Source organism: Oryx dammah, unplaced genomic scaffold (genome assembly GCF_014754425.2).
Source record: "Oryx dammah isolate SB20612 unplaced genomic scaffold, SCBI_Odam_1.1 HiC_scaffold_5, whole genome shotgun sequence".
Lineage (NCBI taxonomy): Eukaryota > Metazoa > Chordata > Mammalia > Artiodactyla > Bovidae > Oryx > Oryx dammah.
Window position 1 is genome coordinate 71,761,001 of NW_024070189.1, and position 124,899 is coordinate 71,885,899.

General features: G+C 44.0%; 3 protein-coding genes across 9 annotated transcripts in view; 1 reads left to right on the forward strand and 2 right to left on the reverse strand.

Moving 5' to 3' along the window:
• Positions 1-6,757, reverse strand: part of CDHR2 (cadherin related family member 2) — a 46,025-nt gene extending 39,268 nt beyond the window's left edge. Inside the window, exon 1 of the mRNA XM_040240498.1 lies at positions 6,693-6,757. The gene's annotated coding sequence lies outside the window, so the exon portion shown is untranslated. The remainder of the gene's footprint in view (positions 1-6,692) is intronic.
• An 11,491-nt stretch (positions 6,758-18,248) lies between these two features.
• On the forward strand, positions 18,249-31,390 carry RNF44 (ring finger protein 44). 7 transcript variants are annotated; one of them, XM_040240499.1, is made up of 11 exons: positions 18,249-21,378; positions 25,856-26,007; positions 26,212-26,401; positions 26,796-26,963; positions 27,369-27,545; positions 27,656-27,817; positions 27,900-28,024; positions 28,317-28,404; positions 28,493-28,614; positions 28,743-28,842; positions 29,036-30,789. In XM_040240499.1, the coding sequence occupies exons 2-11, from the start codon at positions 25,901-25,903 to the stop codon at positions 29,096-29,098; spliced, it is 1,302 nt and encodes a 433-aa protein (XP_040096433.1). In that variant the 5' UTR covers positions 18,249-21,378; positions 25,856-25,900; the 3' UTR covers positions 29,099-30,789. The 7 variants fall into 7 exon arrangements, with proteins under 7 accessions (XP_040096433.1, XP_040096434.1, XP_040096436.1 ...); XM_040240500.1 differs by having other exon boundaries at positions 18,249-20,581; XM_040240502.1 differs by lacking the exon at positions 18,249-21,378 and having other exon boundaries at positions 21,387-26,007; positions 27,372-27,545.
• A 9,081-nt stretch (positions 31,391-40,471) lies between these two features.
• FAF2 (Fas associated factor family member 2) lies at positions 40,472-108,778 on the reverse strand. Its single transcript, XM_040240506.1, has 11 exons — positions 108,664-108,778; positions 73,517-73,585; positions 62,472-62,606; positions 60,848-60,924; positions 58,377-58,515; positions 56,364-56,449; positions 56,174-56,265; positions 54,107-54,284; positions 52,984-53,155; positions 52,248-52,391; positions 40,472-46,595 (listed from the first exon to the last, which is right to left on the reverse strand). The coding sequence occupies exons 1-11, from the start codon at positions 108,724-108,726 to the stop codon at positions 46,413-46,415; spliced, it is 1,338 nt and encodes a 445-aa protein (XP_040096440.1). The 5' UTR covers positions 108,727-108,778; the 3' UTR covers positions 40,472-46,412.
• Positions 108,779-124,899: the final 16,121 nt, after the last annotated feature.

Consider the following 124,899-nt stretch of genomic DNA (forward strand, 5'->3'; position numbering starts at 1 on the left):
GAATCAAGATTGCCAGGAGAAATATCAATGATCTCAGATATGCAGATGACGTCACCCATATGGCAGAAAGTGAAGAAAAACTAAAGAGCCTCTTGATGAAAGTGAAAGAGGAGAGTGAAAAAGTTGGCTTAAAACTCAACATTCAAACAAGATCATGACATCCAGTCCCATCACTTCATGGCAAATAGATGGGGAAACAATGGAAACAGTGACAGACTTTATTTTCTCGGGCTCCTAAATCACTGCAGACGGTGACTGCAGCCATGAAATTAAAAGACACTTGCTCCTTGTATGAAAATCCATGACCAAACTAGACAGCATATCAAAAAGCAGAGACATTATTTTCCCAACAAAAGTCCACCTAGTCAAAGCTATGGGTTTTCCAGTAGTCATGTATGGATGTGAAAGTTGGATTATAAAGAAAACTGAGCACCGAAGAATTGATGCTTTTGAACTGTGGTGTTGGAGAAGACTCTTGAGAATCCCTTGGACTGCAAGGAAATCAAACCAGTCAGTCCTAAAGGACATCAATCCTGAATATTCATTGGCATGAAGGACTGATGCTGAAGTTGAAGCTCTAATAATTTGACCACCTGATGTGAAGAACTGACTCATTAGAAAAGACCCTGATGTTGGGAAAGATTGAAGGCAGGAGGAGAAGGGGACGACAGAGGACGAGATGGTTAGATGGCATCACTGACTCAACAGGCATGAGTTTGAGTAAGCTCTGGCAGTTGGTGATGGACAGGGAAGCCTGGCATGCTGCAGTCCATGGGATGGCAAAGAGTCGGACATGACTGAACGACTGAACTGAAAGCAACTTAGAGGTTGGTTTTTGTTCTAAACCTTGTAGTATTATTTGGAATGTTTACAATAAATATTCATGTTACTTTGATAGGGACATCACTGTTACAGGGTTCTTCCAGGTTGTATGAATAATACAAGAGATGGCCCCGGATCAGGTGAGAATGAGATATGTCCCAGGAATTGAAAGAGGGACTCTGAGGGTGAAGCACAGTGACAGAATGGAGAGGGTGGGAGATGGGGTTGGAGAAGGAGACAGGGGCCAGATCATGCTGGGCCCTATAAGACATGCTTTGTTTTATTCTAAGATAAACAGAAGCTTGTTTCAGGGAAGCAGGAGAGTGACAGGACTCATTTACTTCTCTTAAAGATCTTTCAGCTTCTGTGTGCCAGTGGACTGAAATGTGTCCCAGGGCTGGAGAGGAAAGGTGAGAGTAGAGATATATTTTGGAGACTGGATGTTAGGAAGTCACATAATTTAATCTGCTTTGGCAGACAACTGGGGCTCAGACTGATCCGCTGAGGATCTCACAGCTAAAAGTGAGTGGGATTCAAACAGAGCTCTCCAAGCTCAAGGCCCCCGTCTCTTCTGTGTACAGAGGGAAGGGTGCAGCCCTTCCCTTCCCCCCAGATCCCAGCATGAGAGGAAAACCCCTGTTCAGCTATGGACTCAAAATCTTTAAAACATTTGCCCTCTTACACCCAGTAATCTAACTAACCTAAAATAAAGAAACTTTTTGCAAAAAAGTTGTTCCTCCCAAGCGATGATTTCTAACCTTGGAAAATGGAAGTAACCTAAATATGAAACACAAGCAAATGCTAAGAAAAATGTAGCCAAGCCCTTGGAAGAATGTTTGGCAGCCTTTAGACAGCACGGCGATGAACAGCAAACGTTGCCACCAAAGGAACACCCACGATGTGCCAGACCCTGGGCTGGGTGCTATGTAATTCTCACAAGAACACTTCAGGGTAGAAACCATTATACCCACTTTACAGATGGGGAAAGCAAAGCTCAGATGAGTGAAGAGCCTTGGTTGTGCTTACAGAACTGAAAAGCTACACAGCTGTGCTGAGCAGTTCACTGAGCTTCCCCGAGCTTGCTTCTTCATCTGTAGAATGGGAATGACACCTCCAATAAGTGGTAATTTGGGTGGGGGCAGGTAAATGGTAGTAGAACATGCCCGCTCAGTGCCTGGCATACAGTATGTGTTTGGCAAATGCAAATCCTTTCTTTTGCCTCTTGTGGGGCCATCTTCACCTTCTGACTGCTACTCCCCATGCAGTCACCACAGAAACTGCTCCTGTCTCTCCCTGTCCCCCCGACCATGCCCATGCCCTGAGACTGAGTGTAGACGTCAAGAACAGGGCAGGGCTGTTCTTGCGGATGAGGCCAAGGACTATATTTCTGGGTCATTATCTGCAATGGAACTCTAGCCAGTGCCCCTGGGGAAGAGGCTGTGAAAACTCCTGGCTTGCCAAGGTCCCCAAATATGATAGCGGGGACAACCCACGTGCAGGACAACAGGGTTACACTCAGCCAGGTTGGGAAATGCAGATGGATCTGGTTTCTTGGGAGGAGTTAATAAGCCCTCAGTCCTCAGAATCTTGTGTGCTGAGCCACAGTCATCAGTGAGACAAAGATTATTCCACGTGAGGCGCTGGCATGATGGAGTTGGGACTGAGGTCCAGGTGGTGCTAGTGGTAAAGAAGCTGCCTGCCAGTGAGGGTGGACGTAACAGACGTCCCAACCCTGGGTCTGGAAGACCCCCTGGAGGAGGGCATGGCAACCCACCCCAGTATTCTTGCCTGGAGGATCCCATGGACAGAGGAGCCTCGCGGGGTACACAGGGTCGCACAGATTCGGACACGACTGAAGCAACTTAGCAGCAGCAGCAGCGCATGCAGGCCCATGGTGAGGAACAGGTGGCCTGGGGGCCGGCTGGGGACAGGGCCGGCGGAGGGGACAGTGGTGATGGTGGCAGGGACGAGGTGCGGGTGGATCAACAGTGTCCCTTGTGGTGATGCGGGGGTGGGGGGATGCAGCTGGAGCTGGTGGCGGTGATGGTGGTGGGCTGACAGAGGAGATGAAGACAGGTTAGGGTTCTGGTGATGCTGACAGGTTCCCGGCATCCACTGCGTGAGCAAAATTCAGGGCACTTAACCCTGCCTGGACGAAGCTAGCCCCGGCACCCCCTTGAGGGTATGATCTTGGACTTAACCCCCTCACCTCTTTTTCTCTCTCCATTGCCCTCCTTTAGAGGTGAGCCCAGAGCCACAAGACCATTTGCCAGTAAGTGTGCACCTCACCCAAGTTGAAGTGTAATTAGAAGATAAGAGACTCCTGCCCTGGGCTCCAGTCCCAAGGGGAAGGGAGCTGGCAGGGATGGCCAATGTGGCTAGAACTTTGCACCCATTACCACTGAGTTCTTAGCACACCGCAGCCCTAGACAGGAAGGGGCGTGACTCAGTAACAGGATCAGAACCCAGAGCAGGACCCGCGTGCTGTCCTCTGCTAGGCTTCTGGTTTTCTGTTTCCCTTCAGCCATGCCCTCCCCACAGGCCTGTGCAAAGCCCTGGGGTCCAGGCAGAGGTAGAACAGCCTTAATCAGGGGCTTCATTCTGCAGGGTCCCTGAGGCCTCCACCCCCACATCCCCTTCCCACACCCAGCTCTACTCACCTTTCATCAAAATTTCTTCTGACACCCCCTCCTATTCTCACGGGCCCTCAAGAAGCCTGTGACCCATCCTCAGAGTAATGCTATCTGTTACATTTTGGGTAAGGCACAGTCTTTGCCCTGAGTTGAGCCTGCCTTGTTCCCGGGGAGGGAAGAGAGGGCTGTCAAGCCCTTTAAGCCTGAGTCCCAGGGAGGCTCCAGCTCCTGCTCAACATGCCACTCCAGAGCCCTCTGCCTCCCCGGTCCAGTGCTCCTTCTCCCCGCCTTGCTGGGGCCCTGGGTTTCACGCAGTCTTTTCTCCTCCTCGTCATGGGAGACACACGCTCATTATAGACGCACGCTCATCTGATCATCATGAGGCCAAAGTTCTAACAATCTGGATTTGGTCACCTGAGAAAAATGCACATAGCCCGTGAGAGCTGGGAAGGCACAGGCGGAACCTGCCCCGACAGGGAGCCTTCTCGCGTCACTGGCACGGCCCTTCCCGTGCTCAAGCCTCCACCACGGCTCCCGCTGGCTGCGGAACCCACTTCCTGTCTCTCCCCCAGGCGCCAGGCGAGCAAGCAGGGCCTCACAGCAGCTGGCTCCATTCACGCTTGCTCTCGGGCATCCAATCCTCAGGCCACACCTGTTTTCCTGCCTCCAGATATTTGCATATACCCTTCCCTCCACCCAGAACACCTTCCCCAGTCTTCTGCATATGTGCAAATTCTGTCTATCCTCCAAGGCCAAGTTAGGTGTGGTGCCAAGAACAGGCGTTGGCGGTCCCTGCACTGGCCCCTAAGCTTCTGGTATGTCAGCAGGAGTAAGAGACAGAGCAGGTACAGATAAACAAGAAGTGAGTGGAGCAAAACAGATAACCAACGAGGACCTGCTGTACAGCACAGGGAACTGTACTCGTATATTCTGTAAAAGCTCTAAGGGAAAATAATATGAAAAAGATTATAGATGTGTGTATGCATGTGTGCTCAGTCATGTCTGACTGTGCAACCCTATGGACTATAGCCTGCCAGGCTGCTCTGTCCAGGGGCCTCTTCCGGCAAGAATACTGGAATGGGTGGCCATTTCCTTCTCCAGGGGAGCTTCCCGACCCAGGGATCGAACCCGCGTCCCCTGCAGCTCCCGTATTAGCAGGCGGGCACTTCACCACTCAGCCACCAGGGAAGCCCCGTATAAAGATATATATGTATATATAACTGAGTCACTTTGCTGTATACCTGAAACTAATACAACATTGCAAACACTATACTTCAATTAAAAAAAGAAGAAGAAGTGAATGGAGTCGCCCAAGGGCCTGACTTGGGAGGGGACTCAACAGAATCCAGGCCAGTCCCTTCCCCAGGCCTCAACTGTGCTTGGCAGCCCCAGGCGGAGGCCTGAGAGGGAAGGAAGCTCAGCCTTCTTCAGGGCCCAGTCCCTGTATGGCTGAGCCCAGGGCTCTGCTTCGCTCCTCTCTGCCTCTGTTTGTCTTCTGAAAAATGGGACTAGGTACATTCTAGAAATTACAGCTTCTCTTCCCCCAACCCCTCTCCCCGACATCCCTCTACTCCTCCCCTTTCCCTACCCTCAAAAGGTGCTTGAGATGGGTTCACAGAGGACGCGGAATTAGAGCGACTCTGGCCTCCACCCTCTGAGACCCTTGGGTGTCCTGTCGGGTTGGGAGAGGCATACCCACCGCCCACCCCCCACCCCCGCCCCTGCGGCAAACAGCTCTCAACAGCCCACGGCTCCAAGACATTTTAGAATTTGGAGGCACTGGGAATGGGGCCCCCAGGACTGCCTGGGGCCTCCAGGAGGGCCAGAGAGGGAGGTGGCCCTCCTCGGCCACAGGCCTGTCCCTGTGGGCTGGCTCCACCACCAGCCATACCACTACCTCCAACTGACCGCAGACTCCCACTTTCACTTTCTCGCCTTCTTATTTACTACTCATAGGTATTTCCCATCTGTAAGCAATCAGCATTCCAGGGTCCAGGTGAGGAAACCATGGCCCAGAGAAGCTCAGAGAAGGATGCCCCAGAGGTTAGGCCCAAACTGGTTCCCAAACCAGGATTTCCTGGCAAGCCTTGGTCTGGGGTTCCCTTGATGCCACCAGGGCCCTCCTGCCCCAGCTCCAGGCTGCTTCCCTGGCAAATACACATGGAATCAGATGGCCCTGAGTTTTGATCGCCGCAGTTCATGGTCCCCAGACCTGCCCTCATCCGCCTGCCTCAGTCACCTTCCTGAGAAACAGGGTTTGGACAAGAACCAGAGTCCACACAGGGTCACGGCCTGTCTCTGTCATTTGGATTTCAGTGTTTTCCAGGCCCCTGCTTTGTGTCTGGTGCCCCAGCCCAGCAGTTCCTGAAGAGGCGCAGGCCCAGCCCAGCTCTCAGCTGAGTCTCTACCTGGTTCCCCAGGACAAAGGGATGTGTCAGGGCCTCGGGATGTGCCAGAGCTTGGGAGGAGGGTGCCTGTAGTGAGTAACAGCTGGACATTTCCTAGTCCAGCAGAGGAGGCACCGAGCTCTGTTACTGATCACAGGCCAAACTCCTTGGGGCTCTCCAGGTTCTTTCCTGCACTATAACCATCCCCATTCTACAGATGAGGAAACTGAGGCCCAGAAGAGTCATGGAGCCCACTCAAAGTCAGGAGGGAACTGGAATCTGAACCCAAGCCGTTGGAGTTGGAGCCCAGTCCTTCTTCCTTGAGCACTGGTGCTGCCTGGCTCAGCCACCCTATCTTCAACCCCTCAAGCTTCCCATGAAAGGGGCTGAGGCAGGTGAAATCACTTTTCTAGGGGACCTGCCTCCCTTCTGTCCTGAGAAGAAACCTATTGGATTCAAATCACCTAAGGCCTTGGAAGGAAAGGGGCGTATCAGGGCCTAGGAATAGGTGTTAAATGGCAACCCACTCCAGTGTTCTTGCCTGGAGATGGGGGACGGGGGAGCCTGGTGGGCTTCCGTCTATGGCGTTGCACAGAGTCGGACACAACTGAAGCGACTTAGCAGCAGCAGCTCTACGCTGCAGAAGACACCGAGGCCCTGTGGCCAGGCTGGGACTCACTCCAGGTCCACCCATCTGGGCCCCAGCACTCGCTTCCTCCACCCAGCGCCCCCACGCAGCTGAGGGGGAGACCCCCCCAAAGCTCCCTGCGGCCCCAGCAACCCCACTCGGTCCATACCCCTGGCCAGGAGACCCCACACCCCTGCTGCCGAGAAGCTGTGCCATCCCTACCTGCGCCCCCAGGAGGGGCCCTGGAGGCAGAGGCTGTGCGCTGGGGCCAGGTGGGCACCGTCTGGGGCCTGCAGTGGCACAGTCAGCAGACTTTGGCACCATCTCCGCCTCCCTTGAGAAATCATTAACCCTGAGAGAGACCACACCTCCGGGGATGGGAAGGACTACTCAGGAGGCCCGGACCACAGCTGAAGAGGGGGTACAAGGGCAGGACTGAGGCGAGGACCCCCTGGTCCCAGGCCCAGAGGCCTAAGCCACAGGAGCCAGAGCCCAGCAGAGCCGAGCCCACAGGAGGTAGGAACCTGGCCCCAGCCCTGAGGCATGTGTGTGAGGAGCCAGGTGACATCTGGGCCCTCCATCTCCTCCCTGCCACAAGATCCCTCAGTGGCAGAGGACCTGTGAGGGAGGTGAGAAAGGCAATAGGTTCTGGGAGGGAAGTAGTAAAACAGTGTGATAATCCAACATGAGGTCTTCAGAGAGCAGTGAAGGCAACCATGATGGGTGCCCTCCTTTGAGGCCCCCACCCTCTCCCAGGGTTCATCTATCCCCACCCCCCCCCCACCCACCAGAGCTGATTTTAAATCACTTCCCCTCCCTGAGCCACACAGCCGCGATCCCTGTGTCTGGACCATGGGGTGCTGGGTCCTCCTACCCTAGGGGCAGGTGAGGGCAGCCAGGGAGACACTCAGGCCAGGAGGGGCATTCAGTGAGGCCTGGAACAATCAAAAGAGACCATGAGATGCAAATATGCTCTCAGTTCCAGGAAAGTCCTGGGGGGAGGAGGTCATGCCTCCTGAGAGGAGCTAGAATCAAATTCATTGAGCACCCACAGTATGCTTTATCTTCAACTCAGTGGACATGAATTTGAGCAAACTCTGAGAGATGGGGACAGGGGAGCCTGGCATGCTGCAGAAAAGGATCATGGGGCTCAGAAAGGGGAAGTGACCAGAAGCCAGGAACTGGCTCCGACGACAGCACCAAGGCCTTCGATGAGGGAAGAGTTCTCCCAGCCTGCCTCACCCCTCCCCATGTCTCCTCGCCCAGCAGGGCATCCTCCGCAGTTCCTATCCACCCCCTGTTCTGGCTGCCCAGCAGTTCTCTTGGCTTCCCTGGTGACAAGACCCAGTTTTCTTCTGTGGAACCTCCTCACCTAACCCCTCCTTACCCCGATGGAGGGCGTATGATGAGGCCAGGCACAGCACCACCCTGGCCAGAGCTTCTGGTTTGGGTTTGGGCATGTGACCAAAATTGGGTCAGATAGAACTGATGAGACTCAGATGAAAGACTTTTGTTGGAACTGTTATGAATAAAAACCTCATTTCTCCCCACTGGGATGTCCAAGTCTGAGAAAGTGACTTCCAACAGCTGTCTCTCTTACTACCATGAGGAGAAAGGCTACTGAGAAATAACCCAAGGCTGAGTTAAAGCAGAACTAAAAAATGGAGACACATGAATTCCTCATGACTTATGCGAGCCCCTGGATATAGCCACACCTGAAGCCATCACCGCAAGACTCTTCAGTTACTGAATCAATACACTCATTTTCCTGCTATGTCTGGTTGAATTAATCTGTCCTCATTATAGTGCCCTTGAGGCAGGAAGTTCCTCATCCCTATACCACCCTACCCAGATGCTAAGGAAGGAGCACAGACAGAGTTAAGGTAAGCGAGAGAAGAGTTTGAACTTGGTTTGGCCAACTCCCTGTTAAGCCTCCTGGAGTTCCCACTTCTCCCCATAGCATGATATTGGACATCTGCATTCGTAATTTGGAGAGAATAGTATTACTTCATAGGATTCTTGTGAGGATAAAACCAGATCACTGAAATACTGTGCCTGGCATGGGGCCTGGAACACAGCATGGACCCCGCCCACCAGTCGTCTGAACTCCCAGGGCACTGAATCCATAGTTTGCTCAGCACAGACGCCACTGTCCCGTCATCATCCTGGGTGGCCTTCTCCTCGTGGGCAGGAATCACACTTGACTTAGACTCAGTGGATAGATGTATCAGGCAGTTATGATATGACAGACACTTTAACAGAATGTTTGTTCCCCAAACCCCCAATTTTAAAACAAATTATCAAAATACATATGCTGTGTGCACACCCATGTTCATAGCAGCACTATTCACAATAACTAAAACATGGAAGTAATCCAAGTGTCCATTGACAGACGGGTTTGTTGTTGTTGTTCAATTGCTCAGTCGTGTCCGATTCTTTGTGACTCCATGGACTGCAGCACACCAGGCTTCCTTGTCCTTCACCATCTCCTGGAGCTTGCTCAAACTCATGTCCATTGAGTCGATGATGCCATCCAACCATCTCATCCTCTGTTGTCCCCTTCTCCTCCTGCCTTCAGTCTTTCCCAGCATCAGGGTCTCTTCCAATGAGTCATCTCTTTGCATCAGGTGGCCAAAGGATAGGATGCATAAGCAAAATGTGGTCTGTACATACAATGGACTATTAGCCTTAAAAAGGGAGAGAATTTCAACACATTATGATATAAATGGACCTTGTTATGCTAAGTGAAACGAGCCAGTCACCTAAAGACACAAACTGATTCTACTTATTGGAGCTATTTAGAACAGTCAAAACCACAGACAGAAAGGAGAATGGTACTTACCAGGGGCCAGAGAGGGAGGAATGGGAAGTAATTGTTTAGTGGGTATAGTTTCAGTTTTGTAAGGTGGAATGAGTTCTGGAGATGAATAGGAGTGACACACAACAATATGAGTGTCCTTAATACAACTGTATATTTGAAAATGGTTAAGATAGTAAATTTAATATTATTTATTTTACCATAATTTTTTAAAATTGGGAAAATATGTGCTACAACAAGCTTAAAAAGTGATGAAACCTGGATGAAGGAAAAACTAATGAAAAAAATGAGAAGTTAGCCCCTATGGAGTCCATAAAACATTTAAATACTTGCCTTGACGTTCCAGATAATTGTCAGAGGTGGGCCATGAATTGGGTTCTGAGCCTCCAAGCAGGCAAGGCAAAGAGGGAAACATGATCTGAGATCCATTAAGCCCAACATCCATCCAACGCACATACATACATACAGAGAGAGAGAGAAAGCTCACTAGGATCTGCGAATTGTGGTGTAATTCCTAACCTAATAGGTTTTACCTCTTGTGTGTCTCCAAGAAAAGGATGCTACAGGATGTTGGATGGCACTTGACATGACTATTAAAATGTAGTTGCTAAGAAACCAGGTTCAGGATCAGGGGCCGAGTTCAATTGTAATGAAGCAACTTACAGAAGCTCCTGACTCCTCAGTTTCCTCATCTGTAAATTATGGGTAATACATGAAACCTACCTCAGAAGGTGGTGCTAAGGATGAAAATGAAGTCATGCACTTGAGTCACATTGACCAACACAGAGAGAAGGCTCACAGAATGTTAAGTTTTGTAATGGTGTGGTGAGATCACTAGGGGCCTAGCTGGTAGGAGGAGAGATGGGCACCTCTGCCCAAGGCTCCAGGCCCACCCTAGACCAAGGGAGCTAGCATGGTCTCTCTGCCTAGGACCAGGGAGGACAAACCCCAGCCCCAGCCCCTGCCCTCGCTCCCGCTCTGACCCCTGGGGCCAACAGCTCTGAGTCACTGCTCTGGCCCTTACAGGGTGTGTCCTGGCCTTCCCAGACCTTTGGCCAGTGTGTGGATGAGCCGGGTGTGGCCAGATGGTGCCTTTTCCATCTCAAAGGCACCTGTCTGCCTGCCATCAGGTGATCTGAGCAGCTCACTGGGCTCTGGGCTGTAATTGATCCAGGTCTGTGTCAGTTTCAGGGAGTGGCAAGTGGCCAGCCACAAAATAGGCCTAAGAGGTCAGAATATGAACTCAGATGACTTAGGTCCTAATCATCTCCCCACAGCTTACCAGCTGGGGGCCTTGGGCAAGAGAGTTCATCTCCCAAACTTCAATGTCCTCATCTGTAAAATGGGCACAACTACAGAAGCCAACCCTTAGGTTTGTTATAAAAAGTAAGCAGGAAATGCGCTAAAGCACTGGGGCTTCCGGGGTGGTGCTAGTGGTAAAGAAACTGCCTAAGCTGTGCAGGAGACACAAGAGACATGGGTTTGATCCCTGGGTTGGGAAGATCCCCTGGAGGAGGGCACGGCAACCCACTCCAGTATTCTTGCCTGGAGAATCCCATGGACTGAGGAGCCTGGCAGACTACAGTCCATGGGGTCACAAAGAGTCAGACACGACTGAAGCAACTTAGCACACACACACGTGCACTAAAGCACTAGCACAGGGCAAGCGATAGAGAGGCGGTAGCAGTTTGGACCCACACCAGGGTTTCTTTGCAGCCACTGTCTTAGGTGCGTTTTAAAAGCTGCTTTTTTAAAAAAAATTATTATTTATTTTTGGCTGCCCTGGGTCTTGGCTGTGGCGCACAGGCTTTCTTCTGTTTGGGCCAGCAGAGGCTACTGTTTGTTGTGGTGCACAGGCTCTAGGGCACAGAGGCTCAATAGTTGTGGTGCATGGGCTTAGTTGCTCTACAGCATGCGGAATCTTCCCAGACCAGGGATCAGCCCCGTGTCCCCCGCATTGCCAGATGGATTCTTAACCACAGGACCACCAGGGAAGTCTCTTTAAAAGTTTTGATCAGAAAAAATTTCTCGTTGCTTGTCTTTTCTGGCGATCTACTCTGTGCACTCACTCTGTGCTCAGAAATTAATCAAGTTGAAATCAAGCCCTGACTTGTCCTGTGGTGTCTGGCAAGTCATTCCTCCCTGAGCTACAACTTCATCTGAAACATGGAGTGCCCCCCTCACACCTCAACAGTGTATGGCTTCAGAGGTGACCTGGAGAGCCTGGGCTGAGTGTGTCTCTTTGCTGTGCGTGTGTCCAACCCTTCCTCAACCTTCCAGCTTCACATACTTTTGCAGAATACAAGTTTCCTTCATCACTCTGTCTTACAGCTGAGGAACCAGCCCAAGGTATTAATATATAAACAGCCCCTTGGTGTCAGACTCACAACCTCCCATCCTAGAAAGAACTTGAGGACCCATGAGACCAACTCCTCACCCCCGCACCCCCACCCCAGGCCCTCTGAGCCCCTTCCCAGGGCACACATTCTCTCTAAAGGACCCCTTCCACAGGGCTGCTCTGCCACAGTTTGCACAGCTCCAGTGATGGGGAGCTCACCTCTTCCCCCGACCTTCACTCTGTGGCCCCAACTGTATTCGTTTTTATGGAGTTGAGAGTTGCCTGAACACTTGCACTGGGCTTGACTTCAGGGAGTAACAGGCCCCACTTCCCCTCTCTGCTCTGCAACAACTTCCCTAGAGCCTTTCCTCAGGTTCTTCTCAACACTCCTCACCACCACCATCCCAGGAAGGTGTCACAGCCAGGAAGACCTGTGTTTCCATTCCAGCTCTTCTCAGCCTCAGTTTCCACATCAGGAAAATAGGGGGAAGTAAAATAACACATGCCTGTCTCTGAGATGGAACAGGCCTCTGAGCCCCCCAGGAATGCGACCTGGTATCACATGGCCCTCCTTGGGTCCCCTGCCTCTTCTGTGTCCCTTCAATGGACAGGAACTGATTGCTTACCTTGTCCAGGCACTGTGCTTGGCGGAGGACACTGGCCGGGTGGGGACAAGCATCCCTGCCCCCACAGAGGGAAGCTCTGTGTGACAGCAGAGTAGGTCAGGCCACAAGGAAGGAAAGAGAAGCCCAGGTAGAGGGAATAGTGTGTTCAAAGCCCCACTAAGGAAAGAACCTGGCTCCTGGGAGAACTGAAAGATCAAGGCGGCTGGAACTCGGGGATCATTTCTTCAAAGGATTGGGTGTCAAAAACCATTGCACATTCATTCAATAAGTTGCTAGACATCAAGTTAGAAAAGAAAGTAAAACAAAATAAATGAACAACAACAAAAACCTGCCTGTGTTCATTGCAGTATTATTCACAATAGCCAATACTTGAAAACAACCTAGGCGTCCAGGATAGATGAATGAATAAGCTGTGGTATATACATATATACATAGACACACGATGGAATATTCCTCAGCCATAAAAAATAAAGAAATCTTGCCATCTGCAACTACATGGTGCCTGAGGGGCACCATGCTAAGTGACACATGCTAAACAGGGACACATGCTAAGGGAAATAAGTCAGTTAGAGAAAGGCGAGTACTGCATGATCTCATTGATAGATAGAACTTTTTTTTAAAGTCAAATACATAGAAACAGATTGTAGAATGGTGGTTGCCAGGAGCTGGGGGGTGGGGGAAACCAGGAAGTGTTGGTCAAAAGATACAAATTTTCAGTTACATAAAATGAGTAAATTCTGGGGATCTAATGTATAGCAAGGTGACTATAGTCAATAATACTGTATCTACCTTATACTTGAAAGGTACTATTGAGAGTAGCACAAAACAACCACAAAACATCAAAATGGTAACTATGTAGGTGAAGGATGTGTTAACTAACATTATTTAGGGAAAGGTTCTGCAGTATATACATGTATTGAATAATACTGTACACCTTAAACTTACAAAACGTTATATGTCAACATCAATTAGATCTCAATAAAGCTGGGGGCAAAAAAGAACAGACTACTGACATCTACCACAGGTTGGATCTCAAAAAACATGATGCAGAATGAAAGAAGACAGCATTTACACAGAGAGTTATTCCACTGATATGAAGTTCTAAACACAAAAGCAAATCTATAGTGTCAGGAACCATATCCATAGTTATGATTGCAGGAAACTGACTTGGAGGGGGTAAGGGAACTTTCCAGAGTGATGAAAATGTTCTAGATCTTGATTAGAATTTAGTTATACAGAGGTATACATTTATGAAGAATGTACACATAAGCTTTATTTTACTGTATAGCTACAAAGCATATCCTAAATTAGGCTTTAATGTAGTTCGGATTTTAAAAGAAGAAAACAAAACCTGTGTTTGCTAAAGGATGAACCAGAGTGAGGTAGAAAGCAGGTTCTGGATGCCAGGCCTGGACAGAAATCCTGAGCCCTGTCACTTCCTAGCAAAAATCCCTCAGCTCGCTATACTTCAGATTTCGAATCTATAAAACAGGGACACTAATAATATTCCCACACTGGGTAGAACTCAACAAATGTAAGCTTTAAAAAATAAGGCGGCCTCGAGGCAGCGGGCCCTCCCTTGGCAGAGGGTGCCAAGTCCTGGGCTGAGCAAAGAGTGCAGCCTGTTAAGGTCTGCAGGGACTACAGCTCCCAGCATGACCCTGATGGAGCGGGGCGCGATGGGAGTTGTAGTCCTAGCCGGCTAATTACACCCTAGGATGCCCTCTGCATCCCAGGCCTGAGCAGGTATTCACACTTTGTTCCAGGCTGGCTCTAGCAATGAACAGAAGCATTCTCTTGTCGCTAGTCTCCCTACATCCCGAAGAAGGTTATCATCATTCCCATTTCACAGAACAGGAAACTGAAGCTCAGAGAATGACCCACAGAGAGGAACCAAGATCTGCTGACCTCAGAGTCTTTGCTCTTTGTATGTAGATCCTTGACACCTCTCTCTCTCTCTCTCTCTCTCTCTCGCGCGCGCGCGCGCGCGCGCGCGCGCGCACAGACACACAGACACACAAATTCCAAAGCTGAGGGAGGGGAACAAACTCTCCGCGAAGCAAAGGGTCTTTGAACGGCCACAGGCTCGTATTATCTTTCCTATTTAGTCACTCATCTAAGGTCACACAGGTACCAAAGGGGTCGCCTAAGGTGCCAGACCCTGTAAGCCTCGCCCTTGCGCGCCCTTTGCGGCCGGACACTGAGTGGGCGTGGCCGAGACACGCTCCGCCTCCTCCCACCCTCCGCTCCCGCGCTCTTGGTGCAGTCCAGGTACTTCCATACGTGCGCGGGAGCGAGGGTGAAGCTACGTTGCTGCTGTAGACCCCGCGCGCGCGCGCGCGCGCGCCCGGGTGAAGAGGTCTGTGGACCGTTCCACTGCGTGGGGCCAAAGGGGGGACCGCGGCAGGCGGCGCTCGGGCCGCAGCGGGACCAGGACCCCAGGCTGCAGCGGGAGCAACGCGCCGGCCGCCCGGTGGGGTTAGAGCCCCGCCGCGGCCCCAGGTAACGCACGGCCTGGACCCTGCGCCCTGCGCCCCGCGCCCCAGGCGCAGGGCCAACAAGGATGGAGCGATAGGGGGCGGCAGTGGGCTGGCAGTGTAGCTCAGGGACCTCCAGCGAGGCCAGAGTCCGCCGGGCTGCGTCCGCTGGGCGGGAGCTTGCAGTCTTGGGACTCTGGGCCACAGCCGCTCCGCCCGCTGTCTAGTGTTCCTGTACGGGGAGCCCCTGGGAACTACAACTCCCAGAGTGCCCTGCGCTCCACGCATGCTCCAATCGCAACCCCTAGCGAGTCCCGGCTAGAGCTGGAGCCCAGGAGTCCGGGACAGAGCTGCAGTGCTTTGACCTCCTTAGGGCTGCCCCAAACACTTTACCAGCGCTCCTTGTCCCAGCTGCTGGGGATCCAGCGCGACTCGAACCTTGCCCTGGGGCTGCCTCGGGTCGGAAGAACAGACCACTGCACGCCAGCGGCGTGGGTACTGCTTTGAGGGTAAAGGAAGGCGCGGGGGCTCCAGAGGGTCTGTGTCTTGCCCAAGGTCACACACTCTGTTGCCTGAGAGCTATGAAGCCCGAGTCGAGATGGGGCCGGGGTAAGAAAGACGATGTGGGTGTAGGAAGCTGGCCTTGTTGGAGGGAAAATGGGGAATTCAGCTGGACTCATCTCCCGGGAGCTGCCAGTCTTCCACATTCTTGCAGCCCCCGATTTTCATCTCTGGATGCTGTGGTGACCCATACCCGCTCCTTCCTTTGCAGACCCTATGGGTTCCACGGGTGACAACTATAGCAGGGAGGGAGTCAGAAAGGGGAATTCCCCTCCCATTGCCCTACCCACAAAGCTCACACCTTCAAAACCACGGTGTCTTCCAGTACCGTGGAAGATGAGCACACAGTGGAAGCCACTGTTGACTCACAGTCACCCCTATTTTCACTGGACAAACTGTGAGCCTCATAGAGGTAGCAGCTTTCTCATAGTCTAGGTGGCTGGCTTCTGAGGCACTGCATTTAACCATCAGTGTCTGCTGCCCTCTCAGTAGCCTGTAGGAGATGAACAGCAGTGCTGCGCACACCAAGTGCTCAGGAAATGTCATCTGTCACTACTGTTGTCATCATCCTGGTTTTACAGAAGTGAGAATGAGGAAGAGAGAGGCCACATCACTGACCAAGACTCAGAGCTGGGGCCAGAGTGCTGCAGCCTTGAACCCAGACCTGGGAACACCTTTATAGACAGGCCACCCTCCCCCATATGCATAAACACCCTCTGCTTTTTAGGGCAACCAAAGTTTGGGGCTCAGGTGTGTTCAAGCCTGCCCTAAGCAGCAAGGACTTGGCAGAGTGGGGCCCATCAACCCCTACCGTAGTGTGTGAGGCTCGAGTCTGATGCTCTGGGGTAGCTGGGAGGTCTGTGTCCTGAGCTGGCTTTACCAAGCTGTGCTGGGTGTTCCTGGACCGTCCCTCAATCTCTGTGTTCTGCCAGCTTCACTTGGGAAGGCTGCTGGGCCCTGCATCTGGAGGAGGTCTTGAGGGGTCTTAGAAGAAAGGAGTGGAGTACTTTCTGACACCTGATGGAGGGAAGGAGGCAGCCAGCTATCCAGGCTTTTAGGTAGGCAGGTGGAATAGGGGAGGCCCCAGCAGGATCCATCTCTTGCAGAGTCCCGGGGTGGAAGCTGGAATGTAGGTAGAATCCAGTACTTTGCCTTCAAGGGACCAGGGTTCAAATCCCTCTCTGCCATTCTTCCAGTGTGTAATCTGGAGAGGCTTTTTCCCTAAGGACGTCTGTGCTTTTGACTATTGGACACCTGGAGACCCTGTGTTGGCATTTGCATTGCGTGAACCAAACTTAATGTTAGCTTAAAATGTGACCCCATGTTTGCCCCTTGATGGCTATATAATGGTGGGTAAGTCATGTCCTCTTTTGCCCAAGCTTCCTCATCTGTAAAGTGGAGCACACACTGATACCTAGCTTTAGGTCACTGGGAGGACCAATGAGATGATCAGGGTAGGATTTATTCAGATCATGCAGGAGACTCCAGAACTCCGATTTTTCCACAGAACTTCATGGGAGGTGCTTGGCCAAGAGTGAGCCGCCCCCATTGGTCATTTCTGGAGCTCCTTGGGCCACACTTCTGGGAACTGGGTCAAGGGGAGTCATTTCCTGAGCCATTTTCTTCATCTGTAAGATGAAAGTAACAGAACCTGCCTTCAGAAGGGTAGGGGCAGGGTGGGGTGATGAGGGTGAGGCACACAGTAGGTATATAGGCCACGGGCCCACACTGGGGTTCCAAAGCAGAAGATTCATCAATGAGAGGAAAGTCCAGATTCCTGACTTCCCTGGGAAATTGGGTAAAATTGAGCCTCCTTCCCGCTTGCTCCAGAGTGATTTTGCATGTGCCCAGGAAGGTTTTTCAGTTTAGGGTTAGAGTGGACGTATTATTGGCCAGAACTCCAATTTCTCCACAGAACTTCATGGGAGGTGCTTACCCAAGAGTGAGCCACCCCTATCGGTCATTTCTGGAGCTCCCTGGGCCACACTTCTGGGAACTGGGTCAAGGGGAGTGGGAGATGTGTTATTGGCCTCTGGTCCTGTGGCAGAAAACTTGAGGGCTGCGGGGATTTGCTGAGGGTGTCTCAGGGTGTCTCATAAACCAGAGGGTCCCGTGTGAGATAAGGCAGGACGAAGATTTCCTGGCCCTGAAGCGTTAGGGGCAAGGAAGAGCAGCCCAGAGCTCCTTCCTTGGACATCCACCGTCCAGTGTGAGCCAGGCCCTGCGGGGTAGAAGGAGCAGTCCTAGGAGATGTCTTCTGCTGCCCTGATGCGGTGTGATAACAGGCGTGCTATGTATTGTAGAGACTAGCAGACAGGTCGGGAGAGGCTCCAAGCAGGCAGCCTTTGAGCTGAACCCCTAAGGTTGAGCAGTTTGGCCAGAGGTGAGGAGGGGATGTTGAGGACACTTTAGGCAGAGAGAATGGGACAATCAGAGCGCTCATTTCTTCAGAGGAGTAAGTAGATTATGGAGTAGTAACTGGAGTCACTTCCTGTGTGGTGTGGTGTCCAACTCTTGCGACCCCATGGACAGAGGAGCCTGCCAGGCTCCTCTGTCCATGGGATTCTCCAGGCAAGAATACTGCAGTGGGTTGCCATTTCCTTCTCCAGGGCATCTTCCCGACCCAGGGATCAAACCCAGGTCTCCTGCATTGCAGGCGGATTCTTTACCAACTGAACTATGAGGGAATCCCAGAGTGTTAGTCACTCAGTTGTGTCCAACTCTTTTCGACCCCATGGACTGTAGTCTGCCTCTGTGCATGGAATTCTACAGACAAGAGTAGTGGAGTGGGTACATTTCCCTTCTCCAGGGGATCTTCCTAACCCAGGGATTGAACCTGGTTCTCTCTCCATGGCAACCCACTCCAGTATTCTTGCCTGGAAAATCCCATGGACGGAAGAACCTGGTTAGGCTACAGTCCATGGGGTCGCAAAGAGTAGGACATGACTGAATGACTTCACTCACTCACTCCTGCATTGCAGGCAGATTCTTACCATCTGAGCCTAGTAAGGATTCCCATACTGTGGCCTCAGGCAAGTTGCTTCCCTTCCTTGAGCCTCAGATCCTCACCTGTAAAATGAGATTACCCCTGTGGTGTCTCAGTGAAGGCTGAATGTCAGTGCACTTAAAAATGCTGAATCCTCTCAGGCAAGGAGATTACTGAGTGAGACATGAAGTGATCACGACAGGACTGTGTGCAAATCAAATGGCATGAAGTGAAGGTCAGGGTGCATCTAGGCCTGAATTCAAAGATAGGGAAGTTCAGCACAAGCTAGAGACTTCACAGCTTTCTGTAAGAGGTGAGATGGGAGCCAAGCTTCAAGGGGCAGAGCAGAGGAATAGATTGGTAGAAAGGAAGAGTGAGGCAGGGAAGGCCAGAGGGAGCACAGCCATGTAGCTGTGGGAAAGAGGCTGGGGAGAAGTGAGCCTGAAAAGTTTGGTGGGGGAAGCTTGTCTTGTTAAGCACAGCCCTAAAAGCTGGGCATTAGGGAGCCATTGCAGGTTCTACCCCTATCCAGGCAAGCAGGGGTTGGTCTGTGTAGGCACTTTGAGTGTAGGACAGATTTTCTGATTGCTTTTACGGAGTGAGAAAAATAAAAGGTTGGAAGGGATTTAGGGGGAGGGAGAGTTGCTGTTAAGGGGATGGTTAGAGAAAGGCAGCCCCATTTATTCTCATGCACCCATAGTTTAATTGTGATGGAGAGAGTTTGGCATTCCAGGTAATATCTGTAGCATGCCTCCTGAATTTGATCTCTGGTCCCTACAGGTCTGCATATAGCACCTGGATACCATTTTCAGTTTTTGTGTTATTGGCTGCACATCCACAGCATGGTGTCAGATTGTTGCTGCTCTAAACATTACTTGGATAGGCATGTCTGTTCCCCAGACTTCCTTCCTTCAGGGTTGTTTCTATTGGATGCCTCTAAAGGAACGCAAGTTTTAATGACTGGAAATCCTTAAGACATACTGTCTTGCAGTAATTTTCTCTAGAATTTTCAGTAGGTTATACAGAATAGTTTTTTTTTTTTTTTAACAGCAAATATACAAAAGGATATCGAATTAAAAATTTGTCCTCCTGGCCCAGTGCTCTCTTTCAGTTCTCCATGAGGGCAGTTATTCAGCCTCCTGTATATCCTTCCAAAAATATTCTATTCTGATACCGAATATATCCTATTTTAAAAAACATTGATACTGCTACCCTCAGTTCAGTATCTTTCAGTTTTGAAATCTGGGGTTATGAAATATACCAAAGCAGCAGAGAAAATCACACACAGGCACACGCCCAGCAGCCCCACTACACAGGCTTAGCAGATATTTTAACATTCGTGCTGGTATCTCGTGTAGGGCTGATTCGGAGGTAGCCCTGTGTCAGTGCAGCTCCATCTAGAGGAGTCTAGTTATGGATTATGTGTATAGTTTATTAGGCCTGTTCACAGCTCTTGAATATTTTAAATATTATTGAGTTCTCTTTATTTTTTCCCCATCAATATGGAGGTAATACCTCATTTTGTATAATGTCCCCAGGCAGACATGGAGGCAAAGGGGAACGAAGCTAGGCTTTGTCTTGGATTCAAGCTTCACCTCAGCAGTGTGACCTTGGGTTAATGACGCCCCTCTTGATGTTCTTTACCTTTGTAAAATGGGCAGGTTGTAGTAATCCGTCTCATAGGAATATTGTAGAAAACTAAAGACTTCATTGGGTTTAGTTACACTATCCACCTAGGCAAGGAGCTCTCCTACGCCTCGCCTAGAGCAATTAGAGCGCAGGTGGCCTGGAGAATTCCATGGACCGAGGAGACTAATGAGCTACAGTCTAGCGGCTTGCAAAGAATTGGACAGGACTGATGGATTAACGCTTCCTTTTCACGCCTCCTACTCTAGCTTCAAACTGTTCCCCGCCCCTTTCCCTGGCCACGCTTGGGGCGGGGCGGTTAAATGTGTTTGTGACGTCAGCGCGCGCTGGGCCAATCCCCCTTCCCTGTAAGCGTTATTAGCTTATTTGCATGAATTGCCCTTTATTGGTTCGTTGAGCAAGCCAGGCCCGCCCAACTATTTAAAGTCACCGCGCAGTATAAACAAGAAGATGCGGAGCGGCCAGGCCATGATGTCATCGCGGGGCAGTAGCACTCAGAGCTGACGTCATCTCCGGGGAGGTTGCCGGCCCAGGGCTGTTAGAGCCTTCCTAACCACTCAGGCTGGCTTAAGGGACGCTCTTGCCCCGTCGAAGCTCTGGTTCATTGCACTTCAGTGTCCCAGGCGCCGCCCGCGGCCGAGGAGGGAACCATGACACAGTAAGTCCGGGCTGCGGCTCTCCCGGCGGGACCCGTTTCTCGAGCAGGGAGACAGAACCTCAGAAGCATGAGTGATTCGCGAGTTTGCATAGCAAGTTAGAGTTGCAGCCAATTTGTCTTACCCACGTAGAGGGTCTTCCATCTTTAGGTCAGGCCATGTGGCCCCGCCCCTTGCTTGTGATGGCTGCGGTCACTTTAAGTGAGGAGGTGGGGACGACAAGGAGGTTTTTTAAAAAAAAAATCTGCCCTCAAGATGGCGACCCACTAATCACGTGCCGAGTCCCGGCGGGTGATTGGCTCTTGGCACTCCCCGAGGGGAGGAGCTCTGGGCAAGGGGCGGGGCCCTTGCGGGCAGCTGCCGGCTACTGTTTGCCGGAACCTCCTGGCGCGGCCCCGCGAGTCCCCCTCCCGCCCGGCGCGCGACCCCGCCGCTTCGAATGTTGTGAATCAAATGTGGGGTTTGTTACATTCCGCTGCCGCCGCGGACAGTTCTTAAAGGGCCAGCCGCAGGCAGCTGCGCAAACCCGGCCGCGTCCTGCACTGCCTCCTGCTTCCCAAGGGCCTGAGCTGGCCACGCGTGGGCCTCGCGAGGCAGACGGTCGGCGGACGGACAACAAAGAGAGGGCCCCGGAAGGATCCGGACAGCCCCCGGACTAGGGGGTGGGGAAAGGAGCACATTGTTCCGCAGGGCGGGGGCTCTTAAAGGGTCCAGGCAGCATACTCCCACCCCCACCTCCGCCCCCTGCCCAGCTTGGCCGTTCTAGATCGGGAACAAAGGAGTCACGGTGTGGCCGAAGGTGAGTCGGGGACTGAGCCCCCAACTCCCGATTTCTGTATCCCTAGAACTCCTGCCCTCCTTCCCCTGGGACTGGGTATTGTGATCTAGCTGGCTCTGCAGGAGTTAATCAGGGGCAGTCCGGAGTGGGGACTGCGAGGCCTCTAGAATCCGGGACCCCTCCCCACCCCCAGCGCCCCCCAAGGCCGGGCCGAGTCTCCTTCTCCAGAGGCTGAGCGCTGCGGTTGGAGAGGAAGGAGCCGCCCCCTCCCCCTGCAGCCGCCACTTCCTTTGTTGTTGCTTTTGTCTCACGCCGAGCACATGGTCCGGGATCCTCGGCTCTTAAAGTCACAGCGCTCTGGCCCCGACGCCGCAATCTGGCCTCTCGTCCCAGATGTTCCTCTGAGCACAGCACAAAGGAGTGAGAAGGGGGTGCGGGAGGCCCCCATCTGGGCGAGTATCCGTACCACGGCCCCTCCCCCACGCCTGTCCCCTTTCCTAGGGAGGGTTGGTTGAGGAAGCTCCTCGAATCCCTCTACCTGCGCCTGGCCCACATTGAGGAGGGGCTTGCCCTTTAGGGACACTGGTTTCCTTCCCCTATAATGTGACCACCTGGTTTCTTGCGTCTTGCTTATTGTGGCTTTATTTGGGAGCTCTTGGAAGGAGAGATTTCCACCCCCATTTTACAGTTGTGGCAACTGAGTCTCAGAAGGGAAGATTTCCTTGACCAAGGTCACCTAGGGAGTCTGGGCTGGCGCACGACTCTTACTTAACTCAGAGCCTGGTGGTCCTGCCCTTAGCTGCCACCAGACACCACAGTTGGGTAGCTTTGCTTGTCTTCCAGGCAGTGCTGGGCCCAGCATGCCTCTTTTGGGGGGCTGGTGGGAGGGAGTAGGGAGGGGTGCTTTTCAGCCTACCTCAGTCTGCCCCTGTCCTCAGGGCCTCACTTGGCTTATCATCTGCAAAACAGCCCCTATTCCTGCAAACAGCTGCCAGGCCCAAATTATATGTTAGGGTCTCCCTCGACCAGGATGAGGATAGCTGCTTGGGGCACTGAAAGTGCCTGGGGGAGGAGATGGATGCAAGATGCAGTCCCTGCTTCTGGGCAAGATTGGATTTAGGGATGGGACCTTTAGGGCTCTTTTTCAGAGACCTTATTAAAAGCCCAGCCCAAAGGACAAGTGGTAAAAGGCAGAGCAGTTAGGTGGTAGCTTTGCTGTTTGACCTTGAGCAAGTTGCTGGCTCCAACTTTGGGCCTCACTTACTTCTCTCCACAATAGGGCTCGTCAGGATGCCTGAAAGAGAAAGCTCTCCTGATCTCCTTTAGGGCCCGCAGTAGAGATTTGGCATTAAGTAATTCTTGAGGGTACTGATGGTAATGCAAGCCAGGGTTGAAGAAGCCTGGGTCTAGGTGACCAGCCAGGACTAAATCTGACCCGCTTTGGCTTTATAGTCTGGAGTAAGTTACTTCCTTCCTTTGGGTACCAGTTTGCTCAACTGTAAAGTGGGTAAGTTCCCCCTGGGCCATCTCTGTTCCCAGTCAAGAACCAGGGCCCCCTCCTTGCTAGCTGGGGTATTCCCTGAGGGAGCCTGTCTGACTTTCTGATAGTGTAAAGCTCAATTGATACCTGAGCTTTACAGATCACTGCAGTGGACTTTGGGGAGGCCTTACCAGTCCCCTGGGAGCTGATTATTGGCCTGTTCCCATTTTACAGATGAATAAGCTGTGGCTCAGAGAGAGGAAGCAAAGTGCCCAGTCCTCAACCAATACTGGCCAGAGATCAGGGCATCATGTGTTAATAAAATGCAAGGGTGGACACTGTTACCTTTGGCACCATTGGCCACAGCTAGAGGGCTTCTTTCTGGTGGTTGGATTTCCCAGCTCCTTGCCACTTCCCTTTCCTGCTCTGTGGGCGTTTTTGAAGAGGCTGGCCAGAGCAGAATCCCATGGGCCTGGGCCTCTGTGGTTCTTCACCCCTGAGCCTTGACATTGCCCAGCCTTCAGCAAGACAGCATGGTGTAAGAGGAGCAGTTGAGGCCACTGCTATGTCCCTGGGCACTCACCTCCAGCTGACTGGCCTTGGATCTCACTTCTCTCAGTGAGATCTCATCCTCAGTGTCTCCTTCTGAGGGTTGCTATGAAGACTTAACTGGGATGGCACATGGAAAGTATTGTAGTTCTTGTTAATAACTCCCCGTCAGCAGGACTGAGGTCTCTCAGGATCTCTGAGGTCAGTTAGAACAGAGGTTCTTAAGCACTGCCTGTGCTATAGAAACTCCTGGGGAATTTGGTGGAATTCTAGGCAGTTTTGTTCCCCAACCTTCTTAAGATTCTAACCCAAAATGTCTAGGGTGGGTCAGGAGTTTGTTGTTTCAGTTATTTGGGGGTTTCCTCTGAATCTCTCTTGGGCTATGTTTGCTCGGCTGGATCATCAGCAGGAATCGAGGCTGTGTGCATGTGTGTACACATGGTGTTGGGATGTGCACTTGGAGCACACCGGGGGTCACAACCCCAGTCACCTGTGGTGGGCAGGCGGGGAATGGGTCTGGGGTGGCCTGGAGAGAAAGCTCATGCTCAGAGTGAGGGAGTCAAGCAGGAATGAGGGACCAGATTTTCTGCTTCACCACACACACACACACACACACACACACACACACCACTCGCTCTCTGAAAGGCCAAATTTTTATGTAGTCTCCCAATTTTTACTCATTGGCACTAACTTCACTGCCTCCAGACTGATTACATAGACCTTAGACCTATGTTATCAGCTCTCCTGGGTGCATTTACCACATCAGGCCTGCCCTGTGCTGGGTGCAATCTACTGGGCCTTGTCCACCCCTCTGCCAGGTGCTGGCTGGGAGGAGCGTGAATTCCATCTCTTCCGTGGCCTTGGGCCCTGTGCTGTCTTAGCAGGTAGAGAAGAGTCCCCCCTTTCAGGCTCATTGTGAAAGTTAGGGCCCATGCACATAAAGCCCAGCGCAGAGGAGAGGAACAAGGAGTTGAGGGGACAGTACACACACTCCTAACGGTGTGAACAGAGAGGCAGCACTTGAGGCTGTGTGTGGAGGAAGCATAGGAGTTGCGTTCCATGGAGGCGGGGTCCCTGCGGTAGGAACAGCCAAGGGCTAGTCCTGCTAGATGTGCCCTTTAGCTTTGCAGGGCCTGACAGATTCCAGAACTTTCCCTGCGAGGGCCTCATTCCAACCTCTGGAGTTAATCGCCCCCCCTCCCCCGCAACTTGCCCCACCTGGACCCCAGCTCCTGCCCCGCCTCCTTCCCACTCAGCTTCCTCCCTTAGGTTTAGGTTCTTGCTTCCTCTTTTTTCTCAGCAAGCCCTACCTCCCACTTGTGGGCTGTGTTGGGTCAGGTTTGTACAACCCCCTCCAACCCCTTCCTCCTGCCCCAGAGGGCCTGGCTGCATGCCAGACCCACCAGTCCATCAGAGGTTGACTTCCTTTATCACTTCATTGGGTCTTACCAAAATTCTTGGCCTGGACCCTTTCCTGTTGGCAGCAGGGTACAGCAAGAGGCTGTAGTCAGCCCACCGCCCCACTTTGACACTTCCTCTGGCACCTTGAGCAAGTCCTTTCCTGTCTCTGAGCCTCAGTTTTCTCTTCTGCAAAATGGAGCTGACAGTTCCTTCTTTTAAGAGTAGGTGAAATCTCACTTGGGTGGGCACTGTGGTAACAGATTATGGAAAGAAAGTACACAGTCGACCCTCTTTATCCATGCGTTCACATCCATAGATATAACCAACTGTAGGTTGAAAATATTGGGGGGGATATCCATCAAGTTGCAAAAAGCAAAACTTCAATTTGCCCTTTAGGTAGCATTTACATCATATTTACCTAGCATTTACATTGTATTAGGTATCATAAGTAATCTGGAAATGATAGAAAGTCCAGGGGAGGATGTATATAGGTTATAGCAAATATTACACCATTTCACATAAGGGATTATTTAAGCATTCTCAGATTTTGGTATTGTGGGAGTCCTAGAACCAGTGCCCCATGGATACTGAGGGATGACTCCTGACTTGTCTTGGACTGAGAACCCTCAAGGGCAGGAACCAAGTCAGAACCTCTCACATATTAGTAGTGGAAGGAGTATAGTCCTTCTTGAGCCAAGCAGGTGGAAGGGAGGAAGCTGGAGTCCCCTCAGGAACCCCACTACCTGTAGGTCATATTTATAGACCCTTGCACCATGACAGGGTTCCTTGGAGACCCACCCGGAGGGAGCCTTACACCAGAGCCACCTGGCCTGGAAGCATGTTAGCCAGCCCTCTGGACTCCCTGCAGGCCAAGGCTCTCTCTGGTCTGTCCGTCCTGAACCCCAGTGCCAGAGCACAGTGCTGCCAGGGGAGCGCAGGGGCATGGCGGGCGGCATCAGTGGGCTTCTGGAACCAGGGTGCAGAGGTTTGATGCTCCCTCCCTGACCGCTCATGGAGCAAGGGACTGAACTTTCTGTGCCTTAGTCCCTTTGTCGGTTTGCCTCCTAGGGTCGTGTGCCCTGGCCCAGCCCCTCCAGCCCTCTGCCACCCCTGATGCAACCATGGGCTCTGGCAGTGACTAGGTGGGCACCCTCTGCCCCTGGGGGTCAGCGGCGATTCCCTGCAGGACCCAGCAGCAGCCCGGGCCAGCTCTGGGGAAGGTAGGAGGGAACCTCCCAGTCCTATGGATCCTGGAGCCACTTCCATGGGGGCTGTCAGCCTAGGCTGGCACAGGGGCCGGGGGCGGTGGGCCCAGGGCCCTGAGCTGTCTTCCTTCCCCAGTGGGTAGTGGACCTTTGGCTTCTTCCGTGCTCTGTGAATGAGCAGCCCCCGTCAGTGCTACTGGGGCCTCCTCTCTGGTGCAGCCCCAGCCGCGAGGGCCCCCTGGCCAGCCCGCTTGCCCAGGATGAGCGCTTCCCCTCCCAGCAGCTGCCGCCCCGACCAGCACACCTCCCCGTAGAGGAGCGCCGAGCCTCGGCTCCTGCCGGCGGGAGCCCCCGAATGCTGCACCCAGCCTCCCAGCAGAGCCCGTTCATGGTTGATCTCCACGAGCAGGTAGGCAGAACCCCCCACCCCGCACTCCGCCTTGCCGCCCTGGCCTCTGGCAAGTCGGGCCAAGGAGCAGAGGAGCAATACCCTGACTTCACCTTGCTGAACTCATTGCTCCGTTCGGGGAGGCATCTTTAGCCCTGGTGTACAGGTTGGTACATTGAAATGAAGCCCAGAGAAGGGAAGGACCTTCCCTGGCGCAACGGTGGATGAGTGATGGAGCTAGAAAGCCCCTCCCGGGTTCCCAGAGGACTCTCTGGGTCTTGGGACAGGAGGTGGCAGCCGGGTCTATGGTGGGTAGGCCCCAGCTAGAGAAGGGGAGAGAGCTGGCCCGGAGGGACTGTCTCAGCTCAGGGCCAGCCGAGTGGCCTCCCCACAGTTCTGGCTCTCTCTCCTGCAGGTACACCAGGGACCTGTCCCTCTGTCCTACACAGTCACCACGGTGACCACCCAAGGCTTCCCCTTGCCTACAGGCCAGCACATCCCTGGCTGCAGCGCTCAGCAGCTCCCAGCATGCTCCGTGATGTTCAGTGGGCAGCACTACCCGCTCTGCTGCCTCCCGCCCCCGGTGAGTTGAGCACCCGCCCAGGCCTCCTGGTCTGTCTCTAGCTGAAGGCCTCGGGCTTGGGCCTGTAGCAAAACTGAGCTGCACTTAACGGCCCTTAGCTAGGCTGTCAGAGTCCCCTGGGCTCCAGGCCACAGCCTTGTCCAGAAAAGTGTATGTGTACTCATGTCCAGTGGAAGGGCATTGCAGAGCTCAGGGCTGGCCCTGCATCCCAGGGCCTGCTGTATGGTCTGGAGGAGTCACTGTGGGCCTTCAGAGCAAGATGTCCTGCCTGGGAGGCCTAGGCCAGGGCCAGATGGTCCAGAGGACTTCTCGCTGGGTGGAATTGGCCCTGGCCCTGGTCCCACAAACCTAAGACCCAACCCAGAGCCCGGAAGAATGTTCTCCAGCCTCTGCCCCCTTTCTCAGCAGCTGATCCAGGCGTGTACCATGCAGCAGCTCCCTGTGCCGTATCAGGCCTACCCCCACCTCATCTCCAGTGACCATTACATCCTGCACCCCCCGCCGCCAGCCCCACACCCCCAGCCCGCTCACATGGCGCCTCTTGGGCAGTTTGTGTCCCTGCAGACACAGCACCCACGCATGGTGAGTCCCGGCGACGGGTCTGATGCTCCAGGGGATGGTGGGTGGGGCGGGGCCCGGGGGACTCCCCTCGTCACTGACTCTGCCAAACCCCACCTCTCCCCCGCCCGCAGCCCCTGCAGCGCCTCGACAGTGATGTGGATCTCCGGGGGGATCAGCACCCCTTGGGGAGCTTCACGTACTCCACCTCGGCCCCAGGCCCGACCCTGTCGGCGTCCGTGCCCGTGCACTACCTGCCCCACGACACCCTGCACCAGGAGCTGTCTTTCGGTGTGGTGAGTGGCACCCCTGCTCTGGCTTGAGGGTGACCAGGGAGACAGGCCCGTGGCTGACCTGCCCCTGGCCCCCCTCTCACAGCCATATTCCCACGTGATGCCTCGGAGACTGAGCACCCAGAGATTCCGCCTGCAGCAGCCTCTCCCCCCGCCACCCCCGCCGCCGCCCCCACCACCGTATTACCCCAGCTTCCTGCCCTACTTCCTGTAAGTACCTGCACAGCTGCTCCAGAGCTGGGGGGCCGTGTTCTCCTGGGGCCGTTAGTGGTTAGACCCAAACAGGGTCCCACAGAGGTCCCGGGGCTGCTCGAGCCCCCCACTCCCACCCCCCAGCATCCCCAGTAGACCAGACCTGCACACTCACGCTCCCCAATGGGGTCCTTGGTATGAACAGTTCAGAGTTCTGGGCTTGGTTTCATGGTGGGAATCAGGGGAGCCCCCCAAAGCCCTCTATGCCTACTGCCCTTGACCCTGGGCCCTCATGCTTGTCTCCCGCTAGCTCGATGCTGCCGATGTCACCAACAGCAATGGGGCCCACCATCAGCCTGGATCTTGATGTGGATGATGTGGAGATGGAGAACTATGAGGTCCCGTGGAGCCTGGTCCTGGGAAGTGGGGGCCTGGGGGACCTCCAGCCCTGGCCGCCGCTGACTCTCCCCTCCTGCCCGCGTCCAGGCTCTCCTGAATCTGGCCGAGCGGCTGGGAGACGCCAAACCCCGTGGCCTCACCAAAGCGGACATCGAGCAGCTTCCATCGTACCGCTTTCACCCGGACAGTCACCAGTCAGAGCAGACACTGTGAGTGCCCTGGCCTCCTCTTCCAGCCCCCTCCCCGAGCCTCTCTGAGCACATAGGTTTCTAATCTCCCGGATGGGGCTTCGTGCCCTGCCGTCAGTGTGGGGGTGACGCTCTGTGCCTCCTCCCAGGTGTGTTGTCTGCTTCAGTGATTTTGAGGCGCGGCAGCTGCTCCGGGTCCTCCCCTGCAACCACGAGTTCCACACCAAGTGTGTCGACAAGTGGTTGAAGGTAAGGTTCCCATGCTGCTCCCATGTGTGGGGAGGGAGGAGGGGGACTGGAGGGCTTTTCTCTGTGTTCTCTTCGGCATCCAGGAGTTCTGGCTCCACACAGGGAGCCAGGTCCCTACCAGGGAGCAGAAGAGCCTCCGATGGGATGGGGGTTGGGTGAGAGTGGAGTCTTGACACGCGGCTCCTTCTCCTAGGCCAACCGGACGTGTCCCATTTGCCGGGCCGACGCTTCCGAGGTGCCCAGGGAGGCTGAGTGAGGCCCCACAGCCACCCCGGAGAACCCTGCCCAAAGTTCTGGAAACTCGGGGGACCCAGGGAGGGCGTGGTCCCGGCCTGCCCTGCCATTCCTGCCTGCCTCTCCAGAGCTGGTGTCAGGGTCAGCCCAAGAGAAGCCCCTGCAATAAGCCCCTGCATTTGCCAAGCTCCAAAGACTCCTTCCCTGTCTGCCCACCCGTCTACCCACCAGGGAGCAGCCTGAGCGCCCGTGACTCAGTCTCTCTCCTGTTTGCCCTCGGGTCTGTCTCCTTTTCCTGCCAGCACTGGGAGCCAGGGGCCATTCCCCTAGTGTGGCCGGTGGAGGTCGTTGGCCCCAAGATGGGCAAAGGGGGAGCTGTCCGGGGCCGCCTGGTCTCTTGCACTGAAGTGGCATGCCCTCTGTGCAGGTGGCACTGACAGGCGTGGACAGATGGTGGCAGGAAGCCCAAGTGGGTCCTTCCGCCTTGACCCCAGGCAGACTCAGGCAGCCAGGCCGCTGTGAGGGTGGGGCTGGCTCCCTAGAGGGCCCTCAGCCCAGGCACAACATTCCAGCCCCAAGCCCAGGCTGGGGAGCATCAGAGCCAGCCTCCCAAGCAGGTGGGAGGCAGGCTCTGAGCTGAGGCAGATGGGCCCTCTGAGAGGGGAGAGTGACCTCCTGTGTTGCTGATGGCTGCCCTCCCTGGCAGTGACGGTGCCCAGACCCGTGCCCGATCTCCCCTTTCTGTCGTTTTGCATGAACGTGAGGAGCAGCAGTTTTTGTTGATCATTTGGCCCCAAATTGTGTGTAGGATCTGAGGGTGTGGATTTTTAAACAGTCTCTTTTTTTGGTTTAACGGGGGTATAGGGACCAACCGGGACCAAGTGCCCTGGGGGCAGGGAATGGTCCGTGCTATGCCGCCTGGTCTGCATGCATGTGCACGGCTGGGGCTGGGCCGGGTGGCTGGCGGTTGTGGGTGGGGTTGGGGGGTCTGTGCTCAGCTGATAACTGCCATGCACTGTACTGCACACGTCCCCAGAGCCTCCCGGGACCGGACGCTTTTCAGGGCATTTCTCCCTCTAGCCAGGACCTGTCTCCCACCTGCCTGGGCGTGTCTCTTCCAAGGAAGTCCCAGGAGGACTGGGTCCAGGGAGGGTGTGGACCCACCTCCACGGGCCCCCTCCCAGCTTGAGCCCTGCCCTCCAAGGTCTGGAGGAGCCCCCATAGGGTCTGGCTGAGTTCCCCACCCTTGCCCTCGTGGTCCCATTCCTTCTCTTCCTCACCCCCCAGCTGGGGTTGCTGCCCTGAACGAACCGCGTGTGGGGCCGGCACATCCTAGCAGGCAGCCCCTGGCGCCTGCTGCCTCAGGGATGCTCCAACCACCCTCGTTCTCCAGCAGCGGCCCTGGCTTCCCGCCACCCCCCAGCCTGCCATGGGGCCCCATCAGCCTGGCCCCACCCCGTGGAGAACCCAAAGTCTTACTGTATATAACTCCAGGTGACATTTCTATATTTATAGCAGTGTTGAAAACCCCACGTTTTACACGGAGAACCACCCTCTCCAACCCCCCCTCCCTTCCCCACCCCCAAAAAAGGTTTTCAGAACCCTTTCCAGTTCCTGGGGCAGGCGGAAACAGGCTCACGGATTGTGTGTCGGCTGCAGCAGTGACTCCAGCGAGCAGCTGTTGGGGGGGAAACAACATTAAAAAAAAATCACTTAAAAAAAAAGATTTATAAGACAATTATTTAGGATGTTTGTGATTTGCCGACCTTGCTATAGATGCCATGTTACCAATGATTTCCTGTGGTGGGGGCTTGTCATTGTTTACTGTTTTATTTACCAACTTCTGGCCTAGGCATGACAGTGGGCTCCATCCCCCAGCCCTGGCTGGGTCTAGCACCTGTGTTCTGTGTTAGAAAGGTCTTTTATATATATATATATAGTTACATATATATATATAAACATGTAATTTGGGGGGGCCCTATTCCTTGCACATTTTACAGTTACCTCATTTTTCCCATGTATGTATTTGAGAAAATGCTAATATATAGAGAAAAAAATGGTTCTTAAAGCTTAAATGTGTGGTTTTTTCCATTCCATTGGATTCACATTGGTTTGTAGCATTTAACATAACTAGTATGTTGTATTATATATGTGTATACCGATTGAAATTTTTAACAGATTTGTACTTTTTTTAAAATGAAAGTTGCTAGTTCTGCTTGACCAAGTAGTGCAATCATTATTTTTTTTAATATTGTTGCTGATTTCAGAGGGATATTCACTAATAAATGTATGATGTATATCAAGTATTGCCCAAGCTGCTCTTGGCTGCCTGTGTCCTTACTGTTTTAACGGGAAATAGGGCAGGGGGCATCAGTCTGAGAGTGGGTAGGGGCCTGGGATGAGACGGGCAGAAAAGATTGTTCTTTGCTTTGGAACCTTAGGGAAAATGATCTCTTGATGGAGAGAGGTCTGTGGATCCAGTTCAGTGATAACTTACTCTGAGCCAATCTGCTTCACAGGCAAACTAGATAGGATTCTGTTGGCAACTGACAAGATTCCATCTCACCGGTTTGAGGAAGAGGGCACTTACTAGTCTTGTCATTTACATTCTGGAGGTAGGTTTTGCTTCATCCTGACTAGATCTGACTCGCTCTTGTAAGAAACCAAGGTCTCACTTCATGTTACAACTTTGTTCTGCACGATACTTCCTGGTAGCTCTACCTTAGCTTAGTTCAGTTGCTCAGTCACGTCCAACTCCTTGCTACCCCACGGACTGCAGCATGCTAGACTTCCCTGTCCATCACCAACTCCCGGGGCTTGCTCAAATTCATGTCCACAAGTTGGTGATGCTGTCCAACCATCTCATCCTCTGTCGTCCCCTTCTTCTGCCTTTGATCTTTCCCAGCATCAGTCTTTTCCAAGGAGTCAGTTCTTCACATCAGGTGGCCGAAGTATTGGAGTTTCAGCTTCAGCATCAATCCTTCCAATGAATATTGAGGACTGGTTTGATCTTGCAGTCCAGTTCAATTCAGTTCAGTCACTCAGTCGTGTCCAGCTCTTTGCAACCCCATGAATCGCAGCACGCCAGGCCTCTCTGTCCATCACCAACTCCCAGAGTTCACCCAGACTCAGATCCATCGAGTTGGTGATGCCATCCAGCCATCTCATCCTCTGTCGTCCCCTTCTCCTCCTGCCCCCAATCCCTCCCACCATCAGAGTCTTTTCCAATGAGTCAACTCTTCGCATGAGGTGGCCAAAGTACTGGAGTTTCAGCTTTAGAATCATTCCTTCCAAAGAAATCCCAGGGCTGATCTTCAGAATGGATTGGATCTCCTTGCAGTCCAAGGGACTCTCAAGAGTCTTCTCCAACACCACAGTTCAAAAGCATCAATTCTTCGGTGCTCAGCCTTCTTCACAGTCCAACTCTCACATCCATACATGACCACAGGAAAAGCCATAGCCTTGACTAGATGGACCTTAGTCGGCAAAGTAATATCTCTGCTTTTGAATATGCTATCTAGGTTGGTCATAACTTCTTTCAAGGAGTAAGCGTCTTTTAATTTCATGGCTGCAGTCACGATCTGCAGTGATTTTGGAGCCCAGAAAAATAAAGTCTGACACTGTTGCCACTGTTTCCCCATCTATTTCCCATGAAGCCGTGGGACCGGATGCCATGATCTTTGTTTTCTGAATGTTGAGCTTTAAGCCAACTTTTAGTCCAAGGGACTCTCAAAAGTTTTCTCCAGACTCTCAAGAGTTTGCTCTAATTCAGTGTCTCCTAATTTAGCATCATCTCCATGCAAAAACTTTTTTTTTTCTAATTCTCTCTAATTAGAATTATTAGTAATTCTAATAGTTTCTGATCTGGAGTCTTGTTAAACCAGCACGTTGCACACCCACTCCTGAACCCTGTGCTACCATTAGGGAGTTAGAACAGCATGACTGGCCCAGCTGCATTACATACATCCCCACCCATGGGTCCCACTGAACCTACAAAAATTAAGCTGCTCATCCTCAAGCTCAGTGGGGACAGAGGGCCCTAGAGCCACCATAGGGACCAGACTGGTGAGGTGGAACTTTCCTCTTCTCCATGATGGTGTGTGGTATTGCAGGGCTGCCTACTGACTTGTTAGTATGTCAGAGCAGCATGGTTGGGAGCAGGAGCTGCCAGCTGGGGACAGGAGACCTGCTGTGTCTGTGATGTCACCATCTGTGACCTTGGTCAGGGCACTTGTCTTTCAGCCTTTGAATAGTTTGCAAATTAGGGGACAGACTCAGTTGAGTGGTTCCCTAAGTGTTTCAGAGAAAGTCATATGAAACATAATAGGGTTTGTGTAAAAAACTGCCGTGCGATAAAGTAAGTTTGGGAAACTCCATGTTGAGGATCAGCTTTTATCACAGGGCTTCTCTGAGCCTTGGCTGTGCTGCTGTGAATCTATAGCAGTTCATATACACTCTGGGCAGCATTTCCTGTGTTGGGCTTCTTCAGCCACATGCAGGTCCAGGTTGCATCTGGAGCACACCCCGGGGCATGGTGAACTAGACCAGTGGTAGAAGCTGAGTTCCCAGACTGAGCGAACTGTCAGATGGGGAAATCTCTAAGCTCCTTTTCAGTATTTCAAAAAGCCTGTAGGAAAGAAAAACACACAGATAATAACTGATGCAAAAAAAATTTTTTTTGGACAAAATTCAACATTCATTCTAAATAATAAAACTTTACAAGGTCATCTATACAAAACCTATAGCTAACATCATCCTTTATGATGTGAAAGACTACTTGCTTATCAATCCTGAGATCAGGACAGGCAAGGATATCTGCTTCTATTCAACATACTGGAAGTCTGAGCCAGCACAACAAGGCAAGAAAAAGGAAATGAAATTAGGAATGCAGAAATGGGAGAAATAAAACTAACACTATTTGTAGATGATATGATGAAGATCTACGTAGAAAATTCCAAAGAATCTACAAATACCTAGAACTAAATGAGTTTGTCAGGTTTGTCAGGCTATAACATAAGTAAACAAAAATTAACTGTATTTCCATATACTAGCAGGGAACACGTGGAACTCAAGAATAAAAACCTGATAATATTTAAATCACTTGAGAGAAAATGAAATGTATAAATCCAACAAAACGTAAGACTTCTATGTTGAAAACTACAAAACACTGATGAAACAAGGCAAAGATCTACATAAATAGAGAAATCTGTCGTATTCTTAGATTGGAAGACTCGGCATAGCAAATTGTCACTTCTTCCCAAATTGATTTCTAGGTTTAATGCAATTCCCATTAAAGTCCAGTAAAGCTTTTTTTTTGTTTGTTTTTTTGACATACTGACATGCTTATTTTAAATCTTACATGAAAAAGTCAAGAAACCAGAGTAGCTAAGGCAATTTTTAAAAAGAAGAATAAAATGAGAAGAACCACTCTTCCTGATTGTAAGACTTCCCTGTAGAGACACATTAATCAAGACATTTTATCAGGAGAGGGATAGTAAAAAAGATCCATAGGACAGAAAAAAAGAATTCAGAAATAGACCTGCACGCATACAACCCACTGATTTTTGAACATTCAATGAATAATTTTTTTCAACAAATACTCCTGGAGTAATTTGATATCAGCCAAAATCACTGTAGATGCTACCAACGTCAATTTTCTGGTTTTATACAAGATGTTGAGGGAAAGTAAATGTACTTAAGACCTTTTTGTAATGTTTTTGCAACTTCCTATAAATGTATATTTATTTCAAAGTTTAAAAAAAAGGGAAATTGGATAAAGATTTTGACATTATGAATCAGAGTGAAATTATATTATCCCTGGGCTCCCATTCTGTCACTTGAAGTGGTCATTCTGGTTACCTCCTACTAAAAGCTCTGCCTGCCACCAACTACAACAAAGCCTGGCCCATGGTGGCCATTTTGGGGAATGAATGAATTGGCAGTTATTTTACTAACAGTTGGTATAATTGGCAGCATCTTTTCAAGGGTCACACACTACAAAGTCCTTGGAAGGAGGAGGGTGGATCTCCCCAGGACTGGATGTTTTCTCACCATTTTTGGGCTCAAGTGTCCTTTGAGCTCAGCCTGTATGCTGACATGTAGAACATTCAGGGCTTTTCTCTGGGCACAGAGGGTGTAACAGTCTAGACAGTTCAGTTGCCCCTGAGTCCTTGAGACCCGGTAGGGTTCTTGGGTTGTCATTTCAGCAAAACTGGTTGAGTACCTCTGCCCCAAGCCAAACACTGTTTTAGGCCTTGGGGAGACTCCAGTGAATGAAACCAAGTTCCTGTCACCAGGAAATGGGCATTCCAGGAGAAACAAACAATATTTAAAAACCCCGAAAACCACCGTTTCAAATATAACAAGGGCCATGAAAGAGAATGGGCACCTCTATACAGGGCTTTCAGAAGAGACAACCAATACTGAGATTAATGAGACCTGAGTGTTGAGAAGGAGCTGGTCAGGAGAAGAGCATTCTGGAGGGAAGGAACAGAATGTGCAAAGGCCCAGAGGCAAGAATGAATTTGGGCAGGGTGAAGTTGGAGAGGAGCAGGGGCCAGCTCCCACAGTGTTTCGTTTGTTCTTCTACACCCTGAGTTGAGGTGTTTATTATCTTTGGATTTTATTTGGAGGAACTGAAGCTCAGAGAGGACCAGGGCTAGGCCCAGGGAGAAAATGGGAGAATCAAGATAGCCTTGTAGTCTCCACTTGTAAATTCTCCGAAGTCAGAGAATACACTTCTGAAAAGCCCAAATGGTGGCCTCTTTGGTCTTTTCTTCCCCTTCTTCCAGGCTCCAGGCAAGCCCTCTCCCACTGCCACCAGAAACTTCCTGGATGCACCGGGAGTGGAAGGTTTTTGTCCCTAGGAGGGGTCCTTTGGGGGCTTGCAGCCACAGGAGTTTTTTGTTTACGTTTTTTTCCCAAAGTGCCCTGTTTTCACCCCCTTGCTCTTCTCTCTGCTTGGAAGACCACTCACATTCAATGAGCACCCACCACACTGTCGTATTTCTCTCATGATCCTTCTATGTTCTTGACTGTAAAACTGTTTATACCTTCCTCACTGGGGCAACTGGGGGCTGACTGAGGCTTGGTTAGAGGAGCTGCCATGTGCCCCCTGCCTCCTTGGCCCCTGAATCACACTAAGATGCCTCGGGGGCTTTAAATTCTCTCTTGCTGGTACACATGCTCCCTTCCCAAAGCCCAGCTTGAATGTCCCCTCCTCAGACCCCTCCCTCAAGCCAGAGCAGGCCACACACTACTCTGGTTTCCACTGCACACCATGCGAATGTCTCACCTGTTAGAAGACCTGCTGGTTGCCCATGACTTTGCTTCACCAGACCAAGGACCGTCATATTCACCTCGTTCCCAGACCCTAACGAAAGGGCAAGGACACAGTAGGCATTGGTGAGGGTTTCTGAGTGGATGACTGAATAAGTGAATAAATGAGTGAGCTGCTGTTAAGAAAAAGACATGGGAGGTTAACCCCAGACCCAGGGCCCAGATGATTTTCTACAGGCCCTGCCCTCTCCTTTTGTGGTCCCAGAGACAGTGAAATTAACTGTTTTTTCTCACATTAGTTTTTGTATGATGATGTCCACTCCCTGGCCTCCACTGACTAGCTGGGACACACCATCATCCTCCACTGTTATTCCGAGCACAGATGAAGTTTTGAGAGAAAAGTGCAGGCTGGAAAAGCCATCATTCTCCGCCGGCCAGTCAGACTCAAGGCCGTAGCAAGTCGCCAGAGAGGCTGGTGCCAGGGCCCAGATCAGCCAGAAACTAGCCACATCTGTGGCTAGAGGATAAAAGGATTTCTTTGCAGTAAACATATAAACATTTTAGGTGGTTCTAACCAAAGTATAAAGAGGGAAAAAAAAAAAACCACCTGAAGCAGATATGCCAAAATATCAGTGTTAATTATTTTGAGTGGTAGGAATGTGAACGATGGTTATTTTCTTTACCATTTTAAAAGAAAAGGCTCTGCCTCTGCTGTATGGGGCTCAACTAAAAACAAAAACCCCAATCTGCTTGCTTTATGCTCGAGGCGGGAGGCCTGACATCTGAATGTGCCTTCTACCTGCGACAACCCCCATCCCACAACTGCACTCCACCCTTTCTGAGACCTGGACCCCACCCTTTCTGAGGTCTGGCTTTCCATTCTGGGACCTACCTTGTAGTCTTTCAACACACTAGTTTTTTCCTTAAATTAGCTACAGTGGGTTTGTTGTTGTTTGCTAACTACAGACCTCTTTAAAGGGCTTCCCTGGTGGCTCAGATGGTAAAGAATCTGCCTGCGATGTGCGAGACCCAGGTTTGATCCCTGGGTTGGGAAGACCCTCTGGAGGAGGGCATGGAAACCCACTCCATTATTCTTGCCTGAAGAATCCCATGGACAGAGGAGCCTGGTAGGCTACACAGGTCCATAAGGTCACAAAGAGTCAGACACAACTGAAGTGACTAACTTTACTTTTCAACTACAGATCTCTTTAGATACCAGAAGGTAAGAACTACATGAGCAAACCCAAGTGTGTGCAGTCCTGTGTGTCTAAAATGGCATACTAGGCCAAATACAACTTTCATCTACCCTCCTGCCAGGACCTGGCTGATAATGAAGCCAGAGTTAAACAAGAGTCATATCAGTATGATTCTGGAAGACTAGAATCATGTAGTCTAGGTACTTGCTTTCTTGGCAATCAGAGGAGTTCGAAAAATTGACAGCATGTTGTTGAAAACCTTTCTGTCCAATGTGAGTTGTCTTGGTCTGACTTTAGGCAGGCAAATGCCTGGTGTGAAAGAATCAAGAGATCTGTGTGTGTTACTTAAGTGTGATTGTATGGAGGAACAGAGAAAAATGAAATTACGATGTTCCACCAGGGCCCCAGAGCTGAGGCCCCGACTTCCAGGCTGGGGAGCTGAAAGCCTCTGGATGTTCCCACATGACCTCTCTTTTCAGAAACCAGTTGGCAGCAGTGAGGGAGGCAGACTAGTACTTTTCATGCCTACTCGCACAGTGTATTCTGGGCTTAATCTCGCCTGGGCCCTCAGTTTGCTGAGACAGGCTTCTAAGTTTTCCTACATTCTGTCTTGCTCTCTGAAACAGACATTTCAAATCTCTCAGTCTAATTAGATCTCTGGCCCCATCACTTTCATCACTCCTCCCAACCTGACAGAGTGAACAGACATCATAACATGGGGACACCCGTAACTTGTCTTCAAACCTACATTCTAGAAGTCAGAATGCACTGACTTTTGTTCCCATCCTTCCTCCTAAGGCCAATGCCTCCCACCACTCCGGTGGCATCTTTCTCTATTGTCCCTCCTCTGTGCATTTTCAACCTTTCTCTAAAACCTCCGCTTTTAGCATTTAAACATAACAAAGTCTCTCCTACTTCAAATAACCCTTCCTCAGTCCTGGTTCCTACTTCCTCCCATACTTTATCACTGACAAATTCTGTTAGAGCTGCCTACATTTGATCTTCCCACTTCACCTCTTATGTATTACTTCTGTCTCTGACACTATCTTCCCCCATTGAAATAGCAACTTTGTTCCTAAATTCAGTTTTTGGAAACCAGTAGCTCAGCTGGTAAAGAATCCGCCTGCAATGCAGGAGATCCTGTTTTTGATTCTTGGGTCGGAAAGATCCCCTGGAGAAGGGAAAGGCTACCCACTCCAGTATTCACGGGCTTCCCTGGTGACTCAACTGGTAAAGAATCCGCCTGCAATGTGAGAGACCTGGGTTCAATCCCTGGGTTGGGAAGATCCCCTGGAGGAAGGCATGGCAACCCACTCCAGTATTCTTGCCTGGAGAATCCCCATGGACAGAAGAGCCTGTCAGGCTACAGTCCATGGGGTCGCAAAGAGTCAGACATGGGACTAAGCACACATAAGCACATTCTCAATTTCTCACTCTCCTTGATCCTCCATATTTAATCAACCTCCTAGTCTTGGCCACTATTTCTCCTAAATAGTGCTCATTCCATCATTAGCCTCTCCATCCCTTCAGTTCAGTTCAGTTGCTCAGTCATGTCTGACTCTTTGCAACCCCATGGGTGCAGCACACGAGGCCTCCCTGTCCATCACCAACTCCCAGAGCTTGCTCACTCATGTCCATCGAGTTGGTGATGCCATCCAACCATCTCATCGTCTGTCGTCCCCTTTTCCTCCTGCTTTCAATCTTTCCCAGCATCACGGTCTTTTCCAATGAGTCACTTCTTCGCATGAGGTGGCCAAAGTATTGGAGTTTCAACTTCAGCATCAGTTCTTCCAAAGTTAATCCTTTAGGTTTAACTGGTTTATCTCCTTGCAGTCCAAGGGACTCTCAGGAGTCTTCTCCAACACCACAGTTCAAAAGCATCAATTCTTTGGTTCTCACCATCCCTAGGCTGCTCCTGATACACAACTCCATCGTGTCACTTATCTTGCCATCTCCCATTCAGTCTCCCCAGTGAGAAAATCAACTTTCTAAAACCCTAATCCAACGTGCCTCCCTTGTTTAAAGCTCTCAATGGGTTTCAGGATAAAGTGTGAATTCTTTAACCTCTTCACATATTCTGACACCCAACCTGAGGGAATGGAAACACGACAACAATTATTCTGTGTCAAACATCAACTGGACGATTTCTACATTCCAAAAGGTCTTGTAAGAGGCCAATGAAAGTGGTAATTAAGAGGTCATGGGGGGACTTCCCTGGTGGTCCAGTGGCTAAGACTCCTGGCTCTCAATACAGGGGGCCTACATTTGATTCCTGGTCAGGGACCTAGATCCCACATGCCACAACAAAGACCTGGCACAGCCAAATTAAATAAATTTAAAAAAAGAGGTCATGCGTGACCATAAGAGATGGTAAGTGGAGATGAAAGTATAATTAACAGGAGGTTAAGGAAGAAGCAGGGGCTGGTTCTGCAAAATATCTTGGAAAGGAAGGAGACAGGGAGGTGATTTATGGGTAAAGCAAAGTTAAGATTTTGTAAGGGAGGAGATGCCAAATAGTTTGTGGTAGAAGATAAAGCAATCCTAGCAACTGAAAAGGGAATAGTTTTTGGTAAAGATCTGGTGATCATAACACAGATGGTGTCTGATAAGGGTATAAAATAACTTTTCTGGACTACAACTTAGAGATAACACAAACATTTTAAAAAGTAAAAATTTCCATTCCTTTTTGACTCAGTAATTTCACTACTAGAATTTTTTTTCCTGAGAAAATAAACATGGACATGCATACTTAGCTATAGGGATGTTCATCAATTTATTATCTAGAAAAGCAAACAAAAAGTTTAACAATCTAAATGTCATAAGAGGCTTTTGATCAATATGTGGTACATCTATTTAGGGAAATGCTGCATAGCCATTAAAAAAGATATAGAAGAATGTGTGAAATAAGAGATAACTCAATATTTATAATATTACCCCATTTCTGTATTAAAAATGCTTTTATATGCAAAGTCTAGGAAGATACACATCACAATATTAACAATGGACATCTCTGGACAGTGTGGTAGTTATAATTTTTTTTTTGCTTTGAACTTCCTTAAATTCCCATCATGAAAACAACTTATAAAATTATACAATCATACATGCATGCATGCTCAGTCGAGTCTGACTCTTGTGACTCCAAGGACTATAGCTCGCCAGGCTCCTCTGTCCATGGGGTTTTCCCAGAAGGAACACTGGAGCGGATTGCCATTTCCTCTTCCAGGGGATCTTCCCAACCTGGGGATCAAACCCGTGTCTCCTGCATCTCCTTATTGTCAGGCGGGTTCTTTGCCACTGAACCTCCTGGGAAGCCCATACACACAAACATAAAGTGAATCCATTTATACAGAGTTTAAGAACAGGCAAAACTGTGGTGAAAAAAGTCAGAATAGTTACCTCTGAGAGCCCACTGACTGGGAAGACACACAAGGGAACTTTCTGGGGGCGAGGTATTCTGCACCTTGGTTTTGGTGTACACTTAGGTAAAACTGTATCAAGCTGTGGATTTGTGAGCTGGACATCTTACTGTATTAATTATATCTCTTTTGAGAGAAAGTACACCCACAGGACAGAAGAGAAACAGGAAGCAGGTGACAAAACACAGAACCATTTTGAGGTGAACAACGGAGATGAGGAAGTTCTGGGCAAGACCTCGTTTTCTCAGGAAGTAGGCTGTTGCAGTAGGCGTAAGAGTAAGTAGGATGCACGTGGGCTTGGATCTGAGAAAGGGGACACAGTGATGGAGTGCCAGTGGGGGTACAAATGCGTGAATTTCCCTGACCTGGATCAAAGGAGAGGGCACCAACCCCTAGGGCTCCTCAACTCACTGTGATACATGCTAGGATTCTGCAGCTGAAGGAGCAAGAGCGAAATCAAACCATTGAGTGTCCTTTGGGAATTGTGTCAGTACTGGCTTGTAGTGGAGAGATGTGAAGCCAACATGATTCCAGTAGAGACACTGAAGCGAGAAGGGGACAAAATGCTTTGAGGGCAGAGTAGGGACAGTGGAGTTGGAACAGTAACGGCCATGGTGAGGAGGGTCGGTTCTTAAGTCCTGAGGGTGAGGCAGTTCTGAGTGAAGGCCATACTCAAAGCCTAGGACTGCTGGCATAGAAGGGGGAAAGCGACCACTCAACTTTGTGTCCATGTACCCAAGCATTTCACAGATACCAGTTCCTTTAAATGGCATCTGGAGGGACTGTACTGCCAGTATAGTGGTTAGGACTGGGCGTTTTCATTGCGGCACCTGGACTTTGCAAGGATCCTGCTGTGAGGTTTATGTATGAGGAAACTTGCCAGCAGGAAGCAGTTTCAAATCCAGATTTGACTCCAAAGCTGCTTCCTGCAATACTACATTGCCACAGAAGTTGAGTACTATGCTCCACACAAGTGGAGCTGGAATTTTAGGGAATCCACATATGCAGGTGTTGAGTCACGCACGCTGCTGGTGGAAAAAGTATCAGTTGCCAACATCTGGAGAATGGCCAGTAGCAACCAACAGGATATAGTAGTCCAAGCACATGGCATGTGTTTTGGGAGCTTGCCTTGGAGGACAGCTTGTCAAAGTGGCAGAAGAGGCAAGAGGAAGGAACTCTGGGGGCCCAGGACTTGGTCTTATCAAGCTGAAAGCACACATGGAGTCCCAACAGCAGTGATGGAAGTGCATCAAGAAAATGTGTCAGGCACTATTTGCCCATAAGCAAAATCTCAACCGCTCCCCTATTTCTCTCCTTCCTTGATCTGCATGGGGATGAACTGCTAGCAGTGGGCCAGCTACAAACTGGAAAACAGTAACAGGAGCTTTCACCCAACACTTATTGTGTGCCAGGCACTCTGCAGCAGCAATTTATTGAATCTTCATGGAAATGCTACATCTGGACCTATCTTACAGATGACACTGAAGCCTAGGGAGCTGAGGTTAGTTGGCCAAAATCACAGCCACAGCCAGGATTTGTGACCAGATGTACCTGGCATCAGAGTCTGCATCTTCCTTGACTATTAATAGATGAAACGAATCTTGTATGTCACCAATCAAGCAAATCTTGTGAACAATCAACTGTAAAGTTTTCATTTTTAGGGGATTCTGACCTAAGGTGAATTAACTATTATTGCAGAATTACTAGACTGAGAAGACATTCTAGTTTGCACTTAAGATGTGGGTTAAAAAATACATATATGTATCTTTGGGTAAGCAACAGGGCAGACTCTGCAGGTGACAAAAACTTATAGAAATGAGTTTTTTGCCCACGACAGATAGTAGGAAAGAGGCAAAGAACTGAGGCTTAAATTTCCTCAGAAATAAAAATAAGAGCAAAAATAGACTAGGAGGGTAGTTCTAAAAGTCAAGAATCTGTTAGATCCAAAGTGACTCTTCTCTAGCCACTCATTTGCAAGAACATAGGTCTGTACAGGTGGGAGAAATGACATTCCTTAAGAAACTGATCATTATTAATGCCAGAAAATATACCTTCAAAATACACTTCCTCAGAGAAAGGGGAACAGACGACACCTGCATCAGGTGCTTCATACATAGTTTTTTTCCCTCTCCATTTACTTGATTTCATCTGCAAGCCCATCCTGAGGCAGATGGTATTTTCATTTACATTTGGGTAAAACTAAAGCTCATGGGACCTGAGACAGAGGTTAACAAGACTGACAAATGACAGACCACAATCTGAACACAGACCCGCCAGCTTTCTATTCACTGCCTGAGCTGCCATTTTCACAGGAACACATCATAGGTCTGTTTTAACTCCCTGCTTCTTTTTGACCCTCTCTTACTTCTTGGCAATATTCCCTTCCCTGATGTTTTCCAACCTTGCCTTCAGACAGACCACATCTCCCCCAGACAGAAAGACCCACAACTTGGTATGAAAATTTTGTTATAAAACATTTAATGTTAACCTACAATACAATGTAAACTTTTATGAAAAAAATTTAAAGTACACTAGATTTCCTCAGTAAATTGTCACGTAACTTATTCAGGTGCAGTACAAGTTGGGCACTGCATCCTTGGGGGATGGATTTCTTGTTGCTGCGTCTCTCGCAAGTCCTTAAAAAACAAAACAAAACAAAACCAGTTCTAAAGTGGAGCTCCTTGTTCAAGCACCAGATTAATACTCCCGACTGCGTTCTGGGGTTATCACTCCTTCCCACAGTCATTTTCCGTAACTTTTTCCTTGGCCTTGGCACCATTTGCAATGTTCTTAATGACTGTTCAGTTGAAGATTCTAGGTTCTTTTTAGCTTGTTTATAGTCTGTTTTTCTTTTTTAAAGAAGTATTCTCCATTGGCCATTTTTTATCCAAACATTATAGTGAAAGCAAGGAGAAAGAAGTATTTGCTGCAGGAAATTCTGCAGGTGTTGAAGAAAAAACTAAGGCTGCAGAAATTCAACTGACTCCAATTGGGTATCTTTGCTTGGTCACTTCCTATGGAAATTCAGTTGAATCTACTACTTCAGTCTTGGAAGTGCAGAACAAAACTGGAAACAAGTGTTTTTGTTTAGCTGATGACTTGGCATTTGAAAACAGCTGAAATAATCAGGCGATTTGGAAATAAGAGCAAATGCTTGTGGATCACCAGCTTCTCTGTTTTCTTGCTTGAAGGTCCCATCAAGTTCCCAGAGGTCCTTGGGAATAACATACAGATTGTACCGGCATTGACAAAATGTGCATCTTTCATGGAGTAAAGGAGTGGGATGAGTGGCAGGTCTAGATCAGCAAGAAGACAGGAACTGCTCTGAGTAGAGCAGCGCTAAAAAAAAAAAAAAAAAAAAAAAGGACAAAAACAAAACAAAGCAAATTGACAGGCCATCCTGAGAGTTGTACTGACACAAATAGACTTTAATACTCTGGCATCGGACCTCCTTCACTGGACAGGTTAGCAAAAGGCAAGAGGCATAAAGTGCACATTGTAGAATAAGATGCAAATTGAATTATTAAGCAAACTTGGTACATCCAACCTGGCAAAGGTCCTGCCAGGGAAATGCAAATTCTAGGCAGGCAGGTTGGTTCTGAGTTAACTGAAAAAATTCCTCTTTGCGTGCTTGTCAGCAGGAAGCAAACTTCTCACATAAGGTGGCCTGGAGAACACGGTTTATCCTGGAATTCACTTCAGATAACATTTTATGGCAACAGCCAGCAATCTCCCACTCATCTGGTCATGGGATGGCAGGAAACAAAGTGGAAGGATGACAGAAGCAGGAGCGGGGTTACATTTTCCTGGAGATTGTGCCGTCGACACTTGTGCCAAGGCCACTGCGAAATTCTCAAGGTCCTCAGGTGACACCTACGGGGCTCCCCACTGGCCCTTGGTGTTTACCCCAACCACTGAGGGCAGCAGAAAATAGCAGCCATGTCAGTGCAACCTAAAAGGATGGCCCTCAGGTTTAGCTAAGCAGGAGAAAGCCTCTGGAGACTGCAAATCCAACAACTTGTGCTTGGTATGAGCCCCTGGCCTCACCACATGCTAGGCAACTGTGGTAACTTCAGTAGGTTGCAGTGTTGAGTCTAACACCAGTCTACCACAGAACACCCTGGAATACTTGTCAGCTCATGCTAGTACACGGCCTGACCCATGTACCCACTACCATAAACTCAACCACAGACAAGACATCCAGAGGCTAAAAACCCCTACTACATCAACAGCAATAGAGAGGATAAAAACTTGTCTCCAAAGCAGGCGGCTACATCAAAAACTGAACTGTGCCTTCCAACAATTTATACAGGCTGAGTTCTGTCTTGGCTTCCTTCAGGCCTATGGTTCTTTCAATCCTTACACCACCACTACCGCCAATTCCTAAGGAGACAGACAAGGTCCTCTCACATGGTTCTGTTGGTTGCATCACAGGCCCTGTTAGTCCTTTGGAAAGGCACCAAGCTTGGCAATTTAGGAAGGCTCAGGGCTGGGCAGAAAGAGCATGCACATGTCAGAACAGGAATGAACTGCCATCCTTTGGTTCAGACCCCATAATGACCACTGATCCAGATTCCAAGGAAAAGCTGCAGTTTTATGTATAGGTAAATCTACATGGAGTTCATACCACATATACGGGTCTATTGGTACATACACAACCTTTGCAGGGGTACAAACCCGGACTTCCTCCCATTGCCCCAAGTGGGGTGCACAGATGGCAAGAAAGGACAGCAAGAGTTGGACCAAAAAGAATAACCTCTCTGGGAACGTGAGAGGGACAATGGCAGAAATAAGCATAAACCAGCCCAGGGCACCTTTATTACACTCTTGTGGGCTAAGGAGCCCAGGGCAAGAATTCATGGGTTTAAAAACTGGCTCCTTATCAAATAATGTTAAGAAAAACAAACACATCTATGTCAGCCTCATTCCTTTGGTCATTACAAAGCAACAGAAAAAAAAATTAAAATTATTCATAAATTGTAGGAAGTTGAGGAACATCTCTCCGCTCTGTGCCTTCTCTCCCCTCTCTTCTCTGGAGGTGGGAGAAGCGAGTCCTCAGGAGATGCTGCAGTAGCTGTTTGATGAAGGTTTTCACTTTTATTTTCCATAAAAGCAAGAATGCATGAGACCTAGGGGGAATGTCCCCTTCCCCAGTTGGGACAACAGCTGGGTTGGAGGTGAAGAGTCTCCTTTCATTGGAAGGTGCAGAGGGAGTAGGGAAGGGTGGGCTTGCCAGCGGGAACGTTCATTGCTAACCTCGCGTGCGCACACCGGTGGTGACTCTTGCAGGCAGCATGGTTTCTGATCCTTCCTTAGGATGCAGCAGTCTTTAAAAAAAATATTGTATTATAATAATAATAATATCAATCTCTCTTATTTTTTTGTTTTTGTTTTTTTTTCCATTTCTTTTGGGAATTGGGGTGGGAGAGAAGAGGAAGAAAAAGTGTCATTCGTCTGTTAGGTCCTGAACAAAGAGAACTTCTGTGTGGCTGAGTCCGGCCTCCTGCAGTGTTGGGGGGTTGGGCCACTCCTCTGAAGGGAGGCAGGGCAGCACCCTTCGGGGAAAATTGGCTTCAATCTGAAACTTTTCAGGGCTTTCTTTCAAGGAGAATAAGAAGTCGTGGATTACCTGCAGAGGTCACAGAGAAAAAGGGCAGTGAGAAAACACACACACACACCCCAACTATGAAATCAAGTATACCCCCAGCTCTCTCCAGGATGACTTGGAGATACAAAATTACCACATTACAGTGAAATTTCATTTCAAAATCCATCCATTTCACAGAGCAAACATGCAGGGAAGCTCTTTTAAGAGATTTGTTACCCAGTCCTGCTATGAATTGATACATCTCTTTCTCTGAAAACTAGTCTGATATAAACAACAAACCTTGCTGTTGTTGAGTTGCTTAAGTCCTAGCCGGTGCGACCCCATGGACTGTCACCCACCAGGCTCCTCTGTGCATGGCATTTCCCAGACAAGAATACTGGAGTGGGTTGCCACTTCCTCTCTCCAGGGGTCTTTCTGACCCAGGGACTGAACCCACGTCTCTTCAATTGGCAGGTGGGTTCTTTACCACTGAGCCACCAGGGAAGCCCTGAACATTTTTTACTTAGGAATAGTCAAGAGTTAGAGACAAGTTGAAAGCATAGGTATAGAATTTTTTCTTTGAACCCACTGAAAGTGAGCTACCAACTGAATGTCCCATAATCCCAGAATACCTGTGTATATTTTACAAACAGGGCAATTACCTTCATAATACAAAACCCACAAAATCAGGAAACTTAACTGATGTATTACTGTAAAAATATACATTAAATTTTCATTCAGGAGGCCCCATTCAAGTACTGGCAGTTGCCTTTTAGAGCAAAAGCATCCAGTTTAGAATTGTGTGTTGCATTTAGTAGCTGTCACATCTCCTAACCCTGTTCCTTTAGCCTGGAACAGATTTTCAGGATTTCCTTAACTTTCATAACCCTGACGCTACTAAAGGTTTCCGGTCTGTTATTTGGCCTATTTGTTTATCTGAAGTTTATTCACGGTTAATTCCAGTTATGCACCTTTGGCAGGAGTATTATAGAAATGATGATGTGATCTATTCAATGCATCCTATTTAGGTGGAGTATAATTTCAATTTGCTCTATTACCTATGATGTCCACTATGATCACTTGATTAAGGTGGGACCTGCCAGGCCTCTTCCCTCTTAGTCTTTTCTCCATTGTAACTAAGGAATATTTTGTGGGGAAGTACTTTGAAACTCAAGAAACATTTTGCTCCTCAAACTTTCTTCAACTTATTTACATAGAGCCATGCTTTCCTATTTTATTCAATAGGTTTTAATGTTCAAACTGTTTCTGATGGAGTCTGAGAAGCCCAATGAAGCTGGCTTCTGTGTATTTCTGACATGTCTCCCATGTTCTCTGAATAATTCCTTGCTTTGTGGCACAAGGTATTACAGGCGAATCTTGTATTTTCCATCCCAGCCCTGCAATCGGCCATTTCTCCAAGGAGCCCTGATTATTCTTTTTTAAAAATTTTTTAATTTTTGGTTGCACTGGGTCTTCACTGCTGCATGCAGGCTTCCTCTTGTGGCTAATGGAGGCTGCTCTTCTTGGAGTGCATAGGCGTCTCACTGCAGTGGCTTCTCTTGTTGTGGAGCACAGGCTCTAGGCCCATGGGCTTTGGCAGCTGCAGTACTCAGGCTCAGTAGTTATGGCACAACACACGGGCTTAGTTGCTCTGCAGCATGTGGTATCTTCCTGGACCAGGGATTGAACCCATGTCCCCTGCATTGGCAGGTGGATTCTTTACCTCTAGACCACCAGGGACATTCCCTGGTTCCTCCTAATGGACAATGGTATTTAAAAACCATGATCTAGGGAATTTCTTGGTGGACCAGTGGTTAGGATTCCATGTTTCCATTGCAAGGAGCACAGGTTCAATCCCTGCTCAGGGAACTAAGACCTTACATGCTGCATGATGTAGCCAAACAAAGAAAAAAATCAGAAAATAAATAGAAACCATGATCCAGGTACCAAAAGTATGTTCACTGCTACTGGGATGCTTATGTTCCTAGGCACTCTCTGTGGAGAAAGCTAGGCAATGTGTACATACATATACAAATCTGTATCTTTATCTCCCTCTATATATGCTGAATGCTAAGAGTTGATTCCTCTTTCCAAATGTACACCCTCCTTACCTGGTTCTGGCTTTAATATCTACTCCATTCCCAGGCCACCTGGGCTCTGACTTCTCTTCATTGGTTGTCCCCATAAGTGGATACCTCCTTAGCTTGATCGAGATCGGGACCAGCACCCTCCATGTGGACCTCTCCTCTGAGAAAGCCCTCTTAACTCTAGTTTGGCTCTAACAAGATACAGGTAAATTCTTCTTTTCCCCTCTCTCTGAACTCCACCCATTAGGAATACACACCCTGGCTGATCTATGGTCCTCTTCATTGCATATTCCATTTCTTACATTTATTTGGCTGCGCTGGGTCTTAGCTGTGGCACGTGGAATCCTTAGCTGTGGACGTGAACTCTTAGTTGAGGCATGCAAACTTTCAGTTGCAGCATCTAGTTCCCGGACCAGGGATGGAACCGAGGACTCCTGTGTTGGGAGCATGAAATCTTACCCACTGGACCACCAGGTAAGTCCCTTTTTTTTTGTTTTTTAAACAAGTATTTATTTGGCAGTGTCAAGTCTTAGGGGTGGCACGCAGGATCTTCACTGTAGCACACAGGAACTTTTCATTGCGGTGCGTGTGGGCTCAGCAGTTGCGGTGTGCAGGCTTAGTTGCTCCTTGGTGTGTGGGATCGTCTGAGACCAGGGACTGAACATATGTCCCATGCACTGGAAGACCAGGGAAGTCCCACATATTCCATTTCTAACAAGACTCCAAGGGATGTGCTATGAAGGACACTGTGTTCAGGTCCCTCACAAAGATCAGGAACACACTATTCAAGTTACCCTTACTTTTTTGAGGGAATCTATTTCTATTTCCTTTTTATTCCACCTCTCATAAAAGTGTATTCCCTTTTGGTGAAGCAGTCCTTCCTGTGTTTGTCTTAACTTAAACTTACCTCATTAGAATTTTTAAGGGGCTATAGCTACAAATCCATTTAAAGTTCATTTTCCTCTTACCTAATCCATTCATCATTTTACAAACTTCTCATATTTTGGTCCATCAACCTTAATAATTTTCAGTTCCCTTTTGTCTTTGCCATTTCCATTAACATTCATTCTCCTTTTCTTTTCTTGAGATGCATCAGTTAGACTTGCACCAAATATTCTTGGTATGAACCCAGTAAGGGTTTTACAAAAGGGCAAAATATCTTGCTCCTTTTTCAATCACTGCTTGATAATACTCAACACTAATATAACACTGGCATTCTTTATCACTGGCAATGCCCTAATACCATCAAGAAACACATAAAATCACTCTAGAGGTCCCTTTTGGTTCGTAATGGATAGAAAAATGAGTTCTGGGCTGAGTTTAATTTGGATTCTCTCTTATATGCATTTATTTAGGAGAGAGTCAGGTGCCACTTTTCTGCCCACTCACAGAAGCTGGAGATTTTTGTACATTTTACCCTTTTTTCAATCCTAGCATTTAACCACTGTCAAGAGTTGAGCATCATGTGCAAACAGTGCATTTCATGTAACATTCACTCATCCAGAGTATGTATAAAGGGTAGACCTCACAGGAAGATCACAGTCTGTAAGGGCACTAAAAACTGCAACTCATTCTTCAGCTACTTGCTGTAACACTACGAATGTTAAATGAAAAGCCAACAGTGCCACTATACCTCTCATCATACTTCTTTCCTATCTCTGAGCCCTGTCCTCATTTCTCCATCTTAGTTTTTATTTTTTAAAATAATTTTTAGTGCAAATCTTTTTAAAGGCTTACAAGGATTAAATATTTATTAACAAAACAAATGGGTTGGTTACCCTTTGACTAAAAGTCTATTCTATTCCCCAATTCTAATAGATTTTCCTCTAAAAACTCTGAGGAGAGGAAATTTTGTTTGGGCTTTTCATATATGTAATGAGAGTTTGGGGAGTAAAAGCTCCAGAAGAGCTTGGGCATACTACAGAGAAACGGTTAGTCAAGATGGTTGCAAGCTAAAACCTATACACGAAATAGCAGTTAGGAGACACATCAAGGGAAGGGAACGAACATATAGTAACCATCTACAACAGGGTAGGTCCTGTGTGACGCTCATTCATGTTATTCCCAAATAAAATATCCAAAGTTAGGGATGAAGAGTACTTTCCTCCATATAAATCAGTGTATAAATGAGAGATAAATAAAATGGAGAAGCTATTTATTTCACCAGGATGCCTCACAATGTTTTACTGTGAATTAGCTCTTTGAATAATCTTAACATTCTTAGTCAGTAAGCTCTGTGAATTTCAGAACCACACTTTACTCACCTGCATAACTCACAGGGTACCCAGCACAGGGCCTAAAATACCTTCAGTTTAATGTTATCAGAGGGCAAGTTATATTTCCATTTTGTATTTGTGATATATCTGAGGCCCTCTAAGAGATTCTGTAACTTGCTCAATGTTCTCCAATTAAACAGGAAGTAGTTATCAATATGCCACCCAGCCTCACCTAACCACAGAGCAGCCACATTTCTATTATGCGGTTTGTTGTTGTTTAATCACTAAGTCATGTCTGACTCTTTTTCGACCCCATGGACTGTAGCCCATCAGGTTCCTATGTCCATGGGATTCCCCAAGAAGAATACTGGGGGGTGTTGCCATTTCCTGCTCCAAGGGATCTTTCTGACCTAGAGATTGAATCCAAGTCTCTTAGATTAGCAGGTGGATTCTTTACCACTGAGCCTCCACGGAAGTCCAATTATGCAGTTTTCTCCTGATTATTTCAAGTGATCAGGGAAATGGCAGAATCTAGTATGGTTGTAAATTTGGAAAGGCAACATGCCAACACAATATAAACATAAAGGCAACAAAGCAACACTAAATATAATTCCTTCTGATAACAAATATCAAAAATAGCACTTGAATGTTTACTATGAGCCAGGCACAATGTTGAGTACTTTACATACGAACTTAATCCTAATTATCCTATTACAGAGTGACCATTATACTCATTTTACAGATGAAGAAACTGAGGCGTAGAGATTAAGTAAACTGACCAAGGAGAGACATTTATTAACAAAAGAACAATGAGAATTTGCTCCTCATTCTGTAAGACTCTGTCTGTGCTTTTAACTACATCCCTATGGAATGACAAATACTATTTACCTATGGACACCGGCTATACAATGTAGCCCTACTACATGGGGCTTACAGGGTAACCTGAGAAGAAAGAGTGACAGCTGCATGAAAACTGCACATGCACTTACACCCAGTTGTGTAATTCCAGTCCTTCTAGGGCCATGGGGATAGAGCCTTTTCTACACAGCAAGGGGTGCTGATGGGATTCTGAAGCCAATGAAAGCCAAGCAGCAAAGGAGAGCCTCCCACCTCCAACACCTGAGTCTTCTGTGGAACTTCTTGGTAAGGTATCTTTTCTTCTTGGCAGAGCTCAAACATGACATAATGAAATCTTAGTAACTGCTCTGTGTTGGCAGCTAGACCTGAAGGAACCTACAATAATTCAGTGCCCTCTTCACTCTCTGTTCCACCCCCTTCCTCCTCTATTCATTAGAGCAGCAAATAAACCAAGAACATTTTTCAGAGTCCTTAAAAGCTTTCAGATCTATAGCCCAGACATTAACACTTCACACAACTGAGGCAGTCCTTACTGTTAGAGACTGTGAAAAGTGGAATCGTCTCTCTACTCGAGAATCATTGGGTAATTTGAAAATGATTTTGACACTTTCAGGGTCATCGGGGGAAGGCTCCGGGGGCAGACACTCCAACTTCCTTTCCTTCTCCTCTTGTAAATTCTGTAGAGACACAAAGCAAAGGTGAGACTATGGTTCCAACTAGGGAACAAGGAAACAAGAAATACAATCATATCACAGATTTACTGGAGAGTATCAGGAAAAAAACTTGGCAAGAGTCAGAAACACCTCACTTAAATTCTATGTATTTGATTACACACCACTGCATCACAGGCATTACTGATTGACTGTTAAGGTATGCAACTGTTAGAAAAAAGGGAAGGACTGAAAGACACGGGCTATAATCAAGCAGCAATATGCAATGATGAAACAAGATCATGAATTAAGTGTCAGATGAGCTAACTCTGGAACCTGAATGTTTAAACACTACTGCTGTGAATTAGCATATTGAACTGTTTACTATCTGTTTATGCTTCCTTTTCATGGAACAGAGTTGTTTTACATAAGCTTTATACTTACTCTTATATTTGTTTAAATAAACTTAAAAAAAAAATACTTTTTGTGAAAAATGTAGTAAATATTAAAATGGCATGGAGAATTTAAATCATCCACAACCCTATCATCTAGTTTTTTCCTTTCACACTTAAGAAAAGACCAGTCTGGGAGTCACCAGAAGCAGAGACAGGCTCCTCACCTGCCGCCGCCTCTCTTCTGCCAGCTTCTGCTGTTGCACCTCTTCCTCCTTTCGCCTCTTCCGTTCTCGCTCCTCTCGCTTCTTTCTCTCTTTTTCCTGGTCAGCTCTGAGAGAGGCCAAGTAGGCCTCATCCTGTTGCTGTCTCAGCACCTGGGTCTGGTTTCGTTCTTCCCTGTGGACAGATCAAAAGCACAAAAGGAAAAGATAAATCTCACAAAGCCCCGTGTTTCCTTATACTGAAACTTTTTAGGGGGTTAAAAAGGTTGACAATCTCGGCAAATGACTATTTAACACTATCATGAGAGAGTACAAAGAAAGCATGCAGAATCTAAATGTACTGTCTCTTAATTTAATTTGACAGAAAAAGAAATCGTGAGCTTTTCCATCTCTTTTTAATTTTTCATGTAAAACTATCCTTTCCCCCCAATCCTAACAGAAGTAACTCAGTATTATTGCTATCAAATGATCATCAATATCATATTTTATAGGTAAATACCTTCTCGGGTAACTGCATTTTTGTATATGTTGCTTTTATAAAACCAAAAAACCATACAGATATTTTAGCAGGTTTGAAAAATACAGAAACACCTTATTCAGAATTCTACTAATCAAAAAGGAAACACTAACATTTTGGTATATTTTTCTCTCTGAAAAATTGAGTATGTATGTAGAGTGTTGTGTGTCTGTCTGTAAAATTAAAAGAAAATATCCCAGAATGTTAAAGTGGTGGTAGGGATTATGAATTATTTAAAATTTCTTCTTTGTGCTTTTCTGTGTTTCCTGAATTTTCTATATTAATTCCTGTATATTACTTGTACGATGGAGGGGAGTTATAACCATTCCTCAGTTTTTATATTTAAGTTCTTTATATCATGCTCAGCTATTTTAAATGATATGATTTATAATCCTGAGCACAGAGTCTTTATTTTGAATGACATCTCCAAGGACAAATGATCTGATGGAGTTATTTAGGTCAAAGTATCCATATATGAATATTTTAACATTAAATGGAGAAAGCTTTTGAAGTTGCCTAACAGAGAAGAAGTCAGGATTTGTGAAGCCCCAGGTAAGGCACCCATGTCTGCAGCTGGTCTCTCAGTTCCAGAGAGGAACTCCCCTGTACCTCTCTAGGCGTTCAGACACCAGGTAAGTCTGATTTGCGTCCATGATAAATGTCAGCTGGTTAATGAGGTCATCAGGCTGAATGAGGCCTTCTAGACGTCCTACCACAGTCATCCTCCGATCCTTCAACATAATCATGGCCAGGAATGGATAGGTATTTTCTCTTAAAGCCTGCGAGACTGACAGAAAGAAGATCCAAAAAATCAAGGGCAGGCCTTAGGGATAAAACAGATTAATTATCTTAAGAGTTCACACAACAAGCAAGAGATAACTGCTTTAGTCTCAACTGGGAAACAGTGGAGGTGTCATTTATTCCCCGCCTACCTTTTTTCCTCCCCTACTTTCTCAATCTTTTTGTTGTTGTTGTTGTTATATATTCATGTTCTTATGTCCAACTAGTCTGATTAGAGGAGGACAGGCTTTTCTGGTGGGGTGTGGTTATCATGATGCTAGAGCAGGCTGCAGAGTTCAAGGACAATGTCTATTTGACAGAGCAAAAAGGATATACAAGGATTCTGGCTACTGCTTATTATAATAATCTTCCTTTGTGCTGGTTGGGGTCAAGCCTAAAGAAGCCAAGGCTGCAACTCTCCAGTTTTCTGTTACTGGTGATGATCTCAACCATCATCTTCCCTATCTTTTGTTCCTTTTATCCAATCCCTTCCTTATCCCCTTTTCCTATGTCCTATATATGCTACCCAATAAGACAAAAGGGCTAGCTTTTCTATTCTGAACAAGCTTAGAAAGTTGGTCCTCCAAATAACCAAGATTGTACCGTAACAGTTTTACCTTATGATTTGAAAAGAAGAGATTTTAAGCTTCTATAAAAATATCCTTAGTCTCCTTCTATCACTGCTCATCTCCAAAGCCATATTAGAATGTCAAATATGCAAGGACTTATCAGCTGTTTAAAAACCAATTAGGAACAATTCGGATTCCAGGATGCAAACAAACCATCTACTGCATCTTTGGTTCTCAGGATTTAGCACAGAACCTGTATGCCAATATATACTCAACAGCTGCTGAACAGAAGTAGCTGCAAAGTAAACTGTTTTCCTTCACTAGATGCCTTTATATCTTATGGTGGTTTAGTTGCTAAGTTATGTCCAACTCTTGTGACCTCATGGACTGTAGTCTGCCAAGCTCCTCTGTCCATGGGATTCTCCAGGCAAGAACACTGGAGTGGGTTGCCATTTCCTTATCCAGGGGATCTTCCCGACTCAGGGATCAAACCTGGGTCTCCTGCACTTCAGGCATATTCTTTACCGACTGTGCTACCAGGGAAGCTGGTATATCTTACACTGACTTCTAAATATATTTACCTCTAGTTAAGAGTTAGTTCGGAGAAGGCAATGGCACCCGACTCCAGTACTCTTGCCTGGAAAATCCCATAGATGGAGGAGCCTGGTGGGCTGCAGTCCATGGGGTCACTAACAGTCACACATGACTAGCGACTTCACTTTGACTTTTCTCTTTCATGCATTGGAGAAGGAAATGGCAACCCACTCCAGTGTTCTTGCCTGGAGAATCCCAGGGACGGGGGAGCCTGGTGGGCTGCCATCTATGGGGTCGCACAGAGTCAGACACGACTGAAGTGACTTAGCAGCAGCAGCTAGGGTTAGTTACAGTCAGTAAAGATCTGAGCTTTCTGAATCCCTATGGGCACTCAACATACTCAAACAACTATCTTACTGTGCAAGAAGCTCTGGTAAAATTGCTAATGACAAGAATAAACTCTTTGGTAAAAAGCCCACTAAGATTAAAGGCAAGTTGCTGGCCAGGACTGGGTATTTTAAAAAACAAAACAGGTTCTGGCAATGGTTAACTGTAATAAGTGGGCTAGAGTCTGACAGACCTGAGCGTGCTCCAAAACTTGCTAACTGTTTGATCCTGGGCCAGCAGCTTAAACACCTAAACTATACAGTGGAGGTAATACAACCCCCATCTCTTATGACTGCTGAGAGGTTTGGTTGGCCACAGAATAGTCATGCGATAAATGGCATGTCTGTCCAGATTATTTGAAAGATGTTCTAACAATTTCAATGAGGAAAAAAAAAACACAACTTACCTCTGTATCCCTCAGGTTTGTTTGTGGAGCATGCCCAGAAGAGCATCCTAGTGTTTATTAGTGAAATAACTTCAGGTGCACAGAGTGTGTTGCTGTGGAGAGGGATGAAAATGACATAAGAGGAACTTGCTTTCCACAACTATCAGCAGATAAGATCAGAAAAGAGGGAGAAAAAAACCAATCCACTTACCGACAGAATTCATCAGAGTCCTGGTGATCATCTCCATGAAGATAAACCAAAAGAAAGCGAAGCTCCCGTTTGGCATCATTAAGTGCCTGTGAGAAACAGAAGATCACTGATTATGATGATGACTGTGCCTCAAACTTTTAATTAGGATAAGGATCCTAATGGATACAGCTATGTATTTAGAAACAAAAGAAGAAATAAGGAAAGAAGGTAAGCAAAAAAAGCAGAAAACTCCTGGGCTTCTATCTTCACACCCTTGGCATTCCTTTCCCAATAGAAAGTCCATATGCTAATAAGCTTCAATGAAAAAGTTTTTAGTGTTGTTAGGATTTAAATTGTATTAGGCAAGTGAGAATAAAGAATAAGCAGCCTGACAGAAAAAAGCCCCATGTAATCACAGAAAAGTCAGCTGTTCCCACAGTCTAAAGGAAGATAAAAACAGGAGAATCTGACCTGAAAAAGGAGACAAGAATTTTGCCACTTTATAGCTACAGCCAACGGAGAAGGCAATGGCACCCTACTCCAGTACTCTTGCCTGGAAAATCCCGTGGACGGAGGAGCCTGGTGGGCTGCAGTCCATGGGGTCACTAAGAGTCAGACACGACTGAGCGACTTCACTTTCACTTTTCACTTTCATGCATCGGAGAAGGAAATGGCAACCCACTCCAGTGTTCTTGCCTGGAGAATCCCAGGGATGGGGGAGCCTGGTGGGCTGTCGTCTATGGGGTCGCACAGAGTCGGACACGACTGAAGTGACTTAGCAGCAGTAGCAGCAGCTACAGCATAATAAATACTGTGAAGATAAGCTGGATCCCTGGCCACATGCCAAACAGGGATGAGAAAATGAGGGACCCAAGGGCATTTTAAAGAGCATGAGTTTTAAAAGATCTTCAAAAACAAGGCAAGTGTCCCAGATTCCTGTGTGTGCTTTTTCATTTGTAGACTCCTGGACACATTACAATTCAATTAAGATTTTCTGAACGACCAATAGTGGTCTACCCTCAGGATCACAGCAAAGAGGGTGTATAAGAGGACTCATCTCATTCACAAATGTATCTCTAGCATTGAGCACAACGTGTGGTATATAGTAGGTGCTTAAGGCTTACTGAGTGGGATGGGAGCAGCCAGTGAGAAAAAACAGATGTGGGAGAATCACACAGGAAGCAAGAGTCAGCATTTTTCTCCTTTTCCAGATAGATTCAGGAATCCTGGAGGCTGCAGAACAGAACCACTCTTAGGCACATGCCCACCACGCTACTTCTACATTTGTTTCTGGTGAAGCAGGGGTATGCCCAATACCCACAGAACTCCTACTAATCTTCGCCCCCTGAGAGATAACAACAGTCAAAGGTGTGTGTTGCTTGGGTTAAATGAGATGTGCTGCCTTGAGTCTATGGTCTATGCCTTTATTCAGTTCTGTGAGGGATCCAAGAAGACTTAGGCTTTGCCTACAAGGAGCTTATAGTCTGTATAGGAGATAAGACATGAACACAAACAACTATAAAATACGGAAGACTGTGAAATTGCTATAAGATTTAAAAAAAAAACACTATGAAAATACAAGACTATTTTAGTCTATAAGTAGGCAGGGTAGAGTGCAGCAATCAGGAAAGGTACAAGAGGGGAGAGACAAGAGCTGGTGAAGGATGGGCAAGATTCCAGTTAACAAAAATGTGAGGAAGGCATTCCAGACAGAGGAAACAGTAAAGTAAAAGCAAAGGCACAGAGGTGGGATGTTACAGAGTGTGTTAAAGGGATTGTTTAGCTAGAACCTATGGTACAGGGAAACAAGTTATGCAGGAAAGACCTCAAAAGAGGTTGGGATTAGATCAAAGAGGGCCCAGCTAAAGGGCTTGTTTTTGTGTGTGTGTGGGTGTGTGTGTGTGTGTGTGTAAGCTATAAAAAGTCATTTAAAGGTTTTGAATAAAAGAATGACATGATCAGTGCTGGCCTATGCTTTCCTTTGAGGATAGAACCATATCAATAAATTGGCATCTATATGGTTGTGGCACTGACCTGGCTGTAGGTTCCCAGGTAGAAGACAGGGTGTGCCCTCCCATATTTCTCTTCAAAAGAGTGCATAAATGAAACAATGTCCCCAACGGGATCAGTGACCCGGCTGCGAGGGTCAGGCCGTATAAAACGAAGAGCAAACCTGGGGAGGAAGGAATACATATCACATGAATCGGCTTACTGTAGTGCATACGGAGTGGGCCAGTTTGTAAGGATTCCTACACAGAGCCACAGGTGTGGCAGCAAGGGGAGGTGAAACACCTGTGAGTGGACCATCAAACCTGAGAATACAGTCTGGCTCCAAAGCCACAAAGCAGCAAGCTGTGCCACTGCCTGTTTAAGAAGAATGCAAACTACTAGGATTATACATTTCAACACTGGCGTAAACAAATATTAAGTGCTTTTTGCAGAAAAATTTAGGACTGAAAGAACTGGGAAAGGAAGACACAATATCCACAAAGGTCATGAGTCAGGCTGTACCCTCAGACTCTTGTAATGGCACTGTCTAAAACAGCAGCCAAGAGCCACATATGGCTATCTAAATTACCAAGAAAATTAATTCAATACAATCAAAAAATATAGTTCATTACTCAAAACAGCCATATTTCAAGTGCTCAATAGCCATGTGTGGCTAATGGGTTCCATAACAGACAGTGAAGATACACAACATTTCCATCATCACAGAAAGTTCTGTTAGACAGTGCTGTTCTAGAACAGAGCTGTCTCTTTCTGGTTGTTCTACTTGCGTCTCCCTTTCCTTTCTGTTCTGGAATTTTGAATTATGAATCCACATTCCCAAACTATTCAGATTATGGACAAGAACTTCAAATCCAAACTTGCAGTCATGATTTACTTGCTCATCAATGGGGCAAGTAAATTCTGCTCAGTGATTTACAGTTGACAGCATCCACAGAGGAAGTTATAAAATGGATCTAGACAACACTTGGCAGAGTTGAAGACTTGGCAGTTACTTAAGTTTAAAGATGGTAGATCTGTTTCTGAAGAGGTCATCTTATCACATTTGTACAGTACCATTTATTTATCCTTTGGGTTTCCATAAAAGGCAAAGGAGCAGGGGCTTGATAAGTCAAGGTGCTACATAACATTAAACAAGTTGCTTGGATGATACAGTTGCATTAAAATTAGTAACACATGCCATGCATATTTTTCCCCAAGGAAGTGAACAATATTCATATACTTGATTCAGCATAGAAAAGCTAACTACACTATGATATTCTCCTTAGCAAATACTAAGCCAGTTCTTTATCCCCTTAACAAATTCCCCATATACACACAATGTCACTTGGAATTTCTCCTGAATAATCAAATCTAACTCACTGACACAAACATTCCAGAGCAAATTAAAAACAAAAAAAAAGGAAGCTGTGTACGTGGAGGAGTGATTAGAAATCCTTAAGATTAATGTTTTGATAACTTTATCTGAAATCAAGTATTTTAGGATTATCTTATTACTCCAAGTTTTCAAATTTTATGAATGAATGGATAAAGGTTTTAATTATCTTTTGTTGTTGTTCTTTCTCATCACAAAATAGTCCAATGGCCAACACAATTTAGGACAAATAGCTTAAAGAAAACAAAACAACAGAGATAGCAAATGATTTTAAAGATTTTTACATGCACCTCTGAAGCTGGTCGGTCCATACCTTCAGGCTCTGTTCCCTAGAGTAAGGCAAAGATTAGCCTGTATTCAGAGGCAGGTACAGGTTGCGCTGTATGCATACAAGGCTACATTTATTGGCCTGGATGCCCATAAACATTCTAGTTCTCCATAAAGATTAGGTGTGGATTCATCTATTACTGAGTTCTAGATCAGACACTCAAGTCTGATGTGCACCTTGGGTCCCCTGACGTTTTGCAGTCTTTCTGTAGCTTCTTGTGCTGAGCTCTCCAAACGGTAAAAGAAGGAGGTGAGAAGAAAAGTGAAGGTGTGAAGCAAGGGTGTACACACACGTGGAAGGGTTATAGTGCCAGCAACCTATGGGTTGCCAAGACAAAGGGAAATGTACAGAAGGGGTGTCTAGAACAGTGAAACTGTTATAGGAGGAATCTGGGGAAAAATGGGTCATTTCAGAGCAAGTCAATCTGTTGGAATTATGAGTTGTAGTAAGATGCATTCGGGTGAAAGTTAACAAGGAGTGTGAAGCTAGTAAAGGTAACAAAGGTTGGAACAGAAAGGGTGTGAAGACTAACTGGGGAATTTAGGGAGAAAACATGGTGGGATAGGGAGGATACAATAAATATAGGCAGACTCATTTGTGAAAATGGTAACATCTGTTGTTATGTTCGAAAAACTGAAAATATTTTCATGCTATATGAAATACTTTAGGAAAGGTATTCAATATGCTGATAAACTGGCAAGTCAAAATTTATAAGAGCATAAACCTTATTCTGATCTGTTTCTGCTCCAAAGTCTACCCTGTTGCTACTAAACACATGGATACAAAGGTACGTACCTAAATATATCAAGTATTGTATAATAGGTAAACCGGAACGGAAGCATTATCAAGTAATAACCCCATCCAAGCAGCCCCTGAAATTCCAAAAACAAAGTTAGATATCATTCTCCCAACCTGTAATACCTTAATTGCTAGATAAGATTTTCATTCTTTTTTATCCTTTATATGATTTCTCCTTCTGTCACATATGGTTCTCTTTTCCTGGACCACTTCATCTTTCTTAAAAAAACAACTACTTAGGACCTCATTTCATCTAATACTAACATAATTTTTATATTAAATCTGCTTGAACACTTTTTGTGCAGCTACTTATATTAGTTGTCAAATTCAATTCCAAGTTTTCCTCCCCAAATCATAAATATTCATTCTTTCATTTTTAGAGTTAACACATTAAAATGTAGTATATAGAAATAACAAGAAAGATAACCAATATTACTACCTTGGACCTCTGTATATAAGTGACGAATAATTGTATTAATAACAATTACAAATCTCCAAATAGCTGCTAATCTCAATAGTAGTGTTAATTATTTTAACAATATTGATTATTGCTGCTCTTATTATTAACTAATAAATACATAGGGCTCTATAGCTTACAAAGCATTTATTATATATTATATTATGTTAATCTGATATCCTCTTTGTGTCCATGGCCAGGGAACTCTAGAGCTCTGGAACTCTATTAGTCGACATTAGGGTCTCAAACAAAGTCAAGCCCAAAACAAACTGGAGTAACACTGGGCACATATGCAGTCAAGTGCAGAATCCTAAGCACTGGACCGCCAGAAATTCTTTTGGACTACTCCTTGAATCAAATAATCCTCTAAGAGTCTGTGCTCTTCTACTGTTAAATACCCTAAAACAGCTACTTAGAAACTCTGTTTTTTAAATTTTACCAAGTACTCCAAGTACAAAAGGAATGATGGAATACATTTTAAATTCAAGTGTAAGAAGTGAGTGTTAACTCTTAAGAATAAGAAAGAGAAACTCTAAAAGTTCTCCAGAGTTCACTGTCAGTATACACACCTGACTTCCCTAATCTGACTGTGAATAATCTGAAGAGGGAAGAATGCCTCTTTATTCATCTCTAGATTCCCAACAGCAAAATATCAAGTACCCTGAAACACTCTTAAATGCCAACTGAATATAACTGAATCACCTCCTTGCTACTACTAGCCCTGAGATTAATTTCAAAGATATAGCCAAGGCTCTCACAGAACTTCCAAGTATTTCCCTAGAAGTAGCTTAAAATAAGCAAAATGAAACAGCAAAGAATTCAGTAAACATTTTAATTTAAAAGTGCAGGATCTACTAAACACACAGCAAACATTTTTAGACACATAAATACATGTAGATAAAGTGTCATAAACACAAAACAAGGCACAGAAAACTCTTCAAGTAACTGGCATAGAAACAGGGAAAAAAATAGTTACTTTCATTGGTTCACTAAGGAATCAAGAAAAAAATGATAAACCCAATAAATCTACCAAGGAGCTAGGTCAAGCTAACAGGTTTATATTCTCAATATTCCTTTTGCTGCTATCATACAGAGATCAACATAACCAAGTAAGAGAATGTTTACAATAAAAAAGGGAGAGGTTCCAGCTATGAAATAACTTGCCCTTGGTTGTGGTCTTGAGACAACATAGCTGTAGATCCTGTGGTCAGCTGTATTAACTTGCAAGGGTCGCGATGGTGGTGGGTTGAAAACACTCGGTACACCCTCTTGCTCGTTCAATCTGTCCTGTACAGCAGCCTGAGAAGAAAAAAACAGTAGCACTTCAGTGATGATCATATCAATCTAGAAGAGACAACTATTGCTGGTGTGTCACAATAGGTCACCAGGGGGTATACACTCATGAACCTTTTTTAACTTGCTAAGCTGGGAGGCAATGTGTGGTGATGGCTCCATAATTCATATACAAAGGAGTCCCAAGGAACTTGTCTGGAAGCTCACTGCTTTTATTCAGATGGTATATGCTATTTAGGGTGGCCGGGTTACAAGGTGTTTCACTGTACAAGCATAAGAAAAACCACCCACAGAGAACACAAACCATAGACACAGTTTGTGTCTGGTGCCCCCAGAACTGTGCAATGGAGCCATCTTGATCGGTTGGTATTGAGGGAAAGCTTGGCTTTGGAGCAGAGAAAGTTAGGTCTGAATCCTAGCTCCAGCACTGAGAAAAGCTGCTTGGCTTATGTGCCTCAGTTTTCTCACATGCAAAATAAATGAACAATACTTTTCAGGGTTAATCTGAAAATTTAATGAGATGACCGTACAAAATTCTAATATAATTCCTGGCACAAAGATGATATTCAGTTAAAAAAAAAAAAAGTTTCATTCCTTTCCTAACTCTGCCCCTGAAACTGGATATTTGTCCCAGTATAGTTAGAAAATTTGGCTTTACCCAAAGGGAAATCTGATCTCTACCTTCAGCTTCTGGAGGTAAAACAATGTCACACCTGGTAAGAGTATCTTTGCTATGGGATTTTATGGTAGAGCTAAGCACCCTAGAAAGACCAACCATGTAATTTAGGCTGGAGACTTTGAGTAATGCAGTATCAGTCAACCTAGAGACTGAGTTCAATTACACAGGCAACTAGTCAAATCAATCATGCCTATGTAATAAAGCCTCAGTGAGAAGCTCTGGACACTGCAGCTGTGGTGAGCCTCCCTCGTGGGTAACACTTGGTGCCTATTATTAAACACCTAGGCCAGGAGGGTAACACGTATTTGGAACTCAAGACTTTGCCCAAAGAGCTTCTTTCTTTAGCTGATTTTAATCTGTATCCTTTCCCTATAATAAACTGCAACCATGAGTTGTATTAGTTTTCAGTAAGCTCTTTTAGTGAATTATCAAACCTGCATGTGGTTTTACAACACCTCGAACTTGCAGTTGCTAACAGAAGTAAGGAAGGTCTTTCAGAAGACTGCATGCTCTCTAACCTTCATAGCTGGCTTTAAACTTTGCCTCTAGGTTTTACATTTTAAAGTGTTGAGACACAGTTCAATGGGAAAGAACAGTCTTTCAACAAATAAGGCTGAGACAACTGGATACCATACACAAAATAATGAAGCTGACCTACTAAAATCACCCTGTATACAAAAACTAACTCAAAATACACCAAAGACCTAAATGTAAGAGCTGAAATGATTAAACCCTTAAAAGAAAACATAGCTGGAAAAAAAAATCTTTGTGATTTTGGATTAGGCAATGGTTTCTTAGATAAGATATTAAAAGGACAGGCAACAAAAGAAAAAAACAGATAAAATGGACTTCATCACAACTTAAAAACTTTCATGTACCAAAGGACACTATCACAGAGAAAAAAGATAACCCCACAAAATGGGAGAAAATATTTACAAATCATGGATCTGTTAAGGGTCTAGTATCTACAGTATATAAAGAACTCTTACAACTTATCTTAAAAGACAAACAACTCAATTTAAAAATGGGCAAAGGACTTGACTAGATATTTTCCCAAAGGAGATAAACAAATGACCAAAATGCATGTAAAAAATATACTACATCATTAATCATCAGAAATATGCACACGAAAATCACGAGATACTACTTATCCATTAGAATGATTATAATATAATAAGAGACAGATTTTTACAAATTGTAGGTGAGGGTGTGGACTTCCTAGGTGACTCAGTGGTAAAGACTCTGCCTGCCAATACAGGAGACATAGCTTGGATCCTTGGGTTTGACAGATCCCCTGGAGGAGGAAACAGCACCCCACTGCAGTATTCTTGCCAAGAAAATCCCATGGACAGAGGAGCCTAGCGGGCTACAGTCCACGGGGTCACAGAAGAGGACACAACTAAGTGACTGAGCACCTGTGCACGTGAGGATGTAGAAAAACTGGAGCCATCATGCACTATTCTGGGGGGTATAAAATACTGTAACCTCTGGAAGCAGCCTGGCAGTTCTTTAAAAGGTATTCTTTGAGACCCCATGGACTGTAGCCCACCAGGCTCCTCTGTTCATGGGATTTTCCAGGCAAGAATACTGGAGTTGGGTGGCCATTTCCTCCTCTAGGGGATCGTCCTGACCCAGGGATTGAACCTGAGTCTGCTTTGTCTCCTGCATTGGAAGGCAGATTCTTTTTTTTTTTTAAATCACTAAGCTACCTGGAAAGTCCTAGAGTTATCACATGATTCAGCAATTCTACTCCTAGATACATACCCCCGAGAAATGAAAACATATGTCCCACACAAAAACTTAGACACCAATATGCACTGCAACATTAGTAATAAAACTCAAAGTGCAAACAATCCAAGTATCTATGAACTGATGAATGGATAAAGATACCGTGGTATATTCATACAAAGAATATTATTTGACAGTAAAAAAACTGATACATATTGTGACATGGATAACCAAGTGAAATAAGTCAGATACCAAAGGACAAACATTGATTCCACTTATATGATGTACCTAGAATAGTCTAATTTTATAGTGGCAGAAAGTAGAGTTGTGGTTACCAGAGGCGGGTGGAGACAGTAATGGGAAATAACTGATTTAGTGTGTAGAGAGTTTGTTTGGGAAGATGAAAAAGTTTTAAAGATGGATAGTGGTAATTGTTGTACAACAATGTAAATGTACTGAAATTAATGTCACTAAATTATACTGCCCCTTAAAAATTACATACCTGGGTGAAGCCAGATGTTCTTCACATACTTCAATTAAAACTATATATCACAAAAGATTAAAAGCAGAAGTGAATATGAAGATCCAGCTGTTTTTTACTAAGCCAGACAAAAATATCTGCAAACATTTATGTTAACATACAATGAGTTTATTATTTTAAAAATGAATACTAAACTAAGAAAAAAGATATGAAACTGAAAGATGAACTCCAGAGGTCGGTAGGCGCTCAATATGCTACTGGAGAAGAGCAGAGAAATAGCTCCAGAAGGAATGAAAAGGCTGAGCCAAAGTGGAAACAATGTCCAGTTGTGGATATGTCTGGTGATGAAAGTAAAGTCCGATGCTATAAAGAACAATACTGTATATGAACCTGGAATGTTAGGTCCACGAATCAAGGTAAATTTGAGGTGGCCAAACAGGAGATGGCAAGAGTGAACATCGTTATTTTAGGAATCAGTGAACTAAAATGGAGTGGAATGGGCAATTCAGATGACCATTATATTTACAACTGTGGACAAAAATCGCTTAGAAGAAATGGAGTAGCCCTCATAGTCAACAAAAGAGTCCGAAATGCAGTATTTGGGTGCAGTCTCAAAAACGACAGAATGATCTGTTTCCAAGGCAAACCATTCAATATCACAGTAATCCAAGACTATGCCACAACCACTAATGCAGAAGAAGCTGAACAGTTCTATGGAGACCTACAAGACCTTCTAGAACTAACACCAAAAAAGAATGTTCTTTTTATCATAGGGGACTGGAATGCAAAAGTAGGAAGTCAAGAGATACCTGGAGTAACAGGCAAATTTGGCCTTGGAGTACAAAATGAAGCAGGGAAAAGGCTAACAGAGTTGTGCCAAAACTTTCTGGTCACAGCAAACAGCCTCTTTCAACAACACAAGAGATGACTCTACACATGGACATCACCAGATGGTCATCACCAGGCTGATTATATTCTTTGAAGACCAAGATGGTGAAGCTCTATCCAGTCAGGAAAAAACAAAAAAAACAAGGAGCTGACTGTGGCTTAGATTGTAAACTCTTTATTGCCAATTCAGACTTAAATTGTAGAAAGCAGGGAAAACCAGCAGGCCATTCCGATATGACCTTATGATTATATGGTGGAAGTGACAGATGGATTCAAGGTATTAGACCTGATAGAGTGCCTGAAGAATTATGGATAGTGGTTTGTAACAGTGTACAGGAGGCAGTGATCAAAACCATCCCCAAGAAAAAGAAATGCAAAAAAGGCAAACTGATTATCTGAGGAGGCCTTACAAACATGCGGGAAAGAAGAGAAGTGAAAGGCAAAGGAGGAAATCTGAATGCAGAGTTCCAAAGAATAGCAAGGAGAAATAAGAAAGCCTTCCTAAGTGATCAATACAAAGACATAGACGAAAACATAGAATGGGAAAGACTAGAGAAGTCTTCAAGAAAACTAGAGATACCAAGGCAACATTTCATGTAAACATGGGCACAATAAAGGACAGAAATGGCAAGGACCTAACAGAAGCAGAAGATATTAAGAAGAGCTGGCAAGAATACACGGAAGAACTATACAAAAAAGATCTTCATGACCCAGATAACCATGGTGGTGTGATCACTCACCTAGAGCCAGACATCCTGAAGTGTGAAGTCAAGTGGGCCTTATGAAGCATCACTAAGCAAAAAACTAATGGAGGTGATGGAATTCCAGCTGAGCTATTTCAAATTCTAAAAGATGATGCCGTTAAGGTGCTGCACTTAGTATGCCGGCAAATTTGGAAAACTCAGCAGTGGCCACAGGACTGGAAAAGGTCAGTTTTCATTTCAATCCCAAAGAAAGGCAATGCCAAAGAATGCTCAAACTACCACACAACTGCACTCATCTTACACTAGCAAAAGTAATGCTCAAAATTTTCCAAGCCAGGCTTCAACAGTATGTGAACCAAGAATTCCCAGATGCTCAAGCTGGAGTTAGAAAAGGCAGAGGAACCAGAGATCAAATTGCCAACATCCTCTGGATCACAGACAAAGCAATAGTTTCAGAAAAACATCTACTTCTGCTTCACTGACTACACTAAAGCCTTGGACTGTGAATCACAACAAACTGTGGAAAATTTTTCAAGAGATGGGAATACCAGACCAGCTTATCTGCCTCCTGAAAAATCTGTATGCAGGTCAAGAAACAACACTTAGAACCAGACGTGGAACAACGGACTGGTTGAAAATTGGGAAAGGGGTACGTCAAGGTTGTATATTGTCATCCTGCTTATTTAACTTATATGCAGAATACACCAAGCGAAATGCTGGGCTGGATGAAGCACAAGCTGAAATTAAGATTGCCAGGAGAAATATCAATAACCTCAGATATGCAGAAGACACCACCCTTATGGCAGAAAGCAGAGGACCAAAGAGCCTCTTGATGAAGGTGAAAGAGGAGAGGGAAAAAGTTGGCTTAAAACTCAACATTCAAAAAATGAGGATCATGGCCTCCGTTCCCATCACTTCATGGCAAATAGATGGGGAAACAGTGGAAACAGTGAGAGACTTTATTTTGGGGGCCTCCAGAATCACTGTAGATGGTGATTGCAGCCATGAAATTAAAAGACGGTTGCTCCTTGGAAGAAAAACTATGACCAACCTAGATAACATATTAAAAAGCAGAGAGATTACTTTCCCCGCAAAGGTCCATCCAGTTAAAGTTATGGTTTTTCCAGTAGTCATGTGTGAATGTAAGAGTTGGACTATAAAGAAAGCTGAGCGCCAAAGAATTGATGCTTTTGAACTGTGGTGTTGGAGAAGACTCTTGTCCCTGGGACTACAAGGAGATCAAACCAGTCAACCAAGGCTCTGATGCTGGGAAAGACTGAGGGCCGGAGGAGACGGGGATGACAGAGGATGAGATGGCTGGATGGCATGATCGACTCCATGGACATGAGTCTGAGCAAACTCCAGGAGATTGTGAAGGACAGGGAAGCTGGTGTGCTGCAGTCCTTGGGGTTGCAAAGAGTCGGTCATGACTGAGCGACTGAAGAACAATAATATAGATGTGTATAACTGAATCACTTTGTTGTGCAGCAGAAATTGATCAATTATACTTCAATTTTTAAAGATTAATAAAAAAAAATTTAGCTGAAAAAGTTCAAACAAAGCCTAAGATTAAATATGAAAAAATCTGGCTCTGATCACTTCCCTACCACTGTCTCGCAGTCCTACGTTCCCAACATAGTAGTATTAACTATTTCTTTTGCTTTTTTCCCAGATATTTTTGTGCCTCTCTAGAAATATTTGTGTGTCAAAAGTGAAAAGTGAGTGTTCGTTGCTCAGTTGTGTCTCTTTGTGACCCCATAGATGAGCCTGCCTGGCTCCTCTGTCTGTGGAATTCTCCAGGCAAGAATACTGGAGTGGGTAGCCATTCCATTCTCCGAGGGATCTTCCTGACCTGGGTCAGGGATCAAACCTGGGTCTTCTGTATTGCAGGCAGATGCTTTATGTTTGAGCCATCAGGGAAGCCCCAAAATATATATGTTGTTCTCCAAAGAGCTTTTATTTATATAGGCTGTATCTGTTTATTACCATGTTGTTGCTCTGTTCAGTCACTCAGTTTTCTTTGCCGACAACTATACGTATAGTCAAAGCTATGGTTTTTTCAGTAGTCATGCATGGATGTGACAGTTTGACAATAAAGAAGGCTGAGTGCCAAAGAATTGATGATTTTGAACTGTGGTGTTGGAGAAGACTCTTGAGAGTCCCTTGGACTGCAAGGAGATTAAACTAGTCAATCCTAAAGAAAGTCAACCCTGAATATTCATTGGAAGGACTAATGCTGAAGTTCCAACGTTTCTCATGATGTACTCTGCATGTAAGTTAAATAAGCAGCGTGATAATATACAGTCTTGATGTACTTCTTTTCCTATTTAGAATCAGTTCGTTGTTCCATGTCCAGTTCTAACTGTTGCTTCCTGACCTGCATACAGGTTTTTCAAGAGGCAGGTCAGGTGGTCTGGTATTCCCATCTCTTCAAGAATTTTCCACTGTTTGTTGTGATCCACACAGTGAAACGCTTTGATGTAGTCAATAAAGCAGAAGTAGATGTTTTTCTGGAATTCTCTTGCTTTTTCCATGATCCAACGGAGGTTGGCAATTTGATCTCTGGTTCCTCTGCCTTCTCTAAATCTGGCTTTAACATCTGGAAGTTCACGGTTCACATACTATTGAAGCCTGGCTTGGAGAATTTTGAACATTACTTTGCTAACGTGTGAGATGAGTGCAACTGTGTGGTAGTTTGAACACTCTTTGGCTCTGGAATGAAACTAACCTTTTCCAGTCCTGTGGCCACTGCTGAGTTTTCCAAATTTGCTGGCATATTAACTGTAGCACCTTAACAGCAGCATCTTTTAGGATTTGAAACAGCTTAGTTGGAATTCCATCACCTCCAGTAGCTTTGTTCATAGTGATGCTTCCTAAGGCCCACTGACTTTGAATTCCAGGATGTCTGGCTCTAGGTGAGTGATCACACCATTGTGGTTATCTGTGTCATATTTATCTGGATCTTTTTTGTATAGTTCTATGTATTCTTGCCAGCTCTTAATATCTTCTGCTTCTGTTAGGTCCATACCATTTCTGTTCTTTACTGTGCCCATCTTTGCATGAAATGTTCCCATGGTAGCTCTAATTTTCTTAAAGCGATCTCTAGTCTTTTCTCATTCTGTTGTTTTCCTCTATTTCTTTGCACTGATCACTGAGAAGGCTTTCTTATCTTTCCTTGCTATTCTTTGGAACCCTGCATTCAAATGAGTGTATCTTTCCTTTTCTCTTTTGCCTTTAGCTTCTCTTCTTTTCTCAGCTATTTTTAAGACCTTGTCAGACAACCATTTTACCTTTCTTTTTCTTTGTGATGGTATTGATCACTGCCTCCTGTACAATGTCACGAACGTCTGTCCATAGTTCTTTAGGCACTCTATCAGATCTAATTCCTTGAATCTATTTGTAACTTCCACTGTGTAATCATAAGGGATTTGATTTAGGTCATACCTGAATGGTCTAGTGGTTTTTCTTACTTTCTTCAATTTAAGTCTGAATTTGGCAATAAAGAGTTCATGATCTGAGCCAGAGTCAGCTCCCATCTTGTTTTTGCTGACTATATAGAGCTTCTCCATTTTGACTGCAAAGAATATAATGAATCTGATTTTGGTGTTGACCATCTGGTGATGTCCATGTGTAGAGTCTTCTCTTGTGTTGTAAGAGGGTGTTTGCTATGACCAGCATTCTCTTGGCAAAACTCTGATAGCCTTTGATGTTTCATTTTTTCATTTTCTACTCCAAGGCCAAATTTGCCTGTCATTCCAGGTATCTCTTGACTTCCTACTTTTGCATTCCAGTCCCCTATAATGAAAAGGACATCTTTTTTGGGTATTAGTTCTAGAAGGTCTTGTAGGTCTTCACAGAATCGTTCAATTTCAGCTCCTTCAGCATTAGTGATTGGGGCACAGACTTGGATTACTGTGGTATTGACTGGTTTGCCTTGGAAACGAACAGGGACCATTCTGTTTTTTTATTTCACTTAGTATGATATAATCCCCGGCTCTATCCATGTTGCTGCAAATGACATTACTTCTTTTTTTCTTTTTTGGTGGCTGGGCGGTATCCCACTGTACACACACACACGGCATGCTCTTCCTCCATCCCTCCAGGCTGTCCCCGTGCCTCCTGGGGCAAATCGCGCTGAGCCTGGAGGGCGTGCGTCTCCACGCCAGTCTCCGTGGGCACCCAGGCAGGGGCTGCGCAATGCATGGCGGTTCCGCTTGTGGCTTCCTGAGGAGCCATCACACTGATTTCTGCAGTGACTGCACCAACGTGCCTCCCGCCAGCAAGGCAGGAGGATTTGTTTTCCCCACACCCTCTCCAGTATCTGTTATTTGTAGTATTTTTAATGATGGCCATTCTGACTTGTATGTGATGGCACCTTATTTTAGTCCTGATTTGCATTTCTGTAATAGTTTTAAGTGATATTGAGCATCTTTTTGTGTAACTTCAAATGAAAGTTACTTTTATGTATTATTTTTAGGAGTTACTGAAAGTGAAAAAATGTAAATATGGCATAATCCCATTTACGTAAAAAGAAAATTATACACAAATCTATACAGCTATATAAACAAACAAAAAATGTTTCTAAATAACTCCTGGACCAAAGAAGAAAATAAAACATTTAAAATAATAGTTTCAGAAGAAAATTCACAGGCTTAAATGTAAGAGTACAAATAAATGAACAAAGCTGCAAAAAGCATAATGGTAAAAAAAAAAAAAAAGAACACAAACCACGAAAGTATGGTAAAATACATTAATGTTAGATTTTGTTTTATAAACAGTAAAAAGAACTGATAAATACAAGTTTTTTATAAACAAAACAAGTAAAATAAGTCGCCAGCAAATCTCATTTTAAAAAAAGGAAAGTAAGCATAATAAAAACCATGAGAAGAGGGAATAATAGAACAAACACAGAAGAGAGAAAATGACATAGTGCTTGGGATAGCCTATGCTCATCTCTAAACCTACCCTGAGAATCTCGAAGAAAAAAGGATCCTCAAGAAAGCTTATCAAGAAAAAAGCACGCAACAAACAGATTATGAATAATGGGAGGAAAATGAAGAAGTTAATACAGAAAAGGCAGAAGCAAGTTTTAAATTGCTTTCTTTTGAATCTATGCTAACTAGGCTTCTCAACCCATTTTATCAAGGCAGTCATTTTTAAAAGCCAGCGTATGCTTGAAATAAAAGTCCAAGGAGACAATACCAAAGTATTATACAGAGCAACATCATGCCTTCTGCCTAAAATGCATTCCCTTTAAAATTTTACATTCATCATTCCTTTTCATCATTCAGGTGTTAGCTCAAATATAACCTCCCTAGAAAGGCCTTACTTGACCACCCTATTAAAATGACTTTCCTTATCCTCTTTATTCTATTTTCTGTACTCATCTCATTCACAGCATTTATTACAAACTGAAGCTCCATGAGAATAGGGACTTAAGTCTTGTTTGCTGGCATAGTGCCAGAGCCTAAAATTGCTCAAAAATAGCACTGAATAACTAAATACCACTTGTAATCCAGTACTCTATTCAAATAATATACCATAATTAAACAGTTATGTTCAACAGATATCAAAAGCGTGCTTGATTAAACTCAACATCCACTAATAAAGCAAGAAAAGAAGAACAGTCAACAGATATTTGAGAGCCTATGATATACTAGGATTGATTTTAGATGCTGGAATACAGCAGTCAAAAAACCCGAAAACACTCCGCTCTCATGGAGCTTATTACATTCTAGTAGCTCTATCTCAAAACAATAACTAGCATTACACTTGATAATAAAACATTGGAGGCATTATAGTGAGGACAAGGTGTTTGCCATTACCATTATTAATTGAGATTATTCTGAAGTACTAGCCAGTTCATCATTAAATAAAACAAAAGATCCATATACTGGGAAAAAAAAAAAAATCAAGCTGCAGGTAACATAACCAGATAGAAAATTCAGAAAAATAAAATTTAAAATATTTAATAAAAAGGTTCACATTATGGTATCTGGCTGTAAATCAAATATATAAAAACCAGTATTTTCCCCAAAGAGTCATTAAGAAAAAATAAAGAGGGAGGGACACTATACTGAGGGATTTGGTCACAATCTTTTCTGTGATTTTATAAACTCTGATCATAATCTTCACCTTTCACACAAATTTAAAGACGACTGCTGCTGCTGCTGCTGCTGCTAAGTGACTTCAGTCGTGTCCGACTCTGTACAACCCCACAGACGGCAGCCTACCAGGCTCCTCCGGACCTGGGATTCTCCAGGCAAGAACACTGGAGTGGGTAATTTAAAGACTAAAGAGCTGTAAATTAAAAAAAAAAACTACTGAGAGAAGATTTTTGCTGTGAAAAGGAAAAAAAGAAATGTACATGTCTTTGAGATCTATTTTCAGAGCAGGGAATAAGAAATAAGTACACTCATAATGAATCCTATAATACCTCTATGTTCCAGTTATGCTGTTCCAAGGTATGGCGACACTGATCCATAGATTCTATGCCAGTCAGATCCTGAAAGATAAAAACAAAAAATTACTTAGGGAAAACCAACAGTACATGGTGGATATTTTTACCCCTATAAGAATACTTATAAATACTGCAGGGGAAATACTCTATCAAGTGCTGAAGGCAAACAGATATTCAAGTATGGTAAAACATCACTATTCAGAATTCATTCAAATGGTTATCATATACGTTAAAACAAACAAACAAAAAATTTCTTGTCTTAACTTCAAGGCTTTTAATTAAAAAGCCTACTTGACTATATTCTCTCAAATTCAAGTTTAAAAAATGAAAGATTTCTTCAACTTCTACATTCAGCACAACAGTCTTATTTAATGTTAAACATCTATTCTATTTATAATACATACTCATATAATGCAGGTTTTCTGCAAAACATGCTTTTTACTAATTTACATATTTTACCTATTAGCATAAGACTTAGCTTATAATACAAACTGTATAAAACTTTTTATTAAAAAGAATCTGTAATTCATATGTTTCCCTCCTGTAAGTACTCTCCCTACTCCTTTCTCCTCACACGATTTTTAGGTTTCATTTTGTCTATGATCAAATAAATCTGCTCTGACTCTTCTCTCAGTTCAGTTCAGTCGCTCATTCGTGTCCGACTCTGTGACCCCATGAATTGCAGCACGCCAGGCCTCCCTGTCCATCACCAACTCCTGGAGTTCACTCAGACTCATGTCCTTCGAGTCAGTGATGCCATCCAGCCATCTCATCCTCTGTCGTCCCCTTCTCCTCCTGCCCCCAGTCCCTCCCAGGATCAGAGTCTTTTCCAATGAGTCAACTCTTCTCATGAGGTGGCCAAAGTACTGGAGCTTCAGCTTTAGCATCATTCCTTCCAAAGAAATCCCAGGGCTGATCTCCTTCAGAATGGACTGGTTGGATCTCTTTGCAGTCCAAGGGACTCTCAAGAGTCTTCTCCAACACCACAGTTCAAAAGCATCAATTCTTCGGCGCTCAGCCTTCTTTACAGGCCAACACTCACATCCATACATGACGAATGGAAAAACCATAGCCTTGACTAGACGACTCTTCTCTCATCCCCCTCTAAATGTAGAACATTTCCTGAAGATGTGTCTTTGGCTTTTACCTCTTCCTGGCAATCTCATTCAATTCTCAGCCTTCAATGATCCTTTCTACTCAAATGACTCCTAACTGTACTTCTTCTCTTCTGAAGTTTGGCAGCACATTTCCAATAAGCCTAGTCAACATTTCCATCTAGATGTGGCACAAGTACCTCAAATATATCATTTAAAACTACTGTATGTGTTAATGACACCACCACCTTCCAAACTATACAGGCAAAGATGACATCTGGATCCTCAGTCGCATCTCTGAGTACTCTATACCTTGAACTACACACTTCATTGGTAACCAAGTTCTGACGGTTTTCTCTATCTATAACCATATTTCCACAAAGCTAAATCCTAGCTTTCCTTCAAGGTCTAAGAGAGAAGCCAGACCTACCCATCTATCCTTTTCATGCAGCCTATGTCTACTGTTATTGTCTATTCTGTGTTATTACTATATCCATGGATACAGGGATAAATATGCAGTCTCTATCCTCAACAAATCCCTCTTAATAACCAGCAAGCAACTGGAAAAAAAGAGATTGATCTCAACCTGACAAGAATGTGGTAACATGCACTGGTGAGTCAAGAGGCTGAGATTCTTGTTTTGGTTCTGTAACCTATGATTCAAAGATCAGACATAACTGAATTCCAGCTTCTTTTATGTACAACATGAGGGATGTAATTTGGACTGAATATCCTTTCCAAAGCTTAAAATAACAAAACAAAAATTAAAGTTTGCATTCTTTAGGTATGCAATTATTTTTTAAAATTATACAGAAATTAAAAAAATTTAAATTACACAGTATAGAAACTTTGTTAATATATTTTTATGTTTAAAATACTGGAAAATTAGAAAGCTCTGTTAAGAAATCTAGAGATCTATTAAGAACCGGTGGCTATGACATCTCTGATCATCTTAATTTTGGTTCCTGACCATTCTGGGCCTCTTACTAGTTTGGCTATTCCCTTCTGGCTTGTACTATGTTGGTGCAAAAGTAACTGCACTTTTTCATTATTGAACTTTGCTGTTTGATATCAGAATACATTCTTAAATAAATGTGGTGATGTTATATACATCATTTTAATGTGCATTTCACTTTTCTTTTTTTTTGCTAATGACTTATTACTTGCTGTTTATTTTATATTTATTTTAAACTAGGGAAATGATGTTAAACAGAAAGCAAATTCGAGTGATTTTTAAATTTGAGCTCACTGGGTCATAAAGCAGGGAGACAACTTGCAACATTCACAACGCATTTGGCCCAGGAACTGCTAATGAACATACAATGCAGTGGTGGTTCAAGAAATTTTGCAAAGGCGACAAGCGCCTTGAAGACGAGCATAGTGGCCAGCCATCCTACGTTGACAATGACCAACTGAAAGCAATCATAGAAGCTGATCCTCTTACAACTACACAAAAAGCTGCCAAAGAACTCAAAGTCAACCATGCTATGATCACTTGGCATTTGAAGCAAGCTGGAAAAGTGAAAAAGCTCGTTAAGTGGGTGCCTTTATGAAATGACGGCAAAAAAAAATGATTTGAAGTGTTGTCTCCTTTTGTTTTATGAAACAATGAACGATTTCTTGATCGGATTGTGACATGTGACAAAAAGTGCATTTTATACAGCCAGTAACAACCAGCTCAGTGGCTGGACTGAGAAGAAGCTCCCAGAGCACTTCTTAAAGCCAAACCTGCACCAGAAAAGGTCATGGTCACTGTCTGGTGGTCTGCTGCTGGTGTGATCCACTACAGCTTTCTGAATCCTGGCAAAACCATTACACATGAAGTATACTCAACAAATCAAAGAGATGCACAGAAAACTGCAACCCCTGCAGCTGGCACTGGTCAACATAAAGGGCCTAATTCTTCTCCAGGACAATGCATGATGCAGGTCATACAACCAACACTTCAAAAGTTGACCGAACTGGGCTATGGAATTGTGCCTCATCCACCATATTCACCTGATCTCTTGGCAATCAACTACCACTTCTTCAAGCATCTCGACACCATTTTGCAGAGAAAACGCTTCCACAACCAGCAGGATGCAGAAAATGCTTTCCAAGAGTCCGCTGAATCCCAAAGCATGGATTTTTATGCTACAGGAATAAACAAACTTATTTCTTGTTGGCAAAAATGCGTTGACTGTGTAATGGTTCCTATTTTGATTAATAAAGATGTGTCTGAACTTAGTTATAATCATTTAAATTTCACAGTCTGGGGACTTCCCTGGTGGTCCAGTAGCTAAGATTCCCTGCTCCCAGTGCAGGAGGCCTGGGTTCAATCCCTGGTCAAGGAACTAGATCCCACATGTCACAACTAAAGATCAAAGATCCTGAAAGCCGCAACTAAGACCTGGTGCAGCCCAATAAAAAATTTTTTTAAATTCAGTTTTAAACTACAACTACTTTTGTACCAAGCTAGTAATAGAATCTCCTTTAACTTTTGATTTCTTTGCCATCCACTGCAGAGAACTGGGATGTCAGGGTTCCACTTCTCTACATATTCTCCTTAAAAACTGAACTTTACTTTTACCTTCTTCTCAGGGTATGAATGACCACTGGGTCTTTACCAAAAATATTCTCTACCTCTCTTATACACCTATCATTTTCTATCATCTGTTATGGCTATTTACACTCATTCTACTGCCTTATTACAGGATGCAGACTCCTTAAGAGCAAGGAATGTGATTCATCTCTATATAATGCTCCCCAGTACCTTGCACACAACAGATGCAATTTAGATCCCTCGGTCAGAAAGATCCTCTGGAGAAGGAAATGGCAATCCACTCCAGTATTTCTGCCTGGAAAATTCCATGGACAGATGAGCCCACAGTCCATGGTGTCTCAAAGGAGTCAGACACAACTGAGCGAGCGCATGTGCACGCACGCACACACGCCCACCCCTGGCACACAGAAAGGGCTTAAAAGGTTACAGAAAAAGGCTGTCCAAGTTAAAAAGACCTTTTAGGATAAGCTTCAATAATCATAGCTATTAAGTAAAACTCTCTAGACATTCTCACCAAAGTTCACTGTACATTAATACCCTGAATTTTTTTTGAAAAATTAAACTCCAAATATTCTAACTAGAGGCTAAGCTAGTAGTTAGAAATACCTATTTGCAGAATATTCCCTTATGAATTAAAGTTCATAATCATTTTAATTGTCACATAATATGTCAATTGGCAAAAACAATTGACATACAGATGCTATAACTGCTTCTGATTTTTTGCTATTAAAATAGCATTCTCATGAACACTTCTGTTTATAAAATTTCTCTGTATTGAGAATTTCCCCCTGAGGATCCAGCTAAAAATTACAGGCCAAGGAATGTACATATTTTTATGTTCTTGATACATACTGCTAAAACACACTAAAATGCACTTTAAAAGGACCATTCCAATTTACATTGATTAGGGTTGGTTTCAATGTGAGTCAAAAGCTAAGTATGTCTCAAGCCAATAATCATTTCATGCCAATTAAGTTTTGCAATGCCAGCTTTCTTCAAAAAGAAAGACCATAACAGGTATAGCTTGAGACACTACATAAGCTTTGCTACCAATTCTCTCCTTACCTCCAACACATTTAGCTGTAAGCACATACAGAAGACAAGTAAAACAGAGAAGCTGAGGGAACGTTATATTTAATAACTTCAGTTATTGGCTTCAAGCTCCTCCCAAACTAATTTCTTTAGAACCTAACAGGCTGTAATTCTCTTGTTTAAATTTTATTCATTCATTTATTATTTTGGGCCTGCTGGGTCTCCAGGTTTCTCTTCAGCTGCCACCAGCTGAGGCTACTCCCTAGCTGCAGTTCGTGGGCCTCTCATCACAGTGGCCTCTCTTACTGTGAAGCAGCCTAGGCACACAGGCTTCAGCAGGCGCAGCATGCGGGCTCAGTAGCTGCGGCTCCCAGGTTCTAGAGTGCAGGCTCAGTAGTTGTGGCACACTGGCTTAGCTGCTCAGAATCATGTGATATCTTCCTGGACCAGAGATCAAACCCGTTGTCTCCTGCATTGGCAGGCAGATTCTTTACCACTGAGCCACCAGGGAGGCTCCTGTAATCCTCTCTTAAAAGGAACTGGCACAAAGCATAAGAATCTGTCTGCCAATGCAGGGGACACGGGTTCGATCCCTCGTCCGGGAAGATCTTTCATGGTGAAGAGCAACTAAGCACATGAGCCACAACTATTAAGCCTGTGCTCTAGAGCCCGCAAGCCACAACTACTGAAGCCTGCGCACCCAAGAGCCTCTGCTCTGCAACAAAAGAAGCCACCGCAATGAGAAGCTGGCACACCACAAGAGGAATAGCCCTGTTTGCCACAACTAGAGAAAGCCTGAGCAAAGCAACGAAGACCAAGTGCAGTCAAATAAATAAATGATTTTTAAAAAGGAACTTTCTTTTGAAAAGAGAACCCACTTCTCTCTATACCCCCTAGACCCAGTGCAATACCTTAGCATACAGTAGAAAATATTTAAATGAACACTCTGTTCTCATGTCAGTGATCAACTTTTACTTCATCTCTCTCTAGTTTTTAAGTACTGTTCTTTTCATTATTACTTTGTGTAAGGGATTATATATTTTCCTCAACAATCCTATGGGTATCATCATACCCAGTGTCAGTTGAGAATATCAAGACTCTTTAAAAAAGAATTATGTGAAAGACACTCCTCACTAATTCAGGTACACAGTAAGTGCTCACTGAAGGTCAACTAAATCTGTAATCTCACCTATCTGGCTTGCTCTTCAGAATTTTGCTTTTACATTCAGATCTACTGACATCTGAGGTGACATGAGATGGCATTGGCAAAATAGCTTCAATATGTAGAAAATTTTAACTTCGGCACCCTCTAATCTTTCAGGACCAGTGTCTACCACAAATCCCCTACTCAGGCAGGTTCGCCCAAGTCTGTCTTACTGACATGACAATCATCCCTGGTTCCAAGATGGTCTCTCCCTTCCTCCTCCCGCTGAGAGCTAATTCCTCTTCCAGGAACTGCCCCCAGCAAGGATGTAGCACAAATGCTACACTTAGTTTCATTAATTTATACAAATATAACAGAAGGTGGCTCAGTGGTTAAAAAAAAAAAAAATCAACCTCCAGTGCAGGAGGCCAGGGTTCGATACCTGGTTCAAGAAGATCTCCTGGAGAAGGAAATAGCAACCCAGTCCAGTATTCTTGCCTGAAAAACCCAATGGACAGAGGAGCCTGGTATACCGGCTATAGTCCATGGGGTTGCAGAGAGTTGGAGAGGACTTAGCAACTCAACAACAGTAACAACAGACTGACAGCATTAGTAGGAGAAAAGCGTTATTTATCACTAGGGCAAAAAACACCCTGAACTCCAATCAATCTCTAAACAACAAAATGCATAATGGAGATTAGAGGGAAGTGTGTGAACTATTTGATATCCTTCTACTCCAGCCTTGGTCTAATTTCCTCCTTTCCCAAGTCAGTTGATAATAGGAGGATGACAACATCACTTGGCAACCTACCTCTGAAATACTCTGATCCTTGATCTCTTGCTTAAGCGTAATTCAAGGAAGGTACCACAACCAGATATATCACTCAACTACTTGGAAAGGGACTGCGCAACTAGAGTTAATCACTCTAACGTAATCACTATAGAGTGCTTTCCTAAGAAGTGTTTCTTTCCACATATCATCTGTTTATAACTAACACTGGAGGAGGTTGGGGCAAAATCTCAGTTGAAATCTAAGTACTCTCTAAATTTTACTTGGCTTGTTGGCTCTAGCTTGTTGAGGATACATTTTTTTTAAAAGCATTTATTTTAATCAGAGGATAATTACAATATTTTAATGGTTTTTGCTATACATCAACTCAAACTGGCCACAGGCATACATGTGTCCCTTCCCTTCTGAATCCCTCTCACTCCCCACCCCACCCCAGTTGTCACAGAGCTCTTGCTTTGGGTTCCCTGCATCATACATCAAACTCCAACTGCCTATCTATTTTATATATGCTAATGTATGTTTCAAAGCTATACTCTCAAATCACTCCACCCTCTCCTTCTCCCACTGAGTCCAAAAGCCTGTTCTTTATGTCTGTGTCTCCTTTGCTGCCCTGCACATAGGATAGCTGGTACCATCTTTCTAGATTCCATATATATGTGTTAATATATGATACTTGTCTTTTTCTGACTACTTCACTCTGTATAATAGGCTCTAGGTTCATCCATCTCATTGAAACTGACTCAAATGCATTCCTTTTTTTTAATAACTGAGTAATATTCCACTGTGTATATGTACCACAACTTCCTTATCCATTCATATGCCAATGAACATCTAGGTTGCTTCCATGTTCTAGCTACTGTAAATAGTGCCACAATGAACACTGAGGTACATGCATCTTTCTCAATTCTGGTTTCCTCAGGGTATATGCCCAGTAGTGGGATTGTTGGGTCGTATAGGCAATGCCAAAGAATGCTCAAACTACTGCACAATTGCACTCATCTCACATGCTAGTAATGTTGAAAATTCTCCAAGCCAGGCTTCAGCAATATGTGAACCGTGAACTTCCAGATGTTCAAGCTGGTTTTAGGAAAGGCAGAGGAACCAGAGATCAAATTGCCAACATCCACTGGATCATGGAAAAAGCAAAGAGATCCAGAAAAACATTTATTTCTGCTTTATTGACTATGCCAAAGCCTTTGACTGTGTGGATCACAATAAACAATAAAATGTGATAGAGATGGGAATACCAGACCACATGACCTGCCTCTTGAGAAACCTGTATGCAGGTCAGGAAGCAACAGTTAGAACTGGACATGGAACAACAGACTGGTTCCAAATAGGAAAAGGAGTACATCAAGGCTGTATACTGTCACCCTGCTTATTTAACTTCTATGCAGAGTACATCATGAGAAATGCTGGGCTGGAAGAAGCACAAGCTGGAATCAAGATTGCTGGGAGAAATATCAATAACCTCAGATATGCAGATGACACCACCCTTACGGCAGAAAGTGAAGAGGAACTAAAAAGCCTCTTGATGAAAGTGAAAGAGGAGAGTGAAAAAGTTGGCTTAAAGCTCAACATTCAGAAAACGAAGATCATGGCATCTGGTCCCATCACTTCATGGCAAATAGATGGGGAAACAGTAGAAACATTGTCAGACATTTTTTTTTGGGGGGGGGCCTCCAAAATCACTGCAGATGGTGATTGCAGCCATGAAATTAAAAGACGCTTACTCCTTGGAAGAAAAGCTATGACCAACCTAGACAGCATATTCAAAAGCAGAGACATTGCCAACAAAGGTCCGTCTAGTCAAGGCTATGGTTTTTCCAGTGGTCATGTAAGGATGTGAGAGTTGGACTGTGAAGAAAGCTGAGCGCTGAAGAATTGATGCTTTTGAACTGTGGTGTTGGAGAAGACTCTTGAGAGTCCCTTGGACTGCAAGGAGATCCAACCAGTCCATTCTGAAGATCAGTCCTGGGTGTTCATTGGAAGGACTGATGTTGAAGCTGAAACTCCAATACTTTGGCCACCTCATGTGAAGAGTTGACTCATTGGAAAAGACTCTGATGCTGGGAGGGATTGGGGGCAGGAGGAGAAGGGGATGACAGAGGATGAGATGGCTGGATGGCATCACCGACTCGATAGACATGAGTTTGAGTGAACTCCAGGAGTTGGTGATGGACAGGGAGGCCTGGTGTGCTGCGATTCATGGGGTCGCAAAGAGTCGGACATGACTTAGCAACTGAATTGAACTGACTGACAGTAGTTTTATTCCTAGTGAGGATGCATATTTTAACTTTTGTTTTCAGTTATTCCCAGAGAGAAACTTAGCAAAAAGGAGAGATCTCTGTTCTCTCCTTCCTCTGACACAGATAGCTTTGCTTTATACAATAAGCAAAATGCCCTCTTTGATAGCAGCAGGAGAAATGGAAAGTGAAGTCCTTTCAGGAAGTGAAAGGCTAGGCTTTCAACCTAGGCTCTAATCTGTAACTAAAGCTTTTATACTCACTTTATTATTTACATTTAATTACTGATTTACCAAATTAAATACCTGCAGATTCCACTTACTAAGCACCTATTCCTGTGCTTACTAAGCACTGTAAGTAATAAAGCCCTCATTTTCACCACTGAGAAACCCACGTATTCAAGAGGGCATGTACTCTGTATAAGAATATCCTTAGTTAAGAATAATAAGTGGTACAGCCAAGATTAAAACCTTCAGTAACTATCTCCGAAGTCCAGGTTGTCTCCTATGCTATACTGCCTCCCATTATTTAATTAATTCATGTTAAATACAAGAAGTTTTCAATAAATTCTCAATTTGGAAATTTTCAACAAAATTTTTGTTCAACTGAGAATAAAACATCTGGAATTTTTTTCTATTTTCACATTAAAGAAATGATAAAGTGAACACAATATTTCAACCCCCTTGTTTTGCATAAAAGGAAACTAAGGCTTAGCAAAGTGAACAAGCTTTCCCAAGTCACAGAGCAAGAGAATGGTAGAACTATCCAGTCTTATTCCCAGTCTCTTCTTTCTTCATTGTATCTACAGGCAGCTAAGTAACAGCTCATAAATGTACATAAAGTTATTTTCCTTTATGCCTAGGGTCAACAAATAATCAGCATAGATTTGTTCTTTGAATATAGTTTGGTGTCAAGTAAGACTGGAAAATGCTGCTTATCAAATCTCCTTTCTGGAAATTCCCAATACATTTTTTTAAAAAGGCTCTGAAAACTCCTGCCTTCAGTTAAAAAGAAAAAAAAAAAAAAAAAAAAACCTTTAACTTCACATAAAGGAAGTTTTTTTTTAAAGAACTCAAACTAATATCTGTTTGAAGAGTTTTCCTACAGAACTGTTTGTGAACCACAGGTATAGACAATCAAGAGATGTCAAATTAATGTTCCATATGAATCAAGAGCTAGCCATACACACATAGTAGCTCCTTAAACAAACCCACAATATTTATCCAAGCAATTAAGAGTAGGTGGAATAAGGGATGGAACTTTGTCAGAAATTTAGAAGACACTCCAGTCTTCAACAATCCTTCATTCTAACTCTACCATTCACTAGCTTGGTGCCCTTAAACATCTTTCTGAGTTTCCGTTTCTTTACTGGTAAAATGTAAATAAAAATACTCATGAACTCACTAGGTTGTAAAGAGTAAGTGTACAATGCTCAATTTAGCTATTATTTTTAAGAAACATGCTACTGCTGCTAAGTCGCTTTAGTCGTGTCCAACTCTGTGCGACCCCATAGAGGGCAGCCCACCAGGCTCCTCTGTCCCTGGGATTCTGAGAATGTTATAACGAACCTTAGTTTATGAGGTCAAGAAAGACATTTGTACATCAATTAAGATGACCATGTGGATTTTTCCCCTTCATTTTTTAATGTGAAGTATTACGTGGATTGTTTCATATATTGAACCACTTGTGCATTCCAGAGATACATCCTATTGGTCATGGTGTATACTCCTTTTAATATGCTGTTGAATTCAGTTTGGTAGTATTTGCTTGAGGATTTTTGCATTAATGTTCATAAGGGATATTGGTCTGTAGTTTTCTAGTAGTATTTGAGTATCAGGCTAATGCTGCCCTCAAAGAATGACTTAGAATGTGTTCCCCTCCTTTTCAGTTCTTCAAATGTTTGGTTCAATTCACCAGTGAAGCTACTGGGTCCAAGGCCTTTCTTTGTTGGGAGAGTTTTAACTATGGATTCAATCTCCTTACTAGTTACAGGTCTATTCAGATATTCTATTTCTTTGTGACTTAGTCTTGGTAGGTTTTGTGTTTCTTGGAATTTGTCTATCTCATCTAGGTTATCTAATTTGTTGGCATTCAATTGTTCACAGTACTCACTTCAAAACATTTTTTTAAACAGAATTGGTAATGTCTCCATTTTCATTTCTTTTTTTTTTCTTTTGGCCGTGGGACATGTGGGATCCTAGTTTCCCAACCAGGGACTGAACTCATGACCCCTTCAGTGGAAGAGCAGAGCCCTAACCACCAAGCCACTGGGGAAGTCCCCCCATTTTCCTTTCTCGTTTTAGTAATTTGAATCTTCTCTCTTTTTTCCTTATTCCACCTAGCTAAAAAGTTTGTCAATTTTGTTGATTTCAAAGGACCAATTTTTGATTTCACTGATTTTCAGTCTTATTTTTCTATTCTCTCTGCTGTTTACCTAGGCTCTCTCCTTTACGTTTCCTTCCTTCCACTAGCTCTGAGTTTAGTCTGTTCTTTCCCTTCTAGTTTCTTAAATTATAAAGTTAGGTTGTTGATTTGAAATCTTCTGGTGTTGTACTGTACCGTACTACACTGTATTTTGAATTTTGGCAGCATGCAGGATCTTAGTTCCCTGATCAGGGATCAAACCTGTGCCCCATGCACTGGAGCATGGAATCTTAACAACTGAAATGCCAGGAAGATCTTTTATTATTACTTTTTAAAATTTAAGATCTTTTGTGTTTTTTAACATTCACGTTTAAAAGCTACAAATGCCCCCTACCACTCCCCAAGCACTGTTTGCTGCATCCTGTAAGCTTTGGCACATTGTATTTTCATTCTCATTCATCTCTACATATTTTCTAATTTTCCTTGTGATTATTTCTTTCATCCATTGGTTAAGTGTGCTGTTTACATAAATTCATAAAATTTTCAATTTTATTTTTGTTATCAATTTCTATCTTAATCACACTGTGGTTTGAGAAACTACTTTGTATGACAGCTATCTATTAAAATCAATTGAGACATAACTTCCTATATACGGAAACCCTAAAGATCTCCCCAATCCCTGTTAGAACTAAAAAATGAATCAAACAAAGTAGCATGATACAAGTCAACACAGAAGTTTCAGTTGCATTTCTTTACACTAACAATGAATACTCTAAAGAGGGAAGTAAGAAAACAATTCCATCTATAATAGCATCAAAAAGAATAAAATACTTGGGAATTAATTGAGGAGGTAAAAGACTTATACAATTAAAACTACGAAACACTACTGAAAGAAATTAAAAGATCTACATAAATGGAAAGACACCCAGTGTTCATGGATTGGAAGACTTAATACTGTTAAAAGGTCAATACAACCCAAAGTCAGCTACAGATTCAAAGCAATCCCTATCAAAATCTCAATGATCTTTTTTTTGGGTGCAAAAATAGAAAAACCAATACCCACACTCATATGGAATCTCACGGGACCCTGAAGAGCCAAAAATAATCTTGAAAAAGAAGAACAAAGATAGAGGACTCACACCTTCTGATTTCAAAACTTACTATAAAGTTACAGCAATCAAAATAGTGTGGCACAGACATGAAGACTGACATACATATGCATTGGTCTCCGGGCCCCAGTTCCTGACATAGAGCTTGTTGCAAATACCACAAGACTCTCGTTCTAACATTTAGTTTTTGATCCCAGTTCCTGACTCAGAGTGTCTAAAACTGTTGTAATTTCCTATGTGATAAGAATACTAGGAGCATCTTGTGTTCTAATATTTGTTTTTTGACCCTGATTCCTGAGAGACATCCTAAATCCCTTGGAATTTCCTGGATGACAACCTTGTCTTCTGCTCTCATGAGCAAAAGACACCCCTCTCGGATAGGGACTGGTCATCAGACAGAAAAACCATGATTAGAAACTTCAATTTTCAGCCCCAAAACTTCCCTACTGGTACATTGGTTAAGAATCTGCAGGGAACTAAGGTCCCATATGCAACAGATAAGCTTGGGTACACTAGAGTTGGTGCAGTGCAATAAGATCTGAGGCAGCCAGATACATAAAGAATTAAAAAAAATTTTTTTAGCCCTACCTCCCAATCTCCAGAGAGGAGCTGGAAATGGAGTTAATAGTCAGTTGTGCCTAAGCAATAAAGCCTCTATAAATAATACCCTAACAGTACGAGATTCAGAGATTAAGCCATCTACATGCCAGGAGGATGGTGTATCCCAGCTTCTCTGGGACAGAAGCTGCCCTGCACTTGGGACCCTTCTGGACCTTGCCCTGCATGTCTCTTTTTCTGGTTGTTTTTCTGTATCCTTTATTATATCTTTTGTAATAAATCAATAAACAAAAGTGAATCCCTGAGGTCTGTGAACCATTCTAGCCAATTATCAAACCCCAAATGGGGGTCATGTGAACCCCAATTTATAGCTGGTCAGTAAGAACCTCAGGTGGCACTGGAAGTGAGGGCAGTCCTATGGGGCTGAGTGCTTAACTTATGGGATCTGATGCTAACTTGAGGCAGACAGTGTCCAAACAGAACTAAATTGAATCTGGGAGAACTGCTTGATTTGTGGAAAACCCACACATCTGTTTACAGTAAAGGAGAAACAAAGAGGAGTTGCTTTTCCTACTCATTTACCTAACACCATGTGCTTAGTCGTGTCTGACTCTTTGCGACCCCATGGGCTGTGGCCCACCAGGCTCCTCTGTCCATGGAGATTCTCCAGGGAAGAATACTGGAGCGGGTTGCCATGCCCTCCTCCAGGGGATCGTCCCCTGGGACTAAATCCAGGTATCCCGCACTGCAAGCGGATTCTCTGTCATCCAAGCCCTCAGGAAAGCCCACCTAACACCATATATAAAAATTAACTCAAAATGGATCCAAGACCCAAAAGTAAAACCTAAAGCTATATATATATATAACACTTAGGAAAAAACATAATCTAAAAACTTCCTGACACTCGATTTGGGAATGATTTTTCTTTCGTGTTTTTAAATTGGCTGCACAGCATGAGGGATCTTAGTTCCCTGTGGACCCTGATTTGGAAGTTCGGAGCCTTAACCACTGGACCACCAGGGACGTCCTAGAAATGATTTCTTCAAAGTGACACCAAAGGCACAGGCAAGAAAACAAAAGAGACAAACTGGACTTTGTGACAATTTTTAAAATTTGTACAACAAAAGACAGTATCCAGAGTAAAAAGACAACCCCAGAATTGGAGACTATGTTTGGTGAATTATGTATTTGATACGGAATTAACATTCAGAATATAGAGAACTCTTAAAACAACAAAAACACAACTTGATTAGGCAAAGGACTTGACCAGACATTTTGGCAAAGAAGATACACAAATAACCAACAAACACATGAAAAGATGTTCAACATCACCAATCATTAGGGAAATGCAAATTAAAACTATAAGGTACCACTTAACACCTGTTAGTGTGGCTACTACTGAAAAAACAGGAAATGAAAAGTGCTGGCCAGGATGTGGTGAAACTAGAACCCTTGTGCACCACTGGTGGGAATGTAAAATGTTACAGCAACTGTGGAAAACAATGTGCAGCTCATCAATAAATCAAAAACAGAACTATCATATGACACAGCGATTCCCCTTCCGCATGTGTACCCGAAATACATGCGGTCGTGAAGAGACACCTGTGCACCCACGCTCACAGCACTATCCACAGCAGCTAAGACGTGAAATAACCCAGTGTCCATTGCCAGATAAGGCAAATGAGCAAAATGTACGTATACGTAAAATGGAGTATTATTCAGCCTTTAAAAAGAAGAAACTTTTGCAATATCCTACAAGAAGGATGAACTTTGAGAATATTATACTAAGAAAAACAAGCCAGTCATAAAAAGACAACTACTACATGATTCCACTTCTATGAAGTATTTGGAGCACTCAAAATCATAGGGAAAGACAGTAAACTGGTGGCTGCCCTGGGCTAGAGGAAGGCGGAAATGGGAGTTACTGTCTAATGGGTGTAATTTCAATTTCACAAGATGAAAGGAGTTATGAAGACGAATGATAATGGTCGCACAACATTACAGATGTATTTGCTATTACTAAATTGTATACTTAAAATTGCTAAGATGGTAAATTTTCTATGTATTTTACCATGTTTTAAAAAATGGAGGAAAAACACATTTTTGATGTGAGATGAACTTGAACTTGATTGAAAGGTTCTGAAGTACTACAATCAGATTACTTTGTTTTCTAAGAATCAAATAAATTGATTTTTTTTTGTTTTTCCCTCCCTCCTAAAAAAGGGATACTTAAAAGCCGCAGGAATTGCTTTAACAAAGAGAGATAAACATCAGGAACAAATGCACTGGGACTTCCCTGATTAAGTCCATGGTTAATTCAGTGGTTAAGAATCCACCTTCAAATGCAGAAGACATAGGTTCGATTCCTAGTCAAGGAACTAAGATTCCACACGCCTTGGGAGATAAGACTAAGCACAACTAGACAAGCACACCACTACAACAAAACCCCTCTGGGAAGTCGAGTTTCTGGTGAATTATTAAATTCACTCAACAAACAGTAACTGACATCATGTGGCAAGCACCACAAAGAAATCACAGTTCTGATCCCCAATAACTTTGTGGTGTAAAAAGACTTGTAAATAATTAGATTATGACAATGACCATATACCAGTAGTAAACAAATCCAAGTGTTCCAGGGGACTCAGGATGATATCAAAGTTCTGAGCTAAAACTGGTGGAAGGAGGTGTTTCAGGACAATAGAGGAATATGCACAGAGGCATAGAGGAATGAGAAAGAATGTCATGTTAAGGAAACTAAAAAATATCCCTGGAATAGAAATAGAAAGGGTAGAATAATATAGAGTTAAACAGTGAAACAGGAGTCAGATCATGAGAAGTAAAGAAAGATTTCATGCTGCTTTAATCAATACAAAGCAAACGAAAAATCTTAATGAGGGACACAATCAAATCTTTGCTAGAAAGATTATTCTGGAAAAACTAAGAAGGCTAAATCAAAGAGGAGAGAGACTTGAAACCAGGAGCACTGGTACAGTTACTGAAATAGTTCAAAGTATACTGAAATATAAGTATAAACTAGGGTAGAGGCAATGCAGATAGAGTGCGTGTGGTGGATTTTTTGGTTTGATTTAACTCCACTGCAGACAGTGATTATAGCCATGAAATTAAAATATCTTTGCTCCATGGAAGGAAACCTATGACAAACCTAGACAGTGTATTAAAAATCAGAGACATGACTTTACCGACAAAGGACCGTCTAGGCAAAAATATGGTTTTCCCAATAGTCATGTACAGATATGAGAACTGAACCATAAAGAAAGCTGAGTGCTGAAGAATTGATGCTTTCAAACTGTGGTGCTGGAGAAGACCCTTGAGAGTCCCCTGGGCAGCAAGATCAAACCAGTCAATCCTAAAGGCAATCAACCCTGAATAGTCACTGGAAGGACTGATGCTGAAGCTGAAGCTCCAATACTGACACCTGATGCAAACTGCTGGTTCACTGGAAAAGACCCTGATGCTGGGAAAGAATGAAGACAAAAGGAGAAAGGGGCAGCAGAGGATGAGATGGTTGGATAGCATCAGTGACTCAATGCACATGAGTTTAACTAACCTCCGGGAGATGGTGAAGGACAGGGGAGCCTGTTGTGCTATAATCTGTGGGGCTGCAAAGAGCTGGACATGACATATGGACTGAACAACAACATTCAACTCCAACATGAATTTATAAACATTAATACATATACACATGCATACATACTGAAAAAAAAATTCCACAGATATTTAGCATGAAAACATTTTCTCTTCTAAATTTATTCCAAGAAACTGATACTCTCATGAAATAAGAGTTTAAAGACACACATATACAACTGGAAGCATTAACATCAAATCTTCAGTTTTATTACTCATTTTTTGCTATTCATTTTAAGAAAAAATATAATATGGATAAATGGCCACTAAGATTTCCTAAATATATTAAAAGACCGTTAACTGGCCCAAAAGAAAATTGACAAAATTAATCTTTACCAATATTCACCTCAAAGACAGGTAGGGTTTCCCCAGTGGCACAGCAGTAAGAATTCGCCTACAATGCTGGAGACGGTTTGATCCCTGGGTGGGGAAGGTCCCCTGGAGAAGGAAATGGCAATCTACTTCAGTATTCTTGCCTGAAAAATTCCTTGGACAGAGGAGCCTGCAGGACTATAGTTCATTGGATTGCAGAGTTGGACACGACTGAGCATGCATGTGCACACACACACACACACACACAGATTTGCTTCTAAAAGAATATCTGCAGTACAGATAATCCTCCACTCAGAGTAATTTGAATTTATACTGCTCTGCCAATTACACAAATGTTATTCCTGAAAACAATTAGAGGAATGTATAAACAAACACTGATGGCCAGCTCACTCTGAAGAGACAACCCCAAACTTGAATCACCTTGATCACAAATGCCTGTAATTGTTACATAAAGACGTAACAAAAGCCCAGCAAGAACTACTGAATCAGTCTGTCCAAAAGCCTACAAGAAGACAATAACTGTGTTCTTGAATAACAGCACTCAACTCCACCAAATGTTAATCACATCCTCTCAAATTCATTTATAAATTTAATAAAATTTCAATTTTATGAAGCTGATTATAAAATTCTTTTGGAAAAGCAGGTAAACAAGAAAATCTGTGAAAATCTTGAAAAAGAACAGCAAAGAGACCACCTCCTTAGATTAAAATATACTATCTCTTGTTCAGTCGCTCAATCATGTCTGACTGTTTGTGACCCTATGAACTGCAGCACACCAGGCATCCCTGTCCTTCACTATCTCCCAGAGTTTGCACGATACAATTATGAGTAGTATGTGTAAGATGAATGGAACAGAAAAGTTGAGGAACTGACTTAACTGCATACAGAATTTTGTACTGAGAAAGCAATTTCAAAACAAAGAGCAAAAGAAAGCTAAAAAATAAAGAAAACCAAAAACGCTTGTAGACCCTATTTCTTAGCTTTAGGTTTATAGGAAAACTGTATAGAAAGTATGGAGAGTTCCTATACTCCCTTCCCGACATCCACTTCCCCGTTACTAACGTCTTGCAGTGTTGTGCATGTTATAACTGCATTAACTAAAGCCCACAGTTTACTCTTTGTCGTACACTCTATGGGTCTTGTCAAATACATAATGTCATGTATCTATCATCATAGTGCCATAAAGAGTTCCACTGCCCTAAAAGTTCCATGCTCCATTTGTTCTCTCCTGTCTAACCCCCATCCCTGGCAACCACTGATCTTTATACTATCTCTATAGTTTTGCCTTTTTCAGAAAGGCATATAGTTGGAGTCAGCTATAGAAGCTTTTCAGACTGGTTTCTTTCACTTAGCAATATTCATCTAAGGTTCCTCTGTGTCTTTTCATGACTTGCGAACTCATTTCCCCCCAGCCCCCACAGAATAATATTCTATTGTATGGATGTACCAGTTTGTTTATCCATTTATATACTGAAGGACACCTTTGTTTCTTCCACGTTTTTGGCAATTGTGAATAAGGCTGCTATAAACATCTGTGTGCAGGTGTCTGTGTGGACATAAAGTATTTTTATTTTACTTTTATTTAATTTAGGTAAATATTGCTGGATCATATGGTTAAGACTATGTTTACTTCTTTTTTTTTTTTGGCTACACAGCTTGTGGGATCCTCATTCCATGTCCAGGGATTGAAGCCAGGCTGTTGGCAGTGAGAGCTCAGAGTCCTAACCACTAGACCACCAGGGAATTCCCTAAGACTATGTTTACTTTTTTAAGAAACTGCATAACTGTTCCAAGTAGCTGTACTATTTTGTATTCTCACTAGTAATGGATGAATTTCTGTTGTTCCATATCCTTGCATTCGGTGTTTTAGATTTTAGCCATTCCAACAGTTTATGGTGGTTATCTCATTGTTTTAGTTTGCAATTCCTTAAATGATACTTGATGTTAAGCATCTTTCATGTTTCTTTATCGTCTCCTGTGTATTTCTTCATTGGTGAGTTATCAGTTCAGATCTTTACCCCACTTTGTAACTGAGTTGCTTCTTTACTGCTCAACTTTAAGAGCTCAACCATACAACTGTTTAGAAGAAAACATAAGTGAATTCTTCTACTGCCTAAGTGTGGGGAAGTCTTTAACCATGACACAAAATTCATAAGCTATAAAGGAAAAGATTTTGTATTACACAAATAAAATTCTGTGTAAAAAAAAAAAAAAACCCACAACCTGAGTGTGGCCAAAAAACAGCATCATACAAAATGAAAAGAGCTGAGACTGACGTCTGCAACTTATTTAACAGATGAACAGTTAATATCCCTCATGTATAAATTAAAAAAAAAAAATACAGAAGAAAAGGGATGGGACTTCTCTGATGATCCAGTGATTGGGACTCTGTGCTTCCACTGCAGGGGGCATGGGTTCAATCCCTGGTCAGGGAATTGGGATCCCACATGCTTCAAAGTGAGGCCAAAAAAAACCCAGAAAAGGATAACTTGCTACACAAGTGGGTAAGTGGACCATTCATAGAAAAATAAACTCAAATGGTCTTTAAAAATATAAAAGTTGATCAACCTCACTCATAAGGGAAAAGCAGATTAAAAACTACACTAAATTTGACAACATATTCTGTCAGTCAGGTTGTTGGGGCCCTCAAACATTGCTAGTGGGAACATAAAATGGTACAATCCTCAGAAAGAAAATCTGGCAATATCTAGCAATGTTACATATTTATATGTATATATATGCATTTAACCCTTTGATCCAGAAATACTAAAAAAAATAAAATGTTAGTGCACAAGGCTACTTACCATTATGTTATTTATTATAACAAATAATGAGAAATAACCCAAATATCCATCAGGACGGGGCTAAATTATGGTATGTATACCATATATTTACATAGCTGTAAATATCAAAGAGAATTTCCTACATTGCCATGCAGTGATCACAAGAAAATAATAAGTATGAAAGGCAGGTGGAGAAAAATGTGTAATAAACATAACCATTTATCAGGGGAGTCATAAATACATTTACTTAATACTTACATTTTTAAATAAAAGAGTTTGTTATCTTTTTAATTCTAAGCTTATATAGGAGTAGGAGAAGGCAGGGAACAGAACAGAGTATAAGGGAGAGTAAAAGGAGTTAGATTTCTTTAAATATACTACTACATGTAGATTTGACTTTGGAATCATATTGCTGTTTTATAAAACAAAATTTTAAAAACAGCAGCACCAACAATCTCTAAACATCACAAGTAAATATCAATGTAGAGACAGTAGCATAACAACTCAAAACTATGCCACATGACTTGATAACACAGTAAAATTGGCTTCCCTGGTGGCACAGTGGTAAACAATCTGCCTGCCCATTCAGGAGACACTGGTTCAATCCCTGGGTCAGGAAGATCCCTTGGAGGAGGAAACTGCAACCTACTCCAGTATTCTTGCCTGGAAAATTCCATGGACAGAGGAGCCTGGTGAGCGGGGTACACTGACAGAGCAATCAGTTGCGTGTGCATGCTCAGTTATGTCTGTCTCACTTGCAGACAGAATGAGATGGACAGAACTGAGCATGCACACGCAACTGACTATACATTCTACAACAAAAAGGCTTAAACTGTTTCAAGTAATCATATTGTTGTTACTGGTAAGGGTATTATTTTTAGACACTTAAAGTGATGATTATGTGATAAAGCAAATGAATCATCATGTTAACCTCATTAAGAACCACATTTTTTGGTATAGAGAAAGGAGAGGTGAAACATAGTGCAGAACTTTAACTAGCAGTCCTGAATTTGAATTGGAAATATAAAACTGTTTCATCATGAATTAAATAAATACAAATATATGTGTGTGTCTGTATTATATATGTATTTCCTAGCTCAATTAACTAAAAAGTTCTAGAACAATCCAAGAGCAATGAGCCAAGGCGCACACACATTTCCTGGAGAAATGGCTAATTCAAGATTTAGGTAGAAAATGCGCAAGATGAGTCAAACATCTTACAACATCAGAAAGCTAGAAAGCTATCAAAGGCTACTGGGGCCATGACAATATAATAAAAAGTCTTTAGGAACAGAAACACAAGGCTCTTACAAACTCAAAAGGGAAATATTTTCTGTGATTCTGAAAAAATAAAATTGTGCATCTGTTAGGTTTTCCTTAAAAAAAGGTCATCAGGAACCAAACTAACACAACTGTCAAAGATGGCCCAATCTAAGCATCAATAAGCACAATGGCATGAAATGTACAACATTAAATATGTTTACATCCATGACTTCATTGCAAATTAAAAAAATTTACAATTAAAAAATTTAAAAATCTGGCTGGTTACTTTCTAGGATGCTGGGAATCAACTCAATATTTAAAAACTAATAACTGAAAGGATTAAATGTTTATCTTGCCTTTATTATATATACTGTGTGCTATGCTTAGTCATGTCTGACTCTGCAATCCCATGGACTGTAGTCCACCAGGCTCCTCTCTCTCTTGGATTCTCCAGGCAAGAATACTGGAGTCCATTGCCATTTCCTCCTCCAGGGGATCGTCCCAAACCAGGGTTTGAACGCAGGTCTCCCACACTGCAGGGAGATTCTTTGCCAGCTGAGCTACCAGGGAAGACCTATACATACTATAACTTAGTGTAACTAAACAGGTGAGGGAACATTTATCTTTATAGAAGACTCCCGATAAATAAAGGAAGACAGAATCAAAATGTCATCACATTGCATGTGAAAAGACTAGGTAAAAGCTAATGAAATGTAATGTATTAATATTAAGCTTATAGAAAATGTATCCAAGGATACTAAAACTATAAGCTAGATTTGAGTTTTCAAGTGAAAAAACTTTACAAAGTTTAATTAACACTTTAAATTCCCAAATCAGAGTTAATTCTGTATATGTGAAAAATACCAGACAAGTCTTCTGTTTACAATGCTTTCTGTACATATTCTTTTTGAAGAGGACTTGCACTCCTTCAAGTATATGTTGCTGCTGCTGCTAAGTCGCTTCAGTCGTGTCCGACTCTGTGCGACCCCATGGACTGCAGCCCACCAGGCTCCTCCATCCATGGGATTTTTCAGGCAAGAGTACTGGAGTGGGGTGCCATCATCTTCTCCGCCAAGTATATGTTAAGCTACTTGATAAGTGTCTGTCTTCTAATTCCAGTTTTTAAAAAGGACAACGTTCTTACAGATTCTCAAATCTACACTTTTATCAAATATTCCTTAGAAAAATACAGAAATGTAAAAAAAATGTGCACAACCGAACAATCTCCCAAACAGCCTCTTTTTGGATAGAGCCCTAGTATTTATCAGGTACTTTACATGCACTATCTTATACCCTTTAAGAATCCAGGATACCTTTTCATGATAAAAATTTAACTGGGAATAGAAGGGAACTTTCTCACCCTGATCCAAGAAACATTCATAGCTGACACAGACACAGAGGGCAGATTTGTGGACAAGGGGGGTGAGAGGGGAGGAGGAAAGAGAAGGTGGATTGTATGGAGACAGTAACATGAAACACGTTATTACCATATGTAAAACAGAAAGCCAGTGGGAATTTGCTGCATGAATCAAGGACTCAAACCAGGTCTCTGCAACAACCTAGAAGGGATGGGGAGGGAGATTCAAAATGGAGGGGACAGAGGTATACCTATGGCCGATTCATGTTGATGCTTGGCAGAAACCAAAATAATACTATAAAGCAATTATCCATCAGTTAAAAATAAATTTTAAAAAACACAGCTAGCATAATAATGGTCAAAGACTAAATGATTTCATCCTAAGATTAGGACAAGACAGAGATGTTTACTCTGAACATTTTTATTCCACATTATATTAAAACATTTAAGCAAGAAGTGGGGGAAAGGCATCCGGATTGGAAAATAAGAAGCAAAACCATTCCCAGATAACATAATCTTATATATAGAAAAAACTCAAAGTTAAAAAAAAAAGAATAGAGAACTAAAAATGAGTTCAACTAAGTTGAACAATAGAAAATCAGTACACAAGAATCAGTTATATTTCTGTATTTCTATAAATTAGTAATGAACCTGAAAATAAAATTAAGAAAATAGTTCCTTTCCCAGTATCATCAAAAAGAATAAAATATGTAGGAATAAACCTAATAAAAAGAAGTACAAGTTTTGTACACAGAAAACTACAAAACTTCGAGAGAAACTAAAGATGACTTAAATGAATGGAAAGATTCTCATACTCCTGGACTGAAAGATTTAGTATAAGATAGCCAGGCTCCCCATATTGATCTAGAGTAAACAGCAATTTCTATCAAAGTTCCAGCTGGTAATTCCTATCAAAGTCCCAGCTACCTTTTTTGCAGAAATTGACACAGGTGATGCTACAACTTATTTGGAAATGAAAAGGATCCAGAATAGCTAAAACAGTTCTGAAAAAGAACAACATTGGAGGAGGACTACTTTCTGACTTCCACTTATTACACAACTGCAATAGTCAAAGACAGTGTAGTGACAGCATAAGGATAGATACAGACCACTGAAATAGAAATGAGAGTCCAGAAATAAATCCTTCAGTTCAGTTCAGTCGCTCAGTCGGGTCCAACTCTTTGAGACCCCATGAATTGCAGCACGCCAGGCCTCCCTGTCCATCACCAACTCCCGGAGTTCACTCGGACTCACGTCCATCAAGTCAGTGATGCCATCCAGCCATCTCATCCTCTGTCGTCCCCTTCTCCTCCTGCCCTCAATCCCTCCCAGCATCAGACTCTTTTCCAATGAGTCAACTCTTCGCATGAGGTGGCCAAAGTACTGGAGTTTCAGCTTTAGCATTATTCCTTCCAAAGAAATCCCAGGGCTGATCTCCTTCAGAATGGACTGGTTGGATCTCCTTGCAGTCCAAGGGACTCTCAGGAGTCTTCTCCAACACCACAGTTGAAAAGCATCAATTCTTCGGCGCTCAGCCTTCTTCACAGTCCAACTCTCACATCCATACATGACCACTGGAAAAACCTTAGTTATGGTCAACTGATTTTAAACAAGGGTTTCAAGGTTATTCAATAGAGAAAGAATAATCTTTTCAAGAAATGGTTTTGGGAAAACTGGATATCCACATCCAAAAGAACGAAGTTAGACCCCTATCTAAAATCCATTAACTAAAAATGAATCAGACCTTATACGTAAGAGCTAGAACTACAGAAGTCTTAGAAGAAAACAGGTATAAATCTTTGTAGCCCTGGATTACACCATGGTTGCTTAGATATGACTGCCAAAGGACAAGCAACAAAAGATAAACCAAGTAAATTGGACTTCATCAAACTAAAAAACTTTCAAGACACCACTAAGTGAAAAGACAACTCAGAGAATGGGAGTAAATATTTTGCCAATGATATATCTGACATAGGACTTGCACTCAGGATACATAAAGAATACTTACTATTCAACAAGAGAAATAGCCCAATTAAAAAATGGGCAAAGGACAGAAATAAACCCACTCACCTATAGTCAATTAATGACAAAGGAGGCGAGAATATGTAAAGGAAAAGACACCCTTCAACAGGTGGTACTGGAAAAGCTGGACAGCTACAATGAAATCAGAAACACTCTCTCACACCATACACAAAAATAAAAATGGTTTAAAGACCTAAATATAACGCACCAAGCCATAAAACTCCTAGACGAGAACACAGGCAAAAACACTTGGACATAAATCATGGCAATGTTTTCTTAGATCAGTCTTTCAAGGCAAAAGAAATAAAAGCAAAAATAAACAAATGGGACTTAATCAAAGGTTAAGGCTTTTACACAGCAAAAGAAAGCATCAAAAAAGGAAAAAAAAAAAGCAACCTAAAGGAATGGCAGAAAATATCTGCAAATGATGCAACCAACAAAGGTTTAATATCCAAAATATTACAAACATCTCATATAACTCACCATCAAAAAAAACCCCAAATAACGGAATCAAAAAATGGGAAGAAGACTGAAATAAACATTTCTCCAAAGACACACAGATGGCCAACAGGCACATAAAAAGATGATCAACATCACTAGTTATTAGAGAAATGCAAAGTCTAAACCAAAATGAGTTATCACGTCACACCTCTGAGAATGGCCATCATAAAAAGAACACAAATAACAACTGCTGGCAAGGATGTAAAGAAAAGGGGAAATCTGCACACCACTGGTGGGAATGTAAATTGGTGTAGCCTCTGTGCAAAACAGTATGGAGGTTTCTCAAAAACTGAAAGCAAAACTACCATATGACCCAGCAATTCCATTCCTGAGTATACACCTGAAAAACACAAAACAAAAAAGGTCAAAATGTGGACTCCCCTGGTGGTCCACTGGTAAAGAATCCACCTACCAGTGCAGGGGACACAGCTTTGATCCCTGGTCCTGGAAGACTTCCACATGCTGCGGGGCAACTAAGCTCATGTGTCACAACTACTGAGCCCAAACACCCTGAAGTCTGTGCTCTGCAACAAGATAAGCCACAGCAATGAGAAGCCAACACACTGCAAGCAGACAGTAGACCCTTAGTTGCTTGGCAACCAGGGAAAGCCTGGTGCAGCAACTAAGACCCAACACAATCAAAATAACTAATTTAAAAATTTTGATGTATTAAAAAAGGTGACACTTTGCCATTTGCAGCAACGTGGACAGGCTGGGAGGGTATTACGTTAAGCTAAGTAAGTCAAAGAGAGGAAGACAAATACTATACAGTATCACTTACATGTGGAATCTAAAAAATACTATAAACTAGTGAATATAACACAAAAAGAAGCAGACTCAGAGAGAGAGAGCAAACTAGTGACTACTGGTGGGGAGAAGGAAGATGGGAGGAACGATATAAGGATAGGGGATTAAGAAGTACAAAAAAAACTATGTGTAAAATAAGCTACAAGGATATACTGTACAACACAGGAAATACAGCCAATATTTTATAATAGCTATTAAATGAAGTAAACTTTTAAAACTTGCAAATCATTATTTTGTATACCTGTAGCTTATGTAATATTGTACACCAACTATACTTCAGTTAAAAGATACAGCATGTACACATACATACACATATATGTACAATGAAATATTACTCAGCCATAAAAAAGAATGAAATATTGCTATCTGCAGCAACATGGCTGGGCCTGGAGAATATCATACTAAGAAAGACAGAAAATCAATCTGACTTCAGCGTTGACCATCTGGTGATGTCCATGTGTAGAGTCTTCTCTTGTGTTGTTGGAAGAGAGTGTTTCTCTTGGCAAAACTCCAGTGCATTCTCTTGGCAAAACTCTATTAGCCTTTGTCCTGCTTCGTTCTGTACTCCAAAGCCAAATTTGCCTGTTACTCCAGGTGTTTCTTGACTTCCTACTTTTGCATTCCAGTCCCCTATAATGAAAAGGAATCTTTTTTGGGTGTTAGTTCTAGAAGGTCTCATAGGTCTTCATAGAACTATTCAACTTCAGCTTCTTCAGCATTACTGGTCGGGGCATAAACTTGGATTACCATGATATTGAATGGTTTGCCTTGGAAACAACAGAGATCATTCTACAATTATCAAAATCAGTATGAGGAGAGTGAAAAAGTTGGCTTAAAGCGCAACATTCAGAAAACGAAAATCATGGCATCTGGACCCATCACTTCATGGGAAACAGATGGGGAAACAGTGGAAACAGTGTTAGACTTTATTTTTTTGGGCTCCAAAATCACTGCAGATGGTGATTGCAGCCATGAAATTAAAAGATGCTTACTCCTTGGAAGAAAAGTTATAACCAACACAGATAGCATACTGAAAAGCAGAGACATTACTTTGCCAACAAAGGTCCATCTAGTCAAGGCTATGGTTTTTCCAGTGGTCATGTATGGATGCGAGAGTTGGACTGTGAAGAAGGCTGAGCGCCGAAGAATTGATGCTTTTCAACTGTGGTGTTGGAGAAGCCTCTTGAGAGTCCCTTGGACTGCAAGGAGATCCAACCAGTCCATTCTGAAGGAGATCAGTCCTGGGTGTTCTTTAGAAGGACTGATGCTAAAGCTGAAACTCCAATACTTTGGCCACCTCATGCGAAGAGTTGTCTCACTGGAAAAGACTTTGATGCTGGGAGGGATTGGGGGCAGGAGGAAAAGGGGACAACAGAGGATGAGATGGCTGGATGGCATCATCGACTCGATGGACATGAGTCTGAGTGAACTCCGGGCGTTGGTGATGGACAGGGAGGCCTGGTGTGCTCCAATTCATGGGGTTGCAAAGAGTCGGACATGACTGAGCAACTGAACTGAAACTATGGTGGAGGTAATGAAGATAATGGGGACCTCCCTCAAAAGATCCCACGCATGTACTGCTACACTCAGTGCCCCCAGCCTGCAGCAGACCACCACCAACCCACACCTCCGCCGGAGACTCCTGGATACCCACAGGCAAGTCCGAGACAGTCTCCTGTGGGGTCACTGTTCCTTTTTCCTGGGTCCTGGTGCACAAGGTTCTGTTTGTGCCCTCCAAGAGTCTATTTCCCAGTCCTGGGTAAGTTCTGGCAGCTCTATGGTGGGGTTAATGGCAACCTCCCCCAAGAGGACTTATGCCATGCCCACACCCAGAGCCCTTGTCCCTGCAGTAGTCCACTGCTCACCCATACCTCCACAGGAGATGCTCAAGCACAGTTCTGTCTCAGTCTCTGTGGGGTCCTTGGGACCTTGTGTGCACAAGGTTTGTTTGAGCCTTCTAGCAGTCTCTGGTGAGAATGGGGTTTGATTCTAAATGCGAATTCGCCCCTCCTACCATCTTGCTGGGGCTTCTCCTTTGCCCTTGGGTGTGGGGTATCTCCTCACAGCCACTCCAGCACCTACTGTCCTCCTGGGGTTTCTCTGACCTTGGACATGCAGTATCTCCACATGGCCGGAAGGACTGATCATTGAAAGGACTGATCACTGATCATTGTTCCTTGGAAGGACTGATCATTGAAAGGACTGATCACTGATCACTGTTCCTTGGAAGGACTGATGTTGAAGCTGAAACTCCAATACTTTGGCCACCTGATGCAAAGAACTGACTCATTTGAAAAGACCCTGATGGTGGGAAAGATTGAAGGTGGGAGGAGAAGGGGACGACAGAGGATGAGATGGTTGGATGGTATCACTGACTCAATGGACAGGAGTTTGAGTAAACTCTGGGAGTTGGTGATGGATAGGGAGGCCTGGCATGCTGCAGTCCATGGGGTCACAAAGAGTCAGACACGACTGAGCGACTGAACTGAAGACAGAAAAAGACAAATATCATATCCCTTATCTATGGCATCTAAAAGTAATACAAATGAATCTATATACAAAAACAGAAACAGACTCATGGTTACTAAAAGGGAAAGGAATACGAGGAGAGATGAGACATAAGTTAGTAAGAGAATGGGATTAAAACCTACAAACTACCATACATAAAATAGACAAGCAACAAGGATTTACTGTGTAACACATGGAACTAAATTCAGCATCTTTTTTGTTTAGTTGCTAAGTCCTGTCTGACTCTTCTGCGACCACATGAACTGCAGCCCGCCAGGCTCCTCTGTCCAATTCTCCAGGCAAGAATACTGGAGTGGGTAGCTATATCCTTCTCCAGGGATCTTCCTGACCCAGCAATCGAACCTGGGTCTCCTGCATTGCAGGCAGATTCCTTACCATCTGAGCCACCAGGGAAGCCCTAAATGGCCAATAAGCATAAGAAAAGATGCTCATCATTATTTAGGTCATTAGTGAAGTCGCTCAGTCGTGTCTGACTCTTTGCGACCACATGGACTGTAGGCTACCAAGCTCCTCTGTCCATGGGATTTTCCAGGCAATAGTACTGGAGAGGATTGCCATTTCCTTTCCAGGGGATCTTCCCGACCCAGGGATCTAACCAGAGTTTCCGGCATTGTAGACAGACGCTTTACTTTACTGTCTGAGCCACCAGGGAAGTCCATTTAGGTCATTAGGGAAATACAAATCAAAACGAGATAACATCTCACACTTTTAAGAAGGTTTCAAAGATGAATGATTAACAAATGTTAGTAAGGATGTGGAGAAACAGGAACCTTCACGTACTATTGCTAGGGAAAATGGTATAACTGCTTTGAAAAATTTTGGCAATTTCTCGAAAGTTAAAGTTACCAAATGACCCAGCAATTCTACTCCTAGTTGCAACAAAAACATGTCCCAATAAAAACTGGTATGCAAATTTGTAGCAGCAATAATAAGCTAAAAAGTGAAAACACTACAAATGGCCATCGACTGAAGAATGGATAAACAAAATGTGTTTTATCCAAACAATGAAATATTACTGGCCATAAAAAAAAAAATGAAGTACTGATACAGGCTACAATATGGATGAATTTTGACAACATTATGTTAAATGAAAGAAGTGAGGCACTAAAGGCTGTGTAGTGTATGATGACATTAAAACCAAATGCCCAGAACTGGCAAAATCCATAGAGACAGAATATAGATTAGTGGTTACCCGGGGTTAGAAGGAAAGAATGGGGAGTGACTGCTAATGGGTTTCTTTCTGAGGTGACAGAAATGCTCTGGAAGTAAACAGTGGTAATGACTGCACAACTTTGTAAATATACTAAAACCATTGAACTGCATACTTTAAAAGGATTAACTTATGATTTTAAAAGGGTTAATTTATGATATGTGAATTATATCTCAATAAAACTGCTATTAAAAGAGCCCAAGACATAAAACTAGAACATTAGCGGTTAGAAAATTAGTAATGATCAGAAAACATGATAAGAAACTGGATAGAAAATAAAGTTTAAAAAAATCTAGATAAATATACAAAATTCCACAGTGTTTCTATTGGTAACCACTTAAGAAATAAACAGGTATCCCGTTCCCAGGGTGAGCAAAACTACAAAATACCTAGGAATAAGTTTAATAAGGAATGTACAAAAATCTAAAACAAAGTTACCAAAAATATTTTAAAGGACATGTGACATCTGAATAAAGAAATGTACACATTCCTGAACTTCAACCAGTCCCAAATTAATATATTATTTTAAGCAATTTCTGTAATTCCATGGCTGCACAAAATGATTTTTAAATGTACATGAAAGAACTTGTAAGAATTACCAATAATTTAAAAAAAGAATAGGGAAAGAGTCCTGTCCGCTCAGATATTAAAAGCTGATATAAAGCTGGTATTATTAATTCAGTAATGTTACTAGCAAATAGGTTATCGAGAAGTATGATAAAGAGGACTACTCAAATCAGCTGGGGGAGGAACTGACTATTTAGCTAACCTACAGTCTTTACTGGAAAAATATGAAGTTGGTTTCTCATCTCATATATACAGAAATTAATTCCATATGGATTAAAGACCTGATTTTAAAAATAAATCTGTAAAATATTTTGAAAACAATAGAGAACATTTGTATAAGCTCATTAAGTGGAAGGCATTCTTACACAAAATAGACAATCAAAAGGCCAGAAAGAACAAAAAGAATGACAATTTTAAACAAGTGTGAGTAAAGAGATAACAAGCAAAGATAAATGATGTTATAGAAGAAAATATTTGCTATACATGTCCAGTATAAAGAACTTGTACAAACTGATAAGAAAATGCCAAATAATCCAAAAGAAAATGAACAAAGGATAAACAGGGAATTTATATAATAACTAACCATAAATAGCCAAAAGAACTTCAATCTCATCCACAATCAGGAGTTTATAAAACAGTGAAATTGAAAATCAGCACATTTTATTTGGCAACCAGAAAACATAACTTCTATATAATGTGGGACACATGCATTATCTCTATTTTTAAAAAACAGAGGCTGATAAGCCAATCTGTCACTCTTATGTTCCTACTCTCTCCCATTTGAAATAGCTTAAAACAAATGTTTGCATTAGCTGTTCAAACTCAAGTGACTGCAAAACAAAAATCAAGAATTATAACTACCACTATCACTAGAAATGCAAATTGAGATAAGGACTCTGAAAATTTAATCAGATTGACAAAAACTGAAAAGATACCATCCAATGCTGGCAAGGATGTGGAGAAACAGGTCATCTCACATCCTCTTGGTGAGACTGTGGGCTGCCAAAACTTCCTGGAAAGTAGTCTAGCACATTTTTAGGATTCTGTTTAGAATTAAAAGCCCTGCTATATCAGCTATATCCCCTAGATCCATCCTTAAATTCCCTGAGCACTTCCTTCACTTTCATGTTATAACTGAAGCTTGGCTTTTCCCTAAAAATACTTGCTCTGAAGCCCTCTCTCCCATCTTCTCTCTCATACCCGTGGGTATGGAAGTGAAAGAATGGTGCTCCTTGTTCATTCCCACTTTGGGGGATTCTTCTTCCCTTCTCCTTAAAAAGTCCATCTTCATGTAGAGGAGATTAAGAGAATTCACATTAGCGAGGATTTCCAGGATTAGAATCACACTCTTGGACTTCTTTACTGTGTTCTCTGTCTTAAAAGTGTCCCATACTATTTCCACTGGCCCTACTCACTCACCTATAGTTGAAAACAAAATCAAAACCTAAAGCCAGAGAGGTAGTGTTAGGTGACAAGAAAGAGCACCAGACTTCTGGATTCTAAGCTCATCACTAACCTTAGGTAAACTATATCCTGATCCTAGTTTACTCACCAACACCAGAACCTACACCATGCTTATTGGGAGGACTTAATGATACAACGCATCTAGAGCACTTTGGATAAAGTAAATGTTCGATAAGTGTTTGTGTGTGTTAGTCACTCAAGTCTGCCATGTCTGGCTCTAACCCTACGGAATGCAGCCTGCCAGGCTGCTCTGTCCATGGTATTTTCCAGGGAAGGATACTGGAGTGGGTTGCCATTTCCTTTGCCAGGGATCTTTCCAACTCAGGGATTGAACCTGGGTCTCCTGCATTGCAGACAGATTCTTTACCATCTGAGCCACCAGGGGAGCCCAATAAGTGTTTAAACAACATAAAAACACCTTCAAATCTCAAATTTCATACTCCTGTACAGGAAGAACAGAACTCTTTCTCTACTGGCCACGCATAGCTCCTTTAGTCCTTTCTCTTTGCCCATGTCATTCTTCTCCAGGTGTTCAAACAAAACCTAGAGGCGGTACACCAGGGAAGTCTGCTACACTTGGAAATCTGGAAAAATGGACTTCAATACAAATGACCTTCCCCATATTTGCATTAGCTCCTCTAAAAACCCATTACTTCCCATTTGAAGCAGCCTAAAACAAACATGGCATCAGTTACTCATATTCAATTAGATCCAAAATAAAGAGGAGAAAATAACTAGAAAAATCTTAAAAGACATAAGACAGACTCAGAATCTGCTAAATATACCCTAAGGAGTTCCAATCAAATCACATGTCACAGAAATGGTGAAACAGAAGAAACCTGAAATTTCCAAAATATTTCACTTTTTGCTAATTTCAATATATAAAATGAAGCAACATATTAAAAACCGACTCCTAGCAGTGTCATCCTGTTCTGATCCCTGTGGAGAGTCCAAGCACATGCTCCATACTTTTAGTGATGCAAACTTGAAACCCAGTGTTATTTCACTCGAGAGTTAGAAAAAACCTTTGGTGGGTCCTCATGCCTACAGATTAAGCTTTAAACCACTGAACATTGCTCTGAAAGGGTTCCAAAATCTGGCTATAATTTACCTTTCCAGTCTTATTTTCAACTTCCAATTCTCCAAATCCATCACAATACACACATTCCACATTATTTCACAGTCATATCTCAGCTCTGAACATGTTCCTGCCCACCTCCAGTTATTTCATTCGTCCTTCAAGGTGGCAAAGAACGGTGGAAGGAGTCCAGCCTTTAAATTCAGACCAGACCCACTAGATTTCTAACTCCATCCTCACTGCTTAATAGCTTAATTATCTGGAGAAAATACTTCAAAAGACCCATTTCCTTACCTAGGAGGCATACCACCTGTGGCACCTTTACAACACTATTGTGAGAATTAAGCATAATCATTATAAACTGTCTAGCACCATGCCTGAGGCACAGTAGAAACTTAATGGTAACTACTAAGCCATCTTCTTTACCCCTCCCACCTTCATCAATACTATTATTCCCTAAATTTCCTTGGTTTATACCACTATGTTTATTATACTTATGAAAAATATCCATTGTTTATGTATATATCTGGCTTCTCCATTAGCTTATAGGCAAGATGGCTATGGGTATGGATTTCTAAATCTCTGTCACTTACTACTTCAGCAAGTTACCTGGCCTCACAGAACCTGTTTCTTCGTTAATACAATGATTGGCGTTAACACCTTACAGTGTTGTGAAAAGGTTTAAAAGAGTTGATGTACATCAAATATCTGGTATAATGCTTGACACCTAGTAAATTTTGGAGTGTTCATGGTAATCTGGATGGTGAATCTGATCCAAGCAATTGCTTAGAGAACACACAAATGTAAAATGTACTTGCCTTATTAAGCAAAGCAATCTTAATACAATTCTAACCTGCTACTCACCTCTCTTATTGATAGAAATATCCAGTGAAGACAAAAACAGAGGTTCCCATGCACTTTATCTCAGAAATGCTACCACATATTCATGTTCTTCCAGGACTAGACTTAGTACTTCACGACTTACAGTTCACATCACCTCATTAGACCTTAAAACCATACGGGGGCTTATCCCTCAAGAGTTGTAAGGAATAAAATGATCTGCCAAAGTTAAAGAAAACTCTGAAATTAGTGGTCTACCAGGAAGTGGAAGCTAGTTGCCCGCTCTTTATTCATTCTAACTCTAATCTGCTGTGTCATCCATTTCTCTACTCAGAACTCCAATCAAATGTCAACTACTTCTGTGACAGTATTTTCCAATCTATATGCTTCCAACCCACTGCTTGATTTAAGAGAAAACACTTCAATATTAACTGCAGTGAAATCAAGGAAACCACAGAAAAGCTAGAACTTACAAAAAGGACAAAAAAACTATCAGCGCACTGGCATTCCACTTTCAGCTGTATACTGCTGCTCCCACGTGTTGCACCGCATCACCTCAAGAACGCAGGAAATGCTGAGGAAAGGGACCTGGCTTTAAATCTGACACCATAACCTACTAGTTGTGTAAACCAGGCCTGTTCCTTCTTAAGCCTCATATCCCTCATCTTTATAGAGACTGTAACTATATGAATCTCATAGGGCCATTGTATTAAATACAATTGTTGTATTAATTAAACTCTTGTATAAAATACATTAGTGTGCCAAATGTTTTAGCAAAGTACTTACAACACTACACTCAATAAGTGGTGTTCTAACCATCTGGTGTTATTGCCTGAGCACTACAGTTCTTGGTAAATATCGTGGAATTAATGAATACTTAGCACAGTTTATATTAGGAAATAAGTGTACCACTAACTTTAATTCTACCCTAAGTTAAATAAGGATTAACAGCTGCAATACTGTTTGAGATAAGTTTACTGTTTATGAAACCCTTTTAAACATCCATAAACTCACTGTGATCTCCACAACGTCCTTAGGGGGTAAACACTTAAGATATGTGCCACAGAAATAAACTGGTACCCATTAGGGTAACACAGAGCCAAGGTAACCTAAGTTTCCTCCAACCGGATTCTCCAGCTCAGGGATAAGGTGTTTAGTGTCAAAAGTTTTTAACCGACACATCCACTAAAACGAGGCAGACTGCAGCAAGTGTACCATCCATCCTCCTCAAGCAGAGCCAAGCGCGTGAGTCCAGGAATCAGCTCCAGGAAATAAACCCCTTCAGAAGGCACAGATGACATTCACAACGCTGCATTGTTTCAATACGAGGTGTCCTCCCACACCTTTAGGGTGGGGGCCATTTCTGCCCCCACCCTACCAAAGCGCCCAACACAGGACCTGGCACCTAAAAAGCCATCAATAAATGTTTGTAGAAACGGTATGGGCAGTTGGTGAAAGGCTCTAACAGAGACCCGAAACGAGGCCAACTCCACGGTGGGGATTAAGCATCTCAGCGGATCCACAGTCGTGGGCGGAGAGGGTCCAACCGGTAACCTGGTTGGAAAGGATGGCTGAGGACGGGCACTGCTAAAGGGGAACCTGGAGAGCTGACCCGCTGATGAGAGCGAGAGCAGGTCTGGCCGCAGCCATTCCTGGAAGGCCGGGGACAGACAGAGGTTCGGAGGCCGGGGGCACCTAGCAGGGCAGTTGGCGGCTGGGGGGGAGGGGGACCGTCTGCTGCTCTGAGAAGAATCTCGGGCCCAATCTGAGCAGGGTTCTGGGCTCCTCTAGAGACCCACTCCCTAGCCCGCGGCAACATTCGCTGCACCGAGTGCTCGCTGCTACCTGAAACTGCAGCAGCTTCTCTGTCTGCTCCTGGGTTAGATCCCGCTCCTCAGGCGCCGCCATTTTGCCGCCGCCTCTACGCTTCTGACCCGTCCGCACCGTCACCGGCCGGAAGTGACCTCAGCAGCAACCACATCCGGTCTGAACGGCCGCCGGCGCTCAACTGCGTCTGCGCGTGCCGGCCCAACCCAGGGGCTGGGGAGGGGTGGAAATGGTGATAATTTCCGCCGCCAGAGGGCGCCTTCTCTCGTGCCGACCCCGAATACTTCCGAAAATAGTCGAGGAACTGTGTGGACAAATCGCCTTTTGGAGTTAGGCGAAGGCAGGGTAGATCCTTGAAAGAAAAGTTATGACCAACCTAGACAGCATATTAAAAAGCAGAGACATTACTTTGCCAACAAATGTCCGTCTAGTCAAAGCTACGGTTTTTCCAGTAGTCGTGGGAGTGAGAGTAAAGAAAGTTGAGCGCCGAAGAATTGATGCCTTTGAACTGTGGTGTTGGAGAAGACTCTTGAGAGTCCCTTGGACTGCAAGGAGATCCAACCAGTCCATCCTAAAGGAGATCAGTCCTGAATATTCACTGGAAAGACTGATGCTGAAACTGAAACTCTACTTTGGCCACCTGATACAAAGAACTGACTCATTTGAAAAGACCCAGATGCTGGGAAAGATTGAAGGCAGGAGGAGAAAAGGGAAGACAGAGGATGAGATGGTTGGATGGCATCAGCGACTCAATGGACATGAGTTGAGTGAACTCTGAGAGTTGGTGATGGACGGGGAGGCCTGGCATGCTGCAGTCAATGGGGTTGCAAAGAGTCGGACACGACTGACTGAGTGACTGAACTGAGATGAATTGAATAAGTCAGGATTTTCCAGACTTATGACCCTTGAATAGACCGCAGAGCCAAGAGGTTTCGAATGCTTCAGTAACTCCCGAATGCCACTGGACAAATTTTGCCTGCTCTTTAAGCATTTTCATCTCCAGTGTTTCAGAATATTTCTTAAGAAATTGTGGCCGTTCAGAAATATCAGTCGTTTGATGTTTGATTCCTGCCATGATGTTTCCAGAAGCCCCTGACCATCTCTAGGAGGTTCCGAAAGTCCCCGAATACTGGGCCAGGGGCGGGAGGCATTTCCCCTCGCCGCCTTCAAACCAGAAGCTGGAAGATTAGGGGCTCATGAAAATTGTTGGGACTCGGCCACCTGGGCTCTGCCAGACTTAGGCAGAGCTCTCTGTCCACTCCTCGTGGGACTCTGCCCCTGCCTGCCGGAGGCCTTCTCGGGTCTCTGCCCTCTGCTCCATCTTCTCTGTGAGCAACCGAAGAAAGATCCCATGAGTGGGATCAGAGGACCTGGATTCAGGTTCCAGTGTCCACGTGGCAAAATACCGGACATCCTTGAGCAAACCTCCTCCTCTCTCGTCTAGTTTTGCCACTGAGGGAATGAGGTTCACCGGCAGCCCCAGATATCTTGCCTTATCTCACTCTCCTTGGGAGCAGCCCCTCACCCTTTCTACTACCTTCTCTCCACCTCTCAATGTCTGCCTTCTTCTGCACTTTCCTTTCCCCTTCAAACTCTCCACCTCTCTTCAGATCTATTTTCATTTCCATTTCTTTTCTCCGGCCATCTGTTTTTTCTGTCCAATCTCCAGAAGGCTCCAAAGCAGAGGCAGAGGGGTCAGGGTCTGGGGCCTACTTTTCCATCAAGTGTCTGTCTAACTCCTAGCAAGGCACTCAGCCTCCTGGGCCTCACTGTCCTCCCTATCTGTGGTATCTCACCCCACCAATTTCACAGCATTTAAACTGCTGAGACAGAACCCGAAGGGCTTTTGAAAACTAAAGCTCTGTGAAGAGTACACTAAGGGATGGAAGGACTAAAGTTTTGGCTATTTCTTTCAGGCCTGAATCCGGTCTTATAATAGGTCTTGAGAAATGGAGTATTTTCTGCCATATCAGTTAACAAGGATGCCACAGTCATCAGTGATTCTAGGCCTCCAGGGCAACGAGGAAGAACAACCTGTGATCCAGCAGCCACTTGCTAAGGTTAGCACTGAGGGAAAAAGGCAGGGTACTGGCCCTAGATAGCTGAGATGCATACAAAAAGAAATGATTTCCGTAAACCCAGACTCTTTCATTTTCTCATGTGTAGAAAGTCACCAAATTCCTTAACTGGAAATATCTGGTTTTCTTTAATTCACAAAAATACCTTTGATGTTCAGACTTCCTGCCCTTTGTTGCAAACCTCCATATGACCTGACTCCTCCCCACACTCCTCCGAGCAGTTCTCTCAGGGTTACTTGAGATGCTGCCTCCTGGGCTTAAGTCCTAAAAATTTCTGCCGAATAAAACGTAACTCTCAACATTTAAGTTGTGACTTTTTTTAAAAAACCGACAGTCTGCATAAACCTTATGACAGTGTCCTGGAATTTTTCTTAGACCTTTAAGGTAATTGGAAGCAAATAGCAACCATTTGAGAGACTTTTTTTTTAAACATCAATTCAAAGCTTAAAGGAGATGCAGTACTATTCAACATCTCCAATAATGATGGATCCAGAAGAACTAGATGAAGGACTGCAAAGTCAGTTGCCTTCTAGAGTTGTTGCATAATTCTGATTTAAGATGTATTCTTTCCACGCACAAATTTTGCAGTTGTATTAAACACCATTCAATGTTCTGCTTTTCATACACCCTCTTAATTTACATTTCCCTTTTCTTTGAATGATGTGGTTATAAGAATATTTTACTTAAAAAAAAAAAAAACTACCGTAGGAATATGATATGGCAAATTGGAGAGTCCATTCCATGAGTAAAGGTAGTTTCTGCTTCTTAGCTGTAGTTTCTGGCTTCCATGTAAGGCCAATGGAGGGATAATTAGGAATTTGGGGTTAACAGGTACATACCAGGACTTTCCTGGTGGTCCAGTGGTTGAAAATCTGCCTTGAAGTTCAGGGTTCAACACGGGTTCAATCCCTGCTCTGGGAAGAGTCCATACGCCTCAGCTAGGGGGCAGCACCAAAGACCCAGTGCAGCCAAAACCAAACAAGTTTTTAAAAAAGAAAAATAGGTTTTAAAAACAGGTAAATTTCTGAAATAGATAAGCAATAAGGTCCTACTGTATAGCACAGAGAACTATATTCGATATCTTATGATAATAATGGAAAATGATCTGAGGTAGCTCAGACGGTAAAGCGTCTGCCTGCAATGTTGGAGGGAGAAGGCAATGGCACCCCACTCCACTACTCTTGCCTGGAAAAATCTCATGGGTGGAAGAGCCTGGTAGGCTGCAGTCCGCGGAGTCGCTAAGAGTCAGACACGACTGAGCGACTTCAGTTTCACTTTTCACTTTCATGCATTGGAGAAGGCAATGGCAACCCACTCCAGTGTTCTTGCCTGGAGAATCCCAGGGACGGGGGAGCCTGGTGGGCTGCCGTCTATGGGGTCGCACAGAGTTGGACACGACTGAAGCGATTTAGCAGCAGCAGCAGCAGCAGCAGTGCGGGAGACCCAGGTTCGATCCCTGGGTTGGGAAGATCCCCTGGAGAAGAAAATGGCAACCCACTCCAGTACTCTTGCCTGGAAAATTCCATGGACAGAGGAGTCTTGTAGGCTATAGTCCATGGGGTTGCAAAGAGTCGGACATGACTGAGCGACTTCACTCACTCATATATGAATAACTAAATCACTTTACCATGTACCTAATGAATGTATCTACTAAAGAGAAACAGACTCACAGACATAGAGCACAGACTTGTGGTTGCCAAGGGGAAGGTGGGTGAGGGAGGGAAAGATTGGTAATTTGGGATTAAAAGATGCAAAGTGTTATATATAGTGTGGCTAAACAGCAAGGCCCTACTGTATAGCACAGGGAATTATATTCAATATCCTGTGATAAAGCATAATGGAAAAGAAGATGAAAAGAAAAAGAATTTGAAAGAATATATATGTATGTGTGTGTGTGTAACTGAATCACTTTGCTGTACAGCAGAAATTGACATAACATTGTAAATCAACTATATTTCAATAAAATTTGAAAAATTTTATGCATCTTCAGATTTTGCTAATTTATTCAACAAATATTTATTGAATGCTCGTTCTGAGCCAGGCTCTGGACCAGATGCTAGAATGGTAAACAAGACACAGCCACTGTTCTTGAAAGAATACATAGTTTAATGAAAATTTAATTGAATTTTCATCAGTCTCTGGACTGGGGGGTGTGTGTGTGTGTGAGAGAGAGACAGAGAGAGAGATTTTTGAGTCTCAGTTTTATGCCTATAACAGTGGGATTTGTCACTGAGAGCTAAGAGAATCTAATGAAAAATTGTTTCTCTAATTCTAGTAATAAGGACTTGTTAACTCCTTACCATTTTGTTCCTGATAAGGATGGAATCTGTCCTATTGAGTAATGAAAATCCTAGAACAAGCCCTCAATTTCTGAGTAGCTGGAACATAAGGTATTTTCTATCAGTTGGGGACACGGCATTTTGATTGCTGAGTAAAGCAGACCATTGAGATGTCAGCAGCAGTTTTTTGTTTGTTGGCTTTCTGTCCATCAAATCATTCATTATAGGTTAAGTGACACCAGCAGGAATTAAGATGACTCAACTAGATTCATTCAAAAAGTAGGAGAATTGAGAAAAGTAATACCTTTACCCAACAGTGTATTTTAGATTCTCAGGCTTATGCTAAGGGTGTTTGGAGTGATGAAAATAAACTAAGCTTGGAAACAAAGTTTTGCCTTATGTAAGTCACGAAGTACATCTCCTGTTCTCCAGGGAGACATAAGTTGTTACTGTTCAGTAGCTAAAGTGAAAGTGAAAGTGAAGTCGCTAGGTAGTGTCTAACTCTTTGTGACCCATCAGGCTCCTCTGTCCATGGGATTCTCCAGGCAAGAATACTGGAGTGGGTTGCCATTTCCTTCTCCAGGGGATCGAACCCAGGTCTCTCGCATTGCAGGCAGACACTTTAACCTCTGAGCCACCAGGGAAGCCCCTGTTCAGTAGCTAAATCATATCCAACTTTTTGTGACCCCATGGAATGTAGCATGCTAGGCTCCTCTGTCCTGCACTCTCTCCCAGAGTTTCTCAAATTCGTGTCCATTGAGTAGGTGACGTTATCTAATCATCTCATCGTCTGCCACCCCTTTCTCCTTTTTGCTTTCTATCTTTTCTAGCATCAGAGTCTTTTCCAAAGAATTGGCTCTTTGCATCAGGTGGCCAAAGTTTTGGAGCTTTAGCTTCAGCATCAGTCCTTCCAGTGAATGTTCAGGGTTGATTTCCTTTAGGATTGACTGGTTTGATCTCCTTGCTGTCCAAGAGACTCTCAAGAGTCCTCTCTAGCACCATAATTCACAAGCATCGATTCTTTGGTGCTCAACCTTCTTTATGGTCCAACTCTCACATCCCATCCATGACTACTGGCAAAATCATAGCTTTGACTACACGGATCTTTGTTGGCAAAGTAATGTCTCTGCTTTTTAACACACTGTCCAGGTTTCCCTTATAGCTCAGTTGGTAAACAATCCACCTGCAATGCAGGAGACTGTGGTTGGATTCCTGGGTCGGGAAGATCTGCTAGAAAAGGGATAGACTACCCTCTGCAGTATTCTTGGGTTTCCCTTGTGGCTCAGCTGGTAAAGAATCTGCCTACAATGTGGGAGACCTGGGTTCAATCCCTGGGTTAGGAAGATCCCCTGGATAAGAGAAAGGCTACCCACTCCAGTGTTCTTGCCTGGAGAATGCCATGGACTGTATAGTCCATGGGGTTGCAAGGAGTCAGACACAACTGAGCAACTTTCACTTCCACTTTCCTTGGTGGCTCAGTAGTAAAGAATCCACTTGAAATGCAGAAGATGTGGGTTTGATCCCTGGGTTGATCCCCTGGAGGAGGGCATGGTAACCCATCCAGTATTCTCGACTGGAGAATCCCATGACGGTGGAGCCTGGCCAGCTACAGTCCATAAGGTCAAAGATTTGGACACGACTGAAATGACTTAGCATGCACACACTAGGTTTGTCATAGCTTTCCTTCCAAGGAGCAAATGTCTTTTAATTTCATGACTGCAGTCACTATTCACATGGATTTTGGAGCCCAAGAAAGTAAAATTTGCAATGATTCCACTTTTTCCCCTTCTATTTGCCATGAAGTGATAGGACCAGATGCCATGATCTTAGTTTTTTAATGTTGATTTTGAAGCCAGCCTTTTCACTCTTCTCTTTCACCCTTATCAAGAGGCTCTTTAGTTACTCTTCACTTTCTGCCATTAGAGTGGTATCATCTGCATATCTGAAGTTGTTGATATTTCTCCTGAAAATCTTGATTCCAGTTTATAATTCATCCAGTCCAGTATTTTGCATAATGTACTCTGCATAGAAGTGAAATAAGCAGGGTGACAATATATAGCCTTGAAATACTCCTTTCCCAATTTTGAGCTAGTTATTTGTCCTATGTCCAGTTCTAACTGTTGCTTCTTGACTCACATACAGGTTTCTCAGGAGATAGGTAAGGTGGTCTGGTATACCCGTGTCTTTTAAAAATTATCCACAGTTAATTGTGATCCACACAATCAAAGGCTTCAGCATAGTCAATGAAACAGAAGTAGATGTTTTTCTGGAATTACCTTGCTTTCTCCACAATCCAAAGAATGTTGACAATTTGATCTCTGGTTCCTCTGCCTTTTCTTACCTGAGTATTGTACTATTGATTTTGTGGCCTTCGCAAGTGAATATCTCTGTCTCAGTTTGTTCATCTCTTAGCTGTAAATGAATAATTCCTACCTCACAGTTTGTGGCAATGATTAAATCATAGAGAACATGTAAAATTTATGGCCTTATTATAGCCACCTTGCAGATTTGGGAGAGGATAGAGTGAAACAGTATATTATCTGGCACTATTCAGAATAACCAAGATATGGGAAAAATTAAATATCCATCCACAGATGAATGGATAAGGAAGATGTGAGATATTTACCCAGTGGAATATGACTCAGCTATAGAAAAATATGAAATAATGCCATTTGTAGCAACATGGAAGACGCTTACTCCTTGGAAGAAAAGTTATGACCAACCTAGATAGCATATTCAAAAGCAGAGACATTACTTTGCTGACTAAGGCCCGTCTAGTCAAGGCTATGGTTTTTTCAGTGGTCATGTATGGATGTGAGAGTTGGACTTGAAGAAGGCTGAGCGCCGAAGAATTGATGCTTTTGAAGTGTGGTGTTGGAGAAGCCTCTTGAGAGTCCCTTGGACTGCAAGGAGATCCAACCAGTCCATTCTGAAGGAGATCAACCCTGGGATTTCTTTGGAAGGAATGATGCTAAAGCTGAAGCTCCAGTACTTTGGCCACCTCATGCGAAGAGTTGACTCATTGGAAAAGACTCTGATGCTGGGAGGGATTGGGGGCAGCAGGAGAAGGGGATGACTGAGGATGAGATGGCTGGATGGCATCACGGACTCGATGGACATGGGTCTGAGTGAACTCCGGGAGTTGGTGATAGACAGGGAGGCCTGGCGTGCTGTGATTCATGGGGTCGCAAAGAGTCGGACACGACTGAGCGACTGAACTGAACTGAACTGGATGGACCTAGTGATTCTCAAACTAAGTGAAGTAAGTCAGAAAAAGACAAAATATCGCCTGATATCACTTATATGTGAAATGCAAGATACGACAAAATAAACTTATCTATGAAACAGAAACAGACTCACAGACACAGAGAACAGATTTGTGGTTTTCAAGGGGCAGGAGGGTTGGGGAGCAGTGGATTGGAGTTGTTGGGGATTAGCAGCTGTGAAGTATTACATAGAGAATGGATAAACAAGGTCCTACTGTATAGCACAGGGAACTATTCAATATCCTGTGATAAATCGTAATAGAAAAGAATATGAAAAAGACTATATCTATATATACACATACACACACACACACACATATATATGGGCTTCCCAGGTGGTGCTAGTGGTAAAGAACCTACCTGCCAATGCAAGAGATGTGAGAGACATGGATTTGATCCCTGGGTCAGGAAGATCTTCTGGAGGAGAGTATGGCAATCCTCTCCAGTATTCTTTAAAAAAAGTTATCTATTTATTTGTTACTTTTTATCTTTTTTGGCCACACCATGCAGCATGTGGGATCTTTGCTTCCAGACCAGGGATTGAATCCAGTGAAAGCATGGAGTCTTAACCACTGGACCACCTGGGAAACCCCAAACTCCAGTATTCTTCCTTGGGGAATTCCATGAACAAAGGAGTCTGGCGGGCTACAGTCCATAGGGTTGAGACAGGACTGAAGTGACTTAGCACGCACACGTGCACACATACATATCTGAATCACTTGCTATATACCAGAAACTAATACAACTATACTTCAACCAATACAACAATTGTAAACCAAGTGTACTTCAATAAAATATTTTTTTAAGAGAAAAGGCTTTATTATTGCTAAAGCCTTTTGCAGAAGTTAGATTTTGCTATAGATTGACTCAACATGTGTTACTGTCTTACATTTACTTAGCTTTGGGGGTGGCCTAGCCTCAGGAATCTCCTGGAATAACAGGAAGTCAACTGCAGTATCATTTGGGAAATGACAGAGCCCCAAAGATATACAGCTGGTAATAGACTGTATCTTTCATGTGTGTGTGTGTGAATCACTAAGTTGGGTCTGATTCTTTGTGACTCCATGGACTGTAGCCTGCCAAGCTCCTCTTTCCATGAAATTCTTCAGACAGGAATACAGGACAGGGCAGCCATTCCCTTCTCCAGGGGATCTTCATGATCCAGTGATCACACCTGGGTCTCCTGCGTTGCAGGTAGATTCCTTACTGTCCAAGTCACCAGGGAAGCCCCGTCTGTTACAAAGGACCTCTTAGCTTCCAATCTCATCTCTTCCCTGGAACACTGCAGTTTCCTCCTAACGGGTCTCCTGGATTTTACTCTTGCCCCTCTCATCACAGCTGTCAGAGAAGCTTTTCAAAAAGTCAGTCAAATCCTATTGTTCCTCAACTCCAAACCCTCTATTAGCTTCCCATTGTCTTGGAGTAGAATCCAAGCTCCTTTCTGTGACCAACAAGGAAGCCTACCCTACCCTTTTCGGGCCTCATTATTGTGAACTCATTACTCTCAAACCTCCACCTCATTATTGTTATTCCGTACCTCAGGGACTTTGCATTTTTAGTACCCTCTGCCTGGAACACTTGAGTCCTCACATGACAGGTCCCTTTTGATGTTCAGATCTCAGTACATGAGTATAACAACCTCAGATAAAACCTAAAATGTATGTTTTCTTCACATCACTAGTAACTAGATGCTATTGTGTTGTTTATCCATTTATCTCAAAGCTCTGTGTTCCAGGAGGAAAAGAGAGGCCAAGTTGGCTTGGGCCACCACTGAGCTCCCAGTACTGAGAGCTACACTGGGCATAGAGTCAAAGGTCTGTAAATATTGAGCCCAGGCTATATCCTTAGAGCAAAGACCTCATGAATGTAGATGGACTTATGGGAATACAGCCTTGGGAACTAAATCAGGAAATAGAGCTACTGCCTGTGGGATGTAGACGGAAAGTCTTTACTCACAGCATCTCAAATAGAGAAGAAAAGGAGGACCATCTAAGTTTTGCCCGATGGAGGAAAGGATCCTAATAGCAGTGACTTTTAAGGTAGATATTCTTTTTTAAGGCAGAAATAGTTTATTGCTCTTTTAAAACCCCATGTTCATAAAAAAATTACATGATTTGCGAACTGTCAACAAGTTCAAACGACGCCTCAGTTAGCAGAGTGGGAAAGGGAGGGAAAGAAGGAGACCTATTTACAGATGGTTTCAGTAACTCAGATGCATTGAAATTGTCCCTACAATCTTAGACTCTGACTTGGGGGAGGAGAGGGGAGGATGTTTCCCAAAGATATCGTGTAGGTTCCACTGAACCAGAGGCTCAGATTACCATCTGGATACTTTGGGCTCAATATGCCAATGAACATGGAGATGGAAGCATAACATACTTGCCAGGGCAACCTCCCTCCCATTACAATGAGGGACCAGGGTTGCTGTTACACACAACAGAGTCAGGAAAAGTGGGACTGGAGCCCAGCAGATTCACTGGGACATATCTGCACGCTTCTGTACCCAATGCTAACAGAAAAGAAGCAATTGCAACAACTATAACCTGACACGGTTGAGGCGATGCAGACCCCGCAGAAATCAAAGTCTAGATATCTCCTCAGGAAGGCAATCAGACCGACAAGTTGGGAAATACTAGAGAAGTATTCGGAGAAGGCGATGGCACCCCACTTCAGTACTCTTGCCTGGAAAATCTCATGGACAGAGGAGCCTGGTAGGCTGCAGTCCATGGGGTCGTGAAGAGTCAGACACGACTGAGCGACTTCACTTTCACGTTTCACTTTCATGCATTGGAGAAGGCAATGGCAACCCACTCCAGTGTTCTTGCCTGGAGAATCCCGGGGACGGGGGAGCCTGGTGGGCTGCCGTCTCTGGGGTCGCACAAAGTCGGACACAACTGAAGTGACTTAGCAGCAGTAGCAGCAGCGAAGTATTAGCTGAGAGTGACAAAATCTAGACTGAATGGTAGGAGGGAGATGATGTAATGTTCACTTAGAGCTTCAGAACCAGCCTCAGCTGCAGAGAACTGTAACTTGTCTTGCTAACTCGTTTTTCCTAAGTCTTAAGAGAGATTGTGGCTTGTTGCTGTTCAGTCGCTTAGTCATGTCTGACGCTTTGCGACCCCATGGACTGCAGCATGCCAGACTTCCCTGCCCCTTCACCATCTTTCGGAGCTTGCTTGAACTCATGTCCATTGAGTCGGAGAAGCTACCCAACTGTCTCAGGGATTTTTATGAATGACTGGACTTGTACCCCGCCTTTCAGAAGGAGTGCAGTCCTTTTGTTCCCACAGTAGAGGAGACCCCATATTGTCAGATGAGACCAGGTATAATGAGAGGGAATGAACACTGAGGGCCCAAGGGTGTACTGTGTCAGACGACTCATGTTTTCACTTTGGACCTTTGCAGTTTCACCTGTCTTCAAGGCCCTTGGTCACTTGTTTCGCCTCAGCCACTTCTGTGGTGACCAGCTCTACAGTGTCCACGCATGCACTACACAGAAGTGCGGGAGAATTCATGTCCCGTGGGGCAAAACCCTGACCTCTGACAGCTGATACCTGCCAAAAGAAAACTTTTCATTTCCTGCTCCGTGTTGAGCTGTCTCAAGATGCAAGCATTCAGATGGTCTCTCGGAGGCAGACCTATGGGATGGAGCAGTGTAGTTCCTACCAAACATTAGCCTTCCTCCTGTATTTCTTCCTGTTCCTTGCCTCCCTGCCTTGTTCTGTCATGCCCGATACCTGGGAATTGCACTACCCAGTAAAGTATAAACATATAAGCTTTTGATTCAGGCTATGTTTTCTATGGGACCTAGCCTATGACATCGTGTATCAAATTAGTGGCTCAACCACAGAGAAAATAACAATTTCAAGTGAATTTAAAACACACTATCTGTAGGGCAGTAATCCTACATTTTCCCAATAGGCTATATCCTAAAAACAGAAAAATCTTAAATGATATTTAGTAATCACAGGTCAATAAAAACATTGATGTTGTTATTTAAAAACTATACAGATATAGAAAATAAATATATGGTTACCAAAAGGGAAAAGACCCTGATGTTGCAGAAGATTGAGGGCAGGAAAAGAAGGGGGTGACAGAAAATGAGATGGATGGATGGCATCACCGACTCAATGGACATGAACTTGAGCAAACTCCAGGAGAGAAGGCACCGGGAAGCCTGGCATGGGGCTACACAGAATCAGACATGACTGAGCAACTGAATAACAATAACAAAAGGGAAAGGAAGAGGAGGGATTAAGAGATTGGGATTAACAGATACACAGTACTATAGAGAAAATAGATAAAACAACACGGACCTACTGTATAGCACAGGGAACTATATTCAATATCTTGTAATAACCCGTAATAGAAAAGAATCTGAAAAAGAATATATATTTGTGTGCATACATATGTATAACTGAATCACTTTGCTGTGCATCAGGAACTAATTAACATTGTAAAACAACTACACTTCAATAAAAAATAAATTAAAAAAACTGTATATGGGGGTTTCCCTGGTGGCTCACTGACAAAGAATCCACCTGCCAATTCAGGAGACCCAGGTTTGATCCCTGGATACCCTAGATCCCTGTCAATCTACTCCAGTATTCTTGCCTGGGAAATCCCATGAACAGAGGCGCCTGGTGGGCTACAGTCCATGGGGTCACAAAAGAGTTGTACATGACTTAGCGACTGAACAACAATAGCATATCTTCCTGTAGATAGAGCAAAAAAGAGTGGTTATATTATGCCTTAGAACCAAGATTTATGGCTTCCCAGGTGGTGCAGTAGTAAAGAATCTGTCTGCCACTGCAGGAGAACCAACATTTTTGGTGAAAGAGAAATATATAGATCTAAAATCAAAAGGATTAAGTAAAACATGGTAATCTTAAATTTGAATTAGAAATATTAATAAGAACACAATTTATTTTTCTTTTTCAAACAGAAAATGTGTTGCCCAATTCTGTTGATTAAAGAGGTCTATTAAATGTAATTACTGAGGAGCCCCAACAATGGTTTCTAAATATCATTTTCTGCTAACAGATCATAGAACTCCTTGAAGAAATGACTAATCCCAGTCTGAGGGCAGGTAATGTACAGGATGAGCTGGGAATGTGTGTTAGAGAGCAAAGAAGCTGTTGAACTGTTACAAGGGGCCAAAGACAGGGAAATTTAAGCATCAGAAATTATAACGATGGGCTTTTCTGGTGGCTCAGTGGTGAAGAATCCACCTGCCAGGGCAGAAGACATGGGTTTGATCCCTGACCCAGGAAGATTGCACACGCTGCGGAGCGCCTAAGCTCCTGCACCACAGCTTTTGAGCCTGTGCTCTAGACCTTGGGAGCCACAACTACTGAGCCCACGAGCTGCAACTACTAAAGCTTGTGTGCTCTAGAACCCATGCTTGGCAACAAGAGAAGCCACTGCAATGAGAAGCTCATGCACCGCAGCTAGAGAGTATCCCCTGCTTACCCAACTAGAGAAAAGCCTGAGCAACAACAAAGACCCAGCACAGCCAAAAAAATGTTTAAATAAATAAATAAATAAAATTTTTTTTCATATAATGACTATCTCTTCTGTACTGAATTGCCTTTGCAACTTTGTCAGAAATTAGTTGTTTATATACATGTATGTCTTTTTTCTAAACTACTATTTTCCATCTCTATTTTCTTTCATTGATCTATTTGTTTATTTTGATGCCAAAACCACACTGTTTTAATAACTGTAACTGTATAATAAGTCTTGAAATCTGGTAGTGTTAGTCCTCCAATTTTGTTCTTTGCCAAAGTTTTTTTTTTTTTTCTATTTTAGGTACTGCCAGGGTTCTGTGATTGCATTGACTCTATTTTTTTCTAATATATTAATTTTGATTGGAGGCTAATTACTTTACAATATTGTATTGATTTTGCCATACATTGACACGAATCTGCCACGAGTGTACATGTGCTCCCCATCTGGAACCCCCCTCGCACTTCCCTCCCCATATCATCCCTCTGGGTCATCCCAGTGCATCAACCCCCAGTATCCTGTATCAGGCATCAAACCTGGACTGGCAATTCATTTCCCATATGATAATATATATGTTTCAATGTTATTCTTTTTTTTGGGGGTGTTGGTTCTAAAAGGTCTTGTAAGTCTTCATAAAACCATTCAACTTCAACTTCTTCAGCATTACTGGTTGGGGCATAGACTTGGATAACTGGGATATTGAATGGTTTGCCTTGGAGATGAACGGAGATCATTCTGTCGTTTTTGAGATTGCATCCAAGTACTGCATTTCGGACTATTTTGTTGACCATGATGGCTACTCCATTTCTTCTGAGGGATTCCTGCCCACAGTAGTAGATATAATGGTCATCTGAGTTAAATTCACCCATTCCAGTCCATTTTAGTTCACTGATTCCTAGAAGGTCGACGTTCACCCTTGCCAACTCTTGTTTGACCACTTCCAATTTGCCTTGATTCATGGACCTGACATTCCAGGTTCCTATGCAATATTGCTCTTTACAGCATCGGATCTTGCTTCTATCACCAGTCACATGCACAACTGGATATTGTTTTTGTTTTGGCTCCATCCCTTCATTCTTTCTGGAGTTACTTCTCCATTGATCTCCAGTAGCATACTGGGCACCTAATGACCTGGGGAGTTCCTCTTTTGGTATCCTATCATTTTGCATTTTCATACTGTTCATGGGGTTCTCAAGGCAAGAATACTGAAGTGCCTTGCCATTCCCTTCTCCAGTGGACCACATTCTGTCAGACCTCTCCACCATGACCCACCCGTCTTGGGTTGCCCCGCAGGCATGGCTTGGTTTCATTGAGTTAGACAAGGCTGTGCTCCTAGTATGATTAGATTGACTAGTTTTCTGTGAGTATGATTTCAGTGTGTCTGCCCTCTGATGCCCTCTTGTAACACCTACCATCTTACATGGGTTTCTCTTACCTTCAGCGTGGGGTATCTCTTCACGGCTGCTCCAGCAAAGCACAGCCGCTGCTCCTTACCTTGGACGGGGTGTATCTCCTTACCGCCACCGTTCCTGACCTTCAACGTGGGATAGCTCCTCTAGGCCCTCCTGCGCCTGCACAGCTCCCTGGGTTTCTCATGGCCTCGGGCACGAGGTGGCTCCTCCCAGCTGCCGCCCCTGGCCTCGGGCTTGGGGTGGCTCCTCAGGGTCACCACCCCTGGCTTCGGGCAAGAGGTGGCTTCTCCTGGCCGCCCCTGACCTCAGACGTGGGGTGTCTCCTCCCGGCAGCCCCTGACCTCGGACGCGGGGTGTCTCCTCCCGCTCGGAAACACCTGGAGTAACAGGCAAATTTGGCCTTGGAATGCGGAATGAAGCAGGGCAAAACTAATAGAGTTTTGCCAAGAAAACGCACTGGTCATAGCAAACACCCTCTTCCAACAACACAAGAGAAGACTCTACACATGGACTTCACCGGATGGTCAACATCAAAATCAGATTGATTATATTCTTTGCAGCCAAAAATGGAGAGGCTGTATACAGTCAACAACAACAAGACCAGGAGCTGACTGTGGCTCAGATCATGAACTCCTTATTACCAAATTCAGACTTAAATTGAAGAAAGTAGGGAAAACCGCTAGACCATTCAGGTATGACCTAAATCAAATCCCTTATGATTATACAGTGGAAGTGAGAAATAGATTTAAGGGACTAGATCTGACAGACACAGTGCCTGATGAACTATGGAATGAGGTTTGTGACATTGTACAGGAGACAGGGATCAAGACCATCCCCATGGAAAAGAAACGCAAAAAAGCAAAATGGCTGTCTGGGGAGGCCTTACAGATAGCTGTGAAAAGAAGAGAGGCGAAAAGCAAAGGAGAAAAGGAAAGATATAAGCATCTGAATGCAGAGTTCCAAAGACTAGCAAGAAGAGATAAGAAAGCCTCTTCAGCGATCAATGCAAAGAAATAGAGGAAAACAACAGAATGGAAAATTAGAGATACCAAGGGAACATTTCATGCAAAGATGGGCTCGATAAAGGACAGAAATGGTATGGACCTAACAGAAGCAGAAGATATTAAGAAGAGGTGGCAAGAATACACAGAAGAACTGTACAAAAAAGATCTACACGACCCAGATAATCATGATGATGTGACCACTAATCTAGAGCCAGACATCTTGGAAAGTGAAGTCAAGTGGGCCTTAGAAAGCATCACTATGAAAAAAGCTAGTGGAGGTGATGGAATTCCAGTTGAGCTGTTTCACATCCTGAAAGATGATGCTGTGAAAGTGCTGCACTCAATATGCCAGCAAATTTGGAAAACTCAGCAGTGGCCAGAGGACTGGAAAAGGTCAGTTTTCATTCCAATCCCAAAGAAAGGCAATGCCAAAGAATGCTCAAGCTACTGCACAATTGCACTCATCTCACATGCTAGTAAAGTAATGCTCAAAATTCTCCAAGCCAGGCTTCAGCAATACATGACCTGTGAACTCCCTGATGTTCAAGCTGGTTTTCGAAAAGGCAGAGGAACCAGAGATCAAATTACCAACATCTGCTGGATCATGGAAAAAGCAAGAGAGTTCCAGAAAAACATCTATTTCTGCTTTATTGACTATGCCAAAGCCTTTGACTGTGTGGATCACAATAAGCTGTGGAAAATTCTGA

What these genes read in the sequence shown, in the direction of transcription:
- RNF44 (XM_040240499.1), top strand. Translation starts at nt 25,901, where the DNA reads ATGCAACCATGGGCTCTGGCAGTGACTAGGTGGGCACCCTCTGCCCCT. An exon ending in CCGGGCCAGCTCTGGGGAAG is followed by an intron (nt 26,008 to 26,211) that starts GTAGGAGGGAAC and finishes TCTCTGGTGCAG; the next exon opens with CCCCAGCCGCGAGGGCCCCC. An exon ending in GTGTCGACAAGTGGTTGAAG is followed by an intron (nt 28,843 to 29,035) that starts GTAAGGTTCCCA and finishes TCCTTCTCCTAG; the next exon opens with GCCAACCGGACGTGTCCCAT.
- FAF2 (XM_040240506.1), bottom strand. Translation starts at nt 108,726, where the DNA reads ATGGCGGCGCCTGAGGAGCGGGATCTAACCCAGGAGCAGACAGAGAAG. An exon ending in AGAAGCTGCTGCAGTTTCAG is followed by an intron (nt 73,586 to 108,663) that starts GTAGCAGCGAGC and finishes TTTATCTTTCAG; the next exon opens with GATCTGACTGGCATAGAATC. An exon ending in TCTCAAGACCACAACCAAGG is followed by an intron (nt 60,925 to 62,471) that starts GCAAGTTATTTC and finishes TTGGAATTTCAG; the next exon opens with GGGCTGCTTGGATGGGGTTA.